Raw genomic sequence first — 144,179 nt, forward strand, 5'->3', positions numbered from 1 at the left:
TATCAATTCTACCCTTTATAGTTCATCCAGTTCCTGGGTTTGTTATTAATTCTGTTTTATAATCCAGCCATATTTGTAATATTTATAAACTTTTTTGAGTTGAATACTTATTTTTTTGTGTTTAATAAATAAACTGTTTAGATCTGATTATTTATTCTGATTGTTGATTTGGCTATATCCCATACATCATTATACGTAATACTTTCATTGATTTCAATTACCCAAATAGGTTATCATTTACAAGAATTTCTTAAAATGAATTTTTATATGTATTAGTTGCAATGTCTCAAATCTCTATGCTATTAGTTTCTAGTTTTATTACATTTTGACCAAAATATGTGATTTACAGTGTTGATTATAGAAATATATTGAGTTTTTGGATATGTGAAAGTAATGTAATCAAAATTTGTTAATGTTCCACGGGTAATGAAAATGAATTATTCTCTTTACTCAGTTTATATGTCAAAATTCACTGTAGATACATTAGACCAAACTTTCTCACCATATCAATGACCCCCATCCTTTTTTGTGGCCTTTCGTCCTTGACCTGTATAACTAGTTGGTGAGTTACTGTGAGTCCATTACTGGGTGATGATCCAGGCACCAGTGAGGCTGAGAACATGGACTTTACTGTCTCAGAAGTGGAATTTCTCTCTTTAATCTCTTCTTGAGGTCTAAAGAACCCACTGTGCCAGAGTAGAGTTTTATTTATGTGTTTAAGATATTTTTTCTCTTTGTTCCACTTTCCATACTAGGGACATTTTCATCTCTACTCAATACAAACCTTTTGAGGCAATTTTTGCACCTGGAATGCTTTCTACTAGAGGTGGTCAAGTTGCTTTTGGAAAGCCTACTGCACTTGCTTACACATGCTAGTGCGCCGTTCCAAGGAAAGTGGCCTTTATCTTTCCTCTAGTCTGTCTTTAGTGTCAGCATCCAAACACACCCTGTCAAGAAGAAAATGCTAGGTGTAGAGCACTTTGGCCAAATTATGCTCTGTTTACATCCTGTGGCTAAAGCATCAGCTTCTCAAGAAGGCCAGTTGTGAGTAGAAGCTTGCTGTTCCTTTCAGTCTGGTCCTATGTTCGCCACATACAGAAGAAATTCTCAAGGCCTATCTTTTATGGACAATATCCTCCCTTATATATGTTCTCCTCTACTTTTATAGCCTTTTGATCATTTTAATCAGAATTTCAGAAACATTAGGTGTTGCTTGAGATGCTGTTTTTTAGCAATTCCCTAATTTATTCACTTTTTAGAATCATTGAAAAAAGATGAGCTTTTTATTTGTAAGACTAGTTGATATTTGAAAATTTGTCCCCCATAAGCAAAAAACCAAAAAACTTATCTACCAGCCTAGAAGTATGATTTGTTTGACTTTGTAAAGATTAAAATAGCAAGGATAAGTGTAGTGAACTAGGAGATGTGGAGAACAGAAATAATGAGATTTGCCTCATAGTGATTTAGAATGAAAAGATAAAGAAATTTGCCCCCAGCTTCTCTTTACTCACTCTTATCTGTAGAGGTAAATTGAGAATGTTCAAATTAATCAGTGTCAAATGCTTAGTACCCCACAGCTACTGCAGTTTTTATTACTTTCTTTGTCAGTTTGTTTAGTTTTTTGCTAATAGAGCTTCTTAACAGAGACTCTAAGTTAATTATCATTTTAAAATCAATGTCTTCCACCATATTTCTATTTCATAATTTCAGAGAACAATTACTAATGTGAAGGCGGAACTGTAATGCAGTGATTTCCCTGTTTCAGAAATCAGAAGACACCAAGGGGCAAAAGTTGTCAGGTGTTTATGATATAGAGAGTCGTAAAGATGCACAAAATTCTTATGATTATCTTAATCACCAAGTCAAAAATTGTACATAAAAGCTATCAGGAAGCCCTTTCATATTTTAAAACAAAATGGTTATAGATAAATAGGTAGGCATATAGATAGATGATTGACAGATAGATGATAGATAGATAGATAGCCATTACTTAGCTCAATATGTTGAATATAGGCTATAATAAATATATCTTCAATTATTTACCTACTTGATTGATTTCAGAACACTGAACTGTGGTAACACATCTCCTTGTGTAATTTTTTGTTATATATTTAATATACATATATAATCTTTCTGTCTGCACAAAGTTTAATGGTATCATGCAATAAGTAAGTAATAAACCAAACTTGTCGAACTATGGGTGTGGTCCTAGTGTTTTGACGAAAGGACATTACCAAGGTTCTACCTTAATTAAGTGTTCTTTGTTTGCTTAAAATTACTCACATAATTTTATAGCCAAATATGACATTCTTTTTTCCCTTTTAAGGGAAAAAAAGCTTTCTTATAGCATAATAATCATTGAAACAGAAGGTGAATAATGATAGGAACTTAAACTAGGAACCATTTGGGTTTCAGAAGGCCCCCTATGATAGACTGGCTTCCATTTGCTGAAAGTGTAACCCAATGCAGCATGTCTAGTGAAAGAGAATGCTTCCTGCAGGTAGAACAGCCTGGATTGAATCATAGGTCCCTCACTTCCTTGCTGGAAGCCCACGTGAATCACTAAACCTCACCTGCATTCACTTTTCTCATACATACACAGAAGGATAACAAGATCTCCCTCCTAGATCTGTTGTTAGAATAATATTACTGAGATTGGCAGGTGAGTACCAATCTTCAGAAATGTTCTCCATTCTTAATGGCATGGACCTTCTCATGAATCTCATTCTGAGAATCGGCCTGATGCAAAGCCCTGGTGTTAGAAAGGCATAAGCAAGCACACAAAATCACCAATTTTATTTATATTTCAGATGAGACTCAAAAGTTACTGGTCATCAAACATGAAATATTTGATAGACATTCTATTGGAGAACAAAGATCTTTATATACGTAAGTCAAAAGGGCTCAATACACATAGCTAGGATTCACTTGGCATAAGAAAACGAGAACATTGCTGCAAACTACGACCACCAGAAAATACATAAATATTAAAGAGATAGATAAGCCCAGGAAAATTTTGGATTCTGGACCACGGATAATAAAAGTTAAAAGACTTTTGACATAACAGAGAGGCCACTTGGGTAACAGCAGTATGCAGCAATGTATGCTGCACTCTCCTTGAAGGATGCCTGCCATCTTAATATGGTGATAACAGAACTGATTGCACTTACAATTGACTTTTAAAAATTTTCAGAGATATTTTTCATACTGAGAGTCTTTTCGTTGCTTCTTTCCACTTATTGTTTTAAACTCTTCTCCATCACCATGACAAACTGTCTATATCTCTCACATTTTATCTGGCTGTTGGAAGAACATATGAAACAATATTTTCAAAGTTTTCCAAGCATACATCATAATTAAATAGATTTAGAGACTATCACACTGATAAATACAAATAATTTGGTCAATAGAATAAAAAAATGATGGAAAAAGTAATAAAATACATTTTTTAAAAGTCCCAGATTGAATAGGCTCATGGATTTTATCTGCATAAAAAAATATATATTGTAAAGAAAATATATTAAGGTGTTACTGGCTTTTAAAAAAGTTCTTGAATTTGTCCTCAGAAAATCATAAGTGAGACCACTAAAATACCCAGTGTGTCTTGAAATAATAAGCATACATCAGCATTTCTAAATCATGCATCTCACTAAAGGTAATACTGAGGTCATGGTATAGACAACAAATTATGATGCTCCCAATTTAAAATATTATATTATCCCATTCATTTCTTCTTCCTGCCCTCCCCCAAGGATCTGTCAAATATAGATGGTAGAAAAGCTGTTACAATATCTGGGTCATATATGTTGGTTTCTGCTCCGAGCCACTTGATGGGTTTACAGATGGATATACAGGAAAATGTTCTGCCTCTTATTTTGCCAATCTAATACGGGCAGGAATATGAATATTTCTTCATATTACCATGACGATAAATATGCTAGGCTCAAAATTCATTCAACGTAACTCTATGGAAGAAATCCCTTTGTGTACACAGGCTGAAGTTCAGGCCTGCTATTTTTATCACATCAATTACAGTAGTCAGCAAGAAGAAACACTAAATTTTCTATGAAAATATTATGGCTTTTTGGAACACAATAGCCCCATATTCTCTGAATACTAAACAAGTAAATAAACTCATTTATGTATAGTTGCAAGAGCTGTTTCTTTTATGGCTATTGACATATGAATGTATAAACCCTTGGGAAATTAAAAATCTGGTCCAATTCTCAAAAATATAAAATTAAGAATAAAAAATAATCTGTTCCACATGCAAGCTCATCTATTCTTTAATGACGTAGTCAATAAATCAGGAAGTACAGCTTCCTCATTAAAAAAAAAATTATCCTGATCTCTACATTTGCAAGATGTAAGTGCCAGGAATCTAATGCAGGAAGTTTTAAAAAAATGAATTTTGTTAGTTTGAACTAATTCTGTTTTTTTTTTTTTTAAAGATTTTATTTTTTCCTCTTTCTCCCCTAAGCCCCAGTACATAGTTGTATATTCTTCGTTGTGGGTCCTTCTAGTTGTGGTATGTGGGATGCTGCCTCAGCGTGGTTTGATGAGCAGTGCCATGTCCGCGCCCAGGATTCGAACCAACGAAACACTGGGCCGCCTGCAGCGGAGCGCGCGAACTTAACCACTCGGCCACGGGGCCAGCCCCCTAATTCTGTTTTTTTAAAAAAATTAAATATTACTTAAATAATTACTTTGCGAGTCCTTAGAGTTAGATATTCATCACTTTACAGACATGAATACAAATATAAGAATACAAATATGTTTTAGAATATACATGTAACATGGCACTCAACTTTTACAAATATGCAAAGTAAGAAAAATTAAAATCATACACAAAATTAAAACTGCAAAAATATGAAAAATATTAGTAGACCTCCCTCTATTTTTAAAATTGTGATTAAACTAAGAAGATATAGTTATTATTTCCGTAGAGTTGCAACCTAAAATTGAAATTCTTAGATCTTCAGAAGAAGGGAACTCTAATGTGTGTGAAAATAAGACAAGGAAAGTTAAAAACAAGCTAAAATCTCTTCAGTCAAATTAATAAGGCAAAGATAATATTGCCACAAGCTCTGTCCAGTTACCGAACAACACGATAGGCCGTTCTACCCAGAAAATTTCTGCCATTTGCCACTACCCAACTCTGGAAAACTATATGCAGACCTGCATCAAGGATGATGCATACAAGAACTACATATGCTTTGGAAAATGTTTAGATGACTTAAAAGTTCTCTACAACTCCACTTTAAAAAGTCTAAGCTTATTTACTAGAATATGTATTCAAATACTATATGCTTAATCAGCCTTCTCAGATTCCATCTATTTCATTTCTCATTGCACAATAGCCAGTGTACTCACTAATAGGACCAAATATGACCAAAACTGGCATGGAGTACATGCTCAAGTATTGTTGTTCAAATGGTCAAGTGCATTTCCAGATTAGACCATTCCATTATACAAAATGAATATATGCTTTGAATATCAAGGTGATTTTCAAATTATACTAAATACTGGACATAGGGAAAATATGCTTTGAATATTTGAGCGACATGGCAATTCCATCACAGTAGACAAATAAAGACACACTTCATGGTTCCACTCACAGATGATTTGGAAGTTTTATCAATGGAGAATACTCAACAAGTCTCTAATATATCTCAGTTAAAAATTAGTAGGTTAAATATAATTGGTCATAATATTATTTAATTTTTTCCTACTCAAACAATTTGAACATAAATGTGCAAAATCCCACAGCCCAATTAAAAGTCAGTGATACTATGAATTCCCATAAAATTACATATATGGCAGGATTACTGACCCATTTTTTTGCAGAAACAATCACTAGGTAAGTTAAAGAACATTATAACAGATTTATTTTATGATTTTTATTTCTTATTTAAAAATTAGTGAGTGGGAAAAGAAAAAATAAATCAAAATCATCAAATATTTCCTACACTTTGTGGTTATAATCAGTTTCTCAGCTTTCTCTGGAGACTCCTTTTCTTGATGTCTTTCTCCTTCATTCCACTCTCTCTACAGGGTGAAACCTGAAGACTCATGATTTAAACACCTATATGCCAATGACTCGTATCTTTTTATTTCCAATCTTGAATTCTCTAAGAACTCCAGACTCAGTGATAAAATATATAAATAATAGAATATTCTAAAATATACGTTAATGACATTCTTCTTCTTAAACTCCTCTAGTTGCTTGATGAAGATCACCCTACCTATCTCCTTTCTTAAAAAGACCTTAAATGATCTGAATCATGCCATCCTATTTGGCCTTTAGTAAATTATCCCCTTAACCTCTAGACGCACTTGCCTACTTTCTGCTCAGCGTGACAGTGACACGTATCAAACACATTCTAACTTAATAGCTTTTTCAGTAACTTTTCATTTTGCCTGTTATGATATTCTCCAATCTTTACATAGCTATTTTCTCCTTACTCAGACTCCCACTTAAATATCACTACCTCAAAGAGGTCATCTCATTCTACAAGAAGCGAACCTGGTTTAATTCTCTGCTTAGCTTTTATGCCTTTCTGATGTCATCTCATGTATTTCCATTTTTTTACCTTTTTTTCCTCAAAGTATTTCCAGAACCAAGGGGATCAGAGTTTCAATATATACTCATTGACTTACTGATTTAGTAACTGTTGTTAACTATTATTGTATTCATAGTATTAATGCAATATTCTATGTATATTATATTTTATATTAATAATATTGTATTACTATTACGTTATTGTATATTAACTATTATTGTATTTCAAGTCCTCATTCCAAAGAACCCATTAGACAGTGTTTTTTCAGTTGATTTATGACATATTTATCTTTTGGTATATTCATTCTTCATTCATTCATTTGTTCAACAGATGTTTGTTGAGAGTCCTTTGTAACACAAAATACAGGTCATTCTAAATTTTCAAGATGCTGGTTGAACCTGAGGTTTAGAAATTAAAATCTAAATACTAAGTAATGGGATTACTTTTGCTGCTGCTGGTTTGTCCCCTCTCTTGATATGCGACCTTATTCTTTTTTTCTTTCAATCTCTCTGATCACTCATACTTTGGCTAAGTTCCTAAGAATTAAAATTGCCTTCAAGGACAATTTGTTTTAAAGTCAGGCACGATTAGTTTCATTCACATAGGAGATGTCAGTTAGGTTCTTTACAATTTTCTTTTGAAGATTTGACAAGCACCACTAATATGCAAATTATGTATTAGTTATGAAATTAAAGCAATATTGGTGAACATGTTTGCTCTTTTGAGCAATTACAGATTTTTTTCAACAAGCAATTATACGTATTTTATGACTAGTAGTTTTTTTGTTTTGTTTTGTTTTTGCTGAGGAAGATTCTCCCTGAGCTAACATCTATTGCCAATCTTCCTCTATTTTATATGTGAGCCACTGTCACAGCATGGCCACTGATAGATGAGTGGTGTAGGTCTGAATCCAGGAACCGAACCTGGGCCACTGAAGTGGAGCACGCCAAACTTAAACACTAGGCTATCAGGACTGGCCCAACCAGCAACTTTTTTTGATGTGTACATTTCTGTTAAAGCTCTTGCTTGTTTAACACAGTTCTTCTTTAATTCAATTCTTAATTTCATTGATATTTAGATGTTGAGAGTATTTCAGAATATATTGGCACCATTTGACAGAATAGTTTAAGCAGGTTTGTCCTAGAAAATCTGGACTTGAGACAAGTAAGTATTATCCCAGGTACCAATCAGTGGGTTGGAGAATTTGTTCAACCATTTGTAACATCATAAAAGAACTTAGATGAACAGAATTGAAAATTTATTCTTGGAAGAAATCAAATATGGAAACAGTTTAAATCAATGATTTTAACGTTGTGTGTACCCCAGAAAATAAACATGCTTAGGAAAAGTATGTTGATATAAATATCTATTTAGCCAGCCCTGGTGGTCTAGTGGTTAAGATTCGGCACTCTCACCACTGCCACCCTTGTTTGATTCCTGGTCAGGGAACCACTCTACCCATCTGTCAGTTGTCATACTTTGGCAGCTCCATGTTGCTGTGATGCTGAAAGCCATGCCACCACTATTTCAAATACCAGCAGGGCCACCCTTGGTGGAAAGATTTCAGGGGAACTTCCAGACTAAGATGGACTAGGAAGAAGGACCTGGTCACCCACTTCCAAAAAAATTGGCCATGAAAACCCTGTGAATAGCAGCAGAGCATTGTCTGACATAGCATCAGAAGGTGAGAGGATGGAATATAAAACCAGGCAGAGTTCCACTTTGCTGTACACAGGGTCACTAGGAGTCAGAATCAACTCGATGGCTCTAACAACATGTCTGTTTGCTACCTCACTAACTCATGGAAGCCTGCCTAGTTAGAATGCTAGATCATTTCTCAAACAGCATTCTCCTCTTTATGGAAACTTACCCACTTTTCTGATGTACTAATTTGAAGAAAGCAAAGAACTCATCATAATAAACCTCGCGTAAAGCACATTGGAACATGAATATTAAAAGTACTCAGGATTGCAGGTAAAGCAAATTCTAAATGAAAAACTTACCTTTGTTATTAGTCATTTTGGCTGTACCTACATCACAACCAAACAAATCATCCAATTTATTATAAAATACCAAACAACTTGGTTTCCACTTGTCGCTGTTGTTGTTTTACTAACTGAATCGACTCTTTTTGGTCTGAATCAATTTATTCTTTTGCTGTTGTGTAGGAACATTCTTTAATGTTGGCTATGGGCATTCACTGGCAAAACAAACAACAAAACTGAGAAGAAAAATGACTGCAGCACAGATTTTAAGAAACATATTTTCCTGCTCACTGATCTCCTTTTATCTTCTGCCCATATGTTTCTGTGTTGCTGTTTTATCTCTTCCACACTTATGGAATGCTTTGGCAGGGGAAATGAATTCTGATGAGACAGTCTTGGTGATATTCCAGAAAGTTTTAAGAAGTTCAGATACCAAACATAGGACCTGCATTGCTATGTGTTGAAAGGATTTAACCTCCACTTGTCGACTGACTCTGGCTTGTTTGTTTGTTTGATGTGTGTGACTTTATGATGTGTGTTTGTGTTGCTCAGTGATTCACTTGTGTTATTACTATCTGACAGACTTGACCAAACAGTGAGCTCATTTTTCAAAATTCGCTGTAGTTGGCTAAATGAAATCTTTCTCAATGTATGAAGAAGAAAGGAAAGATATGTGTCATAGTAATATATGAAGGGGCACATTTCAAGTACCTATAGAGCCAGATAAAGAGCAGCCATGCAAGTCGAGTCATGTAATACCAGCAACATGATAGTGCCATTAGCACACCCTCCCCTGATGGCCACAAGAGGCAATCTTGTTTCCTTTATTCTCTCAACACAATACTTTGTGCAAATAATTTGCATATATTAGTATATCAGTGATCTGCAACTTTTCAGACTGAATGCAAAATTTATCTCCCACATCAGAATGCAGATATTTGTATGTATATATATATATACTTCTTAGACAATCCTGAGTAATGGAAGAGAAGTTACTATCATTCCCTTCTCTCGCTCTTTCTTTCTTTCTTTTTTTTAAGGATTGGCACCTGAGCTAACAACTGCTGCCAATCTTTTTCTTTTCTGCTTTTTTCTCCCCAAATCCCCCCAGCACATAGTTGTGTATTTTTTGCTGAGTCCTTCTAGTTGTGGCAGGTGGGATGTTGCCTCAACGTGGCCTGATGAGTGGTGCCATGTCCATGCCCAGGATCCGAACCAGCAAAACCCTGAGCCACCGAAGCAGAGTGCGCAAACTTAACCACTCAGCCACGGTGCCAGCACCTCTTGCTCTTTCTTAAACTCTCTCTCACCATTAGTGCAATCTCTGTTTGCTTACTTCCACTCTCATTCTTGCTCAGCCTAGAGTTGTTCTGGAAAAATGATGGAAGAAGGGTTGGAAGACATGGCATTCATTTCAATAAACACTTGTGAAGTACATACTAGGGGTCAGGCACTAAGCTCTTCCATTTATCTATTCGTATTAACCATGATGGAAATATGAAAAGCAATTGTGGATATTTTTCCTCATAAAACCTCACTATTTATACGACTATTATGGTCTTCTCTGTGAAGCTAACTTGCAGTTTGTGAAGCAATAGCATTATATATATATATATATATATATTTTAAATTATTTTATTGAGGTCATAATAGTTTATAACTGTGAAATTTCAGTTGTACATTATTATTTATCAGTCACCATATATATGTGCCCTTTTACCCCTTATTGCCATCCCCCAATCCCCTTCACCTCTGATAACCACTAATCTGTTCTCTTTGTCCATGTGTCTGTTTATCTTCCACGTATGAGTGAAATCATATGGTGGTATCTTTCTCTGTCTGGCATATTTCATTAACATAATACCTTCAAGGTCCATTCATGTTGTTGCAAATGGGACAATTTTGTATATTTTAATGGTGAGCAGTATTCCATTGTATATATATATACCATGTCTTCTTTATCCATTCATCATTTAATGGGCACTTGGGTTGATTCCACATCTTGGCGATTGTGAATACGCTGCAATGGACATAGGGGTGCATAAGTCTCTTTGAGTTGTTGATTTCAAGTTCTTTGGATAACTTCCCAGTAATGGGATAGCTGGGTCATATGGTGCTTCTATTTATAATTTTTTTAGAAATCTCCACATTGTTTTCCATAGTGACTGCACCAGTTTGAATTCCCGCCAGCAGTGTATGAGGATTCCCTTTTCTCCACATCCTCTTCAGCATTTATTATTTTTTGTCTTGGTAATTATAGCCATTCTAACAGGTGCAAGATGATATCTCATTGTAGTTTTGATTTGCATTTCCCTAATAATTAGTAATGTTGAACATCTTTTCATGTGCCTATTGGTCATCCATAGAACTTCTTTGGAAAAATGTTCAAATTCTCTGGCAATTTTTGATTGGATTGTTTATTTTTTGGTTGTTGCGTTGGGTGATTTCTTTACATATTTTGGAGATTAATCCCTTGTCAGATATATGATTTGCAAATATTTTCTTCCAGTTGGTGGGTTGTCTTTTCATTTTGTTCCTAGTTTCCTTTGCCTTGCAGAAGCTCTTTAGTCTGATGAACTCCCATTTGTTTATTTTTTCTTTTGTTTCCCTTGACTGAGTAGACACTATATTCGATAAGATGCTTCTAAGACAGACATCAAAGAGTATATTGCCTATATTGTCTTCTAGGAGTATTATGGTTTCACCTCTTACCTTTAAGTCCTTAAGCCATTTTGAGTTAATTTTTGTGTATGGTCTAAGATAATGGTCTACTTTCATTCTTTTGCATGTGGCTGTCCAGTTTTCCCAATACCATTTATTTAAGAGACTTTCCTTTCTCCGTTGAATGTTCTTGGCTCCTTTGTCGAAGTTTAGCTGTCCCTAGATGTGTGGTTTTATTTCTGGGCTCTTAATTCTGTTCCATTAATCTGTGTGTCTGTTTTTGTAACAGTACCATGCTGTTTTGAGTACCATAGCTTTGTAGAATATTTTGAAGTCAGGGATTGTGATGCCTCCAGCTTTGTTCCCTTTTCTCAGGATGATTTTAGCTCTTTGGGGTCTTTTGTTGCTCCATATAAATTTTAAGATTCTTTGTTCCATTTCTGTGAGGAATGTCATTGAGATTCTGATTGGGATTGCATTGAATCTGTAGATTGTTTTCGGTAATATGGGCATTTTAACTATGTTTGTTCTTCTAATCCATGAGCATGGAATATCTTTCCATTTCTTTATGTCGTCATCAATTTCTCTCAATAATGTCTTATAGTTTTCATTGTAAAGGTCTTTCATCAACTTGGTTAAATTTATTCCTAGATATTTTATTCTTTTTGTTGCAATTGCATTCATTTTTTTAATTGCTGTAACATTGGATTATAACATCATATAGCTTTCAGATGTAAATCGTAATATATTTCAAATTCTTTGTAGATTACATCATGTTCACCTCCCAAAGACTAATTACAAGCCATCACCACACATGTGTGCCTAATCATCCCTCTCACCCTCCCCTCTCCCCCCTTGCCCTCTGGTAACCACCAATCCAATCTCTGTTTCTATGTGTTTGTTTGTCATTGTTTTTATCTTCTACTTTTGAGTGAGATCATACAGTATTTGACTTTCTTCCTCTGACTTATTACTTAGCATAATACCCTCCACGTCCATCCATGTTTCATAAATGGCCTGATTTCATCATTTCTTATGGCTGAGTAGTATTTCATTGTGTATATATACCACATATTCTTTATGCATTCATCTCTTGATGGGCACCTAGGTTGCTTCCAAGTCTGGGCTATTGTGAATAATGCTGTGATGAACATAGCGGTGCATGTATCTTTATGCATTCGTGTTTTCAAGTTCTTTGGATAAATACCCAGCAATGGAATAGCTGGATCATATGGTAGATCTATTCTTAATTTTCTGAGGATACACCATACTGCTTTCCATGGTGTCTGCACCAGTTTACACTCCCACCAGCAGTGTACAAGGGTGCCCTTCTCTCAACATCCTCTCCAATTCTTATTGTTTCCTGTTTGTTAATTATAGCCATTCTGACCAGAGTGAGGTGATATCTCATTGTAGCTTTGATTTGCATCTCCCTCATAGTTAATGATGTTGAACGTGTTTTCATGTGCCTATTGGCCATCCGTATATCTTCTTTGGAGAAATCTCTGTTCAAATCTTTTGTCTATTTTTTAATTGGATTGTTGGTGTTTTTGTTGTTGAGACGTATGAGTTCTTTGTATATTTTGGATATTAGCCCCTTATCTGATATATGGTTTGCAAATATCTTCTCCCAATTATTAGGTTGTCTTTTCATTTTGTTGATGGTTTCCTTTGCTGTGCAGAAGCTTTTTAGCTTGGTGTAGTCCCATTTGTTTATTATTTCTTTTGTTTCCCTTGCCCAGTCAGACATGGTACTTGAAAGTATGCTGCTAAGACCGATGTCAAAGAGCGTACTGCTTATCTTTTCTTCTAGAAGTTTCATGCTTTTGGGTCTTACATTCAAGTCTTTAATCCATTTTGAGTTGATTTTTGTGCATGGTGTAAGGTGCTAGTCTACTTTCATTCTTTTTCATGTGGCTGTCCAGTTTTCCCAAAACCATTTACTGGAGAGACTCTCTTTTCTCCATTGTATGCTCTTGGCTGCCTTGTAAAAAATTAACTGTCCCTAGATGTTTGGTTTTATTTCTGAGCTCTCAACTCTGTTCCATTGATCTATGTAACAGATTTTGTGCCACTACCATGCTGTTTGGTTAATATAGCTTTGTAGTAGATTTGGAAATCAGGGAGTGTGATACTTCCAGCTTTGTTCTTTTTCCTCAGGATTGCTTTGGCTGTTCAGGGTCTTCTGTTGTTTCATATAAATTTTAGGATTCTTTATTCTATTTCTGTGAAAAATGTTGTTGGAACTTTGATTAGGATTGCATTGACTCTATAGATTGATTTAGGGAGTATGGACATTTTAGCTATGTTAATTCTTCCAATCCAAGAGCATGGACTATCTTTCCATTTCTTTATGTCTTCTTCAATTTCTTTCAACAATGTTTTACAGTTTTTGGTGTACAGATCTTTAACCTCTTCGGTTAAAGTTATTCCTAGGTATTTTATTCTTTTTGTTGCAATTATTGCGATTGCATTCTTAACTTCTCTTTCAGCTACTTCATTGTTAGTGTATAGAAACACAACTAATTTTTGTATGTTGATTTTGTATCTTGCAACTTGACTGTATTCATTTATTATTTCTAAAAGTTTTTAGGGGATTCTTTAGGGTTTTCTATATATAAAATCATGTCATCTTCAAACAGTGACAGTTTCACTTTTTCTTTTCCAACTTGGATCCCTTTTTGCCTTTTTCTTGCCTGATTGCTCTGGCTAGGACTTCCAATACTATGTTAAATAAGAGGAGTGAAAGTGGGCATCCTTGTCTGATTCCTCTTCTTAGAAGGATAGCTTTCAGTTTTTCTCCATTGAGAATGATATTAGCTGTGGGTTTGGCATATATAGCCTTTATTATGTTGAGGTATTTTCCTTCTATATGTATTTTATTTAGAGGTTTTATCATAAATGGATTCTGTATTTTGTCAAATGCTTTTTCTGCATCTATTGAGATGATCATGTGAGTTTTATTCTTCATTTTGTTAATATGGTGTATCACATTGATAGATTTGTGGATGTTGAACCATCCCTGCACCCCTGGAATAAAACCCACTTGATCATGATGTATGATCTTTTTAATGTATTGTTGTATTCGGTTTGCTAGCTTTTGTTGAGGATTTTTGCATTGATGTTCATCAGTGATATAGGCCTGTAATTATCTTTTTTTGTGTTGTCCTTGTCTGGTTTTGGTATCAGGATAATGTTGGCTTTGTAGAATGAGTTAGGAACCCTCCCCTCCTCTTCAATATTTTGGAAGAGTTTGAGAAGGAAAGGTATTAAGTCTTCTTTGAATATTTGGCAGAATTCACCAAGGAAGCCATCTGGTCCTGGGCTTTTATTTTTTGGGAGGTTTTTGATTGCTGTTTTGATCTCCTTACTGGTGCTTGATCTATTCAAATTCTCTTCTTCTTCTTGATCCAGTTTTGGAAGGTTGTATGTTTCCAAGAATTTATCCATTTCTTCTAGATTATCCAATTTGTTGGCATATAGCTTTTCATAGCATTCTCTTATTATCTTTTGTATTTCTGAGGTGTCCGTTGTAATCTCTCCCCTTTCATTTCTGATTTTGTTTATTTGAGCCTTCTCTCTTTTTTCTTGGTGAGTCTAGCTAAGGGTTTGTGAATTTTGTTTATCTTTTCAAAGAACAAGCTCTTGGTTTGATTAACTTTTTCCATTGATTTTTAATCTCTATTTCATTTATTTCTGCTCTGAGTTTTATTATTTCCTTCCTTCTGTTAATTTGGGGCTTTGTTTGTTCTTCATTTTCCAGTTCCTTTAGGTGCACTGTTAGATTGTTTATTTGGGATTTTTCTTGTTTGTTGTGGTAGGCCTGAATTGCTATCAACTTCCCTCTTAGAACCGCTTTTGCTGTATCCCATTGATTTTGGCATGTTGTATTTTCATTTTCATTTGTCTCCAGGTATTTTTTGATTTCTTCTTCGATTTCTCCATTGACCCAATCGTTGTTTAGTAGCATTTTGTTTAATCTCCACATTTTTGTGGCTTTTCTGGTTTTCTGTACTTGATTTCTAGTTTAATACCTTTGTGGTCAGAAAAGGTTCTTGGTATTATTTCAGTCATCTTAAATTTATTGAGACTTGTTTTGTGGCCTAATATGTGATCAGTCCTGGAGAATGTTCCATGTGCATTTGAAAAGAATGTGTATTTTGTGGGTTTTGGATGGAATGTTCTATATATGTCTACTAAATCCGTCTGATTTAGTGTGTTGTTTAAGGCCAGTGTTTCCTTGTCGATCTTCTGTTTGGATGATCTATCCATTGGTGTAAGTGGGGTGTTAAAGTCCCCAATTATTATTGTGTTACTATATATTTCTCCTTTTATGTCTGTTAATAATTGCTTTATATATTTAAGTGCTTCTATCTTGGGTGCATAGATATTTACAAGTGTTATATTCTCTTGTTGGATTGTTCCTTTTATCATTATGTAGTGCTCTTCTTTGTCTCTTGTTACAATTTTTGTTTTAAAGCCTATTTTGTCTGATATAAGTATTGCTACCCTCTTTCTTTTCTTTGCCATTTGCATGGAATATCTTTTTTCATCCTTTCACTTTCAGTTTGTGTGTGTCTTTAGGACTGAATTGTGTCTCTTGTATGCAGCATATATATGAGTCTTGTTTTTTTATCCAATCAGCCACCCTATGTCTTTTGATTGGAACATTTAGTCCATTGACATACAAAATAGCTATTGATAAAAATGCATTTATTGCCATTTTGTTCCTTTTGGGGGGGGTCGTTTTAGTAGTTCTTCTCTGTACCTTTCTTCTTGTCTTGCTCTCTTCCCTTGTGGTTTGATGGCTTTCTTTACTAATATGTTTGATTTCTTTCCTCTTACTGTTTTGTTTACTTATTATAGGTTTCTGCTTTGTGATTACCATGAGGTTCCTATATAATATTCTACATATATAGCAATCTATATTGAGTTGATAGTCTCTTTACCTTGACCTCTTTATAAAAGCTCTACTCTTTTACTCTCGTCCTCCCACACTTTATGTTTTTGAAATCATATCTAATCTCTTGTTTTGTGTGTGTCTATCCATTACCCTCTTATCATTGAAATGGGTAATTTTAGTACTTTTGTCTTTTAATCTACATATTATCTTCATAGGTGGTAAATCTGCTACTTTTACTGTATTTTTGCCTTTACCAGTGATTTTATTGCCTGGTAATTTGGGGGCTTTTTTGATAATTTTCTTATCCCTATTTGTGGTCTTCTCTTTCCCACTTAAATTAGTCCCTTCAGCATTTCTTGTAGAACTGGTTTCTTGGTGATAAACTCCTTTAATTTTTGCTTGTCTTGGAAGCTCTTTATCTCTGCTTCTGTTTTGAGTGATAGCCTTGTTGGATAAAGTATTCTTGGCTGTAGGTGTTTTCCTTTCAGCACTTTAAATATGTCATGTCAGTCTCTTCTAGTCTTTAGAGTTTCAACTGAGAAGTCCTTGGATAGCCGTATGGACTTTCCTTTGTATGTCACTTGTTGCCTTTCTCTTGCCACTTTCCGGATTCTCTCTTTATCTTTAATTTTGGACATTTTAATTATAATGTGTCTCAGTGTGGGCCTGTTGGTGTTCATCTTGTTTGATGCTCTCTGTGCTTCCTGTACTGGGATATCTGTTTCCTTCCTTACGTTAGGAAAGTTTTCAGCTATTACTTCTTCAAGTAGATTCTCTGCCACTTTGCCTCTTTCTTCTCCCTCTGGGGCACCTATAATACGAAAGTTAGTGTGCTTGATATTGTCCCAGAGTTCTCTTAGACTGTTCTCATTCTGTCTAATTCTTTTTCCTTTTATCTGTTCAGCTTGGATCATTTCCTCTAGTTTTTCTTCCAGCTCACTGATCCATTCTTCTGTATCATCTACTCTGCTATTGAGTCCCTCTAGTGAATTTTTCATTTCCAGTATTGTATTCTTCATTTCTGATTCGTTCTTTTTTATACTTTCCAATGCTTTGTTGACGTCCTTACTGTGTCCATCCAGTCTTCTTCCAATATCAGTGAGCATCCTTTTGAGTTTTGTTTGAACTCTTTCTCAGGTAGAGTGCTTATTTCTGATTCATTTAGTTCTTTTTCTGGGGTCTTGTCCTGTTCCCTTGCTTGGAATGTATTCCTTTGTCTCTTCAGTATGCCTCTTTCTCTGTGCTTGCATCTGTGTGTTATCTGATCAGCTATGTCTCCTGATTTTGAAGAAGTGGTTTTATGTAAGAGATGCCTTTTGAGGCCCAGCAGTGTGCTTCCCTCTTGTCATTAGTCCAAATGATCCAAGAGTGACCCCTGTGTGGGCTACTTGTGTCCTTCCTCTGTGGCAGGGTTTCTCTTACTGCAGGTACCCAGGGAGTCTAGTCTTTCCTTCCCTTGGCAGCCTGTTTGTAAATTTGGTTTGTGGAGCCACAGCACCATTGGCTACAAGGTCTAGCAGCCCACTTCTGTTGCAGTTTTCCTAACATTTGGGTAGGTACCCAGTGTAGCTTGTTGCTAGGCTCAGGGCCTGCAAGGCTATTGTCAGCTCTCTTAGGATTGCAGCTTCATGGGGCTGGCCCTAGGCACGGGAGCACCCACTTGTTTCAGGGTTTGGAAGGTGAGGCCAATCCTCTTTGTGGCTGTTTGTGAAGCACAGGTCTTCTGCCACTGATAAGCTCCAGCCCCCATGTGTCCACACACACCATCAACACAACCCTGGTCCATGTGCACCTCCCAACCCCCTGGATTGTACCCAGTTGCCTCACTGCAGAGGCCCCCACCTCTCCATTGACACCCTCCACAGTTCACCTGGTCCTCACACAGGCCTTCTCCCACAGAGATGGACATACTTGCCTGTCTGTAGAAAATCAAGGCACCCAGTCTAGAGAGGTAGACAAGTATCCTGAGGGTTTGCTGTTGAGTGGGGCTGGTCCCTAGGGTAGGCTGGCCGAACTGGATTAAATCTGTGCTCTAGTGTGTGTGGCAGACCCTTGGGCTATGGCAGGGGAAGAACTTCAATGACATCTGCCAGTGTCTGTGTCAGCACACCTGTAGTAGGTCACAACATTGGCCACCACCCATATCTCAGTCTCTGGAGAGGTCTCACCTCTCACCAAGATGTACCCAGAGCCTACCGGGTGAGTCTCTTCAGCAAAGAACTGTGCAGCTTTATTTTTGGACATTTTAGGTTGCTCTTTGAGACAGGTGAATTTGTGCATGGGCCCTTTAAGAGCTGGTTTTTTTCGGCTTTCATCTGATGGCTTTTCTGGGGGTATTCCTCATTGCACTTAATGGTTAGTGAAGCCAAATAGTAGGACACTCGTCTCAGTGGTGCTGAGTGTGAAGGATGCTTATAGCTGTAATGGGCCTCTGCTAAGGTCCCCATTTCTCCAAGGAGGGCTGTGTACCTTAGGGTGGCTCCCCTATGGCTGGCTGTGAAGGTCCACAGATTGCAAAGGTGGAGTTTTTCACTCCAGAAGGAATTTCTGCCTCTTCTGCCTCAGTCAGGACTGTCCCTTGTTGTGGGTTTTCTTTTTATCCAGTTTTTCAGTTTTCTCCTCAGGGTAATTTTTCCAAAAATAGTTGTAACCTGGTTGTGTTTGTGGGAGGGGGTGACATGCTGCCATCTTGATGAGATCTCTGGGATTATGTTCTTGAATTCTTGAATTCTCTTTCTGTTAGTTCATTATTAGAGTATAGATATGAAACTGACTTTTGTAAGTTGATTTTGTACCCTGCAAGTGATAAAATGAAAAAAAAAGTGATAAAATAAGCCCTTACATATGAATAATCACCCTAAATGTAAATGGATTGAATTCTCCAATCAAAAGACACAGAGTGGCTGGATAGATTAAAAAACAAGATCCAACAATATGCCAGCTCCAGGAAACACATCTCAACTCCAAAGACAAGCACAGGCTCAGATTGAAGGGATGGAAGTTGATACTCCAAGCAAATGGTAAACAAAATAAAGTAGGTGTTGCCATACTTATATCAAACAAAATAGACTTCAAGATAAAAAATGCAATGAGGACAAAAAGGACAGTATATAATGATGAAAGAGACACTCCACCAAGAGGACTTAACACTTATAAATGTATATGCACCTAATGCAGGAGCAACAAAGTATATAAAGAAACCATTAACAGACTGAAAAGGAGAAATTAACAGCAACACAATAATAGTAGAAGTACTCAACACCCCACTTACGTCGATGGATAGATCATCCAGACAGAAAGTCAACAAGGAAATAGTGGAATTAAACTAAAAAGTAGACCAGATGGACTTAATAGCTATAGATAGAACACTCCCTATAAAAACAGAAGACTATGCATTTTTCTCAAGTACACATGGAAAATTCTCAAAGATAGACCATATGTTGGGAAACAAGGCAAACCTCAATAAATTTAAGAAGATTGAAACCATATCAAGCATGTTTTCTGACCACAGTGCTATGAAATTAGAAATAAACCATTAGAAAAAAGCTGGGAAAGTGACAAATATGTGGAGACTAAACAACATGCTACTGAGCAACAAATGGATCAATGAAGAAATTAAAGGAGAAATCAAAAAACATCTCGAGACAAATGAAAATGAAAATACACCATACCAACTCATATGTGATGCAGTAAAAGGGGTCCTAGGAGAGAAATTCATAGCAATACTGGCCCACCATAACAAATAAGAAAAATCATATGTCTGTTGTGTTGTGTGTGTTTCCTCTCCTGGTTAATGAATTTTTTTTGGTGGCATCTTTGGAGGGAAAGCCTAAGGGAACACATCCCTCTGCCATGATGCTCATGTTGCTCTCAATAATATGTTTTTGTTATTTTAAAGTTGCTAAGTGTTAGCGTAATTTGTTACACAGCAGCAGATAACTAACACAGCCTGAAACAGGCAAGAGTAAAAACAGTGCAAGAAAAGCGGGATGATAATCATTGATAGCAGCCCTGAAGCAAGCACACAATGAGGTCACTGATAAAACTCTACTTCATCTTTGTGAAGAGCTACTTCTAACTCCTTCCAGTTGGGGCCCCGAGCACGGGCTGAGCACCCGGACCAGGCCCTGAGTATGCCACTGAAGTTAGCCCAACGTACCCCAGAGCTGCAGGCCTTCACTGTCTGCAGAGTTAATCAAGTTATATTTAATATGGAAGATCTTTCCTTATGCTACAGTTTTGCTCCATATGTAGGGCATTAGTCTTTTACTTGAGAGTTATGACAAATAAAAATGGCAAGCAATAGGATATATTGGAGAATATGAGGAAGCCATTTGTTGCAAACCTAATTTGGCCTGACCTTGTCTTTCCAAAAGGGCCTGACTGAGTCCACTGAGCATGCATTGTATATCTGCTTTAGATATTCCCTATGGCAAGAACAAAGGCCCTTGAGATAAAGGTGCAACTTCCTTCCCTCTCCCAAGCTGGAATTTCCTTAAGGATTAAGTATCTTTCCTTAGGCTAGGAACTTATTGCTGCGCTCACCTGTGACCACCCATCTCGAGACAATAGACTTGTCTCCTGCTACGCCCTCCGAGATAGCAGACCCACTACCTGCTGTGTCCTTCAAGCACTGTGCCAACAGGGCAATCTTGTGACTATTGTGGGAGGGACATTTCAATCATACATGAAACAGCCTGTTTGGGGGTATATAACCACTCTGTATACCTCACTTCTTTGGTGCCCTTTCTTCCTTCAGGAAGAAAGGCCCCAGGCCATGGTCCTCAGATTTCAGCTCAGATTAAACTCTCCCAAATTTTCATTTATAGGTTGGTTATGGATTATTTTCGTCAACAGTTACAAACATATTAGGAAATTTGTCTCATTAATAAAGAACTTAGAGATTTAAGATAAGCAATTATTTGTTTAATTTAATCATTTTTAACATTTCTTTTTATGATTATTTTTAGCTTCTCAGATTTTGCCTCTTTACCAGCTTCTTTGTTGTAATATGCTCTCTTTCTCCCTCAGGGAAATTCCTGAATATTGATGAGTGTTTTTAAGACTTTAAAAGTTGTAATAATTATTTTCTTCTTAAAGCATTAATTATAGTGCTAGCACATTTTGTTTAGAATTACTATAGCTTTATTTTTGTAATTGCCAAAATTTTAAAATCATGGTTCCAAAGTAAATACAGAAAATGTAACAAACTTAACAGATGTTGAGTATTGCCCTCCTGGTGACTCAGTACACACTGCTCTGATATCTCAGTTTTTATGAGAAAAGGTGTGTTTTATCCCATGGACATTCTGTATCTTGTAATGGCTCACCCTTCTCTCTTTGCCTTGGCCTTTGGGAAACTCAAAAAGGATTTTACTGCAAACTTTTAGTTGTCTCACATTATGAATTTCTTTGTGCTAATTTCTCCAAAAGATTCATTTTACTGTCCTGGAGCTCCACCAAGTAGGCATTACTGGCTGCCCTATGGCTGATCTCAGTCTCTAGTCCCTACAGTAATCAACTGATACTACATGATGCAAAGCCCCACCTTAAATCACATGGTTCGTCTTCCTGACACGGATGGCCCTCACCTTAAACCATATTGTGACACTGTCTGATGACTCAAAGCCTCCAGAACAACAAAGACACTCCTAGAAGTCCAAAAGTCCCAAGAGCTTAGAGATTAATCACCACAAACCAAGGACAAAGGTCAGACCTCTTTAGGAAAAGGATAAAGTCTGCATCATACAGCAATAAAGAGATAAGTACTACTTCCACATCTAGCCACGATGGAGTAACAAGCATCAGATATACTTGAAACAACTGAAAAACTGGATAAAATGTATGAAAGAATAGTTTTTTAAGATATTGTACATTAGGAAACAAGCCTAAGGTATAGAAAACAAATGAGGCTAGCCCTATGATTGGTATAGTTTAGTGTGTGGAGAATTTCCAGGCTGTGGCACAGAGAGCAGAAACACAGGCATAGTTTAAAATTTTCCTCAGGCAGAAAAGTCAGAGCTGAGATCCTGGAGAAGCTAAGGAAGCTGGTGCCTTCAGGATAGAGTATAGACAAAGAGATAGCTGCACAGACCAAGGGCTCTGTAGAGAGACTTCCTTGAGTCTTCAGCTGAGGACTGATCAGTGCATGTGTTCTGGTTTCCACCAAGAAGAGTGGAAAAACCTCCTAATTCATGCCTAGAATACTCAAAAGGGTATTGCCTCAATAGGACAAATAAGGACTTGACTAAATGCTTCTTTGATCCTACATAAAATAACTTTAAAAACAAGACTTGAAAGAACCAAAATGTTTTCAAGCAGGTTTGCTGTGTCCCAGAATAAATCTCAAGAATGTTAGAGCAGTAAAAATTATTCAGCATGCAGCAATATATGTTTCGACATATATTGTATGTGTAAAATAAATATTTTACATCCAATCAAAAATCATCAGATATGGAAAGAAAAAAGAAAACAGAACCTATAATTATGAGAAAAGTCAGTTACTCAGAAAAGACCCAGATACAACCCAGGTTATAGAATTAGTAGACAAGCACATTAAAACAGTAATTTTAACTCTATGTCATATGTTCAAGAAGTTAGAAGAAACATTGAGGATGGTAAGTAGAAACATGAAACATTTTTTAAAAGGTGACATTAAACTTCTAGAGATGAAAACAACAGTGTCCAAGGTAAAAAATAAATAAATACAACACCGAATATGATTAAGAGTAGATTAGACACTACAGGAAAAAAGCAGTAAGCTTGAAGAGAAAGCAATAAGAATTGCCCAAAATCAAACGCAGAGGGAAAAAAACTGGAAGAAAAAGTAAACACAGCATCTTTGAACTGTGAGAAAACCTCAAGAAGCCAAACATACAAACAATTGGAGTACCCAAAGAGGAGGCAAAGGGGTTGTTATTGTTATATGCCATCAAGTTGGTTCTGACTCCTGATGGCCCTGTGAATGAGTGATGACCAAAATGCCCTGTCCTCAACAACCCTACTCAGCTTCTGTAGACTCATGCCTGAATTTATGGATTCAATACATCTCACATTTGGTCTTACTGTTTTCCTGTTGTCTTCTACTTTTCCCAGCATTATCTTTTCCAAGGAATCCTGCCTTCTCATGATGTGCCCAAAGTAGGACAGCCTCAGTTTTATCATATTTGCCTCCAACAATAGCTCAGGCTTAATTTTCTCTAGGACCCACTTGTTCATCTTTCTAGCAGTTCAGAAACTGCCAGAACTGGTATCTGTAGCTCTCCTCTAACACCAAATTTTAAATGAATCAATTTTTTCCCATCAGCCTTCTTCACTATCCAGCTTTCACACCCATACATGGTAATTGGGAATGCAACAGTGTCAATAATCTTGGCCTTAGTCTCTAATGACACTCCCTTACTCTTGATGATCTTTCCTAATTCTTTCATTGCTGCCTTTCCTAGTCTCAGTCTTCTCTTGATTTCTTGGCTGCAGTCTCCATTTAAATTGATGACTGAGCCAAGGTAAACAAAATCTTTAACAATTTTAATGTCCTCATTGCCAAAGTTAAAGTCAGGTAGTTCCTCTGTTGTCATGATTTTTGTCTTCCTTATGTTTTAATACAGTCCTGCTTTGACACTCTCTTCTTTCACTTTCATCAGAAGTCGTTTCAAGTCATTGCTACTTTCTGCCAGTAAGATGGTGTTATTTGCATATTTTAGATCATTGATATTTGTTCCACCAACTTTCACTTTTCATTCATCTGAGTCTAATCCAGTTTTTCATATGATCTGTTCTGTGTACTCATTAAACAGATGGGAAGATAAAATGCACCCTTGTCTGACACTTTTGCTATAGGAATCCATTCTGTCTCTTCATAGTCTGTCCAGATAGTGGCTTCTTGACCACAATACAGGTTATGCAGGCAAAATGGAGAGAGACAGGAAAAACATTTGTAAAATAGGGCTGAACATTTTCTAAATTTCATGAAAATTATAAACCCACATATCTAAGAAGTTCAACAAACTCAAAATACAAGAAATGTGAAGAAAACTACACTAAGGCACATCAAAATCAAATTTCTTAAAACTATTTATAAAGAGAAAATCTTAAAAGCAACCAGAGAAGAAAAGACCAATTACATTCAAAAGCATAAAGGTAAGAATGACAGTAGACTTCTGTTTGTAAATAATGTAAGCCAGAAGGCTGTAGAGTAACAAAATATTGAAAAAAAAAATCTGTCAACCTAGAATTCTATACTCAATGAAAATGTCTTTCAAAAATAGTGGCAAAGTACAGATTTGTTCAGTCATGCAAAAGCTATAATAATTCATCAGCAGTATATCTGCATTACAACAAATCTATACCTTGTATTGTATACCAAGATACTGACTCAAATTTGATCATAAACTTAATGTAAAACCTAAATATACAATTTCTGGAAGAAAACGTAGGAGAAATATCTGTGTGTCTTGCTTGGAAACATTCTTAGATAAGACACTAAAACCACAATGCATAAAAAGTGATAAATTTTATATCACCAAAATTAAATACTTCTCCTCTTCAAAACACACTATTAAGAGAATGAAAAGACAAACTGCAGAGTGGGAAAAATATTTATAAATAACATATATGATAAGGAACTTACATCTAGAATATATAAAGAGTCCTTAAAAACCAATAATTGGCCCAGTTTTTAAAAAATAAGCAAAAGATTAAAACACACACTTTCACCAAAGAATATATATAAATGGCAAATAAGCACATGGAAAGTGTCCAACATCATTAGACACTAGATAAATCAAAATTAAAATCACAATGAGATATCCCTATATATCCATTAAAATGTTTACACTTTAAAAAGATGCTCATATCAATTGTTTACTAGAATGTAGAGTTACTGGAACTTTCATACACTGCTGGCACAAAGGAAGAATTATATGACTCCTTCAAAAAACAGTTTGTCAGTTTCTAAAAACTATATACTTGTCAGGAATTTTACTACTAAGTATTTTTCATAGAAAATGGGAAATAAATGTCCATACAAAGACTTGCACATGAATGTTTATATCAGCTTTATTTTAAATAGCCAAAAGCTGGAATCAAATAAAATGTCCCTTAGGAGGTGAGTGGATAAACAACTGTGGTTTTTCCATAAAATGAATTACTACTCAGTTATAAAAAGGAAAGAACTTCAACAGAGATTGGCAAGCTATGGCCCTGGGCTAAATGTGGTCCATGGCTTGTTTTTATATGTCCACAAGTTTAGAATATTTTTTACATTTTTAAGGGCTGTAAATAAACATAGAAGAATATGCAACAGAGACCTTACTCAGCCCACTAAGTCTGATATATTTACTATGTTACCCTTTGTGAAAAAGAAATGTTTGCTGACCCTTGTACTACAACATGGGAGAATTTCAAAATAATTACGCTGACTGAAAGAAGCTGGGGGTAAAAGAAAGTATCCTGTGTGGTTCTGTGCATATACAATTCTAGAAAATGAAAACTAATCTATAATGACAGAAAGCAGACCATCGGTTAATGGGAAGGCAAGGCATGGGAAGAAGTGGAAAGGCAACATCACAAAAGGGAATGAAGAAACATTTGGGATGATGAGCACATTCATTATCGTGATTATACTGATAGTTTTGTGGGTGTCTACATATGTCAAAACATCAAATTGTGTACTTTAAATATGTGAAGTTTATATATGCCTATTACACTTCAAGAAAATTCTTAAAATTATTTTAAAATGGTGATTTGCATTATCTGATCGAGAATGGAAATAGGCACAAATATATTTTTTGTGTTTTCACTTGTATTTTATTTGTCTGCCAGTTGTATTCTTTTTGAATTGGCTCAGTGTGGTCAAAGATTATTTAAAAATAATTTTTAACATGGGAAAGAAAACAGAATGAGTTCTCCAAAAGCAAATTCTGCTTTTCCACTTTTTTTTGAATCAAGTGAGTTTACTGCTGCTCCTCCTTAACATGCCTGATAAAGGGCATAGTCATAAAGAGTCATTAATGATTTAAGGGTGCAGTGCAAACCAAGGCTAAAACCTCTGCTGAAAATTGACCTTGTCCATGTGTGGTGAACCACTAGATGATTGCCAGAGAGGAGGAGTTAGGATGAGCGAATTATTGACCAACTCTCTTAAAGAATATTTTTAAAGTTCTAACATTTCATTTATAATCATGTTGCCTTAAGATGGTTGAACAAGGTCCGCAGAAAACCTATAGCCCTAGAGAATTAAAAACTATCAAACGTGGCTACTTTAGGCATTGTATAATGTTGTTCATCACTAAATTTATTAAATATGCTCATTGATTAGGAGGATTACACAATATAGAAACAGAAGGTTAGGGATTGTACCCATTGAACATATTTATTGGTCAGATGTTACTAAAAATCATGATATCATTATCAGTCAAATTTGACAGAGACAAAATTGACATACTTATACATCAGAAGTTATGTTTGAGTCCAAAATGATCACATAAGTCCTAAGGTCAAGTTTCTCAGATGTTGTTAGCAGACATCCACATACTCATACCTATCCACATATTGAATTTTTAGTTCCTTACCACAAATAAATCACAGTATTCTAATAAACATAGAACACGTGCATTTATTCATATATTTAGTTAGAAATAATTCTGGTAGTGTCAATGAGCTTGTGGTCAAAAACGTCAAAGTTGTGGTTTTTAAGTAACACTTTAGATAAATAGATGGATAGATAGATGGACAGATAGATAGAAAGACAGTTGATATATAGACAGATGAGATAGATCACTTGGAACGTTGGAATGTAAAATTCAATATTCACATAGGTTTAACCACAACTCAGAAGATAAGTCTGACTTTTTTTTATTTCAGTCTATTTCACTCTGACAATGAACAATTTATTCTCTGATTTCAAAATATGGAATCATCTACTCACTTCTTTTAGCTGCCATATTTACTAGTCCCGGAGGGTTTGGATTTTTTATTTTTTAGTATGAAATGACTCTTGACTATATCACGAAAACCATTGTCATGGTTCATATCCTTATCATTTTTAACTGTTTACACCTTGATTTTTACAAGAGCCATAAAAATGACCTTTTGACTCCAGGATCTTAACTTCAACCTACGCAGTAAATACCTATCAAATTGATCTCCCAAATTTCTTCTTCAATTAAACCTTCAAGGACTTAAAATTTGTCCTATCTTATCAAATATAAACTGATTTATTTGTCTTATAAAGCCCTTTGGAGTATAACCTTTTCCTACTTAGCCATTCTTACTCTGTTTCCACAATTTCAATATTCATTTCGAAGAGATGGATTAATGAACAGATGTTTGTTTTTTTTCTCATTTTTCTGTGCTGCTGGATCTCTGCTGTGCTAGTTCTCCCAAACCTAGAGATGCCTTTCATAGGACCTCTGCCTAATCAGATTCTGCTTCCTTCTTGGTTCCCCTCACTCTAAATTCCTGTTATTTTCTTCCCAGATTATACCAGTTTAACTTAACGATTACTCATAGGTGATTTTCTTTTATCTTATTAGTTACTGTTGTTCCATTGGTATTAATCTTAATGAATGAGTACAGAAAATTATTAATTCTCAGTCTAGAGAAAATCAAATGAGTGCTTTTGAACGTCACAGTGTTGTGGCAAGGGTACTGGGTTCTGACTCAGAAAACTTCTTGTCTTAGCAGTACCACAATTAATAAGTTACTTTAAAAATATATTCATTATTTAATTCAGCATTTATTGAGCTATTATTTTGTGCTAAGCAGTGAAGTTTCAATATTGAACAAGATGGACTTGACTCTCACATATTTCATGATATAAGTAAAGTTGTTAAGAGAATGGACTTTTGCATCAAACTTACCTGACTTGAAATTCCAATCTTGTCATTATGTCAGGGAAAAGTTGTTCAATCTCTTTAAGTTTCTCTTTCTCATCTCATAAAGTGGTGTAATGGTGTCTCCCTCATATGGTTGCTGTGAAGATTACGTGGGATAGCATATTCCACTGATTCTAAAAAGCTCTCTTTTTTCTCACATTTCAATGTCTTTGAAGTCAGAATGTAATGTATAATCAATGTCTTCGATTATATTTAATAGTATTTTCCATGTGAAACAATGGTATGTCATGTATATTCTATGAAATAAGGTAATATATATTGAGGAGTTATCATGGAGCCAGAAACATGGTAAAAGCTCAATAAATAACTATTACTCATGGTAGGGAGAAAATACAGACTAGTAAACAGATTATTAGAATAACATATAATAAATAGGAAATTTCCAGGAAATGCAAAACTAAGAGAAACATTGGATTCTTAGGAAATCAGTGAAGAGCATGTGACTTCTAAGATGACAACAGGTAGATGAACAAGATTTAGTGAGAGAAAAAGTACTAGGCACGTAAGACGGAGGAAACAGCATGTGCACCCAGAGAAGAAAGTGGATCATGTTCAAAATTTTTAAAAAATTCAGTATTGCTGGAGTATACTGAGAATGGACCAAAGATGAGGCTGGAGAATTAAGGATCAAGGCATAAGGACATTTTAAGCTATTTTGATGATTTTCAACTTTATCTGAAGATGCTGGAGAAACATTGAAGTCCTTTCAGAAGCAGTGAAATTGTAACAGATAACAAACTCCATAGGGCTTAATTACTCAATTGCCTACTTCAATAGATTATGGGATAAGGCATTATCTAAATATGAGTATCATGAATTTCCAAACTTGTGTGAGAAAAACTAAAGAGCACATAATTTTTTTAAAGATAATTTCTCCCCAGCCATGTTTTAGTATCATCTGTCTTTACTGTGCTTCCTGAAATTTTCCAGAAGAGCTTTAACCTACACTTTTGAATATAAATATATGTTTTGTATATGCATAATTATATTTGTACATACATGTATTTTCATATATGTAAATATATAAATATAAACCAACCTTATTTTACTTTAATACATGGCAAGCCCCAGTGTAGTAGCAAAATATCAAAGAGAAGGAAAACAGAAAGAAAATCAACACTCCTATCTCAACTTACTTTCAAGAAAATCCTTGAAATACATTTGCAAAATCATTACTTTGATTTCCTTAACCTCTCTCTAAATCAAAATTTAGCTCTGACCTCATTTCGTTCTCTGTTCCCTAAAGCACTCATCTCACGTCCTTTGATCTCAGAATACTTATTAAACTATGTGTGTAATATTTCTCTTACATTTATTGTGTACGTGAAAGTGCCCTAAATATGACCATATAAAATTATAAGAACACTTCATACAAAGTTTTACAAATGCAGAGGCACAAATATTCTGCTTTAATATTCTATTTTCTATTTCTTCTTGTTTCTTCTTTCCAGAGTAGACCCCTAAGAAAGATATAAATGGCCATTTTGTAAATAACATTGAGGAAGATGCTAGTCACACACTTAACCTTCTGTGTTGTTCTTGGAAGGATGTATCTTCTAACTCAAAGGACATGATGACATTTTTTCTTAATAAACAAGATGATGATCTGAAAGATTAAGAAGAAATCATTTAAGAGTATGTAGAATATTTATGACGTCAGTGAGTTGTGCCCACAAGTTTCTAAAAGCTAGAGCTTCCCATGGAATGTGATAATTCCCATATTGCACTCAATGACTTGGTCTGCACAGGCAGTATAATGCAAGCAAAGAACATCAAAATCCAGAAAGGTATGGGAAGATTGAAGTTATTGGCAGCCCTGAGGCCATCTGGAAATCACTAGTGAGATAAAGCTGTGGTTTTAATGTTTCTGTGGGCCCCACACAAGTTGAGGAATCTTAATAGAGATACAAAAACAAACAAACAAATAAGGCTTCTGGAAGCCAAACCTTTAGTGAAAAGATAAAGTAGGAAAAGAACTTTTCCTAAAGTTGTTGTATCTATGAGCAAGACTTAACCTGTTTTTCTGACAAGTCTGCCCTCACATAAGTTTGTGGTCTAAATTCATACCGCTCAAGTCTTCTGGAAACCCTTCAGCTGAGAACACATTTTCAGCTGAGAATTCCTAGATTGTGAGTGCCACCAGGCACCTGGGAGACACAAACATAAATTATCCCAAAGACCTTAAAGAATATTTAAGTATTAATAGAAGTGGAAGCAGACATCAATAGAGAGATTAAGAAACAGACTAGAACTACTGGTCTTGCTCAACCATGGAGCTGTACATCTGTGGGCCCCTAAAACTGAGGGAAAAACATCTTTCTGGCCAGAAGAGTAGAAAAAAGGAGACCCTGTGATCTGTGTATGTGAAACTCCCATTATTTTTTTTCTCTCTCTCTCTTTTTCTTGGTGCTCACCCAGAGGGTGTCTTAAGCCACGTCATACTGCACTGAAGGCCAGATGACTCAAACTCGGAGAGAGATCTGTCTTTCAATAAGAGGATCAGGAAGCAGCCTCTGAGAGTCAGAGAATGTGGGCAAAGTGGGTCCCTTAATTCAGTATACGAACCAACAGTAGTTTGGTGTACCCCCGAGCTGTGCACATAGAAGACTGACCCAAAGCAGCCTAGCAAAAGCTTTGAAACATAATCTGACATTAGAACTGCTGCCCAAGAAACTCAGACAGAACTCTCAGTCTATGCCTAACCGGGTAGATTGTCTGCTAAAACAAAAGACTGACTATTATCAGAAGATTTTAACAGAACCCAGAGTCTTCACAACAGACTAAAAATGTCTGAGACACAATCCAAAACTCATCAACATGCAAAGAACCAGGAAAATTCTTAAGGAAAAAGATTATCAACAGATGTCAATGCTGAGATGTCCCAGATGTTTGTACAGATTTTACCACAGGAATTTTCTTTTGACTATAAAAATCTTTGAAAACGTATTTTATAGAACAAATTTTATAAAGTAATACACCATGCAAGAACATACGAAACTTTTATTTTTACCTAAGATTTTTACCCTTAAAATACACATTAATAGTTATATTCCTTTTATTTCCTACAGGGTTGAACATTTCAAAATATGAGATAAAACCGTCAATAAAAATAAAAGTCTTTATCATTCCTTATTAATATGTTAGGGTAAAATGTGACATCATACACACTTTTTTCAAAATTTCAATTTCCCACAAGTTAAATATATTTTTCTATCCTAGAACTTTCTTTGCTTCACTAGTTTAGCTTTTTTTAAGCAAAATTTTCATATGAACAATTTCTAATAGACTTTACAGTTATAGAGCATCTCGTTAAAAATTCATGCCAGCCAGAATACAAGAAGGTCAGAAAATGCCTTTGAATTTATGCCATGGTCTTTTCGATAAGTCATTCAGGTTTTAAAAGGGAAATTCCTCATTAAGTAAAGGACCTAATGCTTATTAATTTATATGCATAAACAAGGGACACCACTAATTCATTTATTAAATATCAAAGACCATATGTTTTCCCGCCTTGTCCTCGCTTATTGATTAATTGCCTTAAGCCAATATAGATGAAAGCAGGGGGGGAAATACAGTAACCTAGGTAAGTTTCTGGTCTCATTTTTTAACCTAATGAAAGATAGCTCTTTACATTCCTGTGCAAAAGCCCAGATGACACAATTCAAAATGAGTTTTCTTGTGTAAGTGTGGATTTTTCAATACTTGAGAAATGTGATGCAATCAGTTAGATGCAATGAAGATGAAATGCAGAAGTGGAGGAAATGAATGTAATGGAAGCAGTAATGGACCATGGAATGCCAGACTCAATCATCCAGATTTAACACATTCCTCATGGATACAGTTAATGCATCAGAATATGTTGCTCAAAGCATGTTAACAGGAGCTAATAGTTGTTCAGGGCACAAGAGGTTGAGGTGGGGGGGAAGGTTTTTTGGTAAAATCAGATTGAGAAATAATTGTGTAAAACATAAACAAACAGATGATAGATAAATAGATAGAGATGTACAGATATATACATATACATACCCACGTATTTCCTTCCTGACTGGTTGGCAAGTAGTGTGTGTATTTGTTTGCTTCTTTATTTTGTTTGTGTTTATCAGTTAGGGTACTTCCATTGCAAGCAAGAGAAAGACATTGCCTCAAGTGAGCCGAATTGAGATATAACTGAAGTATGTCTTGTAGCTCAGAGAATTGACAAGGGTGGAGAATAGGCTTGGAAAATACAGAAGTTAGGATTTGGGTGGTAAGAATTTATCAAAACTCCTGCCAGGGAACCACCATGAAATGCATGAGCTCCGATTGTCTTTCGGTTGATTGTTTCAGCCCTCGGGTCATTCAGGTTGCAATTCAGACCCATAGGAGACAGACTTCAAACAGCTAGTTTGGGTTACAGATCCACCCCTTTTATGTATAAATGGCTCCTTTTATTTACAGTTCCAGCAGGACCACACATAGAGGAGAAGTAACTACAGGAAAGAGATCAAGGTGCTATTTTCCAAAGAAAGGGAATTCTGGATAATGTTAAGTATAATAAAACTCACTACAATGTGGGATTCCTAAGAATATTTTCATATGTGTTGTTTCCTAAGTTTGTTTGACATTGGAACTTCTTTAAGTTTTATTTGTTTGTATTTTTTTCAGAGCATCCATGTGATAAATGATGTTTTAAGGTATCGCCTGTGGGTAGCACTACCTTAGGAGCACAGATCTGGTGATCAGCCTATATTGTCAGTAGAGGAAACATTTACCTAACATGAATCCATGCTGCTTTTACAGGAGGTCTCATCAGGATCTAAGTCCTTTGGATGCCTATGTTTTTGTGCATACCTATATGTGTGTGTAAGTGGGTAGAAGAGTGAAATTGCCTGTGTCAGCTTGAGTTGCTCTAACAAAATACCATAGACTGGATGGATTAAACAATAGACATTTATTTCTGGAGTTCTGGAGGCTGGGAAGTCCAAGATCAAGGTGCAGGAAGATGCTGTGCCTGGTGAGAGCTGGCCTTCTGGCTTGTAGATAACTGCCTCCTCACTGTGTCCTCACAGGGCCTTGCCTCAGCGCACGCACATGGAGAGAGAGAACTGGCACGTCTCCCTCTCCTTGTAAGGGTACTGATCCCATCATGAGGGCCCCATTTTCATGACTTCATCCAACCTAATTACCTCCCAATGGTCCCACCTGCAAATACCATCACCGTGGGGATTAGGGTTTCAAGACAGGAGTTTGAGGGGGTCACATTCAGTCCTTACTGGAAATGTTCTATATTTTAGTGTAAAAAAAGCAAAGAGAGATTCCATTTATTGGCCATTTAGTGTATCTTCCACACCTTTTAAATAGAAAAAGAATCAAAAGAAAAAGGGATAGTATTAACCACAATGACAGGAGCAGCAGCTTATTGAGCATTTTCTGTGTGCCAGGCTGATCTCAAGCATTTTACATTCATTATTCTATTTAGTTATTACAACAATCCAATACAGTATATACTATTAGTAATATTCTAACTTTATAGATGAGAAAATACGAACAAAAAAGTAGCATCCCCAACAACACAGCTAATAAGGTAGAGAGACACAGAAGGACTTTATTTTTGTGAACATACAAAAAGCTATTTTGTTTCAGTGTTTGTGCTTTCTTCTTCATTTATTTAAATAATATATAGTGAAAATCTGCCAAGAGATACAAACGATTTTAAATACTTAAATGTTCCTTTTCCTTTTAGAGTGTTTGTATAATTATAGAGTTTCACTGGGGAGAAAGTTTGCCCAAATGAATATTAAAGTAACAGAAAATAACACCTCATCTAACTGAGTGTGAAAATTGTTATGGCTTTTGGCATATAATTCTGTTCACCAGATTTATTAGCCTTTAAAAACAGGCAAAATTAAATATGTGCAACTGACACCTCTGTAAAGATTATGGTTAATTCATTTTATAATCACCTCTCAGGCATTTTATGAGAGCTGGCTGACTTAAAATCTGATGTGGGATATAGATCTCTCCTTCATTCAATTTGATTATGGTCAGGAAGTCCTGAGCCATCTCCTTCCTGCTTAGTCTACTAAGGCAAGATTTATACATAGTTATCTACAATTTGAAGAATTTTTAGAAGTGACAAAGCTTATTTCTCTTTCACAGCATGTTTACAGACTTCAAAAATAGATGGAAGTCATTAAGAAGTTATTTTCAACAATCTTATATTTCGTTCATTCAAAGAAGGAAGAACTTGCTTAAGGCCATAATTTCCATAGCTAGTTTTGTGACAGACTAATATATTCTAATAGAACTTAAAGCATTCCCCCAACTATTAAATATAAACTGTTATAAGATGGTATAAGATGTACTTTTTACCTTTCATATGCACACATACATGACTCCTAGTTGAAGTTCAGTAGTTAAGATTAAATAGCTTATGATTTGAAAATTGACAATATATATTAAATTTTTATTGCAATCCAGAAAACACAATTCTACATTTTTCATACTCTCTGTAGACATTTGAAATAGAATATAAAAGAATAATGGTGCTAAGTAGATATATAAATTGGCAATGTATCACTATTTTCTTCAAGAAAAACCAACTGCCTGCATTGGAAGAGAATTAGAAGCGCCTACTTGTAATTTTATTTCTCATATTAAGTAGTTTCATAATGTTAAACAAATTGCTTGCTCCTCTGAACCTTGTGTTAAATGAATGTTAGACCTCTAAAGACGCTAATACGAAACATTGTCCAAATGTTCCCCACACCACCAGCACACAGCCTTCTCTGTTTCTCAAATGAAGTCACTCTTTCTTTGGTTGAACACTTCAGTTGTAAGAAAGGCCCTTACCTTAAGCACAGGCTGTTCTTTTCCTGTGAATGATTTGAGGCTTGATTCGAGGTTAGATCGTAGCCCAACAACATTTTTTTCCTAGAGTTCACGACACCCACGCAGAAATCTATCGAAAATCCTGTCATGACAGCCCTTCAAATATTTGAAGTCATGGATGACTGTCATGGAATTCACGTACATTTATTTTCCAAGTTAAAAATTCCCATCTCAGTGAATCATTTTTTTATATCACCATACTTCAAAATCCTTCTTTAACTTATTCATTCTTCTTTCAACAAACTCTTGTTTAGCAATACCTTTAAAAAGTTGGCATCTAGAATTCCAAGTTCAGTACGACGTGAGCAGAGTGAGAGTAATACATATTCTGATATGGTGACTACTCTTCTTTATTTATGTTTTTTTTTTAGGAAGATTAGCCTTGAGCTAACATCTGCTGCCGATCCTCCTCTTTTTGCTGAGGAAGACTGGCCCTGAGCTAACATCCATGCCCATCTACCTCTACTTTATATGTGGGATGCCTGCCACAGAACGGCTTTCCAAACGGTACATAGGTCCGCACCGGGGATCCAAACTAGCAAACCCTGGCCTGGGGAAGTGGAACGTACACACTTAACCACTGTGCCACCGGGTCTGCCCCGTCACTACTCTTCTTTTAATGATGCTAAACTTACTTTAGGGAGGGTTGCTTTGTTTTAATAGCCACAACACTCTAAGGGTTCACACTGAGCACACAAACTGCTAAATTCCTTCATTTTTTAGAACATAAATTGCTATGCCACAAGACCATTATCCTTTTATAGCCAAATCTTTAACTCAAAATCTAGGAGTCAGCTTTTCTTCCTCTATTGAACATTATCATTACCCTTCTAGTATAAGCGTATTTTAAAAGTAGACTTGTCATGCAAATTATTATATGTTGTTCTTAATATTGTCACCATAATTTTTGTATCAGCCTCTTAGTCATATCATTGATAAAGATTCCTCAATTGTCAAAATAGGGAATTACACTACATAGGACACACACCCAAATAACTTTAGATACATTTCAGATATTAGTTTAACCAGATAGAAATCAAACTACTCTTATTATGTAGCACTGTCTTTTTTTTAACCTTTCTACATTATAACTAAGATTTGTTGAATGCCTTGCTGAAATCAGGATTTGGCACGTCTGTGATATTGCCTTGATTTTATTTTATTTATTTGAGGAAGATTAGCCCTGAGTAACATCCACCGCAAATCCTCTTCTTTTTGCTGAGGAAGATTGGCCCTGAGCTAATTTCTGTGCCCATCTTCCTCTTTTTTTTTTTTTTTAATGTATGAAACACCTGCCAGCATGGCTTGATAACTGGTGTGTAGGTCCACACCCGGGATCCAAACTGGGAAACCCCAGGTGCAGAAGTGGAGAGCGTGAACTTAAATGCTACACCACCATGCTGGCCCTGATATTGCCTTGATTATTAATCTACAAGTTGTATCATAAAATAAAATAAAGTTGGGTCTTAGTATTAAATAATTCATTTTCTAAAGGCCCTCAAAAAATTTGCTAAATAATCTTCTCTATTAAGCGCATTGTTCTGGAGCAGAGTTCTTAATCTTGGCTGTACATTAGAATCACCTGAGAGTATGGAGAATATACTGATGCCCAGGCCCCACCCAGATCAACTGAATCTGAACCTCTACTGGGGGACCCGAGCATGCGTATATTTTGAAAACTCCCCAGGTGATTCTTATGTTTCTTAGGGCATATTTGCCCCAAGCAAGACATAATACCTCTGGTTGTTCAAGTTGACATTAGCTGAATGAACTTCAAATTATTTTATATGGTACAATGACTTAAGTGATTATTCATTGAATAATTAAGTGATATTAATTAAATTATACTGAATAATTTCCCTTTGAATTAAAGAATTATATTCCATCAAGAAAGATGTCTCAGTTTAGTGTTAGCATTTATTTGACACTTTTTAGTAACACTTGCTAGTATCCCTATTTGTAAAAAAAAAAGAAGATCTCAGACTCAAATTTTGGCAGCAGGAGCATCTAGAAAGAATTTTAAAACATGGTTTTGTGTTCATTATATTCATCATGATATTTCTATTAGTAGTAAGTGACATTTGGTTTCCATTTATAGAAGTAATCAAAACTTTCTTCTTAAAACAAATATTAACAGTGTGCAGAAATGAGTGAAGTCCTCTCAGAGTTATGCAATGGACTGACTCTTGTGAGATAGCAGTCCAGAGTTTTTAGAATCGATCTATTTATCTCTCCTTTTAGAAATATCAGGATAATATTTTTCAGGTCATATTTCTTTAGGTTTCCTCAAAATTGCATTCTGAATGTTCAAGTACTCCCTATAAACTTGAAAGGTGTTCATCTTCTAGGGCTGGAGACAAGCCTTTTGAGAAGAGCCTGCTTCTGGTTTAGTGTCTTCTCTCCTGCGTTGGTTTTCAATGCCCTTGATCATCAGATTTTAGCTCAGCAAATGGAACACTGATTCTAGTTTTTTCCCAATGCAAGGAACTTCTTAATCATGTTTGATTTTTTAAAAGTTAAATCAGAGTAGAAATTGCCTAATTCTGCTTTCCCCCTCTTTATCTTTCTCAAATTGCAAATTTGTGTTTTCTTGTGTTTGCATCCAGCCCTAAATGTAAAAGTTCTTTTGATTATTTTTAATATTATTTTCAAAATTTACTGTTTCAGAATTTAGTATACTGCAGGTTTAGATCACTATTTTACGTAGGATCTTTTTAATTAATCACTTTTATATATTTTTCTTTCTTTTCCAGTTATAGTTATTGATTTTTCATAGGATTTAAGACCTGAAAAGAATTTTCAGGTCTTAAATTTTACCTTGGAGATCATCCTATGAAGTATTCTTAATTTACAGCTGAAGAAAATGATGGCTAAGAAAATAGTAATAAATAAAAGCTGCTATTTGCACCACCCTTACTATTACAAGCATTTTGCTAAGTATTTTAATTTTACTATTGCGCCTCACACCCTCAAAAATATTATGAGGTTGATATTATTTTCATCCTCATTTTGCAGGTTAAAAGTACAGAATGAGGCTCATGAAAAGAACCTGCCTAGGTCATCAGCTGGGAGTTTTTGGATTTAGGATTTGAATCCTACTCTGTGATTCTGTAACTCTGACTCATCAGTACTAGCGCTGCTTCCAGCTCTGTGTTACACAAGGATGTAGCTGAAACAGAACCAGATACCAACCAAGTCCGCCACTCTTCAAAGTATAAGCATCACTTTCCAACTTGAATAGGGAGCTTCATAGACAGCTATGAGATTTTGTTTTGATGTTTCCCTTTTTTTCTCAGTATAGTAATTTAGACTTTTTAATAATCTCACATATTCATGGGGCTATGTTATTAGCTAGAGTACGGTTTTTCAACTTGGATTCTATTGACGTTTTGTGCTGGATCATTGTTTGTTGGAGCAGGGGTCAGAGGGCAGTTCTGTGTATTTTCGGATGTTTAGCAGCATCCCTGGTCATCACCCACTAGATGCCAGTAGTATCCCAAAGTTGTGACAACCAAAAATGTCTTCAGACATTGCCAAATGTCACCTGGGGAGCAAAATTGCCCCCAGATGAGAACAAATGCTCTAGAAATTTAGGTCACAGGATTACACTTTTTTCTCTTTCCCTAAAGCTGCTTGCTATGCTCCTAAATCCTTAGTTATAGTGTCAACCACATTCTGTTCTTTGGCAATTATAGACTTTGAGAAGGCATAAGAAACTTTTAAGGAAAAGTATTGTCATTTACAAAACCCCCTTCTCTAATTTTTTCCCCATGTGGGGTAGTATTATATCCTCTCATTTCTAAAATATTGGTAAGAGAAATTTATTGGGGCAAAATAATCCAAGAATTTACCATATTTTGAGCTTTCTTAAAATGGAATTCCTAGACAAACCTATTACTAAGACCCTTACCACTGTGCTTACTTTGTAACTGTTAGTAGGAAATCACTGTGGTTGGTCAGGTAGATGTAGTATACTTCCAAAATAAAATGCCTACAATCTTTTTTTTTTTTATCTGATCAAGTGCTTTCCCCTTTAAGTAAATGTACAAATAATTATTCATAATCTTGATATAAAATTCTACTCTTCTCTTTTCATTAGGATTGTTACTCCTGAGCTTTCTTTAAAGCAATTTAGATCCACCTCCCACCCCATATTTGCCCTCTTTGTGTTGAGATTTCATATTTATCTTATTATACTTAATGTCAGTATTGTTATTTAGAAATATAAAGACATTAAGTTGCATTCTAAGTACACTTGCTGGTTTTTCCTTCGAAACAGTAGGCATCTACACCACTGTTTTTCCTCTTTACTTTACTTGACGTACATCATAATATTTATTATTGACCTTTCCTCGTGGTATTTGCTTTCTCTCTTGAGAATTTAAAAATCTTCTTGAATATGTCAGCGAATGTCCTGAAAAATATGTCCTTTCTGGACCCATGAGATGAACTTTGCTGCTTCAGGAGCTAGTGATTTTGTTAGCATAGTCACGGTCCAAAAAACCCAAATCCTGTTCTTTGATGTCGTTTATGCAACAGCTGTTCATTTCTCATACGTGCTTTTCTCTTCCAAAGGTGTGACCTTCAAGTGGGGAAAAAAGGTGAAAACACCACCTGGACTCCATGCCCTTCAGTTCCCTACCTAATATTTGAAAACCAGTAATGACAGACTCTAGGTTTTTTTAAGTTTCAGTATTAGTCTCATGTGTTTTAGCCCAACTGGGTAAGAGGTGAATGAGTTTTTTGTTATTAATCCTGGGGGAAATCTCTCTCACATCTTCGTCACACTTTCCAAGAAGATAGCCCATCACCTGACCAACTGATTAGCCTTAAATCTGTTGCCCCTTGAAGGCAATATCACCAATCACCATATTTGATCCGTTTTTATAAGCATTCTTCAAACTTGGCGCAATTTCCAAATTTTTGTATTGTTATGTGAAATATGGAATGTTATGTATTCAGAAAATCCAGATTTACTCTTAGTAGAAATATCTTCAGATGCTAAGAGTTTCAGTGATAAAGAGAGAGAAATGCTGTGTTAGACTTTTTTCTTTGTCAGTATTTTGACACTCTTTGGTTTTCTTCCCCCTATGGAGTAGCTTTTTTCTCACAGGCTTTCTTCTTGGATTATTTCTCCATCCTGTCTGAATAAACTGACCCTAAGTAATTGTTTAACAATGTCTCTTGCTGGTTTTTTTTTTCCAAGTAGTGTTTCCAACGTACATTTATAACACTTTGTATTGGAGAGTGTCTCAGACAGTAAGAAAAAGGTAGCATACAGCCAACAGGTCTTTGGAAGTGATTCCTTACTTCTCTTCCCTTCCTTATGCAGTTCGTTACAGCTCTTCCTAGAAACTTTTCTTTCTTTTACTCCTTATTTCTTTCATCCATTCATTCAGCGTGTATTTGTGGAGTGGCTACTATGTTTCCAAAACTGTTTTAAACTCTGAGAATTTGACTGAGAGCAACAGGACAGACTCTACCCTCATGATGCTTCTGTGTAAGGGGAGGCAAACAGAGGGTAAAATATAATTCAGGACATACAATAATTTCACATAGTGCTGAGAACTGTGAAGAAAATGAAACACAGGGATGTGCAGTAGAAAAGTGGCAGGGGCCCGGATGCTTGGGAATGCTGCCTTGAAGACAACTTGGCCAGCTCTGTTTCTCTGATGGCTTCGCAAATACCCTAGCGAGTTAGCCAACAGCACATTGCCCTGGTTCTGGAACAGCCACACAGCCTTGAAGAGCAGCAAAGAACTCCAGAACCTCCGACTGGAGTTGAATCTCTTACACACTTATTTGTTTACTATTCCTGACAGGTATTTCAGATGTCGGAAGAGATATAAAATTCATACATACCTAGAAATATAGGTAAATATCCCAGTCATTAAGAAAAGGAACTTAGATTCAGAAAAATTAGTTTTGATCTCCAGAGTGGCCACGACTAGTTGTGAGTTTAAGCAAATTTCCTTAACTCTTGAAGCCTCAGTTTCCTCACTGATAAATTAGGGCAATTCTCTGTATGTCATGGATTTAGGGTGAGGATAAAATGTAATATCTAACCCAAAACACATACTTTAGTGCCTAGCATAAGATAGGCAAAAATATGGGTTATCTTTTATTTTTACACATTTTTGTTACGATATTATCTCTGTGTAGAAAATTTTTAAGACCCTTGCTGTAACAACAGGACCCTGATTTTCTAGCACAGTCCCAGATTCATAAATTTTCTTTTATTTTTAAACTATTAAGCCTGGCTTAGTTTCTGTTTGAAAAAATATGAATAAATTATAGATACTCCAAATACATTGTGCTCTGTATATTGATAAATAGGCCTTGCTTTTCCTGCTTTCTTGGCTGGCAGTACCATCTTCTGCACAGATGATTTAGAGACCAGATGCACAGCAATTTGAGATGTAGATGCCCCCTACTGTGAAGCAATTATTGCCCTAGAGGCTCTTATCCTGCCTGGTTATAATTTTGTTATAAAGCAAACAAACTTTTTACTGTGGAATATTCATCAACCTGTAGCAACAGAATCATTAAGGATGCAAATTTACATGACCATATTGGTAGAGAAGTTGTAATGGTCTGCATCATAGCATTAATAGCAACAAATAAAGTCTAGGATTTTCTCCAACCACATTTATTATTGATGGAGGTTTATTTGCCAGTCCCCAATCTTTGTTCTTGTTGCACAAAATGCAAAATAATATTTCTCAGGAAAAGGTTTTAACACATGAACCTAGATCACTCAAGTAAAGTATTTAAAATTTTGAATAAGAAGTCTTGGAAATAACATGCTAAGAAAAAAGAAACATAAATACAGTTCTAGGCAAAAGAGAAATTGGCATTGAAAGGGAAAGGAGATGGGGTTGAGATGAAGGATGAGTTGGTGCTTTGGCCACATAGCATCTGTTCACATCACAGCCCTGAAGATAGAAATATGGGCTAAGAAGATTTTTATTATCTTTCTGGCTAAAAACAGGAAATGTGTACAAAATTTGGTAGTGCCTTCAAATATGCTGTCAATTTAATTACTATTTGAACTATATATATATATATATATATATATATATATATATATATATATATTAAAAGGAAAGAGAAAGTCTAGATTTTTCCTTAACTTTTAGATAAACAGAGAGAATACTGAAGGGAGAAATACAATTAAATTTCATTAAAAAAAAAAAAGCCCATATTTGCAATATCAAGTCAAACTGGTGGTAGGAGAGGACTTTGAAATTGTAGGTTAGATGTGGTATCACAGAAATTTATTTTCTATTTTCTATTTTTATTTTTTGCCAAGGAAGATTAGCCCTGAGCTAAAATATGTGCCAATCTTCCTCCACTTTATATTTGGGCAGCCACCTCAGCGTGGCAGATGAGTGGTATAGGCCCATGCCCAGGATCTGAACCTGTGAACCCAGGCCACTGAAGTGGCACTCACCAAACTTAACCACTACACCATGGGGCCAGCCCTAAAATTTATTTTTTAATACAGCATATGACTATATGTTTTTATTTTCTGCTGCTTATGAGAATCTCAACAGCTCTTACTGAAAGCATAAGTTTTCTTCTGCAAGATTCATTTTGAAGGAGAATAAATAAATGTTATATATTCAGATTTCTAAACTTCTCATTATATCTAAATGGTGAAGCGCTCTTTTCACAAGTGATATATTCAAAACTCCTAAAATAAAAAATTTATACTTTTGGATGAAAAGTATTAGAGTAATGGTGAAATGAAAAACCAAGATCAGCAAAGTCAAAATTTCTTAATATCAGCGAGACAGCATAAGAAGGATACTTAAACATGAGTTAGCAACTTGCTGCTCTGGTGATCATTCATCATAAAGAAAAGGAAAGGGGGTGTGAGAACTAAGGAAGTAATGAAGAAAATATGTCTAACCATTTTTATTTGTCAGCTACAACATTTCCTGCTGATCAAGCTGGCTGTTATGAATGGCTAATGAGAAGAAAATGAAGATAGAAGTGCAAAAACATTTTTTTAAGAGTTTTGTCTCCTTTTCATTAGAATGTACCATGGGAGTACAAAAATAGAGGAGAAATGAGACTTAACATCTCTTTAGCTTCAAATGGTTTGTTTACTGCAAAAAGAAATAGCACACGTCTGGCACGTAAGCATCTTGGAAGTCACCACTCTATCCTAACAAATGAAAGCTGAACACAGTGAAAAATCAACAATTCTTGTTAGATTTGTAAAAAATTTGGGTCAGAAGGCAAACTGCCACCCACAAAATTAGAGAGAGAAACAAGTGAACACAGAGAATCACAGTTTATTAGAGAAGAAACCCATGAGCTAAAACCTCTGTGGGAACCAGCACTGGGATAGAGAAAACTGAACTGGAATTGATGAATTGTTGGAGGCTCAGAGTGGACAGATCTGAGAGTTAAAAGCTTCAAGGAGACCCAGTCATTGGGGAGACCACAGACTTTTGTGAATTTTACCTCCAGGAGTCCCCCAGCTTCTCACAGTGGATGTCAGATAAAAATCTCCCCGTGTTTCTGGCATGTGGAGGGGAAAAGGAATGATTTGGAAATACTCCTGAGAATTCTGCTTTTCTTAACAAGGTCTGTCCTTAGGGAGAACCATTGAACCAGAGCCTAACCTGCTGGCATTTTATCAGAACCTCACTATCCTAGGGGAATTAAATACCCAGCCCAGCCAGCTCTAGCCTTCCACATGGAAGAAGGGAAATACCTAACTCCAGCCCACTCTAGCCGTGCTGCCCCACCTAAGGGAGTAAGGGAAGGAGGGGACTGAGAAGCACATGTGAAATTCACAGTCTAGAGGCACAGGCTCACTAAAAGACTGAGGCCTACTCATAGGACTGCAGGGCACCTCCCCTCCCCCACATGTTACCCCTACATTACTATAGGTCTATTTATATTTCCTTTCACCCAGTAAACCATGCCTAGCTATTAAGAAAAGATGACAAAATGTGCTAAAAGGCAAAAAAACACAGTTCACAGAAACAGAGCAAGTATTAGCACAAGATTCGGATATGACAGGGATGTTGGAATTATCAGACCAGGACTCTAAAAAAACAATGATTAACATGCTGAGGACTTAATGGATAAAGTAGACTGCATGTAAGAACAGATGGGCAATGTAAGCAGAAAGATGGAAAACCTAAGAAAGAACCAAAAATAAATGCTAAAGTCAAAAATGCTGTAACAGAGATAAAGAATGGCTTTAATGGGCTTATTAGTAGACTGATACAATGGAGGAAAGAATCTCTGAGTTTGAGATATCTCAATAGAAATCTCCAAAACTGAGACTCAAACAGAAAAAAGATTTAAAAATCTAGAAGAGAATATCCAAGAAATGTGGGACAACTGCAAAGGTGTATCATGTGTGGTTTAGAAATACCAGAAGGAGAAGAAAGAGAGAAAAGAAGAAAAGAAATATTTGAAAGAAAATTGACTGAGAATTTTCCCAAGTTAATGACACCAATCCACAGATCCAGGAAACTCAGAGAACACCAAGCAGGATAAATGCCAAAACAATTACACTAGGCAGATCATTTTGAAATTACAAAAAATTGAAGCTAAAGAAAAAATTCTAAAAGAAGTCAGAAGGGGGAACAAACCACCTTACCTATAGAGAAACAAAGATAAGAATTACATCTAACATCCTCAGAAACCATGTAAGCAAGAAGAAAGTGGAGTAAAATATTTAAAGTGTTGAGAGAAAAAAATCACAAACCTAGAATTCTCTACCCTGCAAAATTATCCTTCAAAAATGAAGAAGAAATAAAGACTTTCTTAGACAAACAAAAAATTGAGGAATTTTGTTGCCAACAGACCTGCCTTGCAAGAAATGCTAAAAGAAGTTCTTTGGAGAAAAGAAAAATGGTAAAGGTCAGAAACTTGGATCTACTTAAAGAAAGGAAGAGCACTGGAGAAGGAATAAGTGAAAGTAAAATAATTTTTTTTATTATTAATTGATCTAACAGATAAGAACAAGGTATATGTAAAATATCAACAATGTATATGATTATGTATGTTTATGTGTATATGTTACATATATATATATATAATATATGCTCATGTATATTTATATATAAGTGAAATGAAGGACCAAAATGATACAAGGGATGGGAGAAAGGAATTAGGACTATTTACTTATTATAAGGTATTCACCCTACCTGAGAAGTGGTATAGTGTTATTTGAAAGTGACCTAGATTAGTTGTAAATTTACATTGCAAACTCTAGGACAACCACAAAATGCAAAAGAAAAAGTATAACTGATATGCTAAGAAAGGAGAGAGATTTAATCATGTAGGATCTTCCACATCTTGATAAAGAATATCTACCAAAAATTCTACAGCTGATTGTACATTTAATGGTGAGAAACTCAAAGTTTTTCCACTAGGGTCAGAAACAAAGCAAGGATGCCTCTCTCACCACTTCTTTTCTACATTATACCAGAAGTCATAGCTAATACACTAAGACAAGACAAGTAAATAAAAGATATACAAACTGAGGAGGAAAAAATAAAACTTCCTTTGTTTCAGATAATATGATGGTCTATGTAGAAAATCTGAAAGAATTGACAAAAAGATTCCTGGAACTAATAAGTTATAGCAAGTTTGCAGAAGACATAATTAATATACAAAAGTCAATCATTTTCCTGTATACCAACAATGAACAAGTGAAATTTGAAATTAAAAATATAATTTACATTAGCACCTCCAAAACTGAAATGCTTAGGCATAAATCTATCGAAATATAAGATCTATAGGAATAAAACTACAAAACTCCGATGAACAAAATCAAAGAACTACATAAAAGGAGACATATTCCATGTTCAAGGATAGGGAGACTCAAAATTGTCTAGATGTCACTTCTTCCCAAATTGGATCTCTAGTTCCAGTGGAATCTCAATTAATATCCAGCTCATTACTTGTGGATATTGACAGACTGATTCTAAAGTTTATCTGGAAAGACAAAAGACCCAGATTAGCCAAAACAATATTGAAGGACAAGAATAAAATTGGAGAACTGGCACTATCTGATTTCCAGACATACTATAAAGCTACAGTAATCAAGACAATGTGGTATTGGAGAAAGAATAGACAAATAGATCAATAGAACTGATTAGAGAGCCCAGAAGTAGATCCCCATAGATATAATTGACCGCTCTTTGAAAAAGGAGAAAGGCAATATAATGAAGTAAAGATAGTCTTTTCAACCAATGTTACTGGAACAGCTGGACGTCCACAGGCAAAAAAGTTAATCATAGACTGTAGATCCTTCACAAAAAAATAAACTCAAAATGGATCACAGACATAATTCTAAAACTCCTAGAAGATAACATAGGAGAAAATCTACATGACCTTAGGTTTGGTGATGACTTTTTAGATGTAATACAAAGGCACAAGCCATGATAGAAAGAATTGATAAGCTGGACTTCATTAAAATTAAAATTTTATGCTCTGTGAAAGACACTGTTAAGAGAATGGGAGGACAGGCCACAGATTGGGAAAAAATATTTACAAAACACATGTCTGATAAAGGACTCATACCCAAAGTATACAAAGAACTCTTAAACTCAACAATAAAAAAAACAAACTACCTGATTAAAAAATGGGCCAAAGATCTGAACAGACACCTCATCAAAGAAGATACACAGATAGCAGACAAGCATCTAAAAAGATGCTCCATATCATACATTATCAGTGAAATGCAAATTAAAGCAATGAGATACCACTACACACAGATTAGAATGGCCAAAATCCCGAACACTGACAGTAGCAAATGCTGATGAGGATGTGGAATAACAGAAACTCATTCATTGGTGGTGGGAATGCAAAATGGTACAGCCACTTTAGAAGACAATCTGGCAGTGTCTTGTAAAACTAATCACACTCTTACCATACTATCCAGCAATTGCGCCCCTTGGTATTTACCCAAAGGAGTTGAAAGCTTATGTCCACGCAAAAACCTACACATGAATATTTATAGAAGATTTATTTATAATTGTTAAAACGTGGAAGCAACCAAGATGTCTTTCTGTAAGTGAATGGATTAATAAACTGTCTTTCATCCAGATAACAGAACATTGTTCAGTGCTAAAAACAAAGGAGCTGTCAAGACATTAAAAGACATGAGGAATCTCATATGCATATTGCTACATGAAAGAAGTCAATCTGAGAAGACTGCATACTACATGATTCCAACTATATGACATTCTGGAAAAGACAAAATTATGGAGACAATAAAAAGGTCAGCGGTTGCCAGTGGTTGGGGGAAAGGAGGGACAAATAGGCAAAGTACAGAGGATTTTTTTACGGCAGTGCAACTACTCTGTATGTTACTATACTTGTGGATACATGTCATCATCAATCGTCAAAATCCATAGAATGTACAACACCAAGAGTAAACCCTAAGGTAAACTATGATCTTTGGATGATAATAATATATCAATGTAGGTTCATCAATTGTGACAAACATAGCACTCTGATAGGGGATGCTGATAATAGGGAAAGCTATGCACGTGTGGGAGCAGAGTATATGGGAAATATGTGTACTCTTAGCTCAATACTGCTGTGGACCTAAAACTGATCTAAAAAATAAGGTCGCTTAAAAATTATGAGAGACTTGTGGTAACCATTTCACAATATGGTGTAAGTCAGACCATTATACTGTATACCTGAAGCTTATACAGTGATGGATGTCAATTATATCTCAATAAAACTAGGGAAAAGATTATGTGGGAAAAATTACACTAGTTCTCCTCTAAATCTTGATAGGTACTAACCCACATGTTCTATGCTGAGTTTATCTCAAAGGCCAGCCATGAACTCTCCTGGTATGCCAATCCATTGGTGATATTACTTAAACCATTTTGATCTGTTTTCATTGTTGCTGTTTGTTTGTAGAATAAGGTCTGAAATGAATGAATAACCAGCCACTATGAAAAGTCACACATAGCATGTTTCTTCTGGCTCATTTGGGACCAAATTCACACACGCCTTTTCCTTTTTTATTCTTTTTTATGAATTATAAGCTCTAAGAATACCACTTAAACTGAAAGCTGAGAATCTCTGAAGAGAAGTAACTATTCAGGGCATCCAATTAAAAATGCTATAGATCTTTTCAATGTCAATGTTACAACATGTCAGGGAAACTGCTGTTCTCTCTGCTGTAAAGAAGTCCTGAAATTGACTTTATATTTTAATATGCACTGACAAGAATTGTGACTGATCAGAGATTTTACACCACTTGCGAATGCACAATTTAATGAATAGCAGCAGAAGACATGAGACCCCTGGGTCAGAGACAAAGGATGGCAATAGTCTCACAGCATAGCAGGAGCCAGAGTATCATTGTGAGGTTCCTGGCATTCTAGTTCCCACAGAGCAATGTGATGAGGGCCAAGTGAGGCTGGCACATTAGCCAGGTGGGATATGTTAGACCTTTGTGAAGGTTTTGGGTAAGCTGCAGGGATTTCAAGAACAGAGATTGCATGTGAGTTTGATCAGCAATTCTTAAAGTGCAGCCCTAGACAAGCAGTATTGGTGTCCCCTGGGAACTTCTTAGAAATGCAAATTCTCTAGCCTCACCCCAGACTTAGAGAATGAGAGACTCTGGAGTTGGAGCCCAGAAATTTGTGTTTTCACAAGCCTCCAAATGACCTGATATGCACTAAAGATTAAGAATCGTTAAATTAAAGGAGGAACACAAAACGTGTGATTCACAAACTCATGAAATAATGCTTCTGTTGATGTTTTACGAGACATTGTCATATGCTAGAATAGTTACCACAGTTATGACTTGAGTATAAGTGTTTTACATTCATTTCACATAATTTTTAACTCAATAACTATTATTGAGCACTCATTATGTACCAGGTAATGTTACATGTGTTTAGGAGACAGCAGTAAACAAATGTGTTAAGTGGTATGAAATGCCACAATATCCAAATTCAAAGTTTTTCATAAAGCATCAAAGAATTTTAACTTATGCACAATAACAAAAATTTGAATAGTGTTTATCCACTCTTGGCTCTACATTAAAGTTACCTGGGAAGGTTGACTAAGTTCCACCGGAAGGTAGTTATAGGAGGAACTGGTTGAGTTGTGGTGCAAAGTTCCCCAAGATGATTCTAGTGCAAGTTAAAGTAAAGAATCACTCACTGATACTGACTATCTTATCTAAATGGCATCAAAGATCTTAATTACTGAATTTGATTATTGACATCAACCAATGTTCAGCCTTTAGTCACAATACTGTCATATTGCTAAACAATAGTGCCTAAGCCCCCCTCCTTGATTTTTCAAATAAAATCCAAATATTATATACAAAGATAGGTACCTTAGGGATTCAAAGAAACATTTCTTATTTCTTACATCAAACACAAAAAGTCACCACATTTATAGTAAATTCAAATATCTCTTTTTAGACTCTAATCATAAAATCAAGATGCATCGTTTTTAAAGAGGAAGGTAGGTAAAATTTCTATTGAAGTTTTCCCAAAGCCTTTTTTTCTTATGTGATGCTGGATGATACAATAAGAAGATAAGAAAGAATGTGAAAACTGGATGAACTTAAAGGAGATTCACAGTGGAAAAGAAAATGAAAGCTACGATTTTAGTTCCCTCTAAAAAAATTACCTTTAGAAAATCTAAGAAATATTATGCTAAAACCTTTTCAGAAACAGAAAAGATTTAAGGAGATTCCATTATGACATCAGACTTGAAATTCAGGATCTTGTGAGGTTTCTTGATCTGGAGGTCTGTGAATGAGAAAGAATAAGTATGAGAGATATACAGTGTGGGCGATCAGAATTGGCCACCCCAAAATGCATCTCGAATGACTTTGAAAGAAACTTTGACCTTTCCCCTAACTGCCTAAAAGAATTTAAGATAGAAGGCCTGTCCCCAGGACAGGCCATCATCATAGATAACTCCTCCGGGTATAATAGACTGGGAGGATCCTTGTTAAGCACATTCTTATCAAAGTTCTCTCTCTCTCTCTCTCAGGTCACATTGTCTATAGATGGCCCAGAAAATATTTGTTTATAAAACATTTGTTTTTCCATCTCCATGTAAATTGCCTTCTTGCCCTTTGAAGTCCCAACCCACTATGCCCAATATCCTCCTTTGTCCTTAGCTGAAGATGGTATTTAAGATAGTGGCTTCCTCCATTTTGGCGAGTTACTCAGTTTTCCTTGGTTTCTCCCATGTATACATGTTATTAAACTTTGATTTTTTCTCCTGCTATTCTGTCTCAAGTCAGTTTAATTCTTAGACCAGACAGAAAAACCTAGAGAGTAGAGGAATTGTCTTCCTTCCAGCGACCACTGGTCAAAAGCAATTCTGGGATTTTACTGGACAAATAGTGTTAGGTTCTCCCACACACAAAGTTGCTAGGCTATTGGTTGGCAAGGTCAGTGTAAAACGTGAGCAGATATTGGTTAGATGTGCATAAAATGTACAGAAAAGAGAGATGGGGACTTCCCACAAGAGTAGATAGAGAGAATAGTCTGAATGCTCTAGCTATAATGGCTTTGTCACTTTTTTTTTTTGGTATAAATCTCAGACAATTATATAATAATTTATTGTTTAGCGGTGCATTTTTTAAAAAATTTTAATAAATCCTTTCAGTAACAACTTGTTAAAAAAAATTAAAAGCACATTTCTGGTGAAATAAAAGTACTGGCTTTTCATTTTCCAAATTTGATGAGGGATGTCTAATTTACACAAACTAGATGTCAGAATTTTCCATTTACAAGGGTGACTTCATGGTATTAGTGGCTATACGAAAACCAGAAAATTTGTGTTTTTTGCTTAAAAAGCATCATCATATTCTATACAAAATAATTTCTATTAAGAAAATGATGACTGAAGATGACGATTTACTGCCTGTGGCTTTAGGTAGTAAAATGAAGAGAAAATGTATGTATTTCTCTGTGAAGCATGACTTTTTATTTAGATTAAACAATGTTTTTTGTCTTTTGGAAATACATTTGGTCATCTTCTGTTGCAAGCTTTGTTTTGCACCTAGGAAAGTGAAGCAATAGTTGTTAACAATTTGGTTCCATTAGCAGGAACAAGAACTTTCAAACAGTCAAGCTATACTAGTTGGATTTTTACTAGTATCATCAGATATTTTAAATAAGAAATCAGTCAAGTTAATTCTAAGAATAGTTTGATCTTTTTCATCTAATTCAAAAAAATTAAAAATGAAATTTGGGCGAATTAATCTTTCAAAGATAACATCTGACAATATTGTGAACAATACTGAAAATTTAGCTAAAATTCTCAATATTTAAGAAAAATTACTTACCATTGAATAAACAAATTTGTTAGAGAAGAGGGTTCACATTGAAGCAAATAAACTGTTCTTAAGAATTAAGAAATCAATTGAATGGAAATGCACTTGGGGTTGTGATATTAATATAAATTATTATTCCACCCATACAAATGATACTAATCAAACCAGAAACTATAATTGTTAAAATTTATATATTGTGTTATATATGTGTGTATAATCTTATACATTTATCTATATCTAGTTAAATAATGATATTTTAGACTTTAAGACAAATAAAAATGGAGAGAAATTGTCATCAGCAGATTTGAATTAAAAGAAATACTACAGATAATTCTGTAGCCAGAAGAAAAGTCATCACAGATTAAAATAAGGAAGATGTGGTTAAAATTGAAGACCAAAAGAAAAGTCAAATAAAATATGTAGCTAGATTTAAATAAACAATAGCTGGCTAAAAATAATATTAATGATGATTTTGGTTTTAAAATTATGTATATATATATCTTACAAGTCAACATTAGCATAAATGTAATTGGTAGTTCAAAGGTATTTGGTAGCAATCGAAGGTATTCAAAGGTCTTTATATTGTCTGGGAAATCCTAAAAGTACAATTTTATTCAACTTTAATAAATTTGTATAACATTTTGTAACATCTCATGTTTTCACTTTCATAATAAAGGTAAAATACTGTGTCACTAAGCAGGTAATAAAATAGCACAAATAACCATAATAATACTTAATCCAAAAGAAAGAAAAGGGAATCAAAAGTAAGGTTGCATATCTGGAACAAACAGAAAATCAGTAGCAAGTCTGTAGTTAAGCCCTAATAGATCAGTGATTACATTAAATGTGAACAGATTAAATAACCCAAGTGCAAGACAAAGATTGTGTGGCTGCATACAAAAACAAAACCACTATATGCTGCTTGTAAAAGAAAATTTTTAAATACTAAGGAAACACGAAGGTTGAAAACAGACAGATATATACTAGCCAACATTAACCAAAACATCACTAGTTTAGCTGTCGTAATATCAGGTAATGGAAATTTTAAAGCAAACAATATTACTAGAGACAGAGAAACAATTTTGTAGTGACAAAATGACCAATCCACCAAGAATATTTAACTATTCTAAATTTACAGAACCAAAAAGAGAGAGAGACAAATACACAAATACACAAATTGAAGAAAGAGTTTTTGACAGTCATCTCTCAGTAAATGTAAATATAGGGAAAAAATAAAACAATGCTTTACATATAGATCTACTATATTTTTCCATTTTAGAACTTGCTTTAGCTTTAAATTTAGCATTAATTTATACTTCATTCACTAAAATTTATTAAAATAAGTACAATGAGCCAGCCAATAGGTATAGTCCTTTTCCTTAAGAAACTCACAAAATAAAGAGAGAATGTAATATAAATTGATTTCTACATTACAGAATAACAGAGTTTACAGTTACAATGGAAGTATAGGAAAGGAACTGTAGGATTCAGAAGATGTACCTAGCTTTATCTTGAAATGAAAAGAATAATTTTGAAAGATGACTGAACAGAGCCCTGAAAGAGTGGTAAAGCCATTTGAGAGCAGGAATTGTGTCTCATTCATTTTGAATTATCAGCATTTAGCACATCTGAGAACAGTTTTTCACCTGTAAAATGGAATGAAGACTATTCCAGGGAGATTACACATTGTTATGATAGACCTGAGGAGCTTCAGGGACCCACTGGTTCTGCACATGTTTCGTGGGGCTTGTAAAGAGATAAGGCTGGGAAGGTAAGTTAGAAACCAGATAGTGAAGATTCGAATTCAGAAGATCATGACCTCTGTAAGGTTTGGAGTTCTTCCCGAAAGTAACAAAAGGCAACAAAACATTCAGGTAACTCTCTTTGAAAGAAATACTTTATAGTTCAAGCGTGAAAAAAAAGATTGAACGATGGGCCACTTATCCATCAAGTATTGATCCAAGTAGAACATGTGGAAATTTTGAGTATTGATTTTTAAAGCTTAGGAAGGTGTTTAATAAGTATGTCTCAAATTTTCTTTGATTTGGAAATGCCAATATTTTCCTTTTTTGTAATAATTTAAATGATATGAAGTATTTCTAGGTATCACATGTAAGCCAAGTTTAGGGTTTTTTGTTTGTTTATTTGGTGTGTGTGTGAGGAAGATTGGCCCTGAGCTAACATCTGTTGCCAATCCTCCTCTTTTTGCTTGAGGAATATTGACAGTGAGCTAACATCTGTGCCAATCTTTATCTTATGTGGGATACTGCCACAGTATGGCTTGGCTAGCAGTGCTAGGTCTGTGCCCGGGATCCAAACCTGCAAACCCCGGGCTGCCAAAGAGGAGTATGTGAACTTAACCACTACGCCACTGGGCTGGGCCCCCAAATATTTTGACGGAAATAGTTTTTTGGTTGTAGCTGTTTGAAAAACAAATACATTAATCATGGTCTGATTCAGAGCTTATATACACTAGCCCCAAAGTTAAATGTGGATTAAAAAAAGAAAACAGACACAGATATCAAATACTATCAAAGGTTATCCTAAAATGACATTTTAGAAGAGCTCTATACTTCAATTTTACTTTGACTAGGCTTTATGGTAAATAAGGTGGCTTTTAGTTAAATGACTAATTCTTGTCCAAACAAATGAATTAGATCTGTTTTAACAGATACAATTGCAACTTTCACTAAAAAATAAGAATCCACCTGGGCAGAGTGACATAAAAATTATGGATCCCATAAACAGGAAAGCATGCCAAACTCTCAGCCAATACAGAGGAGAAAAGCTTCAAGTCGTTTATTACCATGAAGGTCTTTTGAATAAAAATTTTAAAAGAAATATTTTAAACTATTCTATATTAGAGGAATACACCCAAAACCACTACCTGGATTATAACTGACAAAGTCACAACGTAGTGAAAAATTTTGACAGTATTCATTTATGTAGTGTACTGGAAATTTTACAAAAATTTGCAAAGGTCTACAAAGTTGTTAGCATCAAGCGTATCTATACATGTGATGAGATTCAGGATACACTATGCCAAAATATGGCACCTTGGTACATCCACTTTAAGTTGAAAGAGTTTGAGCAAATGAGAGAGGCAGAAATGTCACTCTGACCTCCTCCCCACCTTACCATCTCCCCTGAAACAGTTCATAAAACCCTCATATGAGAGATGGCCTCCATACACTCAGACGAAAGGAGCATCCTTATCTCCAAAAACAAAGGGACACCAAGAAGAACCCAAACAAATAAGCCTTGTAAATTTCCCCCAAGTCACTGCACTTACCTCATACTCCTTAGCCTATCATATTTTTACACGACTGCCCACTCTTCATCAAACCTAGCATGAAAATGCATGGGTCTAACTGTTTTTTTGGGTCTCCATTTCTTTATGAAGATTCCTGTGCCATGTAAAACTTACATTAAATAGGGGCTGGCCCTGTGGCCAAGTGGTTAATTTCCCGCGCCCTGCTTCCAACAGCCCAGGGTTTCACTGGTTCAGATCTTGGGCGCGGACATGGCTTCACTCATCAAGCCATGCTGAGGCAGTATCCCACATGCCACAACTAAAAGGACCCACAACTAAACATACACGACTGTGTACTGGGGGGCTTTAGGGAGAAAAAGGAAAAACAAAATCTTTAAAAAAATGTATATTAAATAAATTTGTATGCCTTTCTCCTATTAATTTGTCTTTGTCAGTTTAGCTTTAGACCCAGGCAGAGACCACAAGAGAGTTGAGGAAAAATGTTACTTCCCCTACACATAGAAGAAATAGGTATAATGAGGAAGAAGAGAAGAGGTACCAAAAAAGAATATCAAAATTAACCAAATGGTTTTGAAAGTAATATTATATTTAATTCTGTTCATAAATTATGACTGCATTCCATAAATGTACTTCTTATGATGGGATATTTAATTACCTGATAAACTGTAATGGCCACTTTGCATCAATAATCAAATCAATAATCTGCAATTTTTTAATTCCCTAAATATGCATTTCCAGGATATGCTATAACAGCTCCAAGATGTTTTGGTCTATTGGACCATTGACCTGAAATTTACAAAGTCGTTAAATATGTATTTACATGATAGGCTGGAAAAGATATTGCACCAAATCAATGATCTGTTTCTTCAAAAGGCTTGAGAGAATATTTACATGAAAGATGATGATTTTTCTTCTTTTTTAAACAGCTTTCAGTATGTATTTCCTTTAGAGTAGAATGGTTATGTCCTAGTTTGTCAGCAATGTGTGAAGCCAAGATTGACGCCATAAGTTTTAATGGGCCTGGTGGAGATATTATCATACTAGTAAGAAAATATTTCCGTGTTTAAATAAACACAAATGCATATTTATTTTATCTGACAAGTTATAAAACTCGTATTTGGGCCCTTCATTTTTGTCCCATAGCATATTTCTCTATAGTATACTACTCCTTCACTCACTAAACATACCCAGCTAGTCAATCTTCACAAAACTGTTTAAACGTTTATATACACCCCTGCTCATGTCCATCAAATTATGTCTGACTCAGAAATCCTTTGAGGACGTTATTTGTATCTTTATTTATCTCCTATTTATCATGACTTGTAATACAAATATTTCCTTGTCTGTCACCATTAGACTGTTTTTTAATCCAATGACTGCTTTACGCATCTGCCAGGCATGGTCTTCCTACACTAAATGCTAAATAAATATTTTGTTACATTAAAATACTTTCAATAAACTAATCATTGATGGACTTTGCAGTATTTTGTCCCCATAATATCAATTTAATTTTCTTGTATTAAATTATTCAAAATACCATATCCCTCTGATACTTTGTGATGGAAAATATATAACTACAGTACTTAAAATTTTTATTGCAGGTACTAATAGGTTTGGAGAGGTGAACTACACCGGCTTTACTTTCTTTTCTTTTTAAATGAGAATGTTAAATTAGTTTTGCTGGATAAAAGACCTGAACTATTCCTCACTTTGATTGGCACTTTGGTGATTCCATTCTTCCTACACTCTAAGAAGCTTTAGAAAAGGTCCAAAGGGTAAAAATATTACATAACACAGTGTATTTTGTGGACTGAATTTTTTTGTTTCAATCACAATTCACCAGAAAGTCTTTTTTTGTTTTTTTGGTTTTTTGTTGAAGATTTTTTAAATATACGTCAGCAGTTTGTCTTTACTGCTTTATTAGCTAGATCCATAGTGAGACACGAAATAAAGAAAAGCAAGGCAAAAAAAGTTTCTTAAAATTTTTCATTGAAACTTTTTATTTGTGTTTGAAAATATGTAATCATTATACTGTATATGTAGGAGATTTAATTTATACTATTTCACACTGAAATTTTGTTCCTCTTATTATTATTCAATACCAGCTAATGGAATTATTTTGATAGTCACACAATTAATGCAGAAAATGATTCAGGCCAATTGAAGATTTTTATGTTTTTTTCTGGGTTATAGCAGTTTAACATCTGTCACAATTAGGAAGGCTTAGGAATCAAATGCATAAGCCAGTTTTTAATAGTGCTTTAAAAATAAAAGTGACTTTTAGAATATATAAATAAGTTTAATTAGGCCTCTGAATTTCTAGAGACAGAACTGCTGATCTTTTGAACCCTCTGTTGATAAGCATCTCAAAGCAGGTCACAATTTGCCACATAATTATTTGGCAATATTCTAGTACGTGCATTTTGGAAAAGTGTATTATTGACTTTTATTTCTCCTCCTCTAGGTGGTAATAGAACTTGTAACGTTTGAGAAATATGTTACATTTCTGTCAGTCAGGACCTTCCTGTCTTCTATTTTATTTAAACTCCGCTAAGGAAAGTCAGTATGGCCATTCTGTTTCCAACTGCAAAAATATTTCTACTGGGCATCACAGTTATGCAGTTTCTTTTTCCATTCTTACTGGATAGTTCCATCTCCATTTTTCAATTTCTTTCTTTCCTGTTCTAGTAGTCATCCAGAAAACTAGTAATGGAAATAAAAGAAGGTAGCTTGATCCAAATTATAATCTTAAAAACTAAAATTGCATTTCCATCAATTCTCTTTTCTAGTGAATTTTACGGAAGGTAGATTCAGTCTGCGGCAGGTTGACTCTCAGATCTGCCCAGTATCAGTGGCTTGTCTCCCATACATAAGCAGTTCACAAAGCCTTGAGTGGATTCAGCATAAAAGTGGACTGTTACCTCAAGCCAGAAAAGGACTTTTTTAAAGTGCTTTGCTATCTGCTGATAAAGGAATTCTAAGACTTTAAATCTTGCATTATTTATGTACTACGCAGCCCGTGAAAAAAATGATCTGCCATAGTATTAAGGATGAGATAATAAATTCTTTAACTTTAAGGTAACAAAATAAAAAGGCGGTGACCTTTAGCTGATAATCTCTTGCAAGAAAGGTCAATAACTGCCAGGGAAAAAGAAAGGCAATTTTAAGTCTATTACTGAATAAAAAAATCTAGCTTTGAAAAGGTTTTGTTTTATTTTGTCAAACAGAAAATAGGTCTGAAGTTATAGTATTAATAAACTATTTAGTGGCACATATTCCAGTGATCAGATATAAGAATTAACATAAACCATGATATTGGATATTAAAAAATAATTAGAAGTAAAAAAAGTTAACAAATTACAAGGTAGAAAGGAAAGAAGCTTAAAGATCACTAAAACCATCTGATTTTTCAGAAAAGAAAAAATATTCAGAACAGACCAAAATCGTGTAACAGTTTAGGAATTTATGAACCTGTATTAAGAGGTAAACATACTCAAGTTACATTAGATTTCTTCCACAACAATAGAAACTTTCTGTTTCTAAAACAGTTGGTATGAACCTCACAATAAATATAAGATCCAAAATTGTTTTTAAGTTTTAAACATTTAAAGCCACTTTGAAGTTTTTGATGATTTAAAGGAATATGTTCTTAATTAAAAAAATATTTTTTTATATGGTCATCTGAATGGCAAGCCGTACCACATGAGCTCCTCTGTGACCTAGAAAAAAGAGACAAATTTAACCATCAGGGGCCGTAAGAGTAAAAGACATTTTTTCTAGAAGAAGAATCAACCTTTTCCAGTCAGACTCATACATCTTCCTTTGTAATTGACATTAAGGTCATGTCTATTCACAATCAAGCCAGTTGTTTTGCCTTGTAATTTCAATCAAAATGACACAAGCAGTCTGCTGGTAATAAACAAAAAAAAAGAATATATTTAGTTACTTATTTAAGCTTTAAGCTCTATCTACTGCACATAAAGTTATAAGACAATCCTACAAATTAAACATATTATCAACAACAGCATTTACAATAAAGCAATATGCAAATTCTTGAAAGACATGTAGGAATTCAAAAAGACTTTTTGAGTAGAGATGAGCAGTAAATTCAGCACCGACTATCATGGCAGCAGCCATTCAAAGGAAAAATACTTGAATTAATATATTTCTCACTGTTTGGTGTAAAAAAGCAATACGTGTCTGTTCTAGCATTGAATTTATATGCGAACTTATTGAATGAGTCCATATTTTAGAATTAATGAGGAACACAATATGTGATATTTTTAACATGTTTTGAAAGGATAGAAATGTTTTCACAATGGTAAGTTGCATACCTATTTGAAACTCTGCCCCATAACATATTGGGGTGTCTACAAGTTGTCAGCATTGACACAAGTATCAATGTTTAATTAGAAACAAAAAAGAGAGCACAGTAAAGTCAATGACTACTGAAATTATTTATTTGCCAGGAATGTAAATAAACGTACACCAGTGAAGAAGTTCACAAAGTAATTCTTTGAGGAAAAAAAATCAAGGGTTTTTACATGATCGAAAGAAGAAATTTGTTGGGTTTTGCTAAGTTAGGAAGGTGCATCTTGCACCTTGGGTTGAGATGAACGAACACACAAGTCTGCTCCTCTTTGAGTAAGTATTATTGTTTATTGATCAGCAAAGAGTCTTCCGTTAGGATGGATGGGACTCTCCTTACATTTGAGTTTCTCAAAGTACTTAGTACTGTTGTTTAGAACCAACATTATAATGTCTCCTAAGTGTTGCTGCAAAAGGAAGTTCTTTTACGCTGAGAGCCAAAAAGCAGGTCTCCAAAGACTGGAATAGCCTGAAGGCGGAGTCAGAGACTAGCCAAGACTGAACCAAGTTCAGGCTGGGAAACGACAAACCAGAGTCCAAAGGGCAGTCCAATATCACAACAACAAATTACCATAGAGCCAAAGGAGAGAAGAAAGAAAGATGACATTTTGCTCTTCCAGAAGAAGTTGGTTGGGCAGGGGTCAACTGCAGTGAGGTTATTAGAGGGCCTGGGCTCTACATAACGGCTTCCACTGATCAAAAAGTCCTTTTATTGGTTCTTGGTAAATTCTTAGGACATAAGCATTGAATTTTAAATCAGTTAAGAACAAATCAGAAAAGAGCTGAGATATATGATCAAAGTATACGTGTACATACATTTTTCCTTCCAATAGTTTTCCCACCTCTGAATTTTATGTGAAGATTCAAAATATGTTTACTAACTTAAATAAAATGTCTTTATTTCATCTGGAATGCATTTTTAAGTGTGAAATGTGGCAGAGGTCTAATTGGATTTTATGTGGGATAGTCTACTGAGATTTAACCTATTAAATGCAGTGTTTATTACTATCAATAAAATCTCACATGTAATGTAATATATTTCTGCATTTTCTTTCCTACAGTTTTCTTGCCCTTTGTCAATACTACGTTGCTCCAAATACAGTGCATTACTACAGCAGCTTTAAAATATATTTAGTAAGACATACCACTTACCCTCATTGTTCTTTACCTACCTATTCTTCCAGATAAAGTTTAGTAGCAGTTAACTGAATTCCAAAATATGAAAAATGTGTTGATCTCCTAATTAAAATTGCATTAAATTTATAGATTAACTTTGGGAAAATTGATATTTTTATTGTACATTATTCTCACCCAAGAAAATAATTTGCTCTCCATATTCAAATATTGTTTCCTGTCCTTTGGTAAAATATTTTTAGTTTTCTTTTTGTAGATTATGTTTTCCTCTTTAATGCATTATTAATTATCATTTATTCACACTTTTAATTAAAATATGTTCTTTTCCAAATCCAATTCCTTGGGGTTATTACTGGTGTAAAAGAAATATATTGGATTTTTAAATATTAATTGTGAATTAATCAATACTACAATATTGTCCTATTATTTTTATATGAAAGGTTTTGGACATTTCTATTTAAAAAAATCATACTTAAAATTTACATCTCTATACTGTGTATATATAAGTGAGATTGTACTTTTTTGATGCTATCTCTTTTCTAGCTTCACAAAATTAAGAGATCTCTATCATTTCTTTTGTTAAATATAACATAAATAGTATTTGAAGGTCTACGAATCCATTAAATACAACGTAGAATTCACTTGTGAAACTGTCAGGTGCCCAAACCTGTTTTAAGGTTGATCTTTAATTATCTTCCATTCTTTCAGGTCATTTCAAGTTTTTTACGTCTTCTTGAGTTTATTCTAATAATTTAAATTTAGCCGAAAACCATCCACTTTCTCTAGGCTTTCAAATTTGTGTCTAAAGAGTTAAACATAGGGGCCGGCCATGGCTCAGTGGTTAAGTTCTCGCACTCCACTTGGATGGCCAGGGGTTTCATGGTTCAGATCCTGGGTGCGGACATGGAGCCACTCATCAAGCCATGCTGAGGTAGCGTCCCACATAGCACAACCCAGAGGCACTCACAACTAAAATATACAACTATGTACTGGGGGCTTTGGGGAGAAGAAGAAGAAAAAAAGAAGATTGGTAACAGAGGTTAGCTCAGGTGCCAATCTTTAAAAAAAAGAAAAGTTAAATATAGTATTTCCGCTGTAGTTTAGGATATGGCTTACTTTTGCACACCTAATCTATATTGTTTCTCTCCCCTTTCTTTTTCCTTGAGATCATGTGGGGTTGATCTAACTTCCTTATCTCGTCAAAAGAAAAAAACTACATTCAAACTTTGTAGTTTGTTCTTTCCTGCTTTATTAATTTCAGCTATATGCTTATTAATTTTTTCTTCCTTTTCTCTTTGATTTATTTTTTAAAATATTTTAAGTGGATAAATTTATTTTTAGTCATACTACTTACTAATGAAAGCACTTTCATGATATATTTTCCTATGAGTACAGATTTTGCTCTGATCCAGAATTATGGTATGACATACGTCACTTTTTATTGCTTTCAAAAGAATTATAATATTTTTTATTTCTGTTTTGACCCAAATGATATGTGATGAAATGCTTCTTAATTTCCAATGACTCAAAAATTATATTTCATTGTATTTGACTAAAACCCAGAAAATAAAGCCTATAAAATGGTTAAGTTTTTTACTTGATAAAGATGTATTTTTGTCCAAATGCATGATTTTCACTTTGTCAGCTTTTCATTGAAGCATCGTACATGTATATAAAAGTGCACAAATCATTAATATGTTGCACAAGGAATTGACACAAAGTGAGCACACCTATGTGAAATGCATTACCAGCAAACCAGCAGTCTCCTTCATTCCGCTCCAAATCTCTACCCTAAACACCAAAGGCAACTTTGCTTCTACATCATAATTTAGTTTTGCCTGATTTTGACGTTATATGAAAAGGATACAGTATATCTTCTTAATGATGTTTCCCTCAATATTATATTTATAAGATTACTCCATGCTGTTTTAGGTTATAATAGCTTGTTCATTATCATGGCTGAAATATATGAGGTTTTATTGCCTGAATATATCACAATATATTATCCTTTTTTTTTTTTTTAAAGATTTTATTTTTTTCCTTTTTCTCCCCAAAGCCCCCCGGTACATAGCTGTATATTCTTTGTTGTGGGTCCTTCTAGTTGTGGCATGTGGGACGCTGCCTCAGCGTGGTCTGATGAGCAGTGCCATGTCCACGCCCAGGATTTGAACCAACGAAACACTGGGCCGCCTGCAGCGGAGCATGCAAACTTAACCACTTGGCCACGGGGCCAGCTCCTATCCTTTGTTTTTTTAAAGATTGGCCCTGAGCTAACATCTGTTGCCAATCTTCTTTTTTTTCTTCTTCTCCCCAAAACCCCCCAGTACACAGTTGTATATTCTAGTTGTAGGTCCTTCTAGTTCTGCTATGTGGGATGCCACCTCAGCATGGCCTAAAGAGTGGTGCTAGGTCCGCGCCCAGGATCCAAACAGGCAAAACCCTGGGCCACTGAAGTGGAGTGTGTGAACTTAACCACTTGGCCACGGGGCCCGCTCCATATTATTTGCTAACATAAATGGACATTTGAGTTGTTTCTAGTTTAGAATGATTACAAAAAATGGTTTTCTACTGATCTTATACGTGTATTTTGGTATACATGTGCATTCATCCTTTTGAATTAATACTTAGGAGTGCAATTAATAGGTGTCGAATGTACAACTATAGTTGATTATCTCAAACAGCTTTGCAAAATAATTAATTCCTCTCCCATTAGCAATGTATAGGAGCTCCTCTTACTCCATATCCTCAACAATACTTGGCATTGTCAGTCTTAAGTTTTAGCCATTCTAATAGTATATAGTAGTATAAAAATTTGCATTTGATTTGCATTTTCCTGATTATCAATGAGGTTGAAAACGCTTTCACATGTTTATTAGCCATACAGATATTTTTATCGTAAAGGACAAGTTTGAGTTTCTTGCCTATTTTTTACTAAATTGTCACTCTACTCTCCGATGTGTGTATCCCTGGCAGGGACTTTGTTAGATACATCAACTACCGAAAGCTTCTCCTGTTTGCTGACTAGTTTCTTTATTTTCTTCTTTTCAATAGCTCTTTAATTAACTATTTTTATTTTGAGATAGTTGTATAGTCACATGCAACGTAAGAAATAACAGAGAGACATCCTATGTACCCTGTACTCAGTTTCTCCCAAAAGCAACATCTTGTTAAACTACAGAATAATAATACAACCAGGACATTGGATTGATATAGTCAAGATATAGAACATTTCCATTACCACATGGATCCCTAATGTTGTCCTTATATAGCCTCACCCACTTTCCCCCTGCCTCAGGGCCCTCCTTAACTATTGGCAACCACTAATCCTTTCTCCATTTCTATAATTTTGTCATTTCAATAACATTATATAAATGAGATCATACAGTATATAACTTTTTACGTTTGGCTTTTTTCATACAGTATAATTCTTTGGCTATTCAGCTAGGTTGCTGTGTGTACCAACAGTTCATTTCTTTTTATTGCTTCCATGGTAGGGTTGTACCAGAGTTTCTTCTTGTTTTTAATTCACCCATTGAAACATACCTAGGTTGTTTCCAGTTTTAGGCTATTAAAAGTAAAGCTTCTATAAATACCCCTGTACAGTTTTGCTCGTTGTTTTGGGAATAATATTCATTTCTCTGAGATAGATACACAGGAGTGGATTTACTGAGTTTTGTGTGGTTGCGTGTTTAATCTTTTAAAGAAACTCCAAAATTGTTTTCCAGAGTGGCTGTACCATTTTACATGCCTGCAACAATGCATGAATGGTCTAGTTTATCCTCATCCTTGCTAGCATTGCATGTTCTGCCAATATTCTTCATTTTAGTCTTTCTGATGGGTACATAGTGATATCTAACTGTAGTTTTAATTTGCATTTCCCTAACGGCTAATGATGTAGAGCTTGTTTTAATGTGTTTATTCGCCCTTTGTATACCAACTTTGGTGAAATATATCTTTGTGTCTTTTGCTCATTTTATATGGATTTCGTTTTTTACTGTTGAGTTTTGAGAGTTCGTTATATATTCAAGATACTAGTCCTAGTCAAGATATGTGGTTTGTCAATATTCTCTCCCATTCTGAAACTTACCTTTGCATCTTGGTAACTGGGTCTTTTGCAGAGCAAACTTTTCCAATTTTGATGAGGTGCAATTTATTAATATTTCCACTTATGGATCATGCTTTTAATGCCAAGTCCAGGAACTCTTTGCCTAGTCCTAAATCTCAAAGATATTTCTCCTTTCTTTTCCCTAAAAGTTTTGTAGTTTTATGTTATATTAAGTTTTGTATTAAGTATTATGTTTAAGTTTAAGATCCTTTTGTGTAAAGTATGAAAGCCAAATTGAGGATCAATTTTTGCCTATGGAAGTCCAATTGCTTCAGCACCATTTGTCGAAAAGACAATCTTTCCTCCATTGAATTGCTATTGTATCTTTGTCAAATATCAATTGGGCAGATTAGTGTGGGTCTGTTTCTGGGTTCTCTATTTGCTTTGTTGATTTATGTATCTATTTGTCTACCAATACCACAGAGCCAAGGTGTCAGCAGGATTGGCTTCTTCCAGAGGCTCCAGGGGAGAACGTTTTTCTTGCCTTTTCAAACTTCTGGTGACTGTTGACATTCCTTGGCTTGTGGTCACATTACTCCAATCTCTGCCCTCATTGTCACACTGCTTTCTCTCCTGTCTTCCCTCTGCCTCTCTCTTGTAAAGACATTTGTGCTTACATTTAGAGACCACTTGAATAATCCAGGAGCATTTCTTGTCTCAAGTTCATTAAATTAATTACATCTAAAGTCCCTCTTGCCACATATGGTAACATTCACAGTTCCCAGGGATTAGGATCTGGATATCTTTGGGGGTCATTATTCTGTCTACCACCAGGGAGCATGATTTGTATACCATATGGTTAACTCATTTTGAGTGTACAATTCAATGATTTTTTGTAAATTCAAAGTTGGGCAACCATAAGCACAATCTAGTTAGAACATTTCCTTTAGCCTCAAAAGAAGCTTTACACCAATTTGCATTTACTCTTTTCCCACCCCCAGTCCCACACAATCACTAGTCTACTTTCTGTCACTATAGATTTGGATATTACATAGATGGCCATTTCATGTAAATGGAATCATATAATATTTGTTATTTTGTGTCTGGCTTTTTTCACTTAGCATAATATTTTGAAATTCTTTCATGTTGTATTATGTATCAATACTCTATCTTTTTTATTGATGAATTATATTACATCATATAAGGTATTACATTTTATCCATCCCTTTCACCATTGATGGACATTTGGATAGTTTTCACTTTTTGACCATTATTTAAAATGCTCCTATGGACACTTGCATACAAATCTATGTATGGACATATATTCTCATTTCTCTTCGGCAGAAACTTAGGAAAGGTATTGCTGAGTCATACAGTAATATATGTTTAACATTTTAAAAAACTTTCAAGCTATTTTCCATTTTGGCTGCAACAGTTTACATTCCAATGAGCAATGTACAAGGGTTCCAGTTTCCCCATCTCCTTGACAAGACTTGTTATTGCTTGTCTTTTTTATTATAGCCACTTTATAGGGTGTGCTTTTAATATTCATTTCCTTAATGGCTAATTATTTTAAGCAACTTTTCATGTGCTTGTTATTTTATATACTCTTTTTGAAATGGCCATTCAAATAATTTGCCCAGTGTCTGGGCCTACAGAGCTAGTCCAGTACTGGGACAGGCCCAGAGCCTGGTTTCAAGGGAGCCAGCCTGGAGGCTGGGGCCACAGTGGCCTGCTTGGTACTAGGGCAAGTCTGGAGTCCAGGCCTACATGGAGATTGGGTCTGTGGGGGTCAGCCTAGCACTAGGTTGGATCAGGCGACCGGGGCTGCAGTAGTTGACCTGACACTGGGCCTGACCGCGAGACTGAGTTCGCAGCTACTTACCTGGAACCTGGGTTTGTAGGAGCTGGTCAGGAGCCTAGGTCCACAAAAGCCACCTCGGGCCACAGGAGCTGGCCAGTGCTGGGACATTTTGGGAGCCTGGGTTTGCAAGAGCCTACAGGAAGCCACCTAGGGCCACAGGAACTAAAGCGGTGCTGGAGGAGGTGAAGTTGGGCCCTCACATCACTATCCTTCTCCCATGGGGAGGATGTCTCTCCACTCTGGGCTGTCCCAGCTTAGGGGAGGAGCGATGGAGGTAGTGTGAATCTATCTTTCCTACCCTCCTCAATGCATCTTTTCTTATTTTTGTGCTTCACCCAAGGGCTGTAAGCCCTTACCTGGAATCCTGGGCTCTTGTCAAGGTATTTTCTTGTGCAGATAGTTTTTCAAATTGATGTTACTGGGAGGGAACCAGTACTAGAAATTCCTATGCCACCATTTTGCTGACATCATTCCCCTGCTAAAATTTTCTAAACAAAAAAAACTTCATTTCACATTCAGTGACAGCTTTTTAAAAAAATGTAAATCATTAGGCAACATTATGGCACCACCATGCTGAAGACATCTGCATGTGTCCAGGTGCCAATGACATTCAAGTTCTTGTCAAACTCATCTATAAGTTCCCCTCATAGTGACTAAAGTCGAAAATTTTCCTTGTGTCACTGATTTCCCTATATCTAACTCTAGGATACTAAATATCATCTTTGAAAAGATATAGGCCAAGAGATTTCAAAATGTTATATAATCTCTCCTTGAAATCACATTTTGTTTCCCTAAATGGAGCACATTATATATTAAATCTCATGAGCCTTAAGAGCTCTCATAGTTTTTTATACTCAAAGAAAATTTTATTGTTATTTCTAACTCTTATTACATGTTTATAAATTAATTTGTATGATTAAATCAAACCATGGGATTTGTGGTTATATAATCAAGATAACTTTCATTTTATTCTGTAGATCACATTACGGAACACTCACATAGGGCTATAGGCTTTATAAACATAATCAGCTGATTGCATTCTGACAATAGGCCTATGAGATATATAATGCAATTGCCATTTTACAGTTGAGGACACTACTCAAGATTATACAAATAAAAAGTTGTCTTAATTACCAATATTATTCTGTATTTCCTTTGGGAAAATGTAAAGATAAAACAAATTCCCACATCTTGTTAAATATATAACGCATAAAATTATATATAAACAGTCATTAATCATCCCTTTAAGAATTTATATTACTGCATTCCCAAAAATACATGAATTTAACACAATCTCTTGACATAGAGAGTATAATTCAAGGACAATATTCTAGAGAAATTTTTAAATTTTTAACCAGTTAGATCATTTCAAGATAAAGTTATATGTTGTATAATATATAATAATCTAATATTTCAAATTGAATAATAATTATGCTTATTATACTTTTTCAAAATAACAAATTAATTACTAGTAAGGTATATGAACTGAATGGTATCCCCCCCAAATTCATATGTTGAAGCCTTGTCTCCAAATGTGTGTTTGGAGATAGAGACTTTAAGGAGATAATTAAGGTTAAATGAGGTCATAAGGGTAAAGTCCTAATCCAATAGAACTAGTGTCCTAATAAGAAGAGAAAGAGACACCAGAGATCTCTCTCTGTCTCTGCACACGCACACAGTGGAAAGGCCATGTGAGGACACCGCCAGAAGGTGCCATCTGCAAGTTAGGAAGAGAGTTCTCACCAGAAATCAAACATACTGACACCTTGATCTTGGGTTTCAGTCTCTAGAACTATGAGAAACGAATTTCTGTTGTTTAAGCCATCCAGATTGTGGTGTCTTGTGATAGCAGACTGAGAAGACTAATACCGAAGACCTGGATTTTATCTGTAGTTTCAACGTATGTAGTGTGTACCTAGTTACTTGAGAAATGTTAGGCAAGATTATATTGAAGTAACCTATGATGCCCAAATCTCAGTGGCATATAACCACAATGGTTTATTTCTTGACCACTTTTCACAAGCACTGTGCCTTGGCTGCAGCTTTGCTCCACATTGCCTTTATTTCAGAATCCAGGCTGACACAGCAAATCCTATCAAAGACATTGCCCACCTTGTGGCAAATGGATAAAAAGGAATGGTGAAGCATCAGCTGGCTCTTAAAACTTCCACTTAGAAATTACACATTTTACCTCTGCATACATGTTTTTTGGCCAATGCGAACCACATGACCACTCCTTACATCAAAGGGACAGGATAATCCTCCCACTGGGAAAGGGGCAAATATATAACCTGCCACCATAGAATGAGTCACATAAATCATCTAATATAGCAAAATTATAACACTAGTTAAAATTAAATGAACTCTTCTCTAAATGCCCATACATAGGAGATGGTGGAAGAAATTATGATGCCTCCACAAAATGGAGTATTATGTAGCTGTAAAAGAATGAAGAGTATGTCTAAAAACTGACATGAAACTATTTCAGGTATATATTGTGAAACCAAAACAAAGGGCATATTATGAAAGCAAAATGCAAAAGTGTATCTATTGTATATTTTAGTGTAAGAAAAAACGAATATAAAAAAATTAATACATCCACTCATTTGTGCAAAAGAAACATAAGCGTAAACCAGAAACTGATGAGATTGATTATCTAAAGATGTAGGTGGGAATAGTTTGGAAAGAACTGGGGAAATGGGAATGTGGTAGTAGGGATGAGGGGAGGGTGAAACTTCTCTGATTTTAACCTTTTTGCATCACTCTGATTTTTAGAACCATGGAAATTGTTCACGTACCCCCAAAATAAATAAATAATTTAAATCAGCCAGGAAGTGGGGGAAACCTAAAATGGAATACAAGCAGTAATATATAAATTTGACTGTATAACAAATGAGAACATCAGCAAGATTATGTAGGTAGGAATAAAAGAACTAATTTCGGAAAACAACATTTCCACTTTATACTGTAAGGCTAAATACAAAGGAACTGTGTGCAAATACTGTGCTCTAGTTAGTATTTTTCCCTCACAGGGATATGGATTAGCAATTCTGAAACTACTTTATAAGTATAATAGGATTCAGCAAATGAGTAAATACATTTTGGACAATGAGAGGTAAGTTTCTGTGGAAAAAAGGAGTTACACACATTGAAAAGGAGAAGGCTAGAATAAATTCTGTAGCATTAAATCAGAATCAGAGGTATCAGTATGAACTCATGGTTTTATATATATATATATAAGTACAGATCATAGATATAAAAATAAATATAAAGGTGTGTTTATGCATAGATATATTTCCTAGTTCTGTCCACTGAGAGGGCATTCAAGCAATAAGCACAACTAGCACCCAGATTTTGGCTTCTAAATACCATTTACTAATGAAAGGAAACAGGGATGCTTGGAGAAATGGCTGATTCGAGTGCTGGGATGGGGAAAAATCCAAAGTGAGCCTGGAATGTCTTATGGTTCCAGAAAGTAAAAAGTGCTCAGAAAGGACATGTTGGGACAACCTGAAGAACCTTGCAATGTCCATAAATGGAACAATTTGGTCAGCAATATAGATATGGTTTTTAATTGTATTCTATATATTTATTATTACATTCTATATATGTATATCTCTTCTTATATAAATAATTGATTAAATAAGCAAATGTGAGAGAAGGGATAGCTCTTCTTTACAGTAGGATTCCAATTAATAAATGTGTAAGGAATGATGGAAATAGAAAGTCACCATTGTGCCAATACCACAGTAATAATTACTGAAGGCAAGTATCATTGAAAGATGTTAAAGTTAGTGGGAAAAATTATGTGAAATGGTATCTTTGCATAGTCTCAAAATATCCCCACTTATGGTACTTATAATTGCAAAGATGGAAATAGCACCTTTCCAGTGGAAAAACCTGGTAGACACCACCTGAAACAAGAAGTCAGCATCACTGGTAGTAAGTCATGTTCATATCATATATGCCTCATACGATGACCTGAGAGGGGCACAGTATCACTTCTGTGGTATTTTTGGCAAAAGTACGTAATCTAATCCTGAGAAAACATCAGACAGACTCAAACTGAAAAACAAATTACAAAATAGCTGGCCAATAGTGTCAGGTTATGCAAAACAAACAAAACAAAACACTGAAGAACTGAGACAGACTGTAAGAGACTAATGAGTCATGACAGATGTAAGGTGGGATCCTATAGTGGAGCCCCTTCACTTACTTGATATCTGCTCCCATGGAGTTAAGCATGGGTGAAGAAGAGCTCTGACTGCAATGAGAAGGTCTCATTCCAAATTCAAGGCCAGGAGTCTTGTGTACTTCTAATGCTGCACAGTAACCATGCCATATGTCTTCATTTTTTCACTCCCTCACACTCTTTAATGAATATTTCACCTTATCATCTTCTCATCTTCTAAAAACCCCTACCTCATCTTTATTCTCAATTTATGCTCTTGTTTTCTATTTCACCAGGAAAATCAAAGCAAGTGGAAACTCCCAACACTACACCCTGGTACCTGCTATCATCTGGTCCCCTATAGTTGCTTCCTTTCTGCTACTAGAGTTGAACTGGTCATGGTCCTATTTAACGCCAAACAGTCAACCCAGCTCTAAAGTTCATTTCTCCTCACCTACTCCTGTATATCATTACAACTTTCCCCATTTCATTCCTGTATCATCAAATTTTCTCTCTCTGCTGCATCGTTCCTATGAGAACTTACCTTGCTAATTGGCCTATCTCAAAAAATTATTTTGACACAACCACTCCTCCATTTCCCTGGTCCCCCTTTTGGTAAAATCCCTTGAAAGAGTTGTCAATATTTTTCCTCTCTAGTTCTTCTCTGCTCTCTGTCTATTGAATCCACTGCGATAATGATTTTGCCCCATCACTCCACCAAACTTGTTCTTGTTGAATCAGCAATGACCTCTACAGTGCTAAATCCAATAATCGGTTAATGGCTATCATAATACTGGACCTGTTAGCAGCCCAGTGATCTGCCTTCCTCCTTAAGAAGCTTTTTTGTTATTTTTGTTCAATTGGCTTCCTGGAACCACAAAATTATGGGTTTTTTTCTATCTCACTGAGGTTGAAATCGGGAGTGCTCCGTAATCAGTCCTTGGACCACTTATTTTATCTATTTATGTCACTTCTTCGGTGATCTCATTCAGCTGCATGACTTTTAAGTATCTCCTATATGCTAATGACTTGCAAATACACATCTCTGGCCTGGATCTCTCCCTCTAATTTCAGTTCAGTATATCTCTATCTACTCAACATTTTGGATATCAAATAGATATCCGAAAGCTAACATGTCCATTATGTTATCCCTCCAAACACACTTTATCTGTTGTCTTCCTGATTCCCGTTAATGACAGCTTCATTTTCCCAGTTAGACAGGCCAAAAAACTTGAAGTCATCTTTGAATCTTCTCTTTTTCTCACACTGCAAATCCAATCCATCAGTAAACGATGTTTAGTATTACCAGGTCTCACCACCTACACTGCTCCATCCTGGTACAAATAACCTGGACCTACATTATGCCAAGAGCCTCCTGATTTTCCTGATTCTACCTTTTCATACCTACCGTCTATTTCTACAGTGCAGAAAATGTTCTTTTTAAATCCATACCACTTTTATTTGAAACTTCCAGTATTTTTGCATTTCATTCAGAAAAAAAAAAAAGCCAAAATTCTCAAATTGCAAAAAAACCTTACATATCTTGACCTTGTTATCTCTTTGGCTTCATCTGCTACTGGCCTCCTCTTTGATGTCAATGGCTTCCTTGCTGTTCCTTGGGTGCACTGAGCACAGGTCTTAGGATTGACTTCTCATTATGTTTGAAAAGCCTTTCCTTCATGTATCTTCATGACTCACTTCCTCACCTTCTTCAAGTACTTATCAGAGATATGACTAGCCTATTTAAATTTGCAGCTTTTCCAACACAGCACGTTTTGTTCCTTAGCCTAATATATATGCTCTAACATACACGCTCTAACATAATATACAACTTATTATTTGTTATGTTCTTTGAAACCCCCTCCCCTACCCACAATAGAATATAAGATTTATGAGGATTGTTTATATATTCCCTGTTGTATCTCTACCACGTAGAATGGTACATAGTAGGTGCTCAATAAATATTTAATCACTGAATGAATGAAAAGCCTCAGCTTCATCATAAATAACATAGAGATAATTTATGTCTCAGCTTTCTTTCGGGTTAAAACAAGTGCTCTTTTGTAGGTACAAAATGTCTTACAAATGAGTGATAGTAACATATTCCTCAATAACTATTCATGTAATCCTCTGAAGTAATTTATTGTCTTTTCATTAGACCAAAAATATCTCATGGATAGACTTTAGCAAAAGACTAAAATTAATAACTTATTCTTCAAATATTTTTCCAAGCACTGCTTACCTTCGAAGGTTGAAAATCATATTTTTAGTGAGCTTACATGGAATAAAAAAGTTATCCCCAAGAGGGAAGCATGACCAATAGGAATTCCATTCCAAAGAAGGTCCCACTCTCAGGTTCTAGGGTTTAGGATGTGGCCATGTCCTTTGGGGAGCCACAATTCAACCCAACCAGTAATCATAAAATTAGACATTCTTTTCTTAAAAAAATTTTTTATTGAGTTAATGATAGGTTACAATCTTGTGAAATTTCAGTTGTATATTATTGTCTGTCAGTCATGTTGTAGGTGCAACCCATCACCCTTTGTGCCCACCCCCCATGCCCCCTTTCTGCTGGTAGCCACTAATCTGTTCTCTTTGTCCACAGGTTTAAATTTCTCATATGAGTGGAGTCATACAGAGATTGTCCTTTTCTATCTGTCTTATTTCACTTAACATAACTCCCTCAAGATCCATCTATGTTGTTGCAAATGGGATGATTTTGTTCTTTTTTACTGCTGAGTAGTATTCCATTGTATATATATACCACATCTTCTTTATCCAATCATCTGTTGATGGGCACTTAGGTTGCTTCCATGTCTTGGTGATTGTAAATAATGCTGCAATAAACATTGGGGTTCATAGGACTTTTGGAATTGCTGACTTCAAGCTCTCTGGATAGATACCCAGTAGTGGAATAGCTGGATCATATAGTAGTTCTATTTTTAATTTTTGGAGGGATCTCCATACTGTTTTCCACAGTGGCTGCATCAGTTTGCATTCCCACCAGCAGTGTATGAGGGTTCCTTTTGCTCCACAACCTCTCCAACATTTGTTACTATTTGTTTTAGTTCTTTTTGTCATTCTAATGGGTGTAAGGTGATATCTTAGTGTAGTATCCATAATATATAAAGAACTCACACAACTCAACAACAAAAAATTAAACAACCTGATCAAAAAATGGACAGGAGACATGAACAGACATTTCTCCAAAGATATACGGATGGCCAATAGGCACATGAAAAGATGCTCATCATCGCTGATCATCAGGGAAATGCAAATCAAAACTAGACATTCTTTTCTCAAAATTATTTTATTGTTTTGCATCTTCTCCCTCTCCTTATTTCTCCTTTCATGTATATGTCAAGACCAAATAGATCTACTCAATATGATATTTCTTACCTTCAAAATTACTTTAGGATAGATGAATATCCTAAGCCATGTAGTTTTCTTGTGAGGAAAAAAAATAAAGCTTTTAAGCCTTGAAGATGTACATTTTTTGATAGTGTTGAAAATGCACTTTAGTATTGCTAGTAATAGCTTCAATTAGTTTCCTAAAGTCTGTAAAGACTTCTCAAAATACAGCAAATGCACTTAGGCTAAAGGCATGTCTAAATATATAAAAGAGCCAATTGAAGGCTCTAGGCAAACATCAATTTAGTATGTGAAGATGAGCATTTGGCAAAAAAGGTTGTGACAATGGATGTGCTGAAGAAGATAAAAGAGTAGTCACTGAGTAGCACAGTTTTAATGAACTGACCCAGAGTATAAAAAGATAATTAGAGTCATAATTAGAGAACAGTAATTCATACCTGAAATTATATGTGAATACCCTACAGTAAAACGCTGGAGTTATTGGTTGAATCGATGCAATACTTCAAATGTAATCTAATGTTCACTGTTTTTGTGAGCAAGACAAGGACTAAAACACCTTATCTCCCTTCAAAGGCAGACCTGGCTGTAAGAAATGCCCTGGGTGAAAGCACATTTTTAAAAACAAAGAAGTTTATCTCCCAGATATTAGCATCTGAGCCAAGAGTGGAAATTGTCCTGTTTCAACACATTGCTCACGTGGGCTTTTCCCCACCTTCCCCACCTTCATATCTACCCTGTGTTGTTTAGTTTCTCCCCAAAACTTTACCCTTTCTATTCTTGATGGTGAGCTGATGGTGATCATCCAACAATGAGCTTGCCTCCTCTCTATGATATTTTTTATGTGTTTCAACTGTCCAGTTCTCTTTCTACTGCTCTAGAAAATCTTCAAACTCTGTTAGTGAACACAGTCATCACTAACAGGGCAGCTGGTTAGGATTTGCTCAGGGAGGCAGGAAGCAGAAAGGAGGGAAGAATGGTATTTCAGTCAGAAGAAAACTGAGCTAATAAAGGTAGGGACAAGAAATATGATTCAGTGGTTGGGGCAGGACCTAAAAAGATGGGTGGTTTGAGATTTTAGTTTTAGTGACAATTTCGGGGTATTCCATTGGGTCTTAAGCTGATCTGGCTTATAAAGGTGAAAGGGATGAAGTTGGCTTTGGTTTCTTTAAAACAAGTACCACATTCTCTTTGTACTAGAGTCTTCAGAGCCTATCTCAGAGAGGACAAATACTATCCCCAAGAAGAAACAAAGCATGAAATTCTTCATTTCAGATATTGCTCATGTGGAGCCAGCATCCCCACAGCAGTATATTTGAGCGGACATTGACACACTCTCTGAAAGAAGCAATGAGATACATATGCCTGATGATCTCAGTTCTTCTCTGAACAACTTTGTGTCAGGCAGTGACCAGGCTGACTGCTTAGACTGTGCAGATGTTTCTGCTAGGTAATCAGGAAGAGGAAAGAATTTCCCATTTATCTCGTAGTAAAGCATATTTTGGCGTACAAGGAGAATAACACAACAGTATGCTTTAGGGACTATTTTTTAAGAGCCATGAACTTCTTGAGCAGACCCAGCTGTTCTAAATTTAGATTTTAATAGTAAAGTGAAAAGCTGGTTAAAAATACAAACTTTGGAGTCGGAAACCTGGGTTTGAATCCAGTCTCCACTGCTTACTAGGTGAGTGATCTCAAGTGCATTGCTTGACCTCCAGAGGCCTCACCTTAGACCATCTGTAAAATGAGCATAACAGTATCTCCTCCTGGAATAAATGGAATAATGGATGTAAAACATCAAAAAGAGTCCCTAATTCACAGCAGACACTCAATCAATAGTAGCTCTTTTTGTTTATTTTATGCTATAAAGACAAGTGCTAAGATCTTTTTTAAGTTCCAAATGAAAGAGAACAGAAGAATAAAAGACCCCCATTTAGAAAGCAAAGCTTCTCAGAATTTTTTTGCTGAAGACTAGGTTTACTTTCCCAGGAGTCTGGGTATCCATGTGAGACCAGCAGTGGACTAGACCTCAGAAACACCATGTCAGGATGGATTCAACTCCATGACACATATCACATCAGTGCTGGCTCCCTCAGGGCAGACACCCACTTCAGGGATATTCATGAGGCCTCTGGAATCTTTTCTGTCACCAAGTTGAGCTAGACACACAAGCACGGAACACCCCATGGGGAAAAAAGTAAAACTTTGCTTTTTGACAAGAAAAGAGGAATGATGTTAAATCTTTGCTAGTTTCACTTAAATTAAGACAGCCCTCACAGCCCCCAGTTCTCTAAGCTATAAAACCTTCAACCCTCTGCCAGGAATGCTTATAAATTGTGACTCATCTTGCAGCACCCATTAGCAATCTTCAGTGCTAAATTGGTACTTTCAACATGATAAGTGCCTTTCCAGCCTGTGAAAGTGAGCCCACTTTCCCTTCCACTTAGAAGTGAGGGAATTTTTTTGTTCAGTTTTACTATTCTGCCTGAGCTACTGGAGAGTCCTCAGCAAAGACTCTCCCAATAACTGCCGCTTAGCAGTGTACGATGAAACAAAGCCTTAGCACTTTCTTCATTCCCTCCGTCAATGAAAACTGCAATTATTTCAAGTCATATTTCAACTTCATCCAAAGAATGTAAAGGCTTGACAGACTTCAATTTATTATACATATTGCATCTGATCTTCAAACTCAGAAACCATGCTATTGGGGACTGAAAATTTCCTGATGCTGATTCACACAGTAAAATAGAGTTACCTCTTCGAAAGTGTAGAAACTTGCTGTTAGTACTTCTGGGTTAATATCAGAACCCTTCCATAAATAAAATTACAACATATTTTCTGTTATTTTTTTAAATGACCCTATACTATCATTGAGAATGTTGTTTTGATAATTTTCCTAAAAATTTAATAGGTAAGAAGGAAAGATAGTACAAGTAAAGTGGCAACTAAGATTTTAAGGGACACTTCTTTTTTTACCATCAATATTGGAATAAGAGAGAAAGAAAATGATGAACAAGAAGTTCAGTAAAAATAGATTCATCTGAAAGTTGGATGCTTTCAGGAATGTGGCTGACAGAGACAGAAACTCATTTGTATGCCTAAGAGTGTCATTAAACTTCTGGAGGAAAAGAGTATACAGTTTATGAAAACAAAAATAAAAAATAAGTAATTTGTGGGAGAAAAATCTGAACAGATAGAAGATATACTTCATAATCAAAATTGGCAAAGAAAGATGAAAGTCTAGTATATACAGAGTCATTGGTAAATAAAAGAGAAATAAGACTGACTAAAAATGAGACACTAATGACAGGAGGAAGAAAATTAATGACAAAGGACTAATGCATCAATGAGAAATGAAATTACTATTGAAGGTGAAAAAATGTCCATAAATAAATGTACTGGTATTATTTCCAGAACATTTTCATTTTTAATCTCAGGCACAAAATACAGTTATAGAAGAGTGATGGAGAGCCAGGCCTGATGGCCTAGTGGTTAAAGTTACTTGCTGTCACCACTTTGGTGACCTGGGTTCATTTCCCAGTCACAGAACCACACCACCTGTCTGTCAGTTGCCATGCTGTGGCAGTGGCTCACATAGAAAAACTAGAAGGATTCACAACTAAGATATACAGCTATACACTGGGGCTTTGGGAAGGAAAAAAAAAAAGAGGAAGATTGGCAACAGATGTTAGCTCAGGGCGAATCTTTCCCTGCCAAGAAAAAAAAGTCATGTAAGTAACTTAAGAATTGTTTTACGTGTAAAATCAAACTATAGTTCTATTTGAAATAGGGAGATGGAGGGAAAAGACCACCAAAAATCCCTTAATGAAAAAGCAACTTGGCGTTACTTGTTGAGTGTAATATCAGAATCAGATAGTATAGAATGTTCTTTGTTTTTTTTAAAGATTGGCACTTGGGCTAACAACTGTTGCCAATCCTTTTTTTTTCTGCTTTATCTCCCCAAACCCCACCTGTACATAGTTGTATATCTCAGTTGCAGGTCCTTCTAGGTGTGGGATGTGGGACGCCGCCTCAATGTGGCCTGATGAGCGGCGCCATGTCTGCGCCCAGGATCCGAACCCTGGGCCGCTGCACCAGTGGGCGCTAACTTAACCACTCAGCCATGGAGCCAGCCCCTAGAATGTTCTCAATAACACTTTACCCACTCAGTAATATACTTTTCTTCAACACTCAAGATTCAAGATTAATAAGTATAAAGAAATTTTCCTTGCTGAAATTACTATATAACTATCAGTGGTGTGTTTATTGAACACACATTACTTACTTTAGCTCCTTCATCTGTTTAGTCTATTCCTTAAAACAACCGCACATTTATCTTTATCTATAAACAGGATAGACAGACACACAGAGGTTAAGAAACTTGCTAGGGGCACATAGCTTGCAAAGGCTGGAAATCAAATCTATATCTGTGTGACTTGAGATTGCTCAGTACTTAAACATGTCTGGCTGGAGAGAGTTCATATGTGTAATTGGGAGAGTTATTTACATGACAGACACCACATGATTACCTCCATATCTTTCTATTTATTACCTAGTTAACACACATATTTATCACCTTAGCTTCATTCTGGAGGAGGACAGGGTCAAAAAAAGGTCAAAATAGATAATAGCAAAGTAAATAATAAAAACATTGAAAAAAAACTCTGCGGATAAGCTATAGATTCCTAAAAACATTTTTTATTCCTTTGTCTACTTCTATAATAGAATAGAAGAAAATGCAGAAGATATCATTCATAAGTGCTCATTGAATAAATCATTGTGGTCATTCTTGTTAAATTTCCACAGCATGCCATATGCAGAAGTAATAAAATTGATCCCCAGAGTTTGCAAACATAAATGATAAGACTCAGGGAGAGACAAGAAGATTGGAGAATAGTGAAAAACTGATAAAATAAACATGCATGATACATTAATAATAGTAGGTAGTATTCATATAAGATTAACGATCACAGTACCATACATCTGTCACACTTAATGAACCATTATTGATACATTATTATTAACTAAAGTCCATACTTGACTCAGATTTCCTTAGTTTTTACCTAGCGCTCTTTGTCAGTTCCAACATCCTACCCAGGATAACACACTATATTTAGTTGTCACATCTCCCTAGGTTTCTCTTGGTTTGGGCAGTTTCTCAGATTTACCTTCTTTTTCATGAACTTGACACTTTTGAGGAGCACTGGTCAGGCATATTTTGTTTTATGTCCTTCTATTGGAACTTGTCTAATGGTTTTTCATGATTAGATCAAGATTATGAGTTGTTGAGAGAACGATCACAGAGGTAGAGTTCCCTTTTCATTACATCATATCAAAGGTACATATTATCAAAATGACTTATCACTGTTCATATTAACCTTGATCACCTGGCTGAGATAGTGTTTTCTGGTTTGTTTCTGAAGAATGTCGCTATGTACAGCCAATACTTAATTAGTGGGGCGTTATATTCTACCTCCTTGAGGGGTCAGAGTAGCTACTTAAATTATTTGGAATTTTTCTGCACGGGAGATTTGTCTATTTGCCACCATTTATTTATTTATTCAATCATTTACTTATGTCATTTGTAGACTCAAGGTATTTACTTTCTATTCTTGGTTATAATTCAATACTACTTAATTTTGTTCAAATTGCTCCAGCTCTGGGGATGCGGAACTCTTTAAGTTGGCTCCTTTGTTCTTTACCTGGATGTAAAGGCTATTAAAGAACCGGGGTCCTCCTAGGACAACTGACCCTAGGAGTTTCTTATTCTCATACTAGTCCACACTCAGCCTCTCACAATTCAGCCTAAGTACAATTTTAGTGTTCCTACCAGTTTATTCCTTTAGCAACTTCTCTCGGTAAGCACCTCTTGTCTCTGACTCTCTGGATGATCCTGTCTCTCCAGATTTCAGGATAGCAGTTTGCCCTGCAACGTCTCTGATACGTCCGTGAAAAGTAATCGATTTTCAGTTGGCTTGACCTTTTTTTGTTGTAAGGACAGGAGTATGGCCTCCGAGCTCTTTACATGTAAAGCTGAAACAGGAAATATTCAGTCACCTTTCACCTACTGTTATTAGCCCATTTTTACAGATGGTGAAGTTGAAGCCCAGAGAGCTCACATAACTTGCCCAAGGTTATGCTCTGGGAATTCCTGAGTCATGGACTGAACTCAGTCCAATTCAGGTTGTCATGATCTTAGCCACTATGGTGTACTCTATCCTTATCATATAACATAACACTATTAAACATAACACCATTAAAGATGTGTATAAAGTTATATTGGAGCAATAAAACAGAATGATTAACTTTAAAAACTAATGCTATAAAGGAAAGCCTCATGAAAGAGGTGACAAGTGAGTTGATAGAAAAAGGAGTTTACCAGGCAGTGGAGGAAGAGGACTTCTAGAGAAAGGAACAAGAGATGCAAAGGCATAGAAACATTAAAAAGAATGACATCTGTTCAGATTCAGTTGTTGTAGTAGAGAAGCATATATGTTCAGGACACTGATAAATCTGGAGACAGGCCCTGTGCTTTGTGAAGGGCCGTCCTAAGGACTGTGCAGGAAATTTATGATTGATAAAGAATGAATAGGGGTTGGCCCCATAGCATAGTGGTTCAGTGTGGCACACTCTGCTTTGGCAGCCCAGGTTCACGGGTTTGGATCCCGGATGCGGACCTACACCATCATCAGCCATGCTGTGGTGGTGACCCACATACAAAATAGAGGAAGATGCTCACAGATGTTAGCTCAGGGCTAATCTTCCTCAAGCCAAACAAGAGGAAGATTGGCAATGGATGTTAGCTCAGAGCTAATCTTCTTCACCAAAAATTCCCCCAGAAAACAAAAAAGAATGAATAGAGTCTTTTAAAGTGAGGAAGGGTACATCAGAAAGACAGTCCACAGTCGGTGAGAGATGGGTAGCAAGAATTTAAGAGACTTAAACTGAGGGAAGAATAAAACATAAAGGATATGTGTTTATATACAAGAGAGTTTATATGTAATGTTTGATTCCTAATAGACAAAATGAAAATAGCAAAACACAATCTCTTGAGAAGCTGACTCAAGCTCTCCAAGCTCTCTCTCTTGCTACTTAAGGTTCTCATCAGTATACAGCACTTATGGTAGATGGCTTTCATGAGAGTTTTTCTCTATGTTTTAACTACTGACATGACAGAGATTTGAAATTTGAGCTCACCATAAAGCTACCATTCAGTGCTTACATAATTACTATTATTATTATTTATATAAAATAATATCCTGTTACTTAAACTACACTTGTAATTTTTTTTAAATTACTAAAATTGATTTAAAAATAAGTACCATAATCTCAAACTGTTTGTATAGAAAATGATTGAGCATTGTCATAATTTCAGGAAAAGGAATTTAAACAAACAGAACGCAATGTACTTATAAGGCACTTTCTTTCATCCAAGCACACTAATTTTGAATGTGGCTTAGGATAATCAGCATGATATATGTAAAGTGGAATCTATTCTTACCTTTTTCTCTAAATTCTCTAAGTTTTGGCACTGTTTATGCACCCATCAGCAATGTTCTTCCAGACTACATTTCTGTAGAACAATTTATGGCAAATGGAATTTTGTGTTCACTTTATCAGCAGACTACTAGATTGAATACTCATTTTTTCCAATGATTTGCATACTTGTTGCTATTAGAATTGTAGAGTGTACTTCCATATTCATGCTGATCTCAAATAAAAATTGAAACCCAAAGGGAAGACAATGACAATTGCTGGCCATCTCTGACTTGTAGCTTTTTTCTCCTGCCATTTAAGAGGAAGCCTAATACCTAAAAATAATAAAGAAAACCTAATACTTAAATAATTAAATAGGAAATATTGGTGTTCCACCTTCGGTGTTCAAAATCTAGACTAGAATAAGGGATGCTGGCTAACTCATTTACTCTCAGTAGTCTCCAATTTGAAATGGGATGCAATTCCATACAATAATTTCATCAGGTTTCATTAAGTAATTCTCTAAAATCGTAACAGGAGGAGTTGGGAGAAAGAATTATTCTGGGCTGGAAGTAGACTGCCCGCTCTTTATTCTATAGGACTACAACTATAGGACTACAAGTGAGGGACTCTGACTCCAAGTTTTCAGATACAATGAAAATAAGGAAGGGTGAAAAACCAAATCTAGGTAAGAAACCAAAATCAGTAACCCATAAAGGGGAGCCAAAATGAATAACCAAATCAAAATAGGGAAAAGGGGTGGGAAGAAATACGTATAAAACACGGGAGCATGGGAACGATAAGGCTGGGGGATAAAAAAAGAAAAAAGTTATCTATTAAGTGACTATCTTTTAAAAAAACTGAGCATCAAATTCAAAATATGAAAAGTTAAGAAAAATTACTCCATTCTCTGTGTGTCTCTGTCTTTGTCTCTTTTTCCACCGCAGTTCCTGTGTTGGTATATGTGGGAAAATGCTCATTTGCAGAAAAGGGAAGCCATATGGCTCAGCCAAAGCTCAGAGAAAAGCAAGATTTCAGGCTCCATCGCACTAGCAAGACCAGATACACAATCATCATTAAACAAATAATAATAATAATAACAGTTCCACTAGCAATGTAAAATTTAATTAGTTGATGTTTTTGTAAATAGCAAGTTAATTTTAGTGAAACAACAACAAAACATCATGAAGCAGAAAAAATCGCAAATGATCACAGACAATGTTTGTGATGTATGAATAGTTTTAAATGGGAAAATTCTCAGTGTTATTACATTATCAAGTGTGAAATGTTTGCTTGACTGTTGAAGGTTAAAGTTTCCTCAATCGCTATAATATAAAACTACAATGTAACATATAATATATTTGTTGAATAAATAAATATTTTGTGTGTTAAATATTAATTAGATTACTAAAGTTGATTCCAGGCAATTCAATGAATTCAAGGAAAGTATCCAAATAAAGAAAGGAAATGGGTAGAGGAGAAGTAAAAAATTTAAAGAGATGTGAATATAATGGGTCAAGCAGCCTTTATCTGCTCTGAGGATTTTGCAAGAATAAACCTATTAAAAGAATAAATTTACTGCGAATCTCGCCCTACAGTTTCTGTAGTTATAATGAAACTCATTTAAATGAATATTTGATAAATGCATAAATGAATAAAGATAAAATGAATAAATGAATGGAAAGGGAACATAAATACTAAATGGTGGAAATTAAATGAATAATTCTCTTGAATAAATCAGCTTCACTCCAGTTTGCCAGCATTCTATAGAGAGTAATACCATCAAAATGGAAATTTTGAATGGAACACGGTAGCAAATTTATCTACACAAGAAGTATATAAATTTATGGCCATAATCAATACTCTAAATACACTTCGTTAAGTACTCTGTCCTTTAAGTGCCTCAACGCGTTATATTGAAATAATATTTTTTTCACTGAGTTAGACTTTCTAACATTTCTTTCAGTAATTTTGTAACATTGAGACTACTTACGTTCCTGGGAATAGGAGAAATCCTTCTCCATGTGTTTTCTTCTCAGAACATTAAACATATTAGCCTAATTACTCTCCTCTTAGTATCGTTCTTATTCATCTGGAACATTTCCAATTGTCCTTTCTATGGCTATTTTTGGATTAGATCATTACAAACCATATTGAATCCTAATCAAGCTGGGTTGTAGAATTTAGGATAGGGGAATGTTTTCTGTTTGTTTTCTGAGTAGCCAAGAATTTTTTTTTAATTCCTAAACTGATCTTTTAAAAGGGAACTGTGCATGAAAATCTCCCATTTTCCAACCATAGTGAAAGGTGACTAGAATTGTTGGAAAATAGGCTCATGAAGATTTTATAAACAATTAGCTTCATAGATTTAAGTTTCTGGAGGAAACTCATTCCTTGAAGAACAAAGTTCTCAGATCCTGCTCAGAGGAATCAGTAAGACTCACGTGCGATTAGAAGAGTGATTATTTAGAATTGTCAGGATTTTTTATATCCATGAAAAGTTTGAACAATTAAAAAGATAATTTTGTTTTAAAACTTTCAATCTTAGCACAATTAATTTGCTTAAAGTACCAACTCATTTCAAATAGTGCGAAGGTAAACATCAGGCTGATTCATTCTGAATTATTGCCAAGTCCAAATTAGTAGGTTCTAAACTCTTAAAGTTTTAATTCTAGTTTTTAAAAAAATAAGTCTTACAAAGTTCTAATTATTAATCCAGCAAATTGGAAGGTATGTACTTTTTGAAAATGTACCAAATTAGCTAGCAGGAAACTTTGTCCCTGTGCCAGATCTACAATTGGCTCACTACTCAATTTCAAACAGATTTTATAAGTTTTGCCTAAATGTTCCAAGTGCAGAATTATCTATATATTTTTCAAGGGTTTTCTTTATTTGCATTTTAAATTTGTACTTATTTTATTATTCTAATGTTATAATTAGTACAGACAACGGAATATGTAGCATTTATAAATTATAATGCATAATAATATTAATTCCCTGGAACACCTCCCAATTTTGTGACTAGAGTGTTTCCAATTCCCGTGCATTAGCATGTGTTTCTCTCCATCCCTTTGCCTTGGCTCCTGCATGTTTATCATTCTGCTGAGGTTTTAAAAAAAGTTTTACTATATATGTTTATGTCCCTAAAAGATAATTTATGTCTTCTTGCTTTTTAGTGCCATAAAAGTAACATACTAGATGTAATTTTTGAGATTTATTTCCACTCAAAATTATTTTTTGAACACAACACTATTTAGCTATAGTTTATTAAGTTTTATTTTGATATTTATTCCATTTTCTGAACACATCATACGTATCTATTCTTCTGAGAAGATATGTTTTGTTGGTTTTCCTCATTCTTCCATTTAGCGAATATTTATTGAACCAGGTGCCAATCACTGTTTCAATAGAAAAAAAAGCACACAAAAAAATTTCCCAGTCTTTATGGAGCTTATGTTGTAGTGAGGCTTAACATTCTTATACATTACACATACGGAACTATTTCTCGTACAATATCCAAATGTTCTAAATTACAAGATAATGAGAAATGTTAATTTATTAACGTTAAATACCTTTTTACATATGTTAAGCCAATTTTCACTCCAATCAATAGCATGTAAGAGCTGCTCGACATCCTCTCCAATAGTCGATATTGCCAGACTGTAAACATTTGTCAATCTAGTGGGTAAAAAATACTATTTCATCTCATTTTCTTTTTCTGATAATGGGTGAAGTTGAATTCCTTTTTATGGTTACTCACCGTTCACATTTTCTTTTTGGCAAAATGTATGTTCACGTCTTAACCCTCTTTTCTGATTATCTTCTACAGGTTGATTTGGAAGAGTCCTTTATTCTAGGCAGTAGCTCTTACTGAAAATATATTCTTATTTTCTTTATGAAATCTTTTAGTAAATAGAAGTTCTTAATTTTTAAGTAAACAAATTTGTCAAAATTTTATGATAAGTTTCTCTCTAAGTTGTTTAGGGAGTTCTTTCCAATTCCAGAGTTATAACAATATTCTCTTATTTTTTTTTAAGTATTTGGATGTATTGCCTTGATGTTCTTATTCTATCTGGAATAGATTTTTGTACATGAAGTGAGCATTCAATTTTATTTGTTTTCCCCATATCATCAACAAATTATCACAGCATCATTTAAAAAAAGATGTATGCTATCCACAGGAATATTGAATACCACCCTTGTCAAATATCAAGGCAATAATAAATTACATTTCTTGATTTTTCTATCATTTTCTTATTCAGATGAAAGTTAATCTAGATGTTTGGTAGAGCAATTCATCTCACCTTGCTCTTTCTCAAGAGCATTTGGTCATTCTTGGCCGTTTGCTTTCCCATATATATTTTAAACAGAAAAATACTTTGGGGAATTTCATTTGAATTACGTTGAATCTATAGATAGATTTTCGGAGACTTGATCATCACTATGATAGATTTGTCAACTTTTCCCTGTACTTTTATCAATTTTTCTGTATATATATTTTTAATTAACTTATTAGATACATATAAGTTTGAAATGGTTATATCTTCCTGAACTGTTATCAAAATGTAAGGATACTTTCTGTCCCTAATAATGCTTTTGTCCTTAATTAATTTGATGCATGGGTATTAGGTACTCAGTAAGTGCTATGAACTTGGGATGCAGCACAAGACGACATAGCACCACACATTTGGACCATTTTATGTATTTCTTCACAACTGATTCCTTTGTTTATCGAGTAGTGAAGGAGTTCAGAACACACCATCCCCAAATAGTCAAAATATACCTTGGCATATTGACTATTTCGAGTTAAAGGCACTTGAAAAATGGCAAATATAGGAAAAACACTCTGACCTTCTTCCCTTTTCTTAAAAGCAGAAAATGGAATTTCTACGTGCCAAAGAAAAGTAACATTCTTATCAAGGATGAGAAGTTGAAACGGAGAGAATTCTACACAAACAGACTTTGTTAAAATAGTTCCTCTCTTATCTATCTTTAGCCTCTCCACATAGTTTACTTACTTTTCCACAATTGCCTCTCTTTGTTCAACCTAACAGAGGCATACCTCAGAGATACTGCAGATTCGCTTCCAGACCCCTGCCATAGATCAAATATCACAATAAAGCAATTCACATAAATTTTTTGGTTTTCCAATACATATAAAAGTTATGTTTATATTATACTGTAGTCTAAAGTGTGCAATATGTTTTTTTATGTCTAAAAAAACAATGCACACCCCTTAATTTAAAAATGCTAACCCTCATCTCATCCTTCAGGGAATCATAATCTTTTTGCTGCTGAAAGCTCTTGCCTCAATGTTGATGGTTTCTGACTGATCAGGGTGGAGGTTGCTGAAGGTTGAGGTGGCTGTGGCACCTTCTTAAAATAAGACAATAATGAAGTTTGATGCATCAATTGACTCTTCCTTTTATGAGCAAATTCTCTGTAGCACGCAACGCCTTTCGATAGCATTTTACCCACAGTAAAACTTCCTTCAGTATTAAAGTCAATCCTCTCAAAACCTGCAACTGCTATATAAAATAACTTTATGAAGTGTTCCAAATCCTTTGCTGTCATTTCAACAATCTTCACAGCATCTTCACAAGGAGTAGATTATATGTCAACAATAGACATACTTTCTTTGCTCATCCATAAAAAGCAACTCCTCATTCATTAAAGTTTTATCATGAGATGGCAGCAATTCAGTCACATCTTCAGGCTCCACTTCTAATTCTAGTGCTCTTGCTGTTTCCACCACATCTGCAATGATTTTCTCTACTGAAGTCTTAAATCCTTCAAAGTCATCCATGAAGGTTGCAATCAACTTCTTCCAAACTCCTATTAATGTTGATATTTTGACCTCCTCCCATGAATCACAAATTTCTTAATTGTATCTAAAATGGTGAATCCTTTCCAGATTTTCAATTGACTTTGCACAGATCCATCAGAGGAATCACTAGCTATGGCAGCTATAGCCTTACAAAATATTTCTTAAACTATAAGACTTGAAAGTTGAAATTACTCCTTGATCCAGGGGCTGCAGAATGGGTGTGTTAGCAGGCATGAAAACAACATGTATCTTGTTTTACATCACCATCAGAGCGCTTAGGTGACCAGGTGCTTTGTCAATAAGCAGTAATATTTTGAAAGGAATCTTTTCTTCTGGGGGGTATGGCTCAACAATGGGCTTAAAATATTCAGTAAGCCATGTTGTAAACAGCTATGCTTCATCCCATATTGTTCCATTTATAGAGCACAAACAGAGCAGATTTAGCCTAATTCTTAGGTGCCCTAGGATTTTTGGAATGATTAAATTAGCATTGGCTTCAACTTCAAGTCACCAGCTGCATTAGCCCCTAGCAAGAGAGTCAGCCTGTCCTTTGAACCTTTGAAGCCAGGCATTGACTTCTCCTCTCTAGCTGTGAAAGTCCTAGATGGCATCTTCTTCCAATAGAAGGCTGTTTTGTCTACATTGAAAATCTGTTGTTTAGTGCAGCCATCTTCCTTAATTACCTTAGCTAGATCTTCTGGATAACTTCCTGCAGCTTCTATATCAATACTTGTTGTTCCATCTTGCACTTTTATGTTATGGAGATGGCTTCTTTCCTCAAACCTCATGAACTGACCTCTGCCAACTTCAGACTTTTCTTTTGCAGCTTCCTCACCTCTCTCAGACTTCATAGAATTGAATAGTGTAAGGGCCTTGCTCTGGATTAGCCTTTGGCTTAAGGGAACATTGTGGCTGGTTTCGTCTTCTATCCAGACCACTGAAACTTTCTCCATATCAGCAATAAGCCTATTTCACTTTCTTATTATTCCCGTGTTCACTGGAGTAGCACTTTTAATTTCCTTCAAGAACTTTTCTTTTGCATTCACAACTTGGCTAATTATTTAGTGCAAAAGCCTTAGCTTTTAGGCTATCTTGGCTTTTGACATGCCTTCCTCACTAAGTTTAATATTTTCTCACTTTTGATTTAAAGTGAGAGATGTATGAAACTCTTGCTTCCAATTAAACACTTAGAGGCCACTGTATGGTTATTATTTGGCCTAATTTCAATATTGTTGTGTCTCATGGAAGAGGAAGGCCTGAGTTAAGAGAGACAGATGGAAGAACGGCCACTTGGTGGAGTAGTCAGAACACACACAACATTTATCAATTAAGTTCACTGTCTCACATGGGTGTGATTTGTGGCACCCTAAAACAATTACAATAGTAACATCAAAGATCACTGATCGCAAAATGAAGTCAGCATTGTGGCAGAGTGACCTCTTCCCTTAGTCTTTCCTCCTAAGATACAATGAAAAGGGCATTCATAAACCAACAGAGGACACTCACACAATACAATAGAAATCTGAGAGATAAACACAGCCATATATCTGAAGGTGGGAGTTCTGGAACCCCCTTGGAAGACAGTGGAAGGAGGTAAAGAGATCTCCTTTCCCTCCCCCCAGTGGCAGTGATCTAGAATGTAGGACCTCACCAGTGGCCAACACGTAACACTGAGAGGAGAAGGGAAAAAAGGCAGCCTTCCATGGGAACACTTGTGCTTTTGGAGTTGCCACCCAGCCTGTGGGAATGCTCCACACCAAGGCAGCTAAGCAATTGTGCAGGCACCCATACCAAGCTGAACAGCCCAAGCCAGCAGACAATGAGTGCACAGGATCACACAAGCAAAAGAAATCACCCCTTCCCCCACCGCATAGTGCACCAGCTCAGCTGGTTGGCCAGAACAGGGGATCTCTGCCAGAGCAACTGAGCATACATTTGTAAAGCAGCAGCAGACATGTGTAAAGCAGACAGCAGACTGTTGGCATAGCTTCCAATGGACAAGTGAATCTGCCAGGGGTTGCAGAGGGCTCAGAAAAACACAACTCCTGACCTCCCCTCCACAAGATGCCAGGTGGATTCTGCGACCAGATACTACCACTATGTAACAGCAAAAGTACATCCCATCAAATAGCTTGAAGAGGTGTATTAACACTCCAGACCAGAAGGAAAATGACAAGGACCCAGATATCAATCCTAAAGTCACAGAAATTTACAATCTAAATGACAAAGTATTTACAATAGCTATCATAAAGAAACCCAATGAGTTACAAGAAAACTCAGAAAGATAGTATAAAGATCTCAGGAATAAAATTAAGGAACAGAGGAAATTCTTCATGAAAGAGAATGAAACTATAAAAAAGTCAATCAGAAATGTTGGTGATGAAAAACACAATGAAGGAGATAAAGGAAAATCTGGAGTCCTTAAAAAATAGATCTGATTTATGGAGGACAAAATCAGTAATTTAAAGGACAGAAATATAGAAATGCTGCAGATGGAAGGGGAGAGAGAATGAAGACCAAAAAATAAAAAAGAAGAAATTCTCCACGAAATATCTAACTCAATTAGAAAATACAACATAAGGATTATAGATATTCTAGAGGGAAAAGAAAGGGAGAAAGGAGCAGAGAGTTTGTTCAAAGAAATAATAGCTGAAAACTTCCTACACCTGAGGAAGGAGCTGGAATTATACTTAAATGAAGCTAATAGAACTCCTAATTATATGAATATAAAAAGAGCTTCTCCAAGGGATATATTAGTAAAAATGGCAAAGGTCAATGACAAAGAAAAATATAAAGGGCAGCAAGGCAGAAGAAAATAACCTACCAAGGATCCCCTATCAGGCTTTCGGTGGATTTCTCAGCAGAAGCCTTACAGGCTAGGAGAGAGTGGAACGATATATTCAAACTTCTGAAAGACAAAACTTTTAGCCAAGGATACTCTATCCAGTGAGACTATCCTTCAGATATAATGGAGAAATAAAAACTTTCCCAGATAACAAATGTTGAGGAAGTTCATCACCACAAGACCTCTCCTACAAGAAATGATCAAGAAGCCCCTCATACTGGAAAACCAAGAAAGGATTTACAAAGCCTTGAGCAAAGAGATAAATAGGTGGACAAAATCAGAAAATTGCAGCTCTCTATCAGAACAAGTTAGCAAACACTTAATTAAAACATTAAAGATAAAGGGAAGGAAAGCAGGAAAAATAACTATAATTATTTCGTTTTAATCACAAACTCACAACACAAAACAGAATATGTTGTGACAACAATAACTTAGAAGGGGAAGAGGAAAGAGATGGAACTTGCTTAGACTAAGGAAATAAGAGACTATCTAGTAATGGACTATCTCATCTACAAGATCTTTTATACAAACTTCTCAGTAAGCACTAAAAAAAGGTCAAACAGAGATACAAATGATAAAGAGAAAACCATTATAGAGAAACACCAAACTGAACTGGCAGTCGGAAATGCACAGGATGAGAAACAAGGGAGATACCAAATAACCAGAAAATAAATGATAAAGTGGCAGCATTAAGTCGTCACATATCAATAATCAGTCAAAATGTAAATGGGTTGAATTCTCCAATCAAAAGAGACAGAGTGGCTGGATGGATTCAAAAATAAGACCCAACAATATGCTGCCTCCAGGAAACACATCAGCTCTAAAGACAAACACAGGCTCACGGTGAAGAGAGAAAGAAGATACTCCAATTTCATGGCAAACAAAAGAAAACAGCTATTGCCATACTTATGTCAGACAAAGTAGACTTCAAGATAAAAAAGGCAATGAGAGACAAAGATGGACAGTACATAATGATAAAAGGGACACTCCACCAAGAGGATATAACACTTATAAATATATATGTGCCTAACATAAGAGCACCAAAGTACATAAAGCAATTATTAACCCAACTAAATGGAAAAATTAACAGCAACACAATAACAGTAGGGGACCTCAACACCTCACTTACATCAATGGGAGATCATCCAGACAGAAAGGCAACAAGGAAATAGTGGAATCGAATGAAAAACTAGACCAGATGGACTTAATAGATATGTATAGAACACTTCATCTAAAAACAGCAGAATGAACATTCTTCTCAAGTGCAAATGGAATGTTCTCAAAGATAGACTATATGTTGGGAAACAAGGCAGGCCTCAATAAATTTAAGAAGATTGAAATCATATCAAGCATCTTTTCTGACCATAATGCTATGAAACTAGAAATCAACCACAAGAAAAAAGCTGGGAAAGTGACAAATATGTGGAGACAAACAACATGCTACTGAACAACCAATGGACCATTGAAGAAATTAAAGGAGAAATAAAAGAATATCTGGAGACAAATTAAAATGAAAATATGCCATGCCAACTCAAATGGGATACAGCAAAAACGATCCTAAGAGGGAAATTCACAGCAATACAGGCCCACCTTAAGAGACAAGAAAAATCTCAAATAAGCAATCTTAAACTGCCCCTAACAGAACTAGAGAAAGAACAAACAAAACCCAAAGTCAGCAGAAGGAGGGAAATAATAAAAATTAGAGCAGAAATAAGTGAAATAGCAACCAAAAAAACAGTAGAAAGCATCAATGAAAATAAGAGCTGATTCTTTGAGAAGATAAACAAAATTGACAAACCCTTAGCCAGACTCACCAAGAAAAAAGAGAGAATGCTCAAACAAATAAAATTGGAAATGAAAGAGGAGAAATCACAATGGATACCACAGAAATATAAAGGATTATAAGAGAATATTATGAAAAACTATGTGCCGATAAGTTGGACAGCCTAGAAAAAATGGATAAATTCTTAGATTCATATAACCTTCCAGAACTGAATCAAGAAGAAATAGAGAATCTGAATAGACCAATCACAACTAAAGAGACTGAAACAGTAATCAAAAACCTCCTCAAAAAGAAAAGTCCAGGGCCAGATTGCTTCTCAGGAGAATTCTATCAAACATTCAAAGAAGATTTAGTACCTATCCTTCTCAAATAATTATAAAAAATTGAAGAAGATGGAACACTTTCTCACTAATTCTATGAGGCCAACATCACCCTGATCCCAAAGCGAGACAAGGACAACACAAAGAAGGAAAATTACAAGCCAATATTGCTGATGAACAAAGATGCAAAAATCCTCAACAAAATATTAGCAAACTGAATACAGCAATATATTAAAAGGATCATACACCATAATTAAGGGGGATTTATACCAGGGATGCAGGTATGGTTCAACATCTGCAAATCAATCAATGTGATTCACCACATTAACAAAATGAGGAATAAAAACCACGTAGTCATCTCAATAGATGCAGAGAAAGCATTTGACAAGATCCAACATAGATTTAAGATAAAAACTCTCAATAAAATGGTATATAAGGAAACTACTTCAACATAATAAAGGCCATATATGACAAAGCCACAGCCAACATCATACTCAATGGAGAAAAACCGAAAACCATCCCTCTGAGAACAGGAACAAGACAGGGATGCCCACTCTCACCACTCTTATTCAACATAGTGCTAGAGGTTTTGGCCAGAGCAATGAGGCAAGAGAAAGATAGAAAAGGTATCCGAATTGGCAAGGAAGAAGTGAAATTCTTCCTGTTTGCAGATGAGATGATTTTATATACAGAAAACCCTAAAGAATCCATTGGAAAACTATTAGAAATAATCGACAACTACAGCAAATTTGCAGGGTACAAAATCAACTTACAAAAATCAGTTGTATTTCTATACTCTAATAACAACCTAAGAGAAAGAGAACTCAAGAATACAATCCCATTTACAAATTCAACAAAAAGAATAAAATATCTAGGAACAAATTTAACCAAGAAGGTGAAAGAGCTATACAATGAAAACTATAAGACATTATTGAAAGAAACCAATGATGACATAAAGAAATGGAATGATATTCTATGCACATGATTGGAAGAATAAACATAGTTAAAATATCCATACTACCTAAAGAAATCTACAGATTCAACACAATCTCAATGAGAATCCCAATGACATTCTTCATGGAAATAGAACAAAGAATCCTAAAATTCACACAGGACAACAAAAGACTCAGAATAGCTAAAGCAATCCGAGAAAAAAAGAACAAACCTGCAGACATCACAATCCCTCACTTCTAGAAAGGCCTTTTCTGTCCTGGAAGTACCTAGGATGGGAGTGTTAGACAACTTCATTCTTCTTCTGGATATTGTTTTGACCAGATGTAAAATCTGGGACTATTGTAACTCTTATAGCTGTATCTGCCTTGAGATGAAAGGACATGAATGGGAGCAGAGAGAAGAGAATCATACAGGAAAGAAATAGGAATCATTGGATTTAAGCCAATTCCATCACTGAACTTTCACTCAGGGTGCCTAGAAATTTGAAATTTTAAAGTCCAATTTGAGTCATATTTTCTGTAGGGTGACTATTCATCACAATCTGTGCCGAATTGGGTTGGTCTGTACCTCTTGTCCCAGCAAGGTTACTAATAGCGCCCCTTCATTATCAAAATCGTCTTGGTTTGGGTGAAAAATTATGTATTCACCAGGGCCTGCTTCACAAGTGTTCAACTAGTGTAGTAGCACAGGGCCTTGCACTCTAAAGGGTACTCCTCTTGGGGTTTAATGATCAGAGGTTGCATCTTAACGTTCTTAATAATTTTGTCTTTGAATTTGTGGTTTTTAAGCGAAGCGCAGCGATACAATGGAAACCTGAACAAGGGACTTGGAGCTATGGCTCACCTGCATTCTCGCCTCTCACCTCCTCCCTGGGCTGTGTTCTTGGGCACCTGTTCCCACCGAGCAGCCGCTGCCACCTTCCACTCTTGGCAAGGAGTTGGGCACAGAGATAGGAAGGGTCAAAGTCTGGTGCGAGAAGTTTCACGGCATGGCCCCAAGCGTTTGTGAGAATCTGCATCCTGTGAGTTTCCCTGTGCCTGGGGCAGTGTGACATTAAATAGAAAATTTAAAAACCCATGACAAGTAAATAGAGAGAGCAAGGAAGAAAGGAGAAAACTTTGATGTAGCTGACTCTGGCAGTCATTCTAATATGCATCTAAGGTCATCCTATGTGACACGGCAGATTTTGCGTCCATCAATCTCACAATAACCGGACAAGAACCAGGCATATACAGCAGGGCCTCCATGATGTTCACCACTGGCGAGGTTACCATTCGCATAATACTTTGTAGCAACGGCACTTGAATGGCATCCCCTGGAGATACATAAGGCACAGTACTAAGATCTGCGTACAGAACAGTATCCTTACCAAGAAAAACAAGTTAGGCACAATAATTCTACATCTAAAAAACTTTCTTTGCTTTCATATTTGTTCTTTTCAAGATTCCTTTAAAGAGTGAATGATGCACATAGTTTTATTCAATTAACAAATTTCTTTTTGGTGATTAAGTTTTAAGTTGTAACTGGAATTTATCTTGGATTCTTTACAAGCTGGAACTATTATGACTTATTAAAAACATACATTACTAATACTGATGTACATTTGAATTATTATTTTTGTGACTATGGAAGATAAACCCTTTGACAAAGGTGACTTTCCACCATGATTATTTAACAACTGAGGAATCCAATGCCATTAGAGTCAGATTTTTGCCTCTATATTTTTATCCATCTTACTAAGTATATGCTTAGTACTTGTTTCATTTTATTTTCACTGAATCTCCTCTTGATTTCTAGTATTTTATACTTGAGGATACTTAAGATTCGACGTTTTTACTTATGCAGTAGTCCCTCCTTATATGCAGTTTTGCTTTCCACGGTTTCAGTTACCCATGGTCAACCTCGATCCACACATATTAAATGAAAAAATTCAGAAAAAAACAATTCATAGGTTTTAAATCATGCACTGTTCTCAGTAGCATGATGAAATTTCTCCCCATCCTAATCCTTCCCACTGGAAACATGAGTCATCCCAGAATATCCAAGTTGTATACGCTACCCACTCATTAGTCACTTAGTAGTCATCTTGGTTATCAGATCCGTCATTGTGGTTATCTGTCACGTAACCCTTTTTTTTTCACCTAATAATGGCCCCAAAGCACAAGAGTAGTGACGCTGACAATTCTGATATGCCAAAGAGAAGCTGTCAAGAGCTTCCTTTAAATGAAAAGGTAAAAGTTCTCGACTTAATAAGGAAAGAAAAAAAATCGTATGCTGAGGTTACTAAGATCTATGGTAACTTTTATTACAGTATATTATAATTGTTCTGTTTTGTTATTAGTGATTGTTGTCAATCTCTTACTGTGCCTAGTTCGTAAATTAAACTCTAACATAGGTATGTATGTATAAGAAGAAACATAGTATATACAGAGTTCGATGCTATCTACTGTTCCAGGCATCCATTGGGGGTCTTGGACCATATCCTCCATCAATAAGGGGGGACTACTGTAAATGAAATACATTTACTCATTCTAAAACATTTGGAGATTTTTATGATCAGGTTAAGGAGAAAAGTTCATTAAATTCATTAAAAATCTACATATCTTCCCCAAATAATAACCAAAAAATCCCTCTATTTCTTTATAAGAAAGCTATCTTTAGAGGTAAGTATACTATTGTTTTGTATTTTGAGTAGATGAGCAAAAAACTGTAGCCTCTTTGATGAATAAAGAGGAAAAGATAGATAGATCTCAGGAGAATAGTCCTTAAGACTTGCTGACTGCTCTTCTGTGAGTCAACTTGGAACAGGAGAGTGTTAGCAGCATTGGAAATACATAAAGTGCTCTCCACATGATATATGTTAATTGAGTTAGAGTCTCACCTCACATAACTTAATTGGAGAATGATAAAGGTCATTAAATTTCAGGATGGCTATATGGATAACAGATAGAATGATAGACAGGGCAACAAGAAAATGTGAACTAGTGATATGCCTGGGACGAGGCACAAATTCTGTCTGGAGGTTTTGTCAATAACTGTATACGTAATCAAGGGGAGCCCAGGGCAAGTATTTCCCCTTCCAACTCTGGAAACCTCCTGCATTTCTTGTGTCTTGATAGGCATCAACCATCCCTTCTTTTCTCCAGAGAACAAATCAATGAACTATTTCCATGAATAAAGTAAATCCTCTTAAACGGTATATCTGGAAGAGAAAATAGAAATTCTTTTTGGAATGTCAAACATCTGGATTAAATTTAAATTTTTTTAAAAAAAAGGATATTTTAAATAAAGGTGCGTATAGTTCAGAATAGAACAACCTAGAATTTTTGAAATTTACTCATAGCTTAAGTTTAGTTTATGTTTCTCCATTGTTCGGAACAATGTAAATAGAAACATATCTACAAGCAGTAACACATATGATTGACATATTTTGTAAGTGCTAAAGACTTTTTTGAGCTCTTACTCTTGGTTATGAGAATTCAGCATTTATATGTGCATTTCATAAATTTCAATAAGTCTAAACAATTCTGGACTGAGCTCAAATATAGCCCCCTCTAAACACTCTTTCTCTCTAGGCACTTGTATCGAGGTACTTCATGTAAAAGGAAATCAGAGTAGGAGATTAAAATCCTAATTCTCTGATCTCAAAATTAAAAAAACAAATACAAGGAAATAAAAAATTGTAATCATAGTTCCTTATTAAACCTTTGGAAGTGTAGATATAAAACCAATTTACGAAAATTTTTGTCAGAGCCTTTCAAAATACACCATTATGTCATATTAAGTCTTTTTGAATAACTGATTTTTAAAACTATTATTACTAAAAGAACACTTCACAGTAGACTGGAGGCTTCAATGAGGGATGGAGCCTAACTGTCTTGTTCATCTCTACTGCCTAGAGACCAACCAATTCCTGAATGAAAGAATCCATCTCTATTGAAAATACAGGCTTATTTGTAAATAATAGAATGAAAGTAACAAGACTCACAGGGCAATTTAGTTGCAATAACAAGATTAAAGATGAACTGGAGATATTTCATTCATTTAAATTATGAGAAACTGAAGAATGCTGATGTCTCAGTTTGATATTTATGAAAACTAATACAGCAAGAATATGAGCATTGTTAGTTTTGACACTTTCAATATTTTGTTATTTTAATTTAACAGAGGTTTGCTAATAGATAATAAGTTCTACTCTGAAAATATGATTGAGTACTCTGGTTTACATTTATAAAATAAAGGGAGACTTTCATCATACTGACATAACCCAAATTACTTTTTAAATGACTATATTTTTAATCTAGTTACCAAACACCAATTCACACTTGTCGACTAAGCAGACTCATTCTTTGAGAAAAATTTTAAACAAGATATAATTTCAAATTATTAATGTAGTATATAAAGGACATAAAGGGACATAGACCCCTTTCAGTTCAGGATAGTTTTTAAACGGAAAGTCAGCAGAATTGCCGCAGCTCACCTGTCATTTGGTCAGCTTGTTTAAGAACAGTTTTTTTAAATGTTGATGTTTGAAATCTTTATGGATGTCAAGACTCATTGTTTAAATATTCAGCTGTAAATCTATTGCCAAGAAAGTGACACGGGTGCTATTTTCCTTCTCTTGAGAGTATGTTTGATTTATAAAATTAACTTGAGTTAAAAGTAAGGTATTTTTTTCCAGGATTTCATTATACAAGCAGATACTGGACATCAAACTGCTATAATATTTTTTGTGCTTATCAATTCTTCTTCAAATAAAATTCTTGCATTTTTCAGTTAAGCTGTTCATGTAGAGAATTTCTTTTAAAATGGGCTGAAAAGAAGGAAATATTTTAATATCATTTCTATTAAAGTGCAGAAAACTTGCTTATCAGTTTCTTGGCCTGATTCTTTATACATTCAGAAAATCTCAGAACACTAAGGAGAGAACTACATTTTCCTTCAGATCAGGGCTGCCAAAGATTAGACTTAATATGATTATATAAACAAACAAACAAAAGTGCTTAATGATTACAATGATAACAATGACATTCCGTCCTATAAAGATACCATTTCCTGTATGTAAATTAACAGTATTTAATAAGTGCATACCCATAATTATGTCACACACTGCTCCAATAAGATCTCTTTCCTCTCTGCTTCAGACAAAAGTTGTACTCAAACGCTTATTCCCTGATTTTCCCTATTTTCTTCCCTACTTAGAATGACAGAAGCTTGTCATTCACTGATTTTTCCTAACTAGGAACTCAGTGCCACTCTGCCTAGGTGGTCTGGCCCTAGTTTCAGCTTGAAGTTCCTATTCAGCTTCCATTGCATACCCCTGTAACATTGGGCAAGTTACTTGAGCTCTCTATCCCTCAATCTACTTATTTATAAAATAGACATAGTAAAAGTACATACTCGTAAGATGATTGTGAGAATTAAGTAAACCAAGTGCATTGAGCACTTAGAACGACATTCAACACACAATAAGCCTCTAAACTTTATTATCCTTAGCACAGGATTTCAATGTTATTTTCTCCACAAAGCCTATTCCAGTCCACAGTGCTTTTTCCTCCTTTTAAATACTGCATTTCTATGCAATAGCATATAATCTGTTACTTAATTATGAATTAATTTTCCATATTTGAGTCTTGTTTCATCAAGGCAATTGCAAACCCCTTAAAGATAGCCCATCTTGGTTTACTTGGCGTTTCCATTTTATAATGTTTGGGCACACAATATCCTTAAAAACTTAAAATAATACTTCTACTACTAATAATAACAATATTTATTGTCATAACAAAAATAGCTTGCATTTATTAAGCTCTTAATATTACCAATGACTTTAGTGCTTTATACACATTTTCTTTTTAAATCCTTATAATACTCTGAGGTGGATCCTATCTTCACACCCATTTTACCAATGAGGGAACTGACATTTGGAAAGGTGGAATAACTTGCCCAGGTCACATCATTACCAGTAAATGTCATTACTGGTGTACCCATATTGGTTGTCTGGTCCAAAAGCACAAGTCATGTCACTTCTGATCCACTTTTATCTTCCTAACAGTCCCAGAGCTTCTCGTTCTTGAATTATTGCATAAACACCTCACTCTTACTTCTGTCTTATTTTTCTCTAGACAGTTCTGCATAGCACCACATGTTCAAGTTCCTACAGCACTAGGGAGAAGGGTGGTGATTAGTAATAATTTGATGCCTGTCTTCCTGTGGAATCTTTACAGGATTTTTTTCCTATTCAGTTAAAGGAATGTAAATGGCCTGGAGTCTGTCAACACCATATAAATGTTTATCTACATTGGATTCTTAAAATTTGTAATTACTTTTCATCATATTTGTATAGCAACAGCTTCATGAATATGAATCTCTTCCAGGTTTTATTTTTCAGCTTCTTAACAACAGCTTGTCATAAGATAAAACCTCAATTTCATAAAATATTAGATTTGGATGAGATTTTAGAGACCATCTAGTCTAGTATCCTTATTTTGTCAATGAGAAAACCAGGGCTTAAAGAGACTCACACATCTTAGTTAGGAGGACAGATAAGCTGCTGCAGGAGAGATCCAAAAGTACAGGAACTATAAAAAAGCTGCGCTTTCTCTCTCTTTCCTGTGGCAGCCCTATGTGAAAGGCCTAGATCATCAGGGAATCTCTGCTCCACTTTGTCAGAGAGCCAGGTTTCTGTCCTTTGTTGCTCCAATCTCTCCCACAGCATTTTCATCTTCTGCATGGTAGAGGCTGAGACACTGCCTCAAATACATCCTACCAGCAGGGAGGAGAAAGAGGGAATGTGATAGAAGTACCTGTGTCTGAAGGCCCAGGTCCAAAGGGGCACAAGACATATCCACTCACGTTCTATTCGTGAATTGGGTCACACAGTCACACCTAACTTCAAGTGAGACGATAGAATATTCTGGATGGGCAGCTATGTACCTAGAGATAATTTGAGCATTATGGAAACAGGGGAGCTGGACTTTGATGAAGTCCTGGAAGTCCAAGCAGCCACAGAGAAAATATAGATGGAAGACCTATACTGCCAAAATCATCATTTATACTACTTTATGTTGAATAAACATATAATGCCAACTTTTTACAGTATGTTGGTTCAATATTATTTTCTTACTTACATTATGTATAGTTGCTATATTGGTGCTATTAGTTTCCTACCGCAGTTTTTGAGAATAAAAACATTGTGTCTGGGGGCTGGCCTGGTCGTACAGTGGTTAAGTTCGCATGCCGCACTTCAGTGGGCCACGGTTTGCAGGTTCGGATCCTGGGTGCAGATCTACTCACTGCTCGTCAAGCCATGCTGTGGTGGTGTCCCACATACAAAGTAGAGGAAGGTTGGTACAGATGTTAGTTCAGGGACAATCTTCCTCACCAAAAACAAAAACAATCATGTCTGTCAAAGCTGTTTTATATCTCCAGGACAGTTGATTTTGTAAGGAAACATTTTGTGGTTGATTTTTTTTAAGTAATAACGATACACACATTCACACAAAGAAAACAAAGAACACATGCTTAATATATATATACTCAGAGCTTTTTGGAGATGAGAAAGATAAGGCTTTCGAGGGATTGTATCTGTAAGTAACATTCAAGTCTTTGAGTTATGGACTACTGGAAGAGGTATCCTGACATGTGTGGGTTACATGAATAATTTCCTTGGTAACCAGGCTGAGGTAAATAATCTACACTTAGAGTAAGATCATTATGAATCAAAATCAGAAGACTGCCTCATTTATACCTCTATTCTTTTATATCAGTGATTCTTTATAATGCCTTGATTTTACGATAAAATATAATCAGAATTAAACTTAAGGAGTTCACAATCAGATAATTATTTGCATTTGGTTTCTAAAACTATAACTAATTGGTCTAAAATTGCTAGCACAAGAGCTGTAGACAGTTACACAATGGCAGAGGGTAAAATGTGGTTAGATGTACTTGGCCCACGCCTTTGTAAGTATTCATTAGTTGGGCAAAGTATTTTTGTATGTAACTCAGATGGGAGTCTCCGGAATTTGTCATTTGGCCCATGAACCCAACTTTAAACTCTCTAAAATTTATCTAAAATAACTGATTTTATTTGTTACAATGATCACTATCCATATGGTATGTAAATAAACTGGGAATGTAGATAAAATGTATATCATAATCAGGGAATTACATATAACTCTGGGGTTGTACAGGAAGTATATCATCGAAATACAACTATAGCAACAGTATGGTCATAAAATGATTGTATGTTGCTCACGTTGGTCATAAGTTGTATAAATTAGGAGAACTAGGATGATGAACTCTAATTGAATGTCTGTCCAATGAATGTTTAAAGATGAATCCGCACACCATTGGAATGACCACCAATGAATACTAAGTGTCCATTGCCAATTCTGGAATCTGAATGATGTGAATTTTAATCCAAGCTCAGTCACTTACAAGATATGTGAGTTTCTTTGTTTATTACACAAGTTCTCTGGCTCTCAGATTTCTGTTCTATGTAATAGGGAAAATAATACTTAGAGACTTTTAGGAGGCAGTAGAAATTGGTAAGAGGATAAAAAGGTGGTTAATACAGCTACAGATGTATAGTATGTGCCCAGTAAACGGTAGCCATTTCCACTCCATCCCCACTCATATATTTTGATGAGCAAAGACTGAGTCTTATTTATCTCCACATCTCAACAATGTCTAGTTAAATGTCTTGTACAGCAGACAGATATTTGTTGAATTGACCTGAACTTGAAATAGAGGGTGAAAAAAATTCCAGAATAATTCAAGAAAAAACATTTCCCTTGGTTTATATTATCTGAATATCTCAGGTGAAAAATCTATTTTCTTTTCTTTTCTGGTTTGAAATAATCAGGTAATGACCTAAATCCTTCAATTTAGTTTGTGTGCAAAGACTCAGTCTAAGATGAATATTTATGGTTTTCCTTAGGAACTAAAATGTTTTGGCAGTTGTTCAATTCACTAGATGTGCTATTAAAACAGCATAACTGATTCAGCAACTTCATTCAGGTGCAGGTTTGCCTAATGTTGCAGACCTCCTGCAATAACCTGGAAGAATCAATAGGAAATTCAGAGGTTACAGCAGTTATACCATCATTAGGAACAGGCTCCATAGTGACTTGAAGTAATTTTCTTAATTGTAATTTCTCGCTTTTTCATTACACTCAAGTCTTAAATTATAACTGACTGCCTTCTTTGAGTTCTTCATGACAGGCTTCATGCAGACCTTTAAGTATATATAAAGAAGAAAACAGATGTTAAATCTCTTCTTCACCTAAAATACAAATAAAGGCAACACATGATCAGCACAAAAGAATGAGTCAGCTGTGTTCACCAAAAACCTGTTTTCCTCACACTTTTTTGTAAATTTTTATTTCTATTGTGAAAAACATTTTTACTGATTAAAACAATGCTTATCTTACAATTTGCATATCATATTACCTCACACTGTTAAAATACTATAATTACATATTTCATCAATTCATATTATAAATATGCTCACATTTCTTATATTCCTAATGCTTCAGAATCTACTGGCATTAGTTGCAGCAAGTCCAGTATCTCTCCTCATCCACCCTTCCCACCTCACTGTTTAAGAATTCAGGGCTTAAACAATCCAAAGGTGAAGGCAGAGTCCTGTTTCTAAAAGTCAGAAAGCCTACTGCTTATGTTGTTTCTCATGACCACACAGTGAGACTATAGAAACTTGGAACTGCCTGGTCCATGGGCATTTTTATAATCTTCAATGAGCTGTTGATGATCTGTGTCAATGCCTAAGTTCAAGGGTTCTGTAAATTTGGGATTACATTCACAATTCTCTTGGTTTATGAATTGCAGAACATAGTACTAGGTGGGTTCAGCTCTAAAGAACTAAGTCTCTCCCATCAAACTGTTAGAGTAATGCATTAGCCTCAATCACTAGTTCAGACCCTCCTTGCCTCGTAAGATTATTTTTAAGGGTCCTGGTCAGGCTATGCTAGGTACCTACAACGAGGTGGTACCTTTGACACCCAGGAATCAGGAATTGGGAAAGTGAGGTAAATTGATTCAGTTCCTCTTTAGATTTGCATTCTAGAGGTCTCATAGAGCGATAGCATCTTTCAAATCAAAATAAAACTTGTTACATATTTTGCCCGCTAATGTAACATTTTGTCACATTTTGTGTGAATTTGATTTAGGAAATATTCAAATAATAGGTACTATAAAGCCTTTGAAAAGATATGAATTCCTTAAATTTTAAAGTAACCAAGAATTGTATGATTTCAAAGCTGGTGGACAATTGAATAATAGACTACATTTCTGCTATTGAACTCTGATAGTATCAACGGAGCTGTAAATAGAAATATTTCCATCTTTTATCAGAATTAGTGAGGAATATCCCCTCCCCTTGACAATGGCTTGGACTTAGTGATGCAATTCTGATAAATCTAATCTGGCAGAAATGACAGTGTGGGACTTCTGAAACTAAGTCATAAAAAGTCTTGTGGCTTCCTCCTTGCTCTTTCTCTTAGATTGCTCCTTCTGGGAGAATCCAACTGCAATGCTGTAAGGATACTCAATCAGGCCTCTGGAGAGACCCACATGGCAAAGAACTGATGCCTCCTGCCAGCAGTCAGCAAGGAAATGAGCCCTCTTGCTAAGAATCATGTGAGGGACCGATTCTGGAAGTGGATGGGCCAGCCTCAGTCAAGCCTTCAGATGACTGCAGCCCAGCCGACATCTGAAGTGAAAACTCATGAGAGACTTCTAGGTAAGAACAAACTAGCTAAGCAACTAACCACATAAATTGTGCGATAATAAGTGTTTGTTGTTTTAAACCACTAAATTGATGGGTAACTTGTTACACAGTAATAAATAACTAATATCATCTTCAAGAACTCATCCCTTGCACTAATTTCTACCAGTCTTTAACTGCTTACCCTGACTTTTGATAAATAAGTCAGCTAACTAATTGCTTGTTCAAAATATTTTTTTTTTCAAAATTACTTTCTATTCTCTATATGGTAAGAAATTTTCCAGCAGGAGCTTTATCTTGCATTTAAAAATTGCATCGACACTTTTCCTTGTACTGCCCTAAAACCCATCTGCACTGCTCATAAACTAGACAGAGTACAATTTGTCATAGACTTTTGACATCAGAATGAATTTTAGGAGCAAGGGCAATCTACTCCAACTTACCAATCAACCAACCAATGCATGAAATTGAAGATCCGTTTCAACACTCATCATCTATGTTGGAACTCCCAGTACCCCAGAAACAGGCTTCTGTTTGCAGATAGCTTTTACTTTTAGAAAGTCTTGCTTTATGTTGATAGTTTTGTCCCTTTCAGTGTAGTTTACCTTTAGAGGACAGCCATACAGAACAAATCCAATGTTTTCACAAAGCAATTCTTCTTTTTAAAACTCAAGGATGCAAGTCTATTTTAACAGTAACATTAAGCAAATTTATTTCCTTGTTTATTTATCCATTCACTTACTCAGAAAAATCTTATTGATCTCTACCAAATACAAGTCATCACAATAAAAGTCATTTAGGATTCAACAGTGTATTCAAAGACAATTTAGTCAAAACAGGAAGTGATATATGTAATTCAAATCGTTGAATTAATTGTGATCATTGTAATAAAGTAATACAAATACATCATCACTTGCTATTTATCTCTATGAAGAAAAGAATTAACATAGCAGGCCTAAGATTGCTATCCTTAAAAGGCCTGCTTGTGTGGTTGGCATCTGGGAAGTTGAATTTTGGGAGGATTCCCACCAGTAGCTCACTGTGCCTCAACTGTTTGTGTGAACAATACTGTTTATGCCAATCACATGCTTTTCTTCTGGAGATCTGGAATTTGAGCACATGCTAGGCCAAGGGTGCTTATGTGGCCAATCCCCAATAAAAATCCTGGGCAATTAGCCTCTGATGAGCTTCCCTGGTAATAATACTTTGCACATGTTGTCACATTCATTGCTGTAGGAACTATGTCTCATTTGACTCACTGGAAGAGGACCCTTCAAAGCTTAAGCCTAATTTTTAAGCCTAACCTGGAATTTGTCCCATGTGCCTTTTCCCTTTACCAATTTTGCTGTATATTGGTTCCCCTTGAACCAAGATGACACACCATTTTTATTTACACACTGGCATATGGAAACAGCAAAGACAAGATGAGGGAATGAGAAGCAGCAGTCACCAAACCAAAACACGGAGAGCCTCTACTTTTTCACTCTCCTCTTTTCTTTCCACAGAGTTCTGAAGCAAGTGCCTGATCCAACAGAAAGGTCCTCAGAACAAAGTTATGAACTACTTCTGTTTACTCATCTGTAAAAACAATATAATAATAGTACCTACTCTCATCAGTTTATTTCAAGTATTAATTACATAATGAATACAAAGTGATTTGAACTGTTTCTGAAACATCCTGAAAGTTCAATAAATGTGATCTATTAATTACCATTGAAAACAGGAAAGAAATATAAATGGTTCTCCAAGATAACAGGAAGACTGAAAGAATAGAGAAAAAATGAAGCAATTAAATAAGATATAAAAGATAGCAAAAAACAAGGAGAAAAATAATCTGATAGGACTCAGTAGCTCAGGAAAGGAATGGAAAAAAATAGTGACATCTGAAGCAACAACAACTACACAAGAGAATACAAATGATAGAGAAACAAAGAATTAGCCTGAGGAAACCATCAAAGTATTAAAAGACAAAGAACACAGATATAAAAAAATTTAAACAAAGATAAATATGAAAGATAAGCAAATTAATTCTAACATATGCATAACTATGTTTCTTAAAAAGAAAATAGAAAAATAAAACAATAGAATATATATTCAAAATGTAATCAAGGAGAATTTTCCTGAAATAAAACCTTGACTTTGAAGGGTAAAATGATACATATATTAATCAAATATAAGACATATCTTAGTGAAATTACACTGAACTTCAAGAATAAAGAATCCTCTGAGTAATCAATGAGAAACAGAAAAAAAGCAGGAAACATACAATTATTGGACCATTGTTTCAGAAGTTTTAAGACAGAAAAGAAATAACTCAGGAAATTTACACCCATCTAAGTTCCTTTGATCAAAAGGCAACAATCCGGCATTCTCATGTATGCCAGAATTGGGGAACACAGCACTTAAGGGTCTAACAAATGAGCCAGCCTAGTGGTTAAAGTTCAGTGGACTCCAATTTCGTGGTCCAGGTTGGGTTCCTAGGCATGGAACCACACCACTCATCTGTCAGTAGCCATGCTGTGACAGTGGCTCACATAGAAGAACTAGAAAGACTTACAACTAGAATATACAACTATGTACTGTGGCTTTGGGGAGGAAAAAAAAAGAGAGAGAAAGGAAGATTGGCAACAGATGTTAGCTCAGGGTGAATCTTTCTCACCAAAAAAAAGAAAAGAGTCTACCAAAGTAAATTTCAGAAAACAAGACACCTCCTCAACTGACCTTTGAAGTGTGTTGGGGGACAGAAAGACGGAAAGAACTTGGCCTTCATGGTGACAGAAGAAAAGAGGTCTGACCACAGGTTATAAGGGGACTGAGCAGAGAAGAAAGGTGCAACATGGGAAGGAGAGGAATATAACGAATCCAGTGCTGTTGGATTGGAATTGGAGAGTTGGAGGTATAGGTGTGAGATTTCTTTTCTCGTAGCTTTCTGAATTTTCTATGCTAAATTATACATATTTTAAAACTTTAACTGGAACAATTAACCTATCTCTATACTGGGCTTCATTAATTTCTTTCCAATATTTACGTTATGTTTTTTGATGTACAGATCAAAAATGTTATTGGCAGACAGGAGATAAGCAAAAAAGGATATGAGCAATTCTACTTTTGATGCCCACATGTTTGAGTATAAATTGATCAAGCAGGAAACCCTTCAGCTACTCCTCAAATAGGATGGTTTCAGAGAATTATACAGGGAATGTAGTAATACTATCCAACAGCAAAACTTTTTCAAGTCAAATCCAAACAGGAAGTCATATTTCCCACTTAAATGGATAGAATAGAACCTTCTTCTTCTTTCCAAAGTAGCAGATCACAGAGCTTAGGGCAGAAAGCCAAAATATAGGATCATAGAGGGCCTCTCTGCAGTTGAACATGTACAGGCTCAATTCTTAGAGCTCCCCTGTAGCTTAAAAAATAAAGAAATAACGAAACAGTGATATAAAACTCCTGAAATATTTTAAATGTTTACATTAAATATAATCATGCATTTAATATACACAAACAAGGCAAAGTGCAATGGAATTTTGTTATCCGCTAGGTAATCAGAAGGTTTGTAATAACGATAAAATCAAATGCCTAAATTTGAGGCCTTGTGAATGTAAGACCTGGGCCAAATGGCTCTTAGGTCCTGGAAAGACCTCTAGCAGAACACAGGAAATATGGAGATGCAAATTGCTGTAATTAAGCCTAATTCTCAGTCAGAAATTTGCATTATTGGAAGATGCTAACCTATGTAGAGATTAATTAATTTTAGGCCAATGTAATTAAAGCAAACCTCAAGCAATTAGGTGGTTAAAGGAGAATGGTTTGCAAATAAAAATAAGAGCCTCGGAACCACCAGTGCTGATCTGGTGGAACAGAGAAAATACAGCTCACACAGTAGAGGAGCAATCAAACCTGAAAGAAGGTTTCAAATCAGACTGGAACAGAGACACCGACTAAGTGTTCTCAGTAGCTCCTGGTTGAGGCAAAGATGAATGTTAGTATCAGAACCCAAAAACAAGATCCATTACTCACGTTATACTTTTATGCTCAAGTTAAACGTTATGTAAGATAGACAATCATTATTTTCAAAAATCTATTTTTATTTCCTTAACTCCCAAGTTTACAACTTCTTCCAAGCAATGTAGAATATGGAGAGATCTTACCTAGAATAGAGACCAGCTCAAGATTCTGATGTTTATGTTACATTTTCTCAATTATCCATCAGCCCCAAATAATAGGTCAGCCCTTTCCTTATTGATTCCTTCACTAAGCACTTATGTAGAACATTCTGGGTGTAAGAAATTTGCTAATGATTCTAATTGTAGAAATGCACAAGGCACATGCTTGTGCTCAAATGACCCAAATTGTGTTTCGTGTCCTGGGATAGAAATATACACTAGGTGCTCTGAAAGCATGAAGGAGAGCACCAAACTTAAACCAGAACACACAGAAGTCTTCTCAGGGAAGACATTTTAAATGAGTGTGAATCTGTGAGAACGGACAGGGGGCAGAAAAGAAAGGAGGCATAATGCACAAACACATGGAGGAGTGAGAGGGTGTGACATGCTTTGAAAGCTGAATACTGCTTTAAAAACTTAACAGTTTGGAATGATAAATAGAGGTCAATTCATGGAGGACTTTGACTATCAGCTAAAGATTCATTTTGCTTTTCCTATATTGAAGAAAGGCTTTAATGCGTTTTGGAAGCCTGACTTGTTATCACCTTTTGAAGGAAAGCACGGTGAGAATCTTCACGCACGAAGCCTTGACAAAGCTCATATAAAACTTGGCAGAATTCACCAAATCAGTGTGACAAATATTTGGCTTCTACCTACTTCAGTTTTATCCCTAGATGTGGAACATGAGCTCTTACTGTCAGCTATGGCTTCTGGCATCTCTGTCTCTGGATTCCCAGAATCTCCTTGTAACCTCAGAACACTAAAATCTTTACTGCTCTTATTTTGACACTTAGAGTGCTGATGAGAAATCTAATGCCTTTATGGGTGCCTGTATCTTTGTAGGTGGCCTGCTTTTTCCCACTAGACTGTTTAAGGACATTTTTTCTTGTTCTGAAATTTCAAAAGAACTTTCCTTAGATTAGGGTCTGCTTCATGTATAGATATATCCTCAGATCCTAGAAAAGCTAGCATTTTGAGGGTCCATGCAATTTGAATACTAGTCTTTCTGTACACAGCTCTCAGAAATTTTTCTTTCAGTAAATCCTTGATTATTGCTAAATCTCAATTTTCTCCATGATATTCTTTTAGTTAGTTTGTTTGTTTGGTGAGGAAGATTGGCCCTGAACTAACATCTGTGCCTGATCCTCTTCTTTTTGCTTGGGGAAGACTGTCCCTGTGCTAACACCTGTAAAATCTTCCTCCATTTTTTGTATGTGGGACACGACTACAGCATGGCTTGATGAGCGGTGTGTAGGTCCACCCCCAGGATCTGAACCTGCAAACCCCAGTCTGCCAAAACAGAGCACATGAACTTAACCACTATACCACTGGGCCAGCCCCTCTATGATATTCTTTTGACACTCTTTTAGAAGATATTATAGGCCTTCTGAATTTATCCTGCAACCTCTGAACTTTCACTTTTCATATTTTCAGTTTATTTTCTTTTTAATCTGTAATCTGGAGACTGTCTCAATTTCATCTTCCATGCCTTATTTTCGGCTTTTTAATTCATCAATATTTTAATTTCTAAAAATATTATCTTGCTGACAATAGGAATTTAAATATTTTATTTTAAATTTCCTTTCATCTGTGTCTTCACTCTTTCCTATGATTGTTCTTTTGGTTATTATAGTCTTTCTCATTCATTCCATGAGTTTTCCTTGAATAGCATATCTTTGCCCATTTATTTTTTGAAAGAAAGGCCTAGGCTGATAGCTGCAGGGGATTTTTCTCTCTTATTGTGTGGATAAGTGTTTTCTCCAACACTGTCTCTTCCTTAAATGACAGGTCTAACTGGGAGCTCTGCCTCGATGGTAGGGTTTATGCATCAACTTTGGGCTCTACTTTGAGTAAGGGAGCAGGCCAGTTAGTTTGTGGGGCCATATTCCCTGAATGTGACACCAAATTCTGATCTCTCCTCAAAACCTTAGACAACAGTCTTTCAGCTTTTGCTTGAGGCTAAACATAGGCTAATAGTCAAACTGGTACTGAAAGCTATTCTAGAACTTATCAAAATTGGGCCTTGCAGGACTAGTTTTGCTCTTCCTATACTCTTCAACATTTCAAATGTAACATCAGCCTTGCAATTTTAGCTATTTATCTACTGAACTTTTTGATATCCATCTTCTTAAAATTTAGGAACATGCTTGATTTATTTTCTCACTAGCTTTCTTTCATCAACAAAGAGTCAAATGATAACAACAGCATACGATTTCAGTGCATATGAATAGAAATACTTTCTCCTATCTTCCTCAAGGAGAGAACGAAAATCAGCGTCTCTTTTCTATCTCTGCACACACTTGATGTTTGTTTTTATTCAGATTGAAGCATACATTATATTTTTTTGAATTTGTAACTTCTTTTTGAATATCATATGTTCTCTTTAAAAAGTACACCCACTTAGAACACTTTCTTAGTTTTTCCTCCTTTTTTTTTTTTTGAGGAAGATTTGCCCTGAGTTAACTGCTGCCAATCCTTCTCGTTTTGCTGAGGAAGACTGGCCCTGAGCTAACATCCATGCCCATCTTCCTCTACTTTATACATGGGACGCCTACCACAGCATGGCTTTTGCCAAGCAGTGCCATGTCCACACCGGGATTCAAACCAGCGAAGCCCGGGCCACCGGGAAGCAGAACGTGTGAACTTAACGTGCCACCAGGCCGGCCCCACTTTCTTAGATTTAAGAGTTCTCAGTTTAGATAAATTAAACATATATCCAATAAATTTTTCAAAAAGATTAGTAGAAATGCATTGAAGAATAAAATATTAGCAATTGGTTCATTTAACAAGCTTTTTTGAAACTCTCATGATTTATTACTAAAGTTTGCATCTGAAATTAGTAGTATAGATTTGAACTAAAATTGTAAAGAAATTCTTCAATCATACCAGTTCTATATCTGATGCCAATGATAATCAAACTTTTTAAAATATCAATCTTTTTCTCAAGATATTTTTAGAGGTTCCATTCATTTCCTTTATCCTTAGATTTTCCTATTTTTCTCCTTAAGAATTTATGGATTCTTCCTTTCACATGGAAGCCATTTGATGGACCTATTTTCAACTCTTCTTTTGTTTTCTTTGCATCAGTAATAGACTCGTTATTATTCTCATCATCAAGATCTAGTTGATTACCTGATAAGAACAAATATTCCTCACATTCATATTTGATTTTTCTTATTTATGTTCTCAGTAGGCATGTCCTCTTCACTTATTGGAAATGAAAATTCATTCTTTTCCATAAGAGAATTATCATTCATCTCATTAATCTATCTTGATTACATTCTCCTCTTCATCCCTGCAACCTAGGATATTTATTTGTCTGTTACTTTCATTATTTTAATGAATTAGTATGCATCCTAAATGTTTCTGGCATTTTCTGATATTTGATATACATGTAGCACAAGAAAACATACCACCTAATAAACTGATGTGTAAATAAACTTTACCCTTAAGAGCTCCTGAGCTTGAAAAGGATAATAACTTTATTGGATTTATCCTCTTCTGTTTAAATGATACCCAAAGCATGCCAAAGATAGAACATTTACTTAAGCTTTATTCATTCACCACAGCATAATATAACAATTTGTCCAACACATAAGAGATTTTATGAGCAAGCACTTTCTTTAACTGAAACAAAAATAGCATCAAGATTTAAAATGAGAATTAGGCGGGAAAGAACACAGTAATTTTATGGATGTCTAAAATATCAGCTTCGAAAACAGAGCGTTCAGCCAAGCAAATTGATTCTACTGATTTTTTCCCTTCTGGCAGAGGCTGATGGGCTTGCAACCTGGTTTGTTAGTTGCTGAAACCAACTGAAAGATGCAGTTAACTACTCTAGAAGAGCTATTTTATCATGTAGTAAAGATTAAGTGAACTTGCTGCATTAACTATACAACACCACTTCCCGTGATCCTTTGGAAAAGTCAGCCCTGTGCTCTAGACTATGGAAAGACAGGCATTAAAGTAAAAAAGTTTCTATGATTCCAAGCAGAAGATTCCAAAATAGTATGAAGTTAATCGGTTGAAAAACTAAAGAAATGCAATTTTGACTATACAAAATCAGGAAGAAGGAAAGATTGGAGAGCTAGCAAACATATATACACATGTCCATCAGCAGAGCTTTCTAATGGAGAAAGAATTTTTTAATATGGCAGGATCTCAAGATTTACTCAGACTACACTTCTTAAAGTGTAAAGAAAGCAGAGTTTTGTGTATAGATGGGTCAATAAAGATAGTTTCTTTCTATAGAAAAAATTATTTTTACAATAGATAATATAAGAAAAATCTTGAATAAAACATATATATGGGGTGCTATGCAGATATAAGTAAGAAAATATTTACTGTACTATTCAGATTTTAGGCAGCAGAACAGAATTAATGCTTTAACAATAAATACTATCTTATATCCTTATTACTGATTTGATATTTTCATACAAGATGATGCTCTTCACATCATTGTCATTAGTAATTTTTCAATTCATTTGTTTAAAAAAGAAAATTCCTCAATAATCTAATGAGGTTGCTGTCTCCTGCTTAATTTCAGTAACTAGTCCTTAAGATGCTGAATCTGCGACGTAGAAATATAGTGATGAAATTATCTCCTGACTTGTTTATTAATAACATGGGTAAATGTGAATGGAATGAGCTTGCCGTTAGGTAAATTGTCCTTGCCTAATTAATGCCTGTATTCAACTAGTGCTAAATAATGGACAGGTGGCTAAGTGGAAAGTGACTTTTAGGGCTCTGTGTAAAATCTTCTCTCTGTTCTGACCTGTTCAATAGGTATTTCCAACTTGGATCATGGCTTTGACTGCAGGTATTTCAGATATCACAAAGCTGAAAAAGAGAGTTTATATTTTAGATGACAGTACAGGTTCCAAATGAATGAAATCTTATAATATTAGAAATGTCATAATAAAAAGTAATAATTTATGTTTGAAAAAATACATTAGGATCTAAGGAGAAAAATATGAGTCAACAGCTTATGAGAAGAAAAAGAAGTTATTGATTTTGGTTGACTGCAAGTTCAAGTTTAGATACATTACCTCTATCCTATATAAATATCTATACTGTTATATTAGACACTAAGAATCAAAATTCTAAAGAAATTTTGACAGATTGAAGGCCTTACCAGAGGATGGCAAATAATATTTATTAATTTATTCATTCAACAATGATTTTACAAGTCCCTAGTATGTAGTACATCAATCTGATGATAAAAAGACTGATGTGGGTGGGGATAGATATTAGATAATTACTTAACTCGGTTTACTATGGAAGTTGTCAAAAACAATTGCAATCTACCATAACACTATATTATAGAAAGTCCTAAATTAATTTAGACTAGAAGATAGTCTGGCATTCCCTCCAATCTGCTAGAGGGTTCATCTGGAAATTCCTGTTGTCACACTAAGTCTATTTTCATAAGGTATAAACCTTTCACCACTTTAGTTGCGTGATTTTTTTAGTTGTCAGTGGTGCTATTGGTTCAAATTGTGGTGGTGTCGACATGCACAGAAGCCAGTGGTTTGACACATTGTATATAACGAAGGATGTCATCCAAGGTGGAATCTCACGAGAAGATGAGACTAAGGTAGAAGGAAATGTGGATTGGTGAGTGAGATTAAAGTTAGAAGGGGTACCATGAAAACACAAAGAGCTTTCTCTTCAGGGATCCAAGGTATTTGTAGAATGAGTCATTTTGGGTAAGAGAATAATGAGGAAGGTGTTCATTGTTCATTGGCACCTTATAGCAATCTTCCAGCAAACTGGATCAGGCCTTACTCATTAGGTTTCATGAACAATAGCACACATTTAATTATGTCAAGGGTTTCACAATCTAAATACTTAATTACTATATTTATTTTTTTACTATCTTCCCCCAGCTTATTAAGCTACCTTCTATAACCATTTTTAAATGTTACATATTGGGTTATATTATATAATATTTTTCCCAAATGTTCAGAATGGGTGCAATCTAAAATACAGTGAGACATAGTTAACTGGTTTTAGTTAAAATTCTATAAGATAATCTATAACTCTATGTAAACAGCATCACCCATGTAAAGATGTGCCATTTTTCTATTTGCTGAAAGTGGCTAACATGTGAGTGTGCCTCTAATCAGCTCTGTCTGTGTAAAAGGCCATATATTCTTCCTTCAGAATATCTTCACACGTGACCATATGAAATACGATTAGTGTGAGCTGATAATCTTATCCTAAATATTAGTACAAGTCAAATATTTGTATAAAGTTAGATTTGAAATCTATTTATAAATAATATTTCCTCCTGCCCTTTATCAGCCATTGCACTGTGTAGACCAGTGCCCTGTGTAGACCAGTGCCCTGTGCAGCCCTCGGGGAGAAGGTGGATCATCCTCTCTTGGGTATCACAGCTGTAGGCACTCTGGGATTTCACTGTTAGGAATATCCAGGATTCTGTGAGAGCCACTCTTACAGCCTCTCCTCTGCAGGAAAGCACAAAAAAGTTGATTGGCTGTCACTTTAGACTGAGTTGTGAATATTACTTAATATGCCTTGAGATGATTGTAACAGCATTGTTAGAGATTTTGCTCTGTTCTCAAAATCAGAGAAAACCTGTGCTTCCCCAGAATGTGTTTGTTTCTATCTTATAAGCACTGGTTGTATTCCCATTTGCCTTTGCAACACATAAGCAAACACACAGGGGTCAGCCCTACGGCCAAGTGGTTAAGTTCATGCACTCTGTTTCAGCGGCCCTGGGGATCGCCACTTCAGATCCCGGGCACAGACCTACACACTGCTCATCAAGCCATGCTGTGGTGGCATCCCACATAGAAGAACTAGAATGACCTACAACTAGGATATATGACTATGCACTGAGGCTTTGGGGAGGAAAAATATTTAAAAAAGCAAAGACACCAATTTATGGTCAAACTCTAGCAAATGTGTTAAGCATTATGAAAACATTTCTGCCCATTCAGTTTGCCCTTGGCTTACCTATGTTCCATCCCTTACTCAAATCTCGTATTTATTTACTATTCCCTAAGTATTTCACTTATTTTTATAAGTAATCTCAAATCTTTTGTGGAGGATAGAAGACAGAGTGAGAGAGAAGTGTTAACCATGACTGCAGATAACCCCTGAAAGCATAATTATCATTGTAATAATTGAGGTGAATAAACACTTCTAAGGAGTTACATACATACCTTATTTAATGTCACATGACAGCACATTATGAAAATGCTATTTGTCTCAAAATTCTCTGACGAAAATATATATGATACATATACGTGTTGTGGGAAATAGAACATGTAACATATAGTAACATGTATGTTGCATATGTAGACATATAAAGATATTTTTGTTGTTTGTGCCCTTGAGTTGATTCCCACTCCCAGTGATGCTGTGGACAGCAGAGCGGAACCTTGCCTGGTCTTTTTTGCACTGTCCTCTCACCTTACAGTACTACGTTAGACAATGCTCCGCTGCTGTTCGTAGGGTTTTAAAAGCCAATCTTTTTCAGCAGTGAGTGGCCAAGTCCTTCTTCTCAGTCTGTCTTAGTCTGGAAACTCCACTGAAAACTGTCCCCCATGGGTGACCCTGCTGGTATATGCTACCCAGTAGCATAGCTTTCAGCATCACAGCAACATGCAGCCTCTACTGTATGACAACTGACAGACAGGTGGTCTGGTTCCCTGACTGGGAAATGAACCCTGGCCGTGGCGGTGAGAGCACCGAATCTTGACCACTAGACCTCAGAGCTGGCTATATAAACATATATACAATATATAATATGTTATATATAAGATATTATGTTATGCAATTTATAATATACAATCATATAATATAATGCATGATGTATAATATATATTCCATAACATATAATTATAATATAACATAGCATATATGTACAATATAACATATCCTTGCCTATTAGAGTGCACCCTGTGTGTGGGGTGTGTGTGTCCATTTTTTTCACAGCTACTTGAGGTGAGAAAATGGTAGAGAAGTAGAGGGCATGTAGGGATTGGGGAAAATACTCTGACAATACTGCAGCCTAGAATTCACTAACTATTGTATGAGATGAACCTAGAAGAAATAATGGCTGAAGGCATGAATCAGGCAGTTTTCAGTATAATTTTTATGGTCCAATTCTATTTTCCTATTCTTGTTTATTATTTCTTCTTTGACCCATAAATTATCTAAAGGTAGTTTTTCCTCTAAGCAAATTTTTTTTCTTGTTATTCAGTTTTAACCTAATTGCACTCTGATTAAAGAATATTTGTGTATAACAGATCTTTTTAAAATTTAATGAGATATTTTATAATTGTGAACTATAGTTAAATATCTAATGCATGCAATTATATATTATATATGTATACGACCATGTATATCACACATTATATGCGTGTTTGTGAATGTATATGTATAATATATATTTGTATTTGTGTGTAAATATATAGTTAGATAGATATAGATATCTCCATTAAATCAAATCTGTTAACAATAGTAGATTTCTAAAGGTAGATTCCCAAAGGTAGATTCCCTAAAGGGAAAAAATGGATAAAAGATATGAATGGAAAAATATACAAAATAAAACTAACCAAATGAAGACTGGTATAGCCATGTTATTGGCTCTTGTTAAAAGCATGTAGCAATCTTTTAAACTCTTTCCGAGAATTTTCTTTCTACTGAAAGTTTTAATCTCTTTGTATTTATTGTGATTTCTGATATATATGGATTTATTCACATCATCAAATTTTGGGCTTTCTACTTGTCTAGTTTTTTCTATGTTTTTATTCACTTTTCTTTTTAGATTGAGGTTTAATTTGCTCCACTCGTTTGGAAGTTAAATAATAAACATACTTATTTTTCTCCACAGTTTCCTGGCTTTCCCTCTAGCTCATTCTTTTACTGAGACTATAGCCCTTTAAAAAGCTCTCGATTTGGAAGGAGAGCCTCTGTTTGCCCTTTATTGTTGTATTGAGCATAGACTTTTTTCTCTTGTTCCTCACAACCTTTTATATCCATCAAAACTGAATTTCAAGTCACCAAATTTCAGAGGCCCATAGGCACAAAGCCATATACAGAGCAAGCTCACTTCCTCTTCACTATGCAGCTCCAGAAGACTCATTTCTGAGGATTTAGTAAAAGTTTTGTTATTTTTTAAATGCCAGGCTTGTTGATAATTTTCAATGGGACAGTTGTTTAAGATATCAAGTTTGCCGTTCTTCTAGAAAGAAATTCACTTAGGGGAGTTTAAGAAGATAAATAACTATCAATATAGACTCCAGAGTATAACATTACAATGAGCTATGTAAAGCACTCCTTCCTTTGTATTCCCATTTCTAGAGTTTCAGGAGTGAATAGCTTTACTTTGAAACTTCTTAGTACTCCTTTTGATAGGATTTGTATACATTCTAATTAACCGTTTCAAAATCTTTCTTTCTTCCTTAGAAGAATATCTGCCCTTTAAATATGTAAGATTTTTATTACAGTGTCTCATCCTCATTCTTTTTCCAGCTCAGACACTATCTGTTTATTTGATATGAAAAATACCTGATCTGAGCTTTGCAGTGGTCTTCAAAAATTCAATTAGCTTTCTTTAATGTATTTCATGCATTTATAGCATCAAAGAGCCACATTACTGCAAATTAATTTCAGTGACAGTCTTCTTTACAGTTGTTATTTCTAGGAAAAGATAAAAAGTCAATTTCAACTCAATTTGATCTTTGTATGTTCCAGAGAATGTGTTTTTCCTAAATTTAAAAAATAAATAATATATGTATGTTGATACTTTGTCTAGACAAGCAGATGAAATGGGTTTAGGACTATTTACAAATGTTTTGAGGTGATTTAACAGTGTAAACGTAATATTTCCAGCCCATTTAGCATCATATAATAGAGAATCCTATAAAATTTATGAATGACGGTGACACTAATGACATACACTCTCAATATTTTATAAAAATTTGTAAAGCAATGTAAACATTTACATTGTTATTGAAAATATAAGAACAAAAGGAGCCAAATTACATCGACCACAACATGGAGTTCATTCTCCAAACTCAAATAAAACAGTGCTTGTAACAGTCCATGAATTCCTCAATTTGAAAGACAGAGTAGGGAGGGTATCTTTTGCCTTATTGTTGGAAAGGCACTTGAGTCATTTTGAGAAGACATTAGAGTGATTGAATATGGACTCTAGAACCTCAATCTCTAATAACAACACCAAGATATAATAATCAATACAGCAAAGATCCACGTCCTTGTGTCCCATGTCCTGAATTTTAAGAAAATATGTGTTGATTTTTCTCAGAGTACTGATAAGTTATTATTATAACCTTATTCCTATAGGGGAAAAAATTCTTCTGAAGGCAATCAGAGAACACGAGAGTTCTTTGTTCTGCTTTCTTCCAAGGCATTTTATTAACTGAAACAGAGAGAAGAAGAAAAAGGAGGGCTGTAGGCCACTTCAGTATGAGGAGTTGGAGTCAAAGTTCATTGGATCTGGAGCAGATAGCTCTTACTCAAAAACCTTTGGCACTAGATCAATACAAATGTTTGCATTGTGGGGAGCTCAAGGATATGCTGAAGAATGGGCTGAATGAAATTTAGGAGAAGTGATGAAATATATGGATGGTTTATTATCCCAATTACCTCTCACACCTCAGATTGGAGCAGTGAGTGCTGAAAGCATGGTGAGCTTAGGAGTGGAAAATCAGAAATGCTGGCAATCTTGCAATGAGCTAGGAGCTAGTGCAAGATTTTGTGGAATTTTTCTAATATTCTTAAAAAAGTAGAGCTCACGTAAGAAACAGAAAAATCAAACTACTATAACACAGAGGAATTTACATGACTTGTATACCTAAACAAAAATAAAAGCACTTTTGCATTTTTAGTAGCTATCCATGGAATGAGTTTCATAAAATCCAATTTATAGACTATTTGACTTGTTTTGTTTTAACAAAATTAGAATAAATTTAAAATCTTAAATTAGATTTCACTTTGCCCTCCTTTTCCACTTTCCTACTGCCCAATTATGCTGCTTAAAACAAAGCTGGCTTCAGGCAATTAATATGCCTTAGAAGGCATTTTACAGATGTTTGTATGTCTGCATGCATGTCCGTGCCTAACTCATCTTACATTAACAGCACTTTCCATAGTTTCTTAAGTCCTGCTCAATAAAAGAGTGGTAAATAAATGTGCAAAACAAAACATCAGAGAAGAAGAAGGAAGGCAAGACAGTGGGAGAGAAATGAGCTAGATAATTGAATGAGAAAAAGAAATCATAGCCAGGTTGATAGTGAGGGAGTAACTCAACTAAATGAAAGTAAAGATCTCTGTGAAATAAGGCATGACTTCAATCTAAAAGCAAACATACAATGATTCTTTAAAAATATCAGGCTGTTTTGAAATTAACTGCTTTCTTTTCCCTTCTTGCTTGAGGACAAACAACAGGCTATTATATAAATGTATAGTAGATACTTTTGTATTTCATGGATAATCTTTTTTATTTGTAGACAAAAAACATGTGACATCATTAGTATAGCTTATCTGGCTCAATTTGTTCTAATATAATTAAGCAGAATAGATTTATTTTTTCTAAATGCATAACACTCATGGCTCTGTATGGCATTCTCTAGGACCTTGATTAAAAATAGCATGTCTACATTTTTAAAAAATGCTTAGCAGTTGAGCACATTCCAAGAAAGCATATTGCCAGCAGCTGAAACAATGAATTAGGTTTTCAACCATGCACATTGCTGTGTTGCTGCTGCCAGGAACATGCCCACTGTTGGAGAGCCTTTCCCAATTTTGCCTCTTGGCACATGGACAGCCATTGCTGAAATTAGCATCTCTCACTATAGAAAGGATGGATATATACGACACCTAGTTAATTATGAAAAGGAAACTTTTCATTCTTTTTATTTAGTCTGATATACTTTTATATATCGGTGAAACATTGGTTAAATTTCCTCATCCTTCATGCTTGAGTCTGGTAGCTATGCATCTCTCTGATGAGATCTGATGACCTGAATATGCCCTGTTCTCCCTAAATCCAGTCTTCATTGCCTAGAATCTCCACAATAATTCTCCTTTTACAACACTGGTTTTTCACTGTTCTATAAGGTTCTGGGATTCATTGGCAAGTCTTCAAGAGATGAGAAGACACAAGTCAGTAAGAAAGTTAAGAAGTAAGGCTCCAGGCTTCCCATACCAGCTTTAACCATGCCTGGCTTACTTTTTATGAGTTGAGGTTCCAGACAAAATTTTGTTATGAATATAAAAAGGATACTGATGCTAAAAATGAAATAACTTGAGAACATTTTAAAACACATGCATTCAACATTACTATTGAAAACAAATGTTAGGTAAAATGGACAGATTATCCTATTGAACACTAGTTATGAACATCTTAATAGGAAAACTTTGATCACATTGGATGCCATCAACTAGCAAAGGTCTGACACAGAGTGTCAATTCTGATGTCAGGGAAGGAAAGGTTTGAAGCTTTGGATTCACTCCATCTCAGGAGGGTAACTAATGTCAGGGAAGGAAAGATTTGAAGCTTTTGATTCACTCCATTTCAAGAGGGTGGCTTCTGCCTAGGACTCATAAGCAACCAGGAGATAAAATAGAAAGAGAAAAGCAGCAGGAAAACAAGGGTAAAATTTGCAACCCATCAATATTACACACAAGACCGGGTATATTACCTTCCTAGCCCTGCCAAAACAAAGTATCATAAACTGGAGGATTAAAACAACAGAAATTTATTTTTTCACAATTCTGGAGGCTATAAGTCTGAGTCAAAGTGTCAGCAAGGCTATGTTCCATCTGACATCTGTAGGGGAATCTTTCTAGCTTTTAGCGGTTTGCTAGCAATCTTCGGTATTCTTTGGCTTGCGTAACTCCAAGTTCAGTCTGCATCATGACATGCTGCTCTCCCATGTCTGTGTCTTAACATGGCCATCTTCTTGTAAGGACACCAGTCATATTGAATTAGGAGACCATCCTATTTCAGTATGACCTCATCCTAACTAATTATATCTGCAACTACACTATTTCCAAAAAAGGTGACATTCTGAGGTACCGGGGGTTGGGACTTCTTAGGGGAGCAGGAGGAGAGAGAGAATAGAATTCAACCATTTACACCAGAGTTCAGCAAACTATCCATGAGGCCATATCCAGGCACTGTTTTTATAAATAAAGTTTACTGTACCACAGCCAATCAATTTTTTTATATATTATCTATGAATTTTATAAATTTAATTTTACAACAGTAGAGCTGTGGTAGAGAATTTAAGGCTTCTTAAAATCTGAAATATTTACTATCTAACCTTTTATACAGAAAGTTGGCTGACCCCTGCATTAGACTACAGTCAGCCCTCTTTTGTTAATATGCAAATAGCAATGAGAAAGAGAGAGAGAAAGAGAATGTGGATTAAAATACATTGCCATGATATTTTATAGCTCCTTCCACCAAAAGATGAGGTCTGCTTACTCACCCCTTGAATCTGGATTGAAGTTGCAACTTGTTTTGACTAATAGAACTTGGCAGTTGATATTGTCTGAGATCTAAATTCCAGGCCTCAGGAGTTTCCCTAGCTTCCTCCTTTGCCCTATTAGAAAGCTTCCTTCACAGTGGTTGGACTAGACTCTTGAATGATGAGACCACATAGAAAGAGAGAGAGGCCAGCCAACAGCCAGCAGCAAGGCCCTGGATATTGATTAGGAAAGTCTTAGCTCGACCATCTCTAGGCAAGCCTCCAGATGTCAGGTAAAGAGGTACACCAGGTGAGATCATCAGAAGAAACACAGCTGAACACCCATCCAAGTCACAGGCTTACGAGAAACAATAAATCATCATTGCTTTAAGCCACTACGTTTTAGGTTGATTTGTTACACATCAATAGATAACTGAGACAGAGAAACACCAAGATTGTATGAATACAATTTTTTTCTTTTTTTTAGAAACGTGTCTGAGTATGAAATACATTAGCTAGCTGCTTTGTGGTTCTAACATAAACAGAAGTATCGTCCCAGGTCTCTGCCAGAGTTTGCTATTCCTCAGGGAGACGGATGTTTCAATCTCCCTTTTTCCTCAATTTTAAACTGACGTTTCCTTCTTTTGAGGAGTTTACCAAATTCCTTAATATGATACTACATCACCCCAACATTTCTGGTTTATAAAGTAAGAACTATGGTTGTTACTTAAAATTAATTTATGTATAGTGTAATCCGTATAAAATAATAAAACTATTTCATTTTTATGCTAAATGACTTGTGATATAACCCAGCAATTAATATAATCTCAGCAAAATAGTGTGGGGACCACAGCACTGCATGTGTTTCTGTATACAGAATTGAAAAAACCCACTTGCATACTCTCATACTGAGGTAAAGAACAGATGAAATATGCTTTATTCAGTGTGGAGCAAATCAACCGTGAATAACGTCACATTTAAAAAATATTTCATTAAAAAGAGTTGAAGATGTAGTAATTTTTCAGTAGAATAAAGAACATCATCTCCCTACTATTCCCCAAGATACAGATTTAACTATAAATATTTACAGAGATTTCAGCTATTTAATTGTTATTTTTCTTTCTGCCTCCACGTGAAAGATTTTTATAGAAGAAATTTGTACAAATGAATGGTCTTTTGTGTGTATGTGTTTTCTCTTCTATTTTTTTAAGTAGATGGTTGCTTGGCTAGTTTTATTGAATATGCCATAGGGAGCACTAACTACAAACATAAAATACATGTTCTTAAATTAGACATAGGAGACTTTCCCAGCTTCTGTTGAAGCTATAATATATCATGGCTAAGGCCTTGCTTGAGACAACTAGAAAGTTATTGTGACCTAATGAAGACAGAAGATACCAGAGATGTGAAACTTACTAATACAGAAATAAGTCAGTGCTGTCCATTTTAGATGCATGAAAGTATTTTGTTTTAGTATTCACAGAGGGCAGGAGGAGAGTGAAGTGGATAATATCTATTCTATCCCAGACCTGATAGCACTTTTAAAGTCAACACTTGCTAAGACTCACAAACCATGAATGTTCATATTGAGAATACTAAAAGGAGAGCTGGAACAGCCTCTGCCCATCTCTGTAACGTACTCGGTAACATTCTCTTAACCGTCTTCGTGCCTAGCTTGGTATTTTTATTTCTCATCTTGTGTATACACATCATATTTTTCCACTTGACTGCAAACCTGTTCTTTCAGATAATAAGGAAAAGAAAGCAGGAGAAAAAGCCAATCTTTTATTGGAATAAAACTATCCAAGTTAATTTCAATCAAAATCTTAGCTTAACTGTAAGAAGTAGAAAGGAACATTCACTATCCAATAAAATAATAACTGATTACTAATGAATTTAGAAGGAATAAAATACTAATAGTAAACTAGAGAGCTCCTTCATGTGCATATCCACTCTACAGCTCCTCAGTTAACATAATCTTTTAACCAGCAAGTGGGCAATTACTGCGTAATAGAGCTAGATTAAGGGGTCGCATTTTAACCACTGCTTTGACGGGGAAAGTGAATGAATCTATAGCAGTTGTAGCTGAAAAATAGTCAATGCCTATTCTACATAAGATATCTTTGTTATTCTGTTTTATCAAGGCATACTGAAAGTAGCACATCCACTTTGAATCAAATATCAGCTTCTCCCTAAAAGTTATTTGTCCACCTATGTCAGTGCTTCAGGAGTATTAGTCAGTGACCATTTCTCTGCTCCTTCTAATCCCCATTTCAGGTCATCATTTCTCCAGCTCCTCTCACACTTCTGTAAGGTCTAATTCTATAATAAATAGCTTATACCTATAATTTTCATAGTGGCTCTGCTTCCCTGACTGATATAGTTATTAGTAATAAAAGTGGGTTAGGTTGGTTTCTTCAGGAGAGTTTGAAGAAGGAAAATAAATTAAGAGTTCAGAGCTTTAAATGTCCAGGTCAAAGTTTGTGTAAGGAATCAGGAAGGTTTTAAGACTTCCCTGAAAGCAATACCACACTGAGAGCCAAGCAACTGGGGCTCTTACCATGGGCCCTGCATCTCAGGGGCCTCACACATTAGTGTGCCTTACTTGAAAATTTCTGGGTTCCCTCAGCATGGAATTGTCCCATGTGGGTTCCAGGTACCAGATATGCCTAACTCAAAATTTTCTAAGTCCTTCTCCAGTGTCTGGGGCTGTCTGGGGACTGGCAGGGCTATCTAAGCAGAGCACCTCAAACCAAGACCAGGGAGTTCATGGACCTTAGCTCTGGTTTTTACCCTTTGGGATGATGGTCAAACATTTACTTCATGTGCGGGATCAACCAGATGCCTATGACGTCATCCTGGAGTGAGCCCTGCATCTGGGCTCCTGTTCTGGAAAAGTAGTCTGATGAGTGCATCACTTCCACTAGCTAGAAGAGTAGTTATTCGCAGTTCACTGGTTTGTGTAAAATTGCACCACCAGAATAGTGTCGACATGCTCATTTTGTGTGAAACTCACTCACATTGGACACAGAAGAAATTCAAGGCTTTGGGCTGCCAACATTTCTTCACTGATCGTTGGAATGAGCCACATTTCTGGGCCCATGCATCAACTCTCACCAGTGCGTGTTCTGACCACCATGCTGCCTTTTGTCTATATCACCTGAGAGAAGGAGTGGTGGTCGCAAGTATCCTTAATCCTGTGCAGTCCCACCATTGGCACTCAGTATGGTCACCCTACCCCTACCACAGGTTCCACACCACGTATAAAGCAGTTCTCCAGGAATAGTCATGCCTGTCATCTCTACAAATTATCAAGGGCATTGTCCTGCAGTTCCAATGTGATCTTTTGATTAACATCCTCTGTTGCCTCCAGATGATGCGGTTATGTCACGTTCTCCTAGGTCAGTCTTAAGAGCTAATGGATGAGCAACAGAAATTCTCTGTGTGAATGAAAACTTTCTTCTCAATCTACCCCAGGGATCTTGCTTATGCTCCTTCCTAATATCAGTTTGTGAAAGCAAGAAATTCTATTCCAGGAATACAATGATTGTGGCCCAAAGAGTGATGAGAAGACATGGTTAGAAGATGAGCTGTTTTATGTTTTCACTAAAAAGTTCCAAATAGTAAATTTAATAAGATCAGATATTAAATTATCTTCCACATTTTCTTGTATACTCTGTATTTGTGGTCATTATAAACAAAGCATAACAATCAATTTTGAGATAGTCACAGGAAGCCAATATTCATGGCCAACAGCAGGAGTACTGCAGCATCATGAGGAACAATGGAACCAGTATTAAGTGAATGGTATTAGGGAATTGAAGCAAGAAATTCTATATTGTTTCAATGAAAACAGATTTTGAAGAGCCATAGCATTGTTAATCTGTTGGGGATTTTTTAGGCTTCATGATCACAGTTGTAATTTCCAAGATCCTGAATATTATTTCTCACATAGCAACTTATTCTTGTGTTATGGATGTGAAACCCTCTCAAGTTTTTCTGAGAACATTAATTGTACCCCTTTTGTTATTCATGTGTGTTTGTTTAGCCCATGGAATCTTTCTCCTTGTATACTAATTCTGTTTACTGAATTTGCTGGCTTCGGGCTTTCTCTTAACATTAATCACTTCCAGGACAAGAGTACAAATAGAGGTCCATTTATGACATATCTAAATATTTAAAAGTTATACACCAATTTAAAAAACTGTTCAATACAATATACTCCGCACCCCTACCTTACCAAGTATAACTTCAGAAAGATAAAATTGAAAAATGCGTGTAACACTAGGTTTTTATATAACTAAAGCTGGTAAAATACCAGTGACTACTATATATTTATTATTATACATATCCATGTCTGGGCCCATATATGAGTCAGCAATATTACATTGGTAATAATGACAGACATGTGTAAATCATAAATTTACTATACATTTTTCCATAAACTCCATTTGCCCTGCCTTCAACAAAACAATTTTGTTTTCTAGTCAGGATGTTCGCATGATATGCATTCTATTCATGGTTGTGATCTTAAAGTAGAAGTCAGCAAACTATGGCTACTTGGCAAAATCTGAACCACAAATTGAAATACAAAGAGAAGCAAGAAAAAGGACATTTGGCAATGCACGTCATTATTCAAGTTTCTATTACTTTCATGATATCTGAAAGGAAGAAGTGACATAAAAGTGATTTTTTCTTTTCTGTTACCTCAGTGATTCTATATCTCAAATCCTCGCCACACTTCCAAAAAGAATCTATTGCTGGCATTGGCAGAAAATCCCCCCAATCCCACAGCATTTGGGCATTCAGACAGAGTTACCTTGTTTTGAGGACATAGGACAATGGATGTACTTTAAGTTTCCCACTACCTAATAGGTAATACTCAGCAGGCTAGGTGGGTACTTTAATGAGTGGCACCCTTTAATGTGTGGGATCCCTGGCCCAGTTCTAAGGGTTGGCCCTTTAAATGGTTTTAGTTTTCCTGAATCATTTGATGTTCAAGGGTTGTCTCGTCATGGTTGCAGTCGACACAGGGGAAACTTAACCGTGTTATTCAACAGCACAGATTGACATCCAGGTGCAGTCTCCTAGTATTTAAAGAGAATAGGAACATATGAAACCGGGAGTGGATATTCTTCTAGACTTATGGATCCTTATCTTTATTTGGTGTTTAAAGTTACCAAGGGCAAAGTCTTGTATCTCTAATACTGATAGTCTGAGTGTATCACAAGTTAGCGTTTTTCCAATTCATACTCCGTGTCTCTCTTAGCTCTTCGGAATTTGTTGGGGGAAAGAAACAGAAAGGGTAGGCCAGGCAGCATCACTATTCTGATATCTGTTCGCCCATTGCTCATCTAGACCATTGGCCTGGGCCACCTCCTTCCTTTAGTCTGAGTGGGCAATTTCTCCAGAATTGCTCTAGTAACTCTGTCTTTTGTAGCAGTGTCCTCCAGGCTATATGTCAGCTATTGGCTTTGCTTCTCTTATTTATCTTAGGAATAATTTCCATGTCCTTATAGCTCCAGGAATTACTCAAAATGGTAGCTTTTCTTGTTTTTTAGAGTGTTTTTTGGATACATACACACATTATATAGATAGACAAATGATAGATATATACATAGACAAATGCACACATATATGTATGTAAATGCATACATTTTTTTCATTGCAAGACATATAGGCTAAAATGATCTTAAATATGATGATTGCAGATTGCCACTTGACATAATTCCTTTAATCTGTTTTAATAATTCATTAACCGTATGCAAGATTTCATTTGAAGTAAGAGTTTTGAAGTTGTGAAAACTGCTAGAAAGTGAGATACCTGTTTTACAGACACGCTCTTTACCCTGCTGTGAAAACTTTGCTTGTTTTATGGAGAGCCTTCTCCAGTGGAGCCCACACTTTGAAAGTTCTTGATGGAGTTTCACTGTCTACAAACTTCCCCAGATTTTGGTTAAATTAAAAGTTCTTCGTGGAATAATTTATCAGAAAAAGTGCATACAAGACTATTTTCCCACCTAAGCAGGTGCAGTAAAGAGACACAAAGTTGCTGTGGTTCAGGAGCAGGAATGCCTGCATTGGGCTGTAGATCCCATGACTGAAGTTCAGGTCGATGAAGAGTTCCCCAATGTCTTAGTTTTAGATAGTATAGGGACTGTGAAAAACGTTTTGGGTACCAGCCCTTGGTGGCCTCATAGTTAAAGTCCAGTGCTTTCACCACTTCAGTGGCCCAGGTTTACTTCCCGTTCGCAGAACCACACCACCCATCTGTCAGTTGCCATGCTGTGGTGGTGGCTCACATAGAGGAACTAGAATGACTTACAACTAGGGCATACAACTATGTACTTGGGTTTTGGGAGAAAAAAAAAAATCAGGAAGATTGGCAACATATTACCTCAGGGCAAATCTCTCTCTGCAAAGAAAACAAAAAAAAATCTTGAACCCCTCGTAAGCACTCTTGAGCACAACATACTTCTTATTAAGACCAGACTTCCTTAGAATTCAGAATTTAAGGTCATTTTTCAGTAACTGGAGCCAGAAGGTTTATATCAAGTTTTTCAAAATGCCTAGAAGCAGCTGGTCTAAGCAGCAGGCTTGCTCACTTTTTGAGATGGATTTTACATTTAATTGTCTTATCCTACTTAACTTGCTTCTTGCTTCTAGTTCTTTTGGCTTAATCTTTGTTAGCTTCAGTTTTCTAATCTCTATAATGGGTTTCTAAATAAAGTTTGTTTCATGTAATTGTTACAATGATTGATATCGTGTATATAAGCTTATTAATTAGATAGTATGTATAAAGCCAGTAACACATTACCTAGCTCGTAGTAAGTGCTTAATTAATGTTGTTTTCCAGTTATTGAGAGTTTTTAGATACCATGTGCAAAGGATTGCTTGAACAGCTGTGTAGTTTACTGGTACTATCTCATTACCTTGTGCCTTTAACGTCTGCCCTTATAAACATGAATTTGGTGAATGAAAAAGGCACAGAGAGACAGAAAAGGACATGTTGCAGACACAATGGTGCAAGTGACCCTAATTTTCCTTATGACCTCAAGATTTCATAAAAATTTAATTTGTAGTTCAGAATTGTCAATTGCTGTATTCAGTTCACCAAAGAAAGAATTTACATCCAAGAAGGGGCAGAGGAAGAAAGACAGATATTGATTATATATAGACTAAGTGCACTAAATTGAAAGGATATCATCAAATATAGGTTGTCTGATCTACAATACATAGAGGATGTGTCCATATCAATACAAAAGGGAAAGATTTTTTTAAAAATAAGAAAAACTAAAAAGATAAAGATTTAGTCAGTTTTATTATATTATTCAAAATGATATTTTAAGTTATATATATTCACATTGGTGTGTATGAGAAAGTGAGGGGTAAGGAGGGAAGAGTTAGAGAGAAAAAGAGAGGGAGCACATGCAGTCACAGCCTTAGTTACACTTTTTGTTACAAGTAGATAGGCTCCCAACAAAATATCTTCTGGCCATAACCATAGGTTTCTGTACGTTTGTTTTATTGGTGGTAACAAGGCATTCAAACTCATCTTCAAAAACTATTCACCTTACAACGTATTACTATTCCCATTCTACTGCAAAGGATACAAAGGCTCAAGAAGGAAATTATTTAGTGATACGTGGGTTATATACAGAGCAACTGGGATTCAAACTTAAATCTATTTGATTCCAAATCCATGTCCTTTCCACAGCATTATGCTGCCTTTCCCAGAAAGTGAGCTCCATCTGGGCAAATATCACACCTCAATTTGTGTTTTACTTTGTTTCACTGGCGTCTAAGTCAGTGCTTTAACAAAATACAAACACTCATTTGGAATTTTTTTGAAAGAACAAAATGAATGATACAATAGAGAATTTCACTGGCAAAACGCTCACTGCTTAAAAGGCATTTAATTCCGTGTTCATCCATGTTCTAAATGTTCAACATGTTCTGTCGTTGGATAATGCACTAAAGTAAATTTGTACTATGAAATATCTCTTTAGCTCCCTGAGGGTGGGAACCATGTCTTAGTTTGCTTTGTTCTCCAATGATAGTGACTGGAATTTCAATGAATATTTCCTGAGTTGATGAATAGGTTTCTATGTGAGTCAAATATAAAGCCAAGTATGCATAATGATGTTTTATGCATTTGGGACATTTTATAAATATTTTTAGATGCCAATGTGCAGCATATGTTTCTACTTATGATGCATAATGTCTTTATAACATAATTGTATAAGAACAACTACAAATAAACTTAGGCAAAAGTTATGAACTGCTTAATAGCCTTTAGTAAAAATAAAATATATCATATCTCTATTTTTACTTCAATTCACTACATTGTAATTCATTAAGATAATAAGATCACCTAAGGTAGTTGCTACATATAAGTAGTGTTTAAATTATTAGAGAATTAAATTAAGGAAGAGATAAAGAAATACAGGGACAATTTATCTCTTTATCAAGATCATTACAATCATTGCTTTGATGTGATATGCAGTCTTAGTAAGACTAGTAGGCAGTGGCTAAGTAATGATACAATTAGGCTATAAGCAAAAAATATAAGTATAGGCAAGATCCATAAGTGTGTTTATTTCTAATAACCTCACTTTATCATTTAAATTGAATAGTATGAGATTGTGATACTTGGTCATTTTTTAACCTACAAAAACATCCATTTCAGGGGCCGGCCCAGTAGCACAGCAGTTAAGTTCTCATGTTCGGCTTTGGTGGCCCGGGGTCCACCAGTTCGGATCCCGGGTGCAGACATGGCACCACTCATCAAGCCATGCTGTGGTAGGCGTCCCACATATAAAGCAGAGGAAGATGGGCATGGGTGTTAGCTCACGGCCAGTCTTCCTCAGCAAAAAGAGGAGGCTTGGCAGCAGTTAGCTCAGGGCTAATCTTCCTCAAAAAAAAAAAATCTAAAACATCAATTTCATATGGTTGTACAGAAGAGGGAAGGGCATTTTGCTGTTGTTGTTACTTTCTCTCTTGGGTTCAGAGATGTAAAAATGGGAGCTCAGTTTTGTTTGGATTAAAGTGCAGTTGAAGCATAGTGAAAATTCAGTAAATGGTAGCTATTATTTTTATTAATAATAAATTGGAATTTTAGCTATCATATTGTCAAAAGAATACTTTTATTATGTCCAGTAACTAGCCTCCTAGTATTGACATTTTTCTTAAGTATACGTTATATCCATATTCAGATGTTCTGAATATGAACTAATCCAGATAAAGAAGAATATGGATCTTACCAAGGGTTTAGTGTTTGACTTTCATTTCTAAATGTCACATACACACACACACACACACACAAAGTATTTCCCTCAGGAAAATTCCTGAGAAGAAGCCCAAGAGATTTCTTGCTCAATTCTTTGCCACACAAAACTTCAAGACCTTTCAAAATTCGTTTCAGACATACTCCCAAGGAGCATGATTGTCTGATCTGCACCTTGAATGGGTTATAAACCATGCTGACCTATATTGTGTATGCTGAGAGTGGATCTTTCGAGGATGTAGACAGAAGTTTTGTATACAACACAGGTTCAGAAAGTACAAGAGAAATCTGCATAGTAGAGGAGGAAAATGCATTTTTGATTTAAAACGATGCCAGTGCCTCTAATTTTTCGTGTCAAGAAAATAAAATAATGAAGGCGCTATGAAGTACATTTTTGCAAATGCATTAAAATGAAAATCAGTTATGAAGTCCAATCATATAAGAAAAATTATCGGGTTGGAAATAAGCAAAAATGCCCTTGACCTAATTAAACCATCATTGGTCTAATAATTTAAAGTTAGTTTGGTACTTGTCCCTCTGTTTTTCTCTCTGCATTTGCCAAGAGTATCGCTCAGCAGCATATTCTGGGTTTACTTTCCAAGCACTGATTTACGTATATCACATTTCATGCATTTTCTCCCCCTTTTCCTTATAAGATAGCTGATTTTTCCTCAACACTGGGCCCTGTGGGTCCTTTCCCTGCCAAAGAACGTTGTGCTGGGAATTATTTTTAAGTTCTTTCTTTTATTACTCTTCAATTGATTATTTCCAAAATGTCAGCCTTTCCCTCCAAACCATTTCCTTAATGGCTGTCAGTTTCTGAAAGGAATGTGGGAAGGGTGCTTAACACCATGGTTACCTGCGAGATCCCCGAGGCCGGACAGGATCAGGCTTCAGTACCTCACATTTTCAGTATGGAATGGCAGCTCTGTTGCCTGGGTCACTTGCTAAAGATAGAAAAGAAAAAGTACTTGAATAGTTCCATGGCACAAGGAAACAAAGCTGTCAAGTACAAAGAGAACTGAAAAGAGCATCTCGCAGAACCTGAAATCACTGCTTGAAAATAAAACGCCTGGCTGTAGGCAGGTGACACAGCTCAGTGGTGAGCTGTCTTCCCCACAAACTGGAATTCCCTGCACATCAGACAGGTCAAGGCCACGCCACGTTTAGTCAAGAGACCAGTGGCATGGGCAGACCTGGAAGGAACACGCAAAGATGAAATTCTAGAAGAGTTAAGAGTCATAAAATACCTGAACCATGAGAGCAATTTCAGTTTTTCCAGAGAGATCTACATTTTAACCACATTTATCTGTATTATGTAAACCTTAATTGAAGGAACTTTACTGGGTGAATCCATTATCACACATTATTGCTAGAGTAGGAATCTGAACAAGGAGACTGAGGATGGTTAAATTAGCCTAAAACCAGGTTGTCAGTTCTGTGAGGTACGAGCTTCATTTACTTGATCTATGGCAATGATTAAATGTTAGAACAGATGGGGGCCTGAGGGACTCTGGACTCCAGTCCTATCACTTATTTTTTTTAATGAAGAAATTGAGGATTGCACTTGAAGTGACAGGGCAGGAAAGAAACAGAAATTCCTGACCCTAAGGATAGTATCCACTGCCACTTCCGTGTCTGCAGTCAAATTTTGCACTTCAGTCTTGCAGAACAGTTTCTGTTTGCTATTTTAAGCATTGTGTGCAGAGAAAAATGTTTCTTGTAGTTAATATATCATATCGATGTATTTTATTTTATAAATATATGCAGGTTTATATTATAACTATATGTAATTTTATATCATATATAATTACTGTATTAATATAATATGCTTTGGGGTTTTAAAGATTTATATATATATATATATATTTAAATCTATATACAAGTGTGTATATAAATATCTCTATCTAGATATATATATATGACCTAGGGGGCCCCAAGACTCTTTCAGGGGTCTATCATGTCCTTCTATTTCCAACATTACATCTGTATGAGGCTAGATTTTCTTCATATAAATCAATTAAAACAACATATACAACAGATTGAATTCAGAAGCAGGTATGAGAATTCAAACAATTAAAGAGATTTGCAAAAATGTAGATGATGCCACTCTTCTTACTAAATATGTCGTTTTGGAAATTACATGTTTTTTCATAGAAATATACTAGTTATGTCAACATGCAATGGATTTTTATTGTTACTTTCAAATAAATAAGTAAATACATTTTAAAAAATTTTTGTTTTAATATCTAATACGGCAATTCTCTATAGACGTGAACCTTATAAACAAAACATCTTTGGGATTCACAATCATTTTTAAGAATGTAAGGAGGTCCTGAGACCGCAAAAAGTTTGAGCCTCTCTGGGCTAAACAACTGTCCACGAAGTCAAGCAGAGTGAGAGTTCTGGGCATGACTGCGTCCTACGCTGAGGAGTGACTGATCCTCCATCAAATCCTTGATTTTGGAGGGTTTGAGAAAGGTCGGTTAACAGAATGGAACACAGAAGACAGAAGTGCACCTAGAAACAGAGTGAATGAAAGCCAGGAAGCAATCAAGACACCATGAATGCACCAGGGGCATGAGTAGAAAATCGATTCGAGGGAGAGCAGGCCTGGAAGCAGCACCAGTACCAACAGACAGGGCCCCTGGGTCAGGGAGCAGCGGCCACACCCTTCCCATGATGGCATCACCAGAAGCATTTAAAATAAGCTACTGTGTTCCCTTGGGGACAACTCCATTTTCAGGGAAGCCTGACTGTGTGGCCACAGAGACTGTCCCCAGCTCTTTTTTATTTTCTTATGTATGTGTAACCCAAGCAGGATTTGAAGAAAGTAAATCATAAAAGCCACTTTCTTTTATGTTCCACTGTTTTGTATACTTGCTTTGTGAGAACAGTCATTCCTCTGCTCCTGTGTGCAAACTCAGGGCGTCATACGACATTTCTGATCACTCTTAAGCAAGAGAAAGTCTTAGAATCACTTTAAACTTCAAACATAGTCACAATGAAGTGGTTGAAAAAGAAAACGTCTGGTTACGTGTAATAACCAGAACTCCAACTAGATTTCAGGTTCAGTTTTCTCCCTCACTTGCTTGCCAGTCTGAGACCTGCTGGAACCAGGTTCTTGCTGTGGCACAAGTGTTGTGGTCTTTAGCTCTTTACCCACCTATCATTGCCCCTCCTCGCCTGGCCTATAAATGCCTGGTTCCGATCTCTGCATTGTTGCAGCAGATGTACCAAGGTCAAGGGATTGTATTTTCTCTGCGCCTCGCAAGTATTTAAAGCTGATTCACATGGGGCCATTTTTGTGAATTTGCTGGAGATTTTCTGGCTGAGTCTCTCCCTGTGACTCTCTTTACAAATAGGACATCTCCTTAAATTGCTCACTAATATTACCCTTGCAACTTCTGCTCCCAAGGGTCTAGTTCCTAGCCCACCGGAGGTCCCTCAGGATTTTTAAAAATTTCTCCAGATTGAAATTTCTACCACAGCTTCCATATCTATTCCCCTGGATCATTTACGTGTGACCCGTCACCAAAGTGCAGTTGTGCCTGCTATTACAGAAGGCTTCAGATATGTGCATGTGTGGGGTGAGGAGGTGAAATCGCAATGGCTCCTTCCAAAGAAATCCACTCTACTCTTTTGATCTTTATGTACTGCTGCTAGTAGTAAACAGCTCCAAAGCCATATAACTTTTTTCTGATTATCTAATTCAAAACTTTGCTTTTTACTTGAAGGTAAGACCTGAAACCATAAACCTTCTAGAAGAAAATATAGGCAGTACACTCTTTGACATCAGTCTTAAAAGGATCTTTTCAGACGCTATGTCTTCTCAAACAAGGGAAGAAAAGAAAGAATAAACAAGTGGGACTTATCAGACTAAAGAGCTTCTACATGGCAAGGGAAAACAAAATTGAAATGAACAGACAACCCACCAAATGGGAAAAAATATTTGCAAATCATATTTCTGACAAAGGTGTAATCTCCATAATATATAAAGAACTCACACAACTCAACAACAAAAAATAAAACACCCGATCAAAAAATGGACAGAGGATATGAACAGACTTTTCTCCAAAGAAGATATACAGATGGTCAATAGGCACATGAAAAGATGCTCACCATCACTGATCATCAGGGAGATGCAAATCAAGACTACACTAAGATATCCCCTTACATCCATTAGAATGGCTATAATGACCAAAACAAAAATAACAAATGTTGGAGAGGTTGTGGAGAAAAAAGGAGCTCTCATACACTGCTTGTGGGGATGCAGACTGGTTCAGCCACTATAGAAAACAGTATGGAGATTTCTCACAAAACTAAAAGTAGAAATACCATATGATCCAGCCATCCCACTACTGGGTATTTATCCAAATAACTTGAAATCAGCAATTCAAAGAGAATTATGCACCCCTGTGTTCATTGCAGCATTATTCACGGTAGCCAAGGCATGGAAGCAACCCAAGTGCCCACCAACTGAGGACTGGATAAAGAAGATATGGTATATATATACAATGGAATACTACTCAGCCACAAAAAAATTACAAAATCATCCCATTCACAACAACTTGGATGGACCTTAAGTGTATTATGTTAAGCGAAATAAGCCAGATAGCGAAAGCCAAACAGTGTCTGATTCCACCCACATCTGGAAGATAAACAAACACATGGACAAAGAGAATAGATTAGTGGTTACCAGGGGAAGGAGGATGGGGGTGGGCACAAAGGGTGAAGGGGTGCCCCTATACGATGGCTGACAATAATGCACCACTGAAATTTCACAACGGTGTAAACTATCATAACCTCAATAAAAAACAGAACAAACCAAAACAAAAAAACCCCACAAAATACAGAAGCAGGAGAAAAAAAAGCTTTGCTTTTGATAAGCACCTCCTTTGGAATGAAGCATCTATTACAGATTGACGCCTCAGCTGAAACTTGCCGATTTAAGGCCCTGTTGCACATCTTGATAATGAGCCGCCTTTAATTGAAGAAATCTGCTTTCCCTTGCAACATGAAAGAGGCTTTTAAGTTAAATGTCTTATGTTATTAAATGTAAGAAATATAATTAACATCATGACCCAGTACACACATAAGCATAAATATGTAGGAATTATACACACTCACAAACACACACTCACACCAAAAGCTTCTCAAAATCTTCTAATTCTCTCAGACTTTATTCTTCCCACATCTTTTCTTAACCCTCATTCATTTCTCAGCTTTCTTTTTCCTCTCGATATAAATCTCCTTCTTTTAGTTCATTCTCTACTGAGCTATTGTTTTGGCTTCAAGCCACAAGAAAAAAATAAATCGGGAAAAATTTTCCCATCTTGGACCAAATCATAGTTACCAGTATAATAGAGGATATAGTAGGGGGAATTAATCTTTCCTTTTAGAGTTATGAGAGACCTTGTAGCCCAGGAGCCAGCCTGAAACAGCATCTAAAGAGTGGATACTGGGAGGCGTTATTTTGAAGCCTATAAAGAACCTTGAAAATGATAGAATCTCCATGTTTTTTCCAGAGTAGGAAATGGAATTTGACATCGAGTTTTCTTAGCTAGCCTGAAACAACAGCTGTTGTATATCTTAAGGATCTAACTTTGAAAGAATTATTCTGTCTCCTATACCCAACCGTCTAAGTTCTGCTTAAGCATTTTGATAATATGTGAGGATATGCTTTCTAGAGAGCAGGAGAAAGTCCTCTATGTCTGATGATGCATCAAAATAAATGACCCGTGAAGGTCAGTATAAAGATAAATCTTACCTGCTGAGGACAAAAAATTCAGAAGGAAGAAAGTGGGACCCACCAAAGCTGTTATTCTTACTTCATGATTATCCCTACAACTGATCCTGCTTATGTACAAGTGTGGACAAACAAGAATTGATGTATTTACCCGGTGTCTACTTAGGGTCAAAAGCTGTATTATAATATTATGGCCCATCAGTAGGTAGCTTTTGTTCCTTGTATTAGTTTTCAAAGGCTGTCGTGATAAGTACCACAAACTTGGTGGCTCAAACTACAGAAATTTATTTTCTCACAATTTTGGAGACCAGAAGTCCGAGATCGAGGTGCCAGTAAGTTGATTTCTTCTGAGGTCTTTCTCCTTGGCTTGTAGATGGCTGTGTCTTCTCCTTGTGTCTTCACATGATCTTCTCTCTGTGTCTATCTGTGTCCTAACCTCTTCTTATAACTACATCAGTCATATCGGGTTAGGGTCCACCTCAAGGGGAAAAAAACCCCACATTTTAACTTAATTACCTCTTTAAAGACCTATATGAAATACAGTCACATTCGGAGGTACTAGCGGTTAGAATTTCAAGATATGAATTTATAGGAAGTACAATTCAGCCCCTAACATTCCCTTTTCAGTTACAGGCCTCTACCAGCCTTTTGCTCATACCCTCCTACCTATCAAAGATGTTGGCGTTTGGATCATAATTATTTCTTCCCCAATCCTGCCATCTTCATGAACGACTTCAAGATTCATGTGGACAATGGCTCCATCCCAGTGATCATTCACTGTACTTCACTTTAGCAGTTCGCTTCTATTGTCAACCCCCAAAGGTAGCATTTATATCCATGGTCATCAATGTATGCATCAATTCTACTACTGCGTTCATGCGTTCCAGAATGCACTGTCCAGCTGAGGCTTCCCACTCTTCTAATTCTTTTAAACTTTATACTTATTACACCTTTTCTTAACCCTCATTGTCATTATTCCTTTCTTAACTCTCTCCTTTCTCTCAATATAAATTCTTTTCTTTTAATTCTTTCTCTACTAAGTCATTATTTTGTCTTCGAACCACAGGAAAAAATAAATCAGACAAAAAATTTGCCATCTCTTCTACATATGAACTGTTGAGTATGTGCATTTGTTTTCTATTGCTGCATAACAAATTACCACAAATTTGGTGCTTAAAGAAACACACATTATGAGTTCACAGCTTTCATGAGTCAGTAGTCCAGATGAGCATTAGCTGGATCTTCTGCTCAGGATCTCACTGGGCTGAAATTCACGTGTCAGACAAGACTCTGACAATCTCAACTGAGGCTCAGGGTTCTCTTCCAACCTCGTTAATTGTTGGCAGAATTCACCTCCTTGTTGTTGTCTGACAGAAGTCCCTGTTTTCTTGCTAGCTATCAGCTAGGTTCTACTCTCAGCACCTGGAGGCCTCCCTCAGGTCCTTACCACGTGGCCCTCTTTCTATCAAATCATGTCAGTTTACCTCATCTTTGATGCCAGCAGAAGAATGTTTCTCTGTTACTTTATCTTCTTTTAAAGAGCTGGCCTGATTAGGTCAGGTCCACCCAGGATGTTTCCTTTTGTTTAAATCAGAGTCAACGGATTAGTAACCTAAAGATGGAAATGATATCTCATCTTATTCACTCTTCTGCCCACACTAAAGGGATTTTATAGGGAATGTACATCAGAGGTTAGGAATCTTAGAGACTATCTTAGAATTCTTCCTACCCCAAGATGGCTGGAAAACATCACAGAACTATGTGACCAGAGGTAGTGCAAATGCACGATATTCAGAAATTTACTATATGCTACCTTGTTCAAAACAAATTTGGTGTGGCTAAGGACTGAATAAATATTTGTTTAATGTATTAATGAAGGGATGAGCATTGCATTGTGATTCAGAAAAACCAGGTCTCATCAATATTCTAGAACTTGATTTTCCTTCAAATCATCTCCAATTTTAACATTAAATGATGATGTGCTTGTATATCTTTAATAAAAACTTTGCCTCTTGAAATAATAAAATATGAATCACACCCTTTAAAATTAGTTTTTATAGCTTGTATAAGTTAGTTTGTATTTACAGTAAAGTATATAAACATGCAAAACTTAGAGCACACGGTAAAATATTCATTGGAGAACAGAAGTTAGTATTTATAAATTATTCATGGGCTTGTTACGTTACAGTGAGAGAGAAGAAGTATGCAGGCATCACACAATCTGTAAGAATTCATTAACCCCTTCACACTCTTTTATAATTTATATTTTGATTAACCTCACCCTGTTTTGTAATTTATATTTTGAATATAGTATATCGTATATGAACATATATACTCATATATAGTATATGAATATATATGTGAATATATAGTACATATATATATATATACTCCTAGACTATCTTATTATTGGGGTCAAGTTCTATGTCTTATTCATCTTTGTCTTCTTAGCACAAGATAAAATATCTAGAACATGGAAATTACTAATTGTTTATTGACTACAAGAATGAATTAACTAATAAATGATTAATTGGATGTACAGAACACTAAAAAAGCTTGCAAAGTTAAGGTACTGTCTTAGGTCATGATTTTCAATAGCATTTGCAGATATAGAGAGTTCCAGAAAGAGGTTAGTGCTAAAGATACAGATTTAAGATACATCCAAAAGGATAGTTTTGTTTTATTTTTATAAACTAATGCTAATATTATAATTAATTTTGACCCTTTTTGCCCCCAGTCCTCCGCAGAGATTACAAAGCATCCTATATGTTTCTGTATTGGAAGATTTCGTATTAATTCTCTGTCTCCATTTTCTTACCCTTGTAACATACAACACGTTTATCTAAATGAAACATCATAAATCGTCAGGATATTACCTTGCTTTAAAAGTCAAAAATATTGCTCCTAACTAACAAATAAAGGGTAAAATAACCTGGTTCCATTTTACCTTTATAGATCAGCATGCCAATCCATTTTACTCGTGTCCTAATCAAGTCAGTGCAACCCTTGTTTGTTGAACATACCCTAAAAATATTTGTACACGTGACTTATTCTGTTTTTCAAATGGAAATGGTTCCCCTCATCATTGTATGTTGAAATCTGAACCTTTTTAAGACCTCTCTTATATGTCACATTTTTTCCTGAAGTCTCCCTAAATTTAATAGCAAGAAGTGTGTTTTCTTCTATTCTCTTTTACTGTAGCTCTTTACACATTTTATAACTTTCCTATTGAATAGAAAGTTTTTTTTAAAGATTAGGGTTTCTATCTTTTGGAACCCACTTTTCCGTGAGGTGACACAAAATAGATTCAATAAATGATTTCTTCAATGTCCGTATGCAATAATTGCTGATTGATTCTTATTACCTGTCTCATAATTTGAATCTCTATCCATTCAACAACACAGATATTATTATCTCTCACTTTATAGACAAGACATAATGTCATACGGTAGTAACGGGAAAGAGATTTGTATATTGACCTGTCAAATTTCAAAGTCCACGCACTGCTTTTTAACTCATCTGCCACTCTAAAGTGTGAAGAAGCACCTGAATAAAATTGAAATGAGTATTGAGCTTTCACTCTCTGAAAATTAAATTTTTGGTTTAGACAGACATATCTCTTTTTAAACAGACATTACCATCAGGTAGCGATAATGCTACTTAATAGAACACTCAGTGATGATTCATTAATGTGTTCAATTTTTCTTCAAATTTTTACAAATATTGCAAGCTCAGATTATAGGCAGTTGTGGTAATACCAATAAGTGATTGATCGTCCACTCAAAATAGAGTCATTTCTAGAGAAAAAAAATTTGGAATAATTGAACAAAATATTACCGGTAGTCAATTTACATCACTGCATGACATAACAAGTATTTTCAATTTTATACCATTGTTAAGGCTGACATTTGAGATGATCTTTGGGAGTGATTCAGTTAAGACTATCTGCTTTAACACATTGCAAAATTATTTTAAATACTTATAGTAAAAGATATTGACAAGATCTTGAGATCTAATGAGTTTGCATCTTTTTTAAAAAAAAATAAAACTGAAGATGTCAGGCTCAGATGAATTACGATGGCTATATGTATTTTCAGTGTGGGGACCTGAAATTGGCCACCCCAAGATATGTCTCTTTGGCATCAGGATTATTTGAGGCTGATTGCTTTTGATAAACTGGGACAGGGAAGGAGGAATGGAACTTGCCCTTCTTTAGGACACATTTACATTTGTAAGGTAAATCTCTATCTGTAAAAGGTGTCTCCCTCTCTGTACCAGGAAGAAGAAAGGCGATGACCTTCTCTCCAAAAACTCTTAAACAATACCAAAGGCAAGGACTTAAATCTGCATTTTATTGTGCTAGTCTGGTAACCTCCTGTAACTGACTTCCCTCCCCCTCCCAACTTTGGCATTTCTTTAAGGATTAAGCATCTTTCTTTAGGCTAGGAACTGATTGCTGAGCTCACCTGTGACGGCCCAGCTCCAGACAATCGACTTGCCTCCGGCTACGCCCTCTGAGACAGCAGACCACTACCTGCTGTGTCTATCAAGCACTGTGCCCACAGGGAAATCTTGTGACTATTGTGGGAGGGACATTTCAATCACATGTGAAACACCCCGTTTGGGGGTATATAACCACTCTGGCACCCCACTTCTTCGGTGCCCTTTCTTCCTTCAGGAAGAAAGGCCCCGGGCCATGCTTCCTCATAAAGCTTTGTTTAATTTTCTCTTGCTGTTCTGTCTCATGTGAATTTAATTCGTTCTCCGGCCAGACGAACCCCCATTTGGGGAGAGGAAATGTCCTCCTCCCCTACATCAGTAACACTACCAAGTTTAGGTTGTTCCTGTAAGTGCTGCCAGAAACATAGAAAGGGACAACGTGGGACTTATGAAGTGTCCTGACATTATACTTCCCCTGTTAAAGAAAAGAGGCAAGGAGTACTCAACCTTTACTGAAATACATATTTAGATTGCAACAAGAGTTTATTACTTAAACAACCATACTAAATTTCTATTTTCAGGAAAATGGAGTACTTTTCCCCATCCCTTCTGTTAAAAAGAACAAACAATGGGCCCAAAATAGACTCTGCTTGAGTAAGCCCCACATCAGCAAACCAGGATTTAATACGTAACCTAATTGCAGTTTCAGCCTTTCTCAGGAGCGAAATTTTAAACCAATCAGTCTGGAACTTCCCGATTAACACTAATGAAGTAATCTGCATGATAGAACCCCATCTTCCCCCAAAGGAAGGGGACCTTGCCTGAAATAATCCTTTCTTTTGTTTGTGACTTCCTTGTCTCATCCTCTTTCTGCCTTTAAAAACCTTCCATTTTGTACAGTTCCTCGGAGTTCCTTTCTGCTTGCTAGCTGGGATGCTGCCCAATTCATGAACCATTTAATAAAGCCAATTAGATCTTCAAATTTACTTTATTTAATTTTGTTTTCCAACACTCTCATTGAGTACGACTAAAACCTTGGACGTATATATATAAAACAAACAAAAAAGACTCTGAAATGTGTAAAGAAGTGAAAGAGGCTAGGGAACTTGGAAACTAAGAGATGACACCATGGTGAGTTTGTTGAGTTTTCTTTTTGACTCATATGTTTTAGATTTGAAGCTGAAGAAGCCAGCAATCTGGACAGCACAATGAGAGCAGGGGGAAAAAAACAAAAACTGTTTCCTCTCTCTAGCCTAAACACCAGGAAAGGACTTGCCTAGCAAGACAAAAACCACAGAAAAAACTGTGGTCCTGTGACCTCCACCCCTATCCAAGGGTTACCTTGGGAGTCTATACTTATCCCCTTACGAGGCTATAAAGAGACCTTCAACAGCCACCCTAGGATGGTGTCAGACAGGTTTGAGTAGAGAGTTGGAACTTTCATTCTCATTTGGTGGGAATGAACCTCTCCTCCCTTGAGGTGTCGGAGGAGACCCCATCGGGAGCCTGGGCTTCCATCCCCACCTGGCAGTAATAAGGAGCCCTTCTCATTCTCCATCTGAGTGATGTCAGAAGAAGCCTGGAGAATCAGGACTTTCACCATTGCCTAGTAGTAATAAAGCCACCTTGTCTCCACTCACCAGTGTAGGCCACCCAGGGAGCAGTAACAAGGCAATCCTATCCCTCCCAGTCAGGGAGATGTCGATGGAGACCTGGAAGAAAGGAAGCAGAACTCTCGATTCTGCTCAGCTGTAATGAGAAGCCTCCCCTGTCAAGTGTAAATGCAGGTCTGGTGGGGAATGCGAACTTCTACCTCCACCAGTGTAATAAGGCTCTATTACATTGTCCCCTGTCACAGGAAGCCAGTTAAAACAGAAAGCTTAATTAAGATTCAGACCCATGACAAAAAACGTCCAGACTTCAGTAAAAAGTCACTCATCACACCAAGAATCAGGAGGATCTTCAACTGAATCAAAAAACATAATCAATAGACATCAACAATGTGGTATCAAAATGTTAGAATTACAAAGATCTTAAAGCAACCATCAAAAAAATGCTTCCATAAACAATTATGAACACAATACAAATAAGTGAGAATATAGAGTCTCGGCAAAGAACTAGAAAGTCTCAGCTAATAAATAAAATAGAAAATATGAAAAAATAAATGTAAATTTTAGAACTGTAAAATATAATAACTAAAATTAAAATTCAATGGATGGGCTCAACAATAGAATGGGAGGCACAAAGGAAAGAAGCAATAAACTTAGACATAGAATCAAAATTACCCAATCTAACCAACAGAGAGAATGTAGACTGGGGAAAAAAACAACAAAAATAGATTCTCCCAGCCTTGCGGAACTATAAGTAAAGTACTAACATTTGTGTCACCAGAGTCCTGGAAGGACAGGAGAAAGAGGGTTGAGCTGAAAATGTGCATGAAGAAATAATGGCTAAAAACTCTCCCAAGTTGGCAAGAATATAAACCTACAGATTCAAGGAAGTTGAGTTAACCACGAACTGTGTAAGACCAAGGAAATCCAAACCAAGACACATTGTAGCCACATTGCTGAAAAATAAGAAAAAAGAAGAAGAAGAAGAAAGAAAAGAAACTTTGAAAGCAGCAAAAGAGAAATGATACTTTATCTCTAGGGGGAAAACAATTTGAATGACAGCCAGTCTTTTATTAGAAGGCATGCAAGTCAGAAAGAAAATGTAAACAGTTTTTAAGTGCTGAAAGAAAAGAATTTTAAACACAGAATTCTATATCCAATGACAATATGTTTCAAGAATGAAGAGAAAATCAAGGCATTCTCAGTTGAAGGAAAGCTAAGACAATTTGTCACTAGACTAACAATAAAAAAAAAGAGCGTTCACTAAACTGAAAACATAATAAAAGAAGAAATCTTGGAACCCAAGGAGGTAGAAAAAACAATGCAAGGAGTAAACATATGAATAAACACAACAAATTTTCCTACTTGTCTTGAGTTCTTGAACTATGTTTGATTGACAAAAAGCAAAATTATAACAGAGTCTAACATGATTTTAAATGTGTTTTGAATTTTTGTTATAAATAGGGGATAAAGGGATATAAAAGACATAAGATTTCTACACTTCCCTTGAACCAGCAACACCAGTAGGATCTGATAGTTTTGTATGTAGAAGGTAATAACTAGAGCAACACTAAAAAAGCTATACAAAAAGATATGCTCAAAAATACTGTGGATTTACTGTCAATAAATGAAAATTAAATTATAAAAAATATTCCAATAACCCACAGGAAGCTAGAAAACAGAAAAATGAAAAACAGAGAGAACAAACAGAAAACACAAAATAAAATGACAGACTTAATCGCTAACATATCAATAAGCACATTAAATATAAATGGTCTACATACGCCAAAGATGGAGATTTGCCAAGTAGATTAAAAAGCATTACCCAACTCAGGCCATCTACAAGAAACTCACTTCAAATGTAATGACAGAGACAGGCTGAAATTAAAAGGATGGAAAATGATATACTATGCAAATATTAATCAAAAGAAAGTAGGAGTGGTTATATTAATATCAAATAAAATAGACATCAGGGTAAATAAAATTATGAGAGACAGAAAGCTACACTATATAATGATAAAAGGGTTAATTCTCCAAATAGAGCTAGCAATCCTAAATTTGTATTTACCAAACAGTAGAGCTACAAAT

This window comes from Equus asinus, chromosome 5 (assembly GCF_041296235.1).
Source record: "Equus asinus isolate D_3611 breed Donkey chromosome 5, EquAss-T2T_v2, whole genome shotgun sequence".
In the NCBI taxonomy this organism is placed as follows: Eukaryota; Metazoa; Chordata; class Mammalia; order Perissodactyla; family Equidae; genus Equus; species Equus asinus.